Genomic DNA, 143,347 nt, shown 5'->3' on the forward strand with positions numbered 1-143,347 from the left:
TGGAAGGGAAACCAGGCAGACTAAACAGTCAAGAGAGTTAACTCAACAATTCCCTGAGGTCTGGGCAGAAGACAACCCCCCCCTCCCGCCCCCAGGCTTGCAAAACAAGTCTCAATGCTAATAGAACTCAAACCCAGTACAATTACGTCAGCACCTGCTTTGGCCCTGCCAGAACTTGCTAAGCTGTTTATTCTTTACATGACTGAAAAGGCCAAGGTGGCTATGGGAGTGCTGTCCCAGACTTTGGGGACATGGGGCGGACCCATGGCTTATCTCCCGAAACGGCTGGACAGTGTTGCCACTGGGTGTCCAGGATGGTTACGGGCAGTCGCTGCAGTTGCCTTCCTGGTCCGGGAGGCAACCAAGCTGACTGTGGGCCACGATTTGATCGTAGAAGTCCTGGATAAGGTCAACACTCTCCTAAGGGGACAGCCCCATAAATGGCTGTCAACATCCTGGATTACTCAATACCAGGGACTGTTATGTGAGAACCCCTATGTTACTACTGAGCCTTGTCAGGCCCTGAATCCGGCCACTCTCCTTCCTGTGGGAGAAGGTGGGCCCTCACATGATTGCAAGGAAATATGCCCACAGACCTGACTTGAGAGACCAGCCAATCCCAGACCCAGATTTGGTCCTGTACACCAATGGCACCAGCCTGGTGAAACAAGAACAAGGACTGTTGGGATATGCAGTAGTCATGGAAGAAACCATTGTTGAGGCTAGCTCTCTGCCATCACACTGGTCCCCTCAACTGGCCGATTCATGTGCTCTAATCCAGGCTCTCCAGCTGTCAAAATAGAAGACAAACACTTACACAGACTCCAGGTATGCTTTTGCCACACTACAGGGCTCTGTATAAGGAGAGAGGCCTTTTGACAGCTAATGAAAAAGATATTAAAAATAAGGAAGAAATTAAGACCCTGTTAGATGCTGCCTGGGAACCAAAAAGTGTTGTAGTCATACACTGCCAAGGACATCAAAAAGAGGATACCCTCCGACCCGGGATCGGGGAAACAGCCTGGCAGATAAGACCACTAAACAAGCAGCCGAGGGCTTGGGCTTGACAAGTGAAGCCCCTATGAAAGCTCTCGTACTGGCAGAGATGCCTGAGCTAACGCTGGACTCTCCAAAATACACTGAAGCCCAAAACCAACTAGCCAAAGCAGAAGGGGCCATCAAGACTAAAAAGGGATGGTGGGAATTGCCAAGTGTCAAATTATTGGTACTGGAGGGGCTGGCACCCACTCTGATAAGCCAAACACGCCAAGCGACCCACCTAGGCCATGATAAACTGGAAGAGCTAATTCAAAAATATTTCTTGGTTGCCCACCTCTCTTCCCTATGCAGGACAGAATCTCAGAACTGCACTGCCTGCTCATAGGTCAATGCTGCCTCTTGGCACAGACAGAAACCTCCAGGGATTCAGCTAAAAGGCACGCTGCCATTTGAACACCTGGAAGACTTCACTGAAATGAAACCTCACCGACACTACCGTTGCCTGCTGGTCATGGTATGTATGTTCTCGGGATGGTTAGAAGCTTTTCCTACCTGGACTGAAAGAGCATCAGAAGTAGCCTGGTGTCTGCTTAGGGAGATAGTTCCCAGATTTGGATCTCCACCAGCATTGGATCAGACAATGGCCTGGCTTTCATAGCTGATTTAGTACAACAAATAAGCAAAACTTTAAACATCAAGTGGAAATTACATGTAGCATATAGGCCCCAGAGTTCTGGGAACCAACTGGATACTTAAAAGAGCCATTCTCCAACTGGATCATAGAGACTGACTTTGGGGGGGGGGACTTGTTTCCGATGGCTCTGCTCAGACTCAGGATGACCCCACAGCCCCATGGCTATTCTCCATATGAAACTGTGTATGGGAGGCCCCCTCCCATAATAAAACAGGTGTCAACAAATTTGCCTCAGGTAAGGGGAGATGAGATTTTGCAGCAGATGGAACAACTGGGTAAGGTAATAAATCAGGTAACTAACTTTGTACAAGAAAGGGTGCTGCTCCCCCTTGGGGAACAGATTCACGAATTTGTGCCCGGGGATCAGGTGCGGGTCGAGGAGTGGAAACATGACTCCTTGGCCCCACGTTGGAAGGGTCCATGCTCTGTTGTTCTAACCACCCCTATGGCAGTTAAAGTTGCAGGTATCACTCCCTGGATCCACCACATGAGGATGAAGAGAACATACCACGCAGACCCAGAAAATGCTGGGTGGACTGAGCAGAGGGACCCCACTGACCCTCGAGAGACTAAGATCATCCTTAAGAAGAAGAAGGAAAAGAAGATCCTGGATGACCCCTTCAGGATGAAGCCACATAATCAACTCCTGCTGCTTGGCCTCATCAACGTGATTTTGAATTTAACTTCCATTTCCATTGAGGACAATGTTTTCATGTCATGGGCACATTCCTACTCAGACTTCCACAACACCTCCAGCTACTGGGTATGTGGGGCTATGCCTCTCTCTGTGACGGATGGACTTCCTTGGTGGGTGTCACCGCTCCACCAACAAGATTTTAAACCACTCTGCTCTTTTCTGGAATGACAAAAAGAGACTTTCCTTTCTCTTGTCAATCATAATCTCTCCTTGCTCTCTTGGTGTAAGCCAGACCTACAGTCAATAGACGTGGATCATTGGGTGACATTTGATGTAAACACCAGTTTCACAGAAGTAACAAAAGCCTATAACTCATATTTAAAGAACAAAAAGGAAAAAATCTCCCTGACCAGCAAGGGAGGACAGGCCTCTAGGTATGTTGAACAATTTTACCAAGTCTGGGATGAATAGTTCTGGATGACCCCAGAAAAGGATCAATTAATTACTCCCACCACCGTATTCTGGGAACAAAAAGAACAAACAGAGGGCTTGGTGACCATGCATTAGACCCAAAAGAACTAAAATATAGGGGGTACCTATCCCCTGAACAATGTAAACGAACATTTGAGGTCACATACCACCCCAACCAGTCCATCCATTGGCCATGCTCTGATTGGAAATATAACCCTGGAATCCGCTGGGTGGCGCCCAATGGAACCCAATGGCTTTGTGGGCCTAACCTTTGGCCTTGGTTAGCAATTGGCTGGGTAGGCCGATGCACACTGGGATTCACTTTTGCCCATGGCACCATAAAGCCTAACCCACAACAAGCCCTGGTAAATCTACCTTATTTACATGCTAGGTGGATAAGTCTATGTTTCAATGGTATGAGTATCAGTTCAGTTCAGTTGCTCAGTCGTGTCCGACTCTTTGTGACCCTATGAATCGCAGCACGCCAGGCCTCCCTGTCCATCACCAACTCCCGGAGTTCACCCAGACTCATGTCCATCGAGTCAGTGATGCCATCCAGCCATCTCATCCTCTGTCGTCCCCTTCTCCTCCTGTCCCCAATCCCTCCCAGCATCAGAGTCTTTTCCAATGAGTCAACTCTTCACATGAGGTGGCTAAAGTATTGGAGTTTCAGCTTTAGCATCATTCCTTCCAAAGAAATCCCAGGGCTGATCTCCTTCAGAATGGACTGGTTGGATCTCCTTGCAGTCCAAGGGACTCTCAAGAGTCTTCTCCAACACCACAGTTCAAAAGCATCACTTCTTCGGCGCTCAGCTTTCTTCACAGTCCAACTCTCACATCCATACATGACCACTGGAAAAACCATAGCCTTCACTAGATGGACTTTCGTTGGCAAAGTAATGTCTCTGCTTTTGAATATGCTATCTAGGTTGGTCATAACTTTCCTTCCAAGGAGTAAGCGTCTTTTAATTTCATGGCTGTAGTCATCATCTGCAGTGATTTTGGAGCCCCCCAAAATAAAGTCTGACACTGTTTCCACTGTTTCCCCATCTGTTTCCCATGAATGATGGGACCGGATGCCATGATCTTCGTATTCTGAATGTTGAGCTTTAAGCCAACTTTTTCACTCTCCACTTTCACTTTCATCAAGAGGCTTTTTAGTTCCTCTTCACTTTCTGCTATAAGGCTGGTGTCATCTGCACATCTGAGGTTATTGATATTTCTCCCGGCAATCTTGATTCCAGCTTGTGTTTCTTCCAGTCCAGCGTTTCTCATGATGTACTCTGCATAGAAGTTAAATAAGCAGGGTGACAATATACAGCCTTGATGTACTCCTTTTCCTATCTGGAACCAGTCTGTTGTTCCATGTCCAGTTCTAACTGTTGCTTCCTGACCTGCATACAAATTTCTCAAGAGGCAGATCAGGTGGTCTGGTATTCCCATCTCTTTCAGAATTTTCCACAGTTTATTGTGATCCACATAGTCAAAGGCTTTGGCATAGTCAATAAAGCAGAAATAGATGTTTTCTGGAACTCTCTTGCTTTTTCGATGATCCAGCAGATGTTGGCAATTTGATCTCTGGTTCTTCCGCCTTTTCTAAAACCAGCTTGAACATCAGGAAGTTCACGGTTCACATATTGCTGAAGCCTGGCTTGGAGAATTTATGAGTCTATTGCTGCCTTATTTGTACCTTCTATAGGGACAACAGATATTACAATTAAAGTAGAGGCCTTGACTAATTTCACAAAACAGGCCCTCCTAGATAGTGATAAAGCCATCCAAACCTTAAATGAAGAACAAATCCAAATGAGAAAAGCCTTCAGTGTGGGAGACCCTAGTTTGATCCCTGAGTGGGGAAGATCCCCTGGAGAAGGAACTGGCAACCCATTCCAATATTCTTACCTGGAGAATCCCATGGACAGAGGAGCCTGGTGGGCTACAGTCCATGGGGTCGCAAAGAGTTTGGACATGACTTAGTGACTAAACAACAAGCAACAACAGCTGGATCAGGAGAATAAGGCAAGGGCCCCGCATATCATTCAGGCAGGAAAATAATACATGGAATACGCAGTGAAAGATTGAAAGGGGCAATTAAAGAAGGAATAAAAACCTACAAATGTGGAGGAGAATGATGCCAAGATGTTCTAACAAGCGGTCTCCAGTAGACCAGAAAGCTCTCTGCTGAGCTGGATATTCGAAGGAAAGAGAGACAAGCCAAAGAGATGCATGAAAGGAAATGAAACAAGGAAGAAGAGACCGCAGCTCAAGAAAATGATTTAAAAATCATTTTTAATCTTTTTTTTTCCTTCACATTGGATAATTTCTATTTATAGCTCTGGAAATTTATGATCTTTTTTGTCTGAAGTTGCCAGTCTGCTATTAAGTCCACCTGGTAAATTTTTAATTTCAGATACTTATAAATTTCAATTCTAGAATTCTCATTTGGTTCCTTTTTAGAGTTTCTGCTTTTTTCATTGAGAGTTCACCATCTCTTCATTCATATGCCCATCTCTTTCTTTAAGTTCCTGGACATTTTTATAATAGCCATTTTTAAGTCCTAGTGTTTGAATGACCACATCTGAGTCTTCTTCTGTCGGTTTCTATTGAGTTGTGTTTTAATTTTTTCTTCTTCTCCATATGTCCAGTAATCTGCAATTGTATCCTTGACTTTGTGAATGAATCCTTGTAAAGCATCTTGTTTGTGTTGTTTTCCTTTAAAGAATGTTGAGCTTTGTTCTGGCTGTCAATATACTGGAAACTTACCTTGATACTGTTGAGACTTGTTTTGGTCTCTGTTATGACCAACCTAGATAGCATATTAAAAAGCAGAGACATTACTTTGCCAACAAAGGTTCGTCTAGTCAAGGCTATGGTTTTTCTAGTAGTCATGTATGGATGTGAGAGTTGGACTGTGAAGAAAGCTGAGCACTGAAGAATTGATGCTTTTGAACTGTGGTGTTGGAGAAGACTCTTGAGAGTCCCTTGGACTGCAAGGAGATCCAACCAGTCCATTCTGAAGGAGATCAGCCCTGGGATTTCTTTGGAAGGAATGATGCTAAAGCTGAAACTCCAGTACTTTGGCCACCTCATGCAAAGAGCTGACTCATTGGAAAAGACTCTGATGCTGGGAGGGATTGGGGGCAGGAGGAGAAGGGAACGACAGAGGATGAGATGGCTGGATGGCATCACTGACTCGATGGATGTGAGTCTGAGTGAACTCCGGGAGTTGGTGATGGACAGGGAGGCCTGGCGTGCTGCGATTCATGGGGTCGCAAAGAGTCAGACATGACTGAGTAACTGAACTGAACTGATAGTGGGTTTGACCACTTCCAATTTACCTTGATACATGGACCTGACATTCCAAGTTCCTATGCAATATTGCTCTTTACAGCATTGGACCTTGCTTGTATCACCAGTCACATTCACAGCTGGGTATTGTTTTTGCTTTGGCTCCATCCCTTCACTCTTTCTGGAGTTATTTCTCCACTGATCTCCAGTAGCATATTGGGCACCTACTGACCTGGGGAGTTCCTCTTTCAGTATCCTATCATTTTGCCTTTTCATACTGTTCATGGGGTTCTCAAGGCAAGAATATTGAAGTGGTTTGCTGTTCCCTTCTCCAGTGGACCACATTCTGTCAGACCTCTCCACCATGCCCCGCCTGTCTTGGGTGGCCCCACGGGCATGGCTTAGGTTCACTGAGTTAGACAAGGCTGTGGTCCATGTGATTAGATTGACTAGTTTTCTGTGATTATGGTTTCAGTGTATCTTCCCTCTGATGCCCTCTTGCAACACCTACCATCTTACTTGGGTTTCTCTTACCTTGGACGTGGGGTATCTATTCAAAAGCAGAGACATTACTTTGCTAACAAAGGTCCATCTAGTCAAGGCTATGGTTTTTCCAGTGGTCATGTATGGAGGTGAGAGTTGGACTATAACGAAAGCTGAGTGCCAAAGAATTGACACTTTTGAACTGTGGTGTTGAAGACTCTTGAGAGTCCCTTGGACTGCAAGGAGATCCAACCAGTCCATTCTACAGGAGATCGGTCCTGGGTATTCTTTGGAAGAAATGATGCTGAAGCTGAAACTCCAGTACTTTGGCCACCTCATGTGAAGAGTTGACTCATTGGAAAAGATTCTGATGCTGGGAGGGATTTGGGACAGGAGGAGAAGGGGATGACAGAGGATGAGATGGCTGGATGGCATCACTGACTTGATGGACGTGAGTCTGAGTGAACTCCGGGAGTTGGTGATGGACAGGGAGGCCTGGTGTGCTGCGATTCATGGGGTCGCAAAGAGTCGGACACGACTGAGTGACTGAACTGAACTGAACTGAACTGATAGTGGGTTTTCCGGAGAAGGCAATGGCCACCCACTCCAGTACTCTTGCCTGGAAAATCCCATGGACGGAGGAGCCTGGTAGGCTGCAGTCCATGGGATCTCTAGGAGTCGGACATGACTGAGTGACTTCACTTTCACTTTTCACTTTCACTTTCATGCATTGGAGAAGGAAATGGCAACCCACTCCAGTGTTCTTGCCTGGAGAATCCCAGGGACAGGGGAGCCTGGTGGGCTGCTGTCTCTGGGGTCACACAGAGTAGGACACGACTGAAGTGACTTAGCAGCAGCAGCAGCAGCAGCATAGTGGGTTTTCAGTTCAGTTCAGTTCAGTTCAGTCACTCAGTCGTGTCTGAAGCTTTGTGACCCCATGAATCACAGCATGCCAGGCCTCCCTGTCCATCACCAACTCCCGGAGTTTACCCAAACTCATGAGTCGGTGATGCCATCCAACCATCTCATCCTCTGTCATCCCCTTCTCCTCCTGCCCTCAATCTTTCCCTGCATCAGGGTCTTTTCAAATGAGTGAGCTCTTTGCATCAGGTGGCCAAAGTATTGAAGTTTTAGCTTCAACATCAGTCCTTCCAATGAACACCCAGGACTGATCTCCTTTAGGTTGGACTGGTTGAATCTCCTTGCAGTCCAAGGGACTCTCAAGAGTCTTCTCCAACACCACAGTTCAAAAGCGTCATTCTTTGGCACTCAGCTTTCTTTACAGTCCAACTCTCATATCCATACATGACTACTGGAAAAACCATAGCCTTGACTAGAGAGACCTTTGTTGACAAAGTTATGTCTCTGCTTTTGAATATGCTGTCTAGGTTGGTCATAACTTTCCTTCCAAGGAGTAAGCCTCTTTTAATTTCATGGCTGCAATCACCATCTGCAGTGATTTTGGAGCCCCCCAAAATAAAGTCAGCCACTGTTTCCACTGTTTTCCCATCTATTTGCCATGAAGTGATGGGATTAGAGCATCCTATATCTTTGGGCATGGTTGTTACATGTAAGCAGTGGTTTTCCTACTGTCTTAGCAGAATACTCAGGGTGTTTCTACCAAGATGTCTCCTTTGTGACTCAACCAGAATTCCTGTATCTACCAAGGCTGTGTGATCTCTAGTATTTTTGTTATGCCTCACGGCTGTATTAGTTTCCTAACTAGACCTTGTGGAGTTTCTCCCTGGGCTCATTCCCTTGTCTGGGAATCTGGAGGGACTCCTCAGAAATCTCCCTCTTTCTATGTAGCTTCTTGAACTGTTTGGTTCCTTACCTTGAAATTTAAAGATGCTTTAGTAACTCCCATACTCTGCTCTCTGATTCTGCTTGGGGCTTACCATCCTGCCCCCATGGTTGCAAAATTGTGTTCAGATTGGGAGATGGGGGTAAATGTAGGCCTCCTCTCATGTTTCCGTTCTCTGAGGGATCACAGTTCACTGTTGCCTACTGCCTGAAAACCAGTGTCTCAAATATTTTGTTCAGTTTTATAGTCTTGTCAAAAGGGACAATCTGATTCCAAATACTTCATCAAAGCTGGAAGCAGACATTGATTCCAGAATTTTTTTTTTTTAAAGCATCATGGTGTTTTCTTATATGTTTTCAACTGCATGTGTGTGCTCAGCTGGGTCTGACTCTTTGTGACCCTATGGACTGCAGCCCGCCAGACTTCTCTATCCATGGAATTTTCCAGGCAAGAATACTGGAGTGGGTCGCCATTTCCTATTCCAGGGAATCTTCCTGACTCAGGGATCAAACACTCATGTCTTTGTCTCCTGCATTGGCAGGTGGATGCTTTACCATTGAACCACCTGGGAAGCCCTTGTTTTCAGCTGAATCTTCAGTAAATTCAATGTAAGGTAGAGATACCACTTTCTCAAACCCAACAAACTACCCAGCACTTGTATGAAATTCCTAAATATCTTTTCCTAAGTGCTTCTTCCATTTTTTTTTCCAAATGGATAGTTTCACCTTGAATTATTTAAAGTCTCACTAGAATGCCTAAATGAAACAGAAGCCGAGCTGTTGCTGGCAGGTGGCAGCTGGTAACTAAGATAGTGCTTCAAATATCATCCATCAGATAACATTTGAAGAACTGAGTTTAAAGGTTTATGAAAGTGAATTACAAGGACAAGTCTGGGCTACATAAAACTTACATCTACTCTAGTTCTGATGATAATGGCCAAGACTTTCTTGCTAGGTCTCTGATGACTCTCACAACCAAGTGTGATAAAAAAAAAAAAACAAAGAAAAAAGCCAGACAGGTTTTGGTTGTGAGTACAGATCCTCCCTTCTTGTGTTGCTTTGTTCTGCAACCTATACTGGTCCATTTTTCAGGCTATTTTTTTTTTTCCCTTGGCCCAACTCTATTCTATGATAAGTACTCAGAACAGATGAATTAATTGCAAGGAATCCTGTTGCTCTGCTATTTCTCAAAGTTAAGTGTTTATCAATTGTATTGACTACGCCATTGGGTCTTCCTAATTATGTACAAATGCATTAGATTTTACAGTGCTAATTCTGCAGTGTGATTCTCTTTCCTCTGTTGTTCTGGTGGAAAAACTTGTCTAAGCCTCTTGATTATTGATGGGAAAGACCATCTTTAAAGTGAATTTCTTACTCTACAATTATGCTCACCTTATGATTTTGGTGAGCAGGGTGGCGGGAAGGGAGGGATCTTACGATCTTATAGTCCCACTTCTGGCTAAGCAGCTGAAGTCAAAAACTCTTGCCTTGGAACTCTTGTTTCTGCATCATACATACACATTACCATAATGACAAATATATAGGCAACCAGTCCATGAGGTCAGGAAGGACATTAGAACATGGATATCTGTGCAAAAGAAAAACTCTGCAGTTTATCTGTACTAATCCCCAAAACTACAGCATAAAAAAGTGAAAGTGATAGATGCTCAGTCATGTCTGACTCTTTGCAACCCCATAGACTGTAACAGTCCATGGAATTCTCCAGGCCAGAATACTGCAGTGGGTAGCCTTTCCCTTCTCCAGGGGATCTTCCCAACCCAGGGATGGAACCCAGGTCTCCTACATTGCAGGCGGATTCCTTACCAGCTGAGCCACAAGGGAAGCCCCATAGCATAAAAAAGTATGATTAAAAAACTGAAACAAATACAACCTGACCTTCTGATTTTGTTTCCTTATCTGGGATATGGAATAATAGTCCTCCCATCACAGGGTGATTATGGAGACCAGATGAGATCACATGCATCCAGCGCCTACCATTGGCTGGTCCATAGAAGGTGCTTACAAGATATTTATTTTCTCTTTCCTTCCAACACATGCTCACAAGCCACAAATCAGCTTTTTCTTAGCCACTGTCATCAACCCTATTCCCTGTCAAATGAATGAATCCTCTGAAATTACGCAGATATTTGTAACTGGTTAAGAAAGGGTACAGTTTAACCTATTGAGGACATACTCTCCTTTAATGATCATAGAATGAGCAGAAATTTTAGTAATGAAGTATGGAAGGGGGCTGGAATTTCCTTCTAAGAAGTCAGCATTTATGATCGACAAAAGCAACCCGTTCTGAAATGTTTGCTGTCTGGCTGGAGGTTGTTTGCGAGGGAAATAAAAGACAGACATTATTAATGATTGAATCACCATTTTTTTCCCCAGGAGGATTTAAGACACTGTAATTGAAGGGAATGACAATGCACTCCAGTATACTTGCCTGGAGAATTCCATGGACAGAGAAGCCTGGCGGGCTACAGTTCATGGGTTTACAAAGAGTTGAACACGACTGAGCTAACAGACAAATAGAAACCATTTAAAATTGTTATTTATTTTACTTTCCAGTTAAAAAATTTCCATCTGGTTCTCCTTTATGTCTTCTATTTCTTTCCTGAGATTTTCTACTTCTTTGCTGAGACTTACTATTTTTTTTTGTTTCTTTCAAGCACGTTTGTTAACTGCTTGTCAAAGTACTTTTCTAACGGCTGCTTTAAAACCTTATAAAACAGTTTCAACATCTGTGTCCTACTGCTGTTAATGTCTGTTGATTGCCTTTTCTCATTCAAGTTGAGATTTTCCTGGTTCTTGGTATGGCACATAATTTTTTTTTTTATTGCATCCTGGACATTTTGGTATTATATCATGAGATTCTGTATCTTGTTTAAATTTTCTGTTTTAGCAGGACTTTCTGACACTGCTCTGGTGGGCAAAGGGAGATGCCACTTCTTTATGACAGGTAGGGGTGAAAGTCTAGGCTTCCCACTTGGCCTCCATTGACACCTGGGGGAGGGAGGAAGCTCAGTTTCCCCTTGAGTTCTCTGCTGACACCACACTGGCTGAGAGAGGGAGGGACACTTCAATGCTGTTCTTACGGACACCACAGGGAACAAGGACAAAAGTTATGGCTCTCTGACACCATCGTGAAGGGGGATAGAAGGCGCCCCTTGTCACAGCTGGAGAAGAGGGGTAGAAGTGAAGGCTTCCCATGTGGTCTTTATTGATGACTGGTCCTGATGCAATGGGTTTTCAGGGATGTTTGGCTGGAGAAGGGCAGTTTTTTTTGTTGTTGTTGTTTCGGTTTTTTAAAAAAATTTGCTTACTTGGCTACACTGGGTCTTAGTTGCAGCACGTGGGATCTTGAGTTGCACATCCTATGGGGTCTAGTTCCCTGACCAAGGATTGAACCTGGGCCCCCTGCACTGGAAGTGCAGAGTCTTAGCCACTGGACCATCAGAGAAATCCCTGGAGTAGGGCAGTTATTATTTGAAGGTTTTCTGTCTTGCTAGACTGCTCCTTTGTGTATAGACAGCAGGCATTTCTCGGTGCTTTTATAGCCTTTGCCTGTTAACATGGACAGGTTGGCAACTTCTCAGTGTTCAGTCTAAGACCTCTCAGCTGAAAAGTGAACCCAGGGAACTCACTGCTGAGTTTTTCCTCAGGTCTCAAGATCTCTAACTGGTCTGCTCTATTCTCTTCACCTTTTAGAGTCTAATGTACAGTGGCCAGAGCTTTTGGTTGTTCTTAATGAAGAGGACTGGTTCCAAATAGGAAAAGGAGGACGTCAAGGCTGTATATTGTCACCCTGCTTATTTAACTTATATGCAGAGTACATCATGAGAAATGCTGGGCTGGAAGAAGCCCAAGCTGGAATCAAGATTGCTAGGAGAAATATCAATAACCTCAGATATGCAGATGACACCACCCTTATGGCAGAAAGTGAAGAGGAACTAAAAAGCCTCTTGATGAAAGTGAAAGAGGAGAGTGAAAAAGTTGGCTTAAAGCTCAACATTCAGAAAAAGAAGATCATGGCATCTGGGCCCATCACTTCATGGGAAATAGATGGGGAAACAGTGGCAGAGTTTATTTTTTTGGGGTCCAAAAAAGATGGTGATAGCAGCCATGAAATTAAAAGACGCTATGACCAACCTAGATAGCATATTCAAAAGCAGAGATATTACTTTGCCAACAAAGGTCCGTCTAGTCAAGGCTATGGTTTTTACAGTGGTCATGTATGGATGTGAGAGTTGGACTGTGAAGAAAGCTGAGCGCTGAAGAATTGATGCTTTTGAACTGTGGTGTTGGAGAAGACTCTTGAGAGTCCCTTGGACTGCAAGGAGATCCAACCAGTCCATTCTAAAGGAGATCAGTCCTGGGTGTTCTTTGGAAGGAATGATGCTAAAGCTGAAACTCCAGTACTTTGGCTACTTCATGTGAAGAGTTGACTCATTGGAAAAGACTCTGATGCTGGGAGGGATTGGGGGTAGGAGGAGAAGGGAATGACAGAGGATGAGATGGCTGGATGGCATCACTGACTTGATGGACGTGAGTCTGAGTGAGCTCCGGGAGTTGGTGATGGACAGGGAGGCCTGGTGTGCTGCAGTTCATGGGGTCGCAAAGAGTCGGATATGACTGAGAAACTGAACTGAACTGAATGGAGAGGAATAGAGACAAGTGGGTCCATTCTACTTTGCATCAGAAACGGAAGCAATCAGCCATTTTAAATTTCTTTTGACTCTAATTTGCATGTGAACACAAGGGAAAAACTGATGAAAACAAAAGAACTGATTACTTTTCATTTGGTTCTTTTTCTTTCCACCTGTGTTTCCTAAAACTGTATGTCTTTGCTTTAATCCACATGTCTGCCTCAGCTCTCATCAGCATGTGCTGTGTCTGGGGACCTGGGACAGAGTGGATGATATTATGAAGCGATTCAACCCTTAATTGAGAACTTTGAACTTTGGGGCTCTGGGTAACTATTTTACTATTATTATTTTTAAAATATTTATTTATTTTATTTTTTTCTCTGCTGGGTCTTCATTGCTGCATGCGGGCTTTCTCTAGTTATGGCCAGCGGGGGCTTCTCATTCCAGTGGCTTCTCTGGTTGGGGAGCACAGACTCTAGGGCACTCGGATTTCAGTAGTTGAGGCTCGTGGGTTCTAGAGAGCAGGCTCAAGAGTAGTTGTGGCACACGGGCTTAGTTGCTCTGAAGCTTGTGGGATTGCCCCTGACCGGGGATTGAACCTGTGTCCCCTGCATTCACAGGTGGATTCTTAACCACTGGACCACCAGGGAAGCCCTGGGGAACTATTTTAAATGTTAGCCTGTGATGACGATAATCAGGCGATTTGTCCAAAGCATATAGTGGGTGCAAGGTGTGGGGCAGAAGAGTTACCGGAAGCTGAGGGTGAGCGGAGGCTAGCACCTCAGTGTGCAGAGCTGGGCAGTGACTAGTGAAGCAAGTCTGAGCCCTGGGGCTTACCCCAGTGGGCCCCCTCCAGCTCACTCATCTGCTTCTAGGTAGAACTTGCAGGAAGTTTTACGGAAGTGACAAATGTTACAGACCTATAATTTTCAAGACTCTATGTGCAAGCGAGCTTAGTCACTCAGTCGTGTCCAGCTCTTTGTGACCCCATGGACTGTATCCCTCTAGGCTCCTTTGTCCATGTGATTCTCCAGGCAAGAATACTGGAGTGGGTTGCCATTTCCTCCTCCAGGGGATCTTCCTGACCCAGGGATCGAACCTGCATGTCCTGTGTCTCTGGCAATGGCAAGAGGGTTCTTTACCACTGAGCCACCGGTAAAAAAGACCTCTCAGACACCATACTTGCTCTCAAAAAGCACGTGGTCCAGAGACTTCTCACTCAGTGGCTTCTTCCCTCCTACTGTTTCTTCTCTGCTACACTCACAGGTCCAGACCTCACACACCCTTTCGGAGAGTCTTCCAAGGGCTCCTACCAGAGAGAAGAAACATTCAGAACCAAAATGAAATCAAACAGAACCAAGAGAGAAGAGCCTCTGCTGGCTCCAGGAGCAAGCAGTAACCTGACTTCTGCATAAGGTGTGCCCAGGTGACTTGCCCATCCTTGGGCGGCTGCCATGACACATTCCGCATGCCTGGCGCTGCCCGGGGAGAACCAGGCAGCCCGGTACGGCTTTCCTACTCAGAGAACATCTGGCTCAGCAGGCAGGGTATCCTCTATGCAGCCAGCACCGTCAGGGCTCAGCTCATTGTGTTCCTCAGCTTGCCTGGGCAGTGACACTACCCTCAGCCCCCAGGAAGCAGCAGAGCCAGGGACAGAATAACATGCCCAGGAGAAGCGTCCTCGGAGTCCTTAGCATTGGGCTGCTGCTGGTCTTTGCGCTCAATCTCCTCCTGATATTTTACACCAAGAGGATTATACAGGAGTTGATCCTGGGGGATCGCCAGAATAAGCTGCATTTTGCTCCATCTGAACTTAACTGGACAGTGATGGACAGACTCTCTCGACTAGAGGCGAATTTGCAGCATCTGAGTAAGTCGATGGCACTGACATGGAGGGGACAGTGTGTGTGCCTGTGAGTATGTGCTTAGGGGCACAGAATAAAGAGGTGTGGAGGGGAAAAGGAGGGAGAATTAGTGGGAATCAGAGCCAGCAGCTGATGGAGGGAACAGGCTGTGTGTGTGTGTGTGTGTGTGTGTGTACCTCAGGGCGGGCACACACACCCTGGTGAAGTCTGTGCAGAAAGAGCCCCCTGGCTGATGTGCCCTACATGTCAACCTCTTTTTTAAATCGACTTACAGTTGGTATACGCTGCTGCTGCTTAGTTGCTCAGTCGTGTCTGACTCTGTGCCACCCCCATGGACTGTATCCCTTCAGGCTCCTCTGTCCATGGAATTCTCCAGGCTAGAAGACTAGAGTGGGGTGCCATGCCCTCCTCCAGGGGATCTTCCCAACCCAGGGGAATACCTACAGGGATAGCACCTGTTTCTTCTGAGTCTCCTGCCTTGGCAGGCAGATTCTTTACCACTAGCACCACCTGGGAAGCCCAACTGACGTATAGTTCAGTTCAGTCCAGTCACTCAGTCGTGTCCGACTGTTTGAGACCCCATGGACTGCAGCACGCCAGGCCTCTCTGTCCATCACCAGCTCCCAGAGTTTACTGAAACTCATATTCATGGAGTCAGTGATGCCATCCAACCATCTCATCTTCGGTCATCCCCTTCTCCTCCAGCCTTCAATCTTTCCCAACATCAGGGTCCTTTCCAAATAAGTCATAAGATTATATTAATTTCATGTGTAGAACATAAGGGTTCAATATTTGTGTATTTCGCAAAATGATCACAAAATAAATCTGATTAACATTTGCTGTCTCACATAGTTCTACATTTTTTCCTTGGGAGGAGGACTTTTGAGATTTACTCTGTCACCAGCTTTTAAACATACAATACAGCATTATTGACTATAGTTGCCACACTATACATTATATATCCAGGATTTATTTATTTTATAACTGGGAGTGTGTAGCTTTTGCCCATCTTTACACACTTTGCTCACCCCCCCCCCCACCCTGCCTCTAGCAACCACTAATCTGTTCCCTGTATCTTTAAAATATATATATATATATATTTGACTGCACCTCATCTTGCTTATGGCATATGAGATCTTTGAGAATCTTTTTTTAGTTGCAGCACGCAAACCTCTTAGTTGCAGTATGTGAAATCTAGCTCCCTGACTAAGGATCAAACCAGGAACCCTTGCACTGGGAGTGTGGAGTCTTAGCCACCGGACTGCCAGGGAAGTCCCTGTTCTTTGCATCTATGAACTCATTTCCCCCCATTCTTATTCGATTCCACACATAAGTGAGACCCAATAATATTTGTCTTTGGCTTTTTTCACTTAAGATGATGCCCTCAGTGTCCAGCACATTTTAACCTCTTCCCAGGAATTCTGGGGTTTGTTTTTGAAACTCACCATGAAACTCTACCTCCTGTGAATTTCTTGTATCTTGGCGTCTGCTTCCAGTGAAGGCAGGACTCATGGGCTTCCCGCATGATAAGAATCTCGTGCTCATGCCCTGGGGGAGAGGGGTCTGGAATGTGAGAGCAGAGAATTGACTGTTCAGATGTGTGGCTGTGTGCCCGTGGAGCCTGGGTGGTGGGGAGTGTCTTTTTTTTCTGTTTAATTAAAAAAAAAAAAGATTATTTAATTCTATGGCTGCATTACGTCCCAGTTGCGGTGTGTAGCATCTCTGATCTACATCGCAGCATGCAGGGCCTTCAGTTGTGCCATGTGATACCTTTTAGTCATGGCATGTGGAATCTAGTTTCCAGATTAGGGATCAAACCCAGGCCTCCTGTATTGGGAGTGCAGAGTCTTAGCCTCTGGACCATCAGGAAATTTCCTCCTTTTAATTTTTAAAATTTTTATAGAATTTTAAAGGTTATTTTTCATTTACATTTATTATAAAATATCGGCTATATTCCCCATATTGTACAGTACATACATGAGCCTACGTTACATCCAGTAACAATCTGTGCCTCCCCTTGCCCTACTCCTGTGTTGCCGGCAAACACTGGCAACCACTAGTCAATGGCACCCAACTCCAGTACTCTTGCCTGGAAAATCCCATGGATGGAGAAGCCTGGTGGGCTGCAGTCCATGGGGTCGCTAAGAGTCGGACATGACCGACTTCACTTTTCACTTTTCACTTTCATGCATTGGAGAAGGAAATGGCAACCCACTCCAGTGTTCTTGCCTGGAGAATCCCAGGGACGGGGGAGCCAGGGGGCTGCCGTCTATGGGGTCGCACAGAGTCGGACACAACTAAAGCGACTTAGCAGCAGCAGCAGTGTGTTCTCTATATCTGTGAGTCTATTTCTCTTTTCTCTCTTGTTATATTCACTAGTCTATTGTATATATTTTTTTTAGATTCCTCGTGTATGTGATGTCATACAGTACTTGTCTTTTTCTGTCTGACTTATTTCACTTAACATAATAGCCTTGGGGAGTGTCTTTTTAAAAAAATAATTATGTTTATTTACTAATTGTAGTTATTTTGGCTGCACTGGGTCTTTGTTGTTGCAGTCAGTCTTCCTCTAGTTGCGGAGAGTGGGGGCTACTCTCCAGGTGCAGTGCACAGGCTTTTCATTGCAGTGGCTTCTCTTGTTGCAGAGCACGGGGTCTAGGACACCCAGGCTTCAGTAGTTTCAGCCCATGGGCTCCGTACTTGCAGTGCCTGGGCTCTAGAGCACAGCCTCAGTAGTTGTGGTGCACGCATGGGCTTAGTTGCTCCAGTCCATGTGGAATCATCCTGGACAAGGGATGAAACCCATGTCCCCCTGCATTGGCAGGAAGATTCTTAACCACTGGGCCACCAGGAAAGCCTAGGGAGTGTCTTTTAAAAAACAAGAACTAAGCCTTGTCAGGGTTCAGGGTGAGACAGAGGGATAGGTGGAAGGTCAGACAGGAAGAGGAAAAGGAAGGGTGGAAATCAGAGAAGCGGAGATATGGAGAGGGGACAGGAGAGGAGAAAAGAGATGAGCACAGAAAAGGAGCCCAGAGTGAAAATGTCCAGGGCGGAGGGTGGAAGAATTGATACGGAGGAAAAAAGGGAAAATAGATGAGGGGAGAGAGAAGGAGGCATGAAGCATGGTTTCCATCCCCCATCACCAGACTCTTATGTTATTGTGGTTCAGATTTCTGGAAGGCAGTTTTCATAAAGTGAAAGTGTTAGTCACTCAGTCGTGTCCGACTCTTTGCAACCCCATAGACTGTAGCCCACAAGGCTCCTCTCTGTCCATGGGATTCTCCAGGCAAGAATACTGGAGTGGGTTGCCATTTCCTTCTTCAAGGGATCTTCCCAACTTAGGGATTGAACCTGGGTCTCCTGCATTGCAGGCAGATTCTTTACTGTCTGAGCCACCAGGGAAGGTTTCTTAGGGGACGGTTCAGTTGATGAGTGTCTATGTGATGTGCTTTACCACTCTATACCCTGGGCCTGGCACCGAGAAATTAAATAGATGAGTGAGTGACTGAGTGTAGGAAGGAGAGAACAGAAGACTCTGAGCCTGGACTGAAGGGATGGGCAGCCAGGGATGAAGAGAAGGGTGATCCAGGGGAAAGAGTTAGAGACAACAGAGAAGATCGTCAGCTCCTGAGGCCCTGGCTTTGAGAGCCCTTGGCTGGTTTGCACACTGACTGTGCAAACATTCCCAGGGCAATTTCACCACAGGATGTCTGTGTACCTTGGCCATCACCGTCACTCCTTGGCTGAGCACGCAGACCACACCAGCTCTCTGGCTCACCCATCCTGTGTCAGCCTCCTCAGGCCTTAAAATAGCAGGAGTTCTGCCAAGAGCCTGGCTAATCTTTCCTCCGGCTGGGACACAATGTGCCCCGAGAAGCCATTCAGAGCCGTCAGGTTTATTTCCATCTCTTTCTTTGCACAACCGGTTCCTCCTTGGCTTGTTGTTCTCTGTGCTCTACACGTTCTATTCACTCCGAAATGACGGGGTGTCAGGGACTCCCTACCCGCTGAGATGAATTTCAAAATGTTTTCTGGACCCCATTTCCAGATCACAAATGCTTTTCTTTCCGGAAGGGCTTGCTGAAATGGAAAGCTGGTTCAATGACCCTCCTTCTGGTTGCTCTTTACCTCCGAAAAGACTGAAGAAAATCATGACAGTGAGGACACCTGAGCAAATTATGAAGTCTGTGAAGAGCCAAAGCAAACACATAATGATAATCATATCCTTATTGTGGGAGGGCTTAATAACTCTAAACCAATTTTCTGGAACTTCCCTGGGGGTTCTTAAAAGGCCCGATCAGAGTGACACACTTGGGTGTGTCCCCTTTGGGTCTTGGAGAGTTTTAGTGTAAGTCACGTGGGTGGTCTAGTAACATAGTCTCCAACCCACTGGGTTCTGTGCTTCCATCGTCAAAATTTCCCACTGACAGCAATGAATGAGAGCGGAAGATCAGATAACCCCCAGAGCAGAGTGTGAAAAGTGAAAATGTTGGTTGCTCAGTCATGTGCGACTCTTGGCCACCCTGTGGACTATAGCTTGCCAGGCTCCTCTGTCCACCAGATCCTCCAGGCAAGAATACTGGAGTGGGCTGCCACTTCCCTCTCTAGGAGATCTTCTAGACCCAGGGACCGAACCCAGGTCTCCTGCATTGCAGGCAGACTCTGTACCATCTGAGCCACCAGGGAATCTCCAAAGAGGAGTATAAGGGAGTTTAAAGGCCCAAGGAATCCAAGGCCATCCTGTGATCCCCGTGCTTAGCATAGAAGAGTTTGAATCAAAATATGATTTGATTTGGAATACTGTGAAAATCTCGCTCCCATTTTTATTTTCTGCCTGAGCAAATATGAGAGCTAGTCCCCAGGAGTCTTCTCTGAAATACCCTCCATTTATTTTTCTTTCCGGGTTTGCTTTGACCATCCTCTTTCCATCTCATAGGCACTTCTGTGATTGACTCTCCTCATTCACAGGCCAGGTTTAGGTCATCTTCCAAAAATACCCTCCCCCCACTTGTAAGGTTTCCCTGCATCCCTCTTAGGGGCTGGGCACCTAGCTGAAATTCTGCCCACGTTTTGCACACCAAACCATACTCTGTGGTGTGGGGCTGCCTCTGCCCAGAGGGGTTCACACGATGGGACCTTCCTCTTCTGAAGCTGGTATGCCAGGGTTGCAATCATCTGAAAAAGGAATTCTCTCTTCTAACTTGCAGAATGGTACTACATGAGCTAGAGGTGATCCCATCAATTTGGTTGGAGTTTAGTGTGTGTAAGGGAGGACTGGGGCTTCCCTGTGACTAGGAGATAAATAACTGCCAGCCAGTGCAGGAGACCCAGGTTTGATCCCTGGGTCGGGAATATCCCCTGGAGTAGGAAATGGCAACCCACTCCAGCATTCTTGCCTGGGAAATTTCATGGACAGAGGAGCCTGGTGGGCTATAGTCCATGGGGCCGAAAAGAGTCAGACACAACTAAAGTGACTGAAAAACAACAAAGGGAGGATTGGTGGGAACTTAAGCAAGTCCCTCTGGTGGAGTGCCTTTGAATTGAAGCCACTGGGTGGGTATTTTGGGGGGCTTTGAAGAGCTTTGGTGCTTTATGTCTTAAAGCAGAAAAAATTCTGCCTGAGGGAGGCAAAGTGATAGATAAGGAATTTATTAGAATACGAATTGAAAGTCCCTTTATTCGAATAGAATTGAGAGTCGCTGCAAGGAGATCAAGCCAGTCGATCCTAAAGGAAATCAACCCTGAATATTCATTGGAAGGACTGATGCTGAAGAAGCTCCAATACTTTGGCCACCTGATGTGAAGAATTGACTCATTGGAAAAGACCCTGATGCTGGGAAAGATTGAAGGCAGGAGGAGAAGAGGGTGACCGAGGATGAGATGGTTGGATGGCATCATTGACTTGATCGACGCGAGTTTGAGGAAGCTCTGGGAAGCCTGGCATGCTACAGTCCATGGGGTCCCAAAGAGTTGGACACGACTGAGCAAATGAAATGAACTGAGCTGAACTGATTAGAATAGGATGCTTGAGAGGCTTAAAGTGGGCAGGCCAGAGGGTGCTTCCGCAAGAACTTAGTGGGCTACAGTTTTACAATCAAAGGAAAAGTGGGGAGGGGGAGAAGACCTTCTTCCTCATTCTTGAGTAGATGTCATGCTTCCATCATCAGCCCCTTCTCCAGGTTGGGTAGGGGAGTCTTCTTGGCCCTCCATGGTCAAGCCAGGACTGCCATGGCACTATGGGAAAATTATTCCAGGCCTCAGCACAGTAAGCGTCTTTCACTTTGAAATGTCACCTTTCCATAAACTGTGGTTTCGATGTGTGGAGAGAGCATGTCCTAAGGATCATTAACTTGCTGAGCTCACTGGGCAGGATGTGGGGCTCATGCCACCCCTGTTTTATTATTTGGGGGCATGTCTCATGCTTCTTTTGCTTGGGTTTGTGGCTAAGAAAGCCTGCTTGCTTCTGTGGTTAAGCAAACCTGCTTTCTTAAGTGACCATTAACTTACAGAGGTCTCCCATATTTTTTTTCTACTTACACCCCGCTAGTGGGATTAACCATTTAATCACCTTCTTTGGTCCCTTTACTCTGTCCCTATCACCTTGATTAACATTTTGGGGCTGAATGCTGAGGAGTATCATAATCAATGTAGGACTTGGGAAATACTAATCAGTCAACTCTAGCTTTCATTCAATCGAAAGTTCCCAAGTATGGCTCCTGCCAGTGTCTCTGTCCCCAAAGTGACAGCACCCCCACCCCCAGGAAACTCTCTAAGACCAATGGGTAGGTCTGCCCAGGCTCCTGTTAAATGACTGCTTTTGCTCTGGGTCCTGGTGTGCATGAGATTTTGTGTGTGTGTCCTTTAAAAGTGAAATCTCTATTTCCCCCAGCCCTTTGGGACTTCAAAATTAAGCCTTTCTGGTCTTCAAAGCCAAATGCTGTGGGGGCTCATATTCCTGGTGCGGGACCCCTGGGCTGGGAAACCCTACATGCAGTTCAGAACTCTCACTCCTGGAGGAGAACCTCTGCAATATAATCATTCTCCAGTTCAGGGTCCTCCAATTTCTTTCTTTGGGTGCGCTGGGTCTTAGTTGCAGCACGTGGGATCTAGTTTCCTGACCACAGATCGAATCCAGGTTCCCTGGACCACCAGGGAGGTCTGTCCAGTTTTTTGATGCCTTTAGCTGTGGAAGATCTTTTCTGGTCTTTGTCACCCATGGTTGCTCTATGGATGGTAGTGATGTTGGTGTGCTCGAGAAGAGAGACAGGATGATCTCGGGCTCTTTGTATTCCACCATCTAGGGTGATCCCAAACATCCTTCTGGTTCCATTGAAGGAAGGAGTCAGAAGACTGTTGTAACGACTGTCCTCTTTCCTCAGCTGACACTCCCCTGCCGATCTCAACACACTCTCTCCCTCCTTACAGGGCTTGCCACAGCCATCCATTCACAGTCTCCATCTGACCTGAGTCCTGCTGTCACCTGGGCCCCTGCAGCGCCCTGTGGTTAACCGATCCAACCCCTTGGCCTCCCCCTCTGTAAAGTCCTTTACCTGCCTCCTGCCTCACACTTTCACAGTGTGCTCTGGGCTTTGTCATCGTCCCGAACTGCTCCCCTTGAAAATGACAAACGCACGCTATCTAGCCCTGACCACAACCTCAGGACCCTGGAGCAAGCTCATTCAACTTCTCCATAACGATACCATCTCTCCAGGTCTTCTCTTGCCAATATCTACAACTTCTTGCACACTTGTTCTGTTGCACCCTCCTAAAAATCTGGGAAGAAAAACATTTCAAGGAAATGTGGATGAGAAAGTAACGCCCGGGTAGCTAACAACTGGCTGAGGTGCTTTCTCCCCTGCCCTTCATTTGCAGAACAAACTATGAAGCTGGCTACAAAACAATCAGAAGATGGGATTGGCATGCTGGCAATGGTGAAAGACGAAAAGCATCCTTTTCCAGATAGAGCTCACGCCAAGGAGGGTGGCTTCTTCAAGGAAAATCCCCACAAGGTTCTCTTCCCAGACTCAGAACTTTTCAAGAAGTGGGGTAGGGACCTTTCTGAGGCTCAGCAGAAAGAGGCTGAGGACCTCTTCCAGAAGTTTGGCTATAATGTGTACCTCAGTGATCGGTTGCCCCTGGATCGTACCCTCCCGGACACTCGAGATTCCAGGTAAGATGGACCAAGGCAGGCTTCCTAGGGACCTCAATGTAGCTTGAAGACAAGCTTTGGGAAAAAGTGGCTTAGATGGTAAAGAATCTGCCTGTGATGAAGGAGACCCAGGTTCAATCCGTGGGTCGGGAAGATCCCCTGGTAAAGGGAATGGCTATCCACTCCACTATTCTTGCCTGGAGAATTCCACGGACAGAGGAGCCTGGTGGGTTACTGTCCATGGGGGTCACAAAGAGTAGGATGCAACTGAGTGACTAGCATTTTGAGAGCAGCAGAAGTCAAGGGTTGAAAAGAAGGGTGGGAGAGTGAGAAATTCATGAGGAAGTGGGTCGGGGTGTAGAAAGTTCTGGAAGACTGACAGAGCAGAATTCTTGACTTTAATCCATTTTATAATGGCAGCTCTGGAAAGATAACTGACTGATTTAAGTATTTACAGAGCTGAGCAGAGGTATCAGAGACACACAGATCCTTGAGAATTCTGATAGGATGGGTCTAACTCATAATTTTACAGATGAAGAAACCAAGGCTGAGAGACAGAAACAACTTGGGCAAGTTGAAGGAAGTTAACAGTGCTACTCGTCTCCCTGATGTTTCTCTCCAAGTCTCTGCTTGGACCCGTCTTTATTTATTTAAACAAATATTTATTTATTTGGCTCTGCCGAGTTTTCCTTGTGGCATGCAGGACCTTTAGTTGCAACACGTGGGAACTGGTTCCCTGACCAGGGATCAAACCCGGGGCCCCGCATTAGATGCACAGAGTCTTAGCCACGGGACCACCAGGGTCTTATTAACTTTAACTTAAAGAAACTTTCCTCTCTCCTTCTGTTTTCCCTTCCTATTTTTTTTCTCATTCTGCCTCTCCTTAGTAAGTTTTTTCTACCTCCTTAATAAGTTTTAAAAATAACAGTTTTTGAAGATAAATTCACATACCATACAATTTACTAAAGTGTATGATTTAATGATTTTTAGTTTATTCATCACCATTATCAATTTCAAAACATTTTCACCTCTTCCGAAAGAAAACCTACCCATCCTAACAGGCTCTCCCCATCTGCCTACAACTTCCTCATCCTTAGGAAACCACTAATCTGCTTTTTGTCCCCATGGACTTGCCTCTTCTGGACATTTTGTATAAATGAAATCGTATAACATGGAGTCTTCTGTATGTAGCATAATGTTTTCAAGTGTCATTCATGTTAGAGCATTCATCACTACTTTATTTGTCACTTTTGTTCCTTTTATGGTAAAATAAAATTTCATTCTCCAGTTGTATACCACCTCTTCTTTATCTGTTTACCAGCTGATGGACATTTGGATTATTTCCGCTTTTTGACTACTACGAATAATGCTGGTTTGAACATTTATGTACAAGTTTTCGTGTGGACATATGTCTTCATTTTTCTTGGTTATACCCTAGGAGTAGAATTGCTGGACCATATGATGACTCTATATTTAAACTTCCAAGGAACTGCCAGACTGTTTTCCAAAGTGGTTGCATCATTTTCTATTCCCTCTAGCAGCATATGAGAGTTTTGATTTTTTTTAACATACTTATCAAGGTTTGGTTTTGTTTTTTGATCATAGCCATCCTAGTGAGTGTGAAAGCGCAAAGCACAAGTCACTCAGTTGTGTCTGACTCTTTGCGGCCCCATGGACTTTATAGTCCATGGAATTCTCCAGGCCAGAATACTGGAGTGGGTTCAGTTCAGTTCAGTTCAGTCGCTCAGTCATGTCCGACTCTTTGCGACCCCATGAATCGCAGCACACCAGGCCTCCTTGTCCATCACCAATTCCCAGAGTTCACCCAGACTCATGTCCATCAAGTCAGTGATGCCATCCAGCCATCTCATCCTCTGTTGTCTCCTTCTCCTCCTGCCCCCAATCCCTCCCAGCATCAGAATCTTTTCCAATGAGTCAACTCTTCGCATGAGGTGGCCAAAGTACTGGAGTTTCAGCTTGAGCATCATTCCTTCCAAAGAACACCCAGGACCGATCTCCTTCAGAATGGACTGGTTGGATCTCCTTGCAGTCCAAGGGACTCTCAAGAGTCTTCTCCAAAACCACAGTTCAAAAGCATCAATTCTTCAGCACTCAGCTTTCTTCACAGTCCAGCTCTCACCTCCATACATGACCACTGGAAAAACCATAGCCTTGACTAGACGAACCTTTGTTGGCAAAGTAATGTCTCTGCTTTTGTATATGCTATCTAGGTTGGTCATAACTTTCCTTCCAAGGAGTAAGCGTCTTTTAATTTCATGGCTGCAGTCACCATCTGCAGTGATTTTGGAGCCCCCAAAAATAAAGTCTGACACTGTTTCCACTGTTTCCCCATCTATTTCCCATGAAGTGATGGGACTGGATGCCATGATATTTGTTTTCTGAATGTTGAGCTTTAAGCCAACTTTTTCACTCTCCACTTCCACTTTCATCAAGAGGCTTTTGAGTTCCTCTTCACTTTCTGCCATAAGGGTGGTGTCATCTGCATATCTGAGGTTATTCATATTTCTCCCAGCAATCTTGATTCCAGCTTGTGCTTCTTCCAGTCCAGCGTTTCTCATGATGTACTCTGCATATAAGTTAAATAAGCAGGGTGACAATATACAGCCTTGACGTACTCCTTTTCCTATTTGGAACCAGTCTGCTGTTCCGTGTCCAGTTCTAACTGTTGTTTCCTGCCTTGCCCTTTTCCAGGGGATTTTCCCAACCCAGGAATCAAACCCAGGTCTCCTGCATTGCAGGCAGATTCTTTACCAGCTGCGCCACAAGGGAAGCCAAGTGGTATACAATTGTAGTTTTGATTTAAATTTCCCTGTTGTCTAATTATGCTGAACATTTTTCATGTGTATACAGGCCATTTGTATGTTTTCTTTGGAGAAATGTCCATTTAGACACTTTCTACTTTTAGGAAGGCATTTGTCTTTTCATTATTGAGTTGCAAGTGTTTTTAATAGGAATTTGCCAATTTCACCTAAGTTTTTAAATTTGTGGGTGGATAGTTGTTTATAGTATTTCCTATTTCCTAATTTTCCTTGTAACTTTTTTCTTTGACCCAATGACTATTTAAGAATGTGTTCTTTAATTTCCACCTATTTGTGAATTTCTAATATCTTTCTGTTTTCATCTCTCGTGCCACTTTGCTTGATCAGAGAATCACACTTCATATGAATTTATTCTTTTAAAATTTATTGAGGGTTATTTTATGCTCTAGCACACAGCCTCTCCTGGAGAATGTTGCATGCACAGTTGAAAGCAACCTGCTGTTGTTGTGTGGACTGTTCTTATGGACGCCACTAGGTCTCTCTCGTTGGTTGCAATGTTGTTTAAGTCTTACATTTCCTCGTTTGTTCTTTTTTTTTAAAGACATTTTTTTATTTTATTTTTTTTTTGGCTGTGGTGGGTCTTTGTTTTTGCACACAGGCTTTCTCTAGTTGCAGTGAGCGGGGTCTGCTCTTCCTCGTGTTCAGGATTCTCGTTGCGGTGGCTTCCCTCGTTGTGGAGCACAGGCTCCAGGCACACGGGCTTCAGCAGCTGCAGCATGTCGGTTCAATAGTTTCAGCTTATGGGTTCTCGAGTGCTGGTTTCAGTAGTTGTGGCACATACTTCATTGCTCCAAGGCATGTGAGGTCTTCCTAGAATAGGGGTTGAACTGGTGTCCCTTGTATTATTGCAAGGTGGATTCCTAACCACTGGACTACCAGGAAAGCCCTCCTTGTTTATCTTGTGTTTAGTTGTTCTATGGGGCTTCCCTGGTGGCTCAGACAGTAAAGAATCTGCCTGCAATGCTGGAGACCTGGGTCTGATCCCTGGGTCTGGAAGATCCCCTGGAGAAGCAAATGGCAACCCAGTCCAGTATTCTTGCCTGGAGAATAGCATGGACAGAGGAGCCTGGCAGGCTGCAGTTCATGGGCTTGAAAAGCGTTGGCCACGACTGAGTGACTAACACTCTCCTTTCCACTCTCCTTGAAAGTAGGGTATTGAAATCGCCAGGGGTTGTTGCTGATTGGTCTGTTACTCCCTTCAGTCTGTCAGGTTTTGTTTTGTGCATTTCAGCACTCTGTTGCTGGGAATATATGTTTAAAATTGGCATATCTTCCTGATGGTTATATCCTTTTATGGTTACAAAGTCTCTCCCTTTATAACTAGCAATGTCTTTATTTTACCATCTATTTTGTCTGATATTAGTATAACCTCTTTAACTTTTTATGGTTGCTGCTTGCTGATATATCCTTTACTTTCAACCTACTTGTATCTTTTGATCTAAAATGTTTCCTAAAGACAACATACAGTTGGACCTTTTTTTAAAAAATGCAATCGGACAATATTTACCTTTTGATTGGATTGCTTAATTCACCCACAATCATTGTTTTATTGACATAGTCAGATTTACCTCTGGCATTCTATTTTTGCTTTCTAATGTCTCTCATGTTTTCCCTCTGTTCCTCCATTACTGCTTGTTTTTTACATTAAGTGGCTATTTTCTAATGTAACAGTATAATTCTTCAAATAATTTTTCAGTATATTTTTATAGTTGTTTTCTTAATGGTTGTTCTAGGGCTTGTCACATGCATCTTAACTTATCAGAGTCTATTTAGACTTATTTGAGTGAGATATAGGAAGATTATATTTATAGCTCTATTCCCTCTTCCTCCTTTTTTTCTATTATTTGCATACATATTTCAAATTGTATGGTACAAACTCCAAAATATACTATTATAATTACATTACATAATTTTATGTCTATTAAAGAAAATGAGAAAAAAGGAGAGGAAGTATAAATTTACAGTGTGTTATATTTATCTTATTTACCATGTCTGATTCTCTGCACTTATTCTTGTAGATTCAATTTACCATCTGGTGTTATTTCCTCACTTCAATACAGTTTTGCTCCCACCCATTTCTTTTGTGCTGTTTTGTCAAGTATATTAAATTGCTATATGATATAGTCCCAATAATACAATTACATACACTTTTAAAAATACAATTGCTTTTAAAATTAGTTAAGAGAAGAAATATACTGTCTTTTATGATTACACAGTTACCTTTACTGGTGCTCTTTGTTTTTGCCTGTGTGTGTATGTGTGTGTATTTGCATTATGGCCCCAAATCATTTGCTTTTAGCCTAAAAAGACCCCCAGACTTAGAGAATGAACTTAGGGTTACCAGAGGGGAAGGAAAGAGGAAGAGATAGTTAGGAAGTTTGGTCTTAACATGTATGCGCTACTATATTTAACATAGGTAACCAGCAAGGACCTACTGTAGAGCACAGGGAATTCTGCTCAATATCATGTAACAATCTAAATGGGAAAATAATTTGAAAAATAAGAGATAACTGAATCACTTTACTGTATACGTGAAGTTATCACAACATTGTTAATCAACTATACTCCAATGTAAAATAAAAAGTTAAAAAATGTTAAAATAATAAAAAAACAAGTATAAAAAAAACTTGTATTTCTTTTAAAGTAGTCTGCTGCTGCTGCTAAGTCGCTTCAGTCGTGTCCGACTCTGTGCGACCCCGTAGACGGCAGCCCACCAGGCTCTACCGTCCTTGGGATTCTCCAGGCAAGAACACTAGAATGGGTTGCTATTTCCTTCTCCAATGCATCAAAGGGAAAAGTGAAAGTGAAGTCCCTCAGTCATGTCCGACTCTTAGCGACCCCATGGACTGCAGCCTACCAGGCTCCTCTGTCCATGGGATTTTCCAGGTGAGAGTACTGGAGTGGGGTGCCATTGCCTTAAAGAGGAAATAAAAGCAAGTAAACATTGAGAGAATTTGTTGGTAGACTACTTCCAACAAATTCTCTCAAGGTTTACTTGCTTTTATTTCCTCTTCACATTTGAAAGATGTAAGGTGCTTTGTTGACAGTCTTTTTTCTTTGGACAATTTCAGTATGTTGTCCCACTACCTTCTATTTTTATTGTATTTGATGAGATGTCAACTCTTAATATTGTTGAGGGTCTCCTTGTATGTGGTGAGTCATTTTTCTCTGACTACTGTCAATATTTTACCTTTGGCTTTCGGTATTTGGACTAAGGTGTGTCTGGGTGTGCATCTGCATTTCTCCTACTTTCCTTGGAACCTGCCTCAATTTCATCATTTAAGTCTTTAGGTGTGTGGATAATATGCTGAGATCAGTGGGTAACTGAAGCATTTTGGAGCATTAAGGTTGAATTCTAGAGAGATTAAGTCATGAAACTGCTTGTTAGAAAGTATTAGTGTGGATGCAGACTATGTCTGATTCAAGTACCCTTCTATACTTGAATAACATGAGTCATGTCTGCTGCTTACAAATCAAATGAGTGCTCTTCCTTCCTGCTGACCATAAAAAAAAAATCCATGTGGCTCTGATGGATAGATTCCAGAACTAAGGCATCCTGGAAACCACCACACTTGGCGAACTACAGGAAGACCACTCCCTGGACTTTTAAAATTTTGTTTTATTTACTATTTATTTTTGACTGTGCTGGGTCCTCACTGCTACATGAGGGCTTTCTCTAGTTGTGACAAGCTGGAACTATTCTTTGTTGAGGTGCGTGGGTTTCTCATTGCGATGGCTTCTCTTGTTGCAGAGCACAGGCTGTAGAGCACGGGCTCAGTAGGTGTGGCACATGGGCTTAATTGCTCTGGGGCATATAGAATCTTCCCCCATCAGGGATCAGACCTGTGTCCCCTGCATTGGCAGATGGATTTCTATCCACTGGACCACCAAGAAAGTCCTCCTTGGATTGTCTCTGAGGAAGAAGTAATTTAGTGATTCAGAGCCATCACATAAATTATAAGATAATATGAGGACGGACCTTCTGTGTCTGCTACTGCTGCTGCTGCTAAGTCACTTCAGTCATGTCTGACTCTGTGTGAACCCATAGACGGCAGCCCACCAGCAAGATGCAAAGTGGTGGTCACTACTGGTTTCCCCAGTTTTTCGGATGGTTGTCTGATACCAGAAACATGCCAGCCCTGGCGTTCTCCAAGTGGTCACATCCTCCCTTTAACTTTCAGAGACCAGAGAAAGGCCATTCAGGGGAATCAATAAACTTTATTGAGTTTTAAGTAGATCCTGCATGCTCAGTTGCTTCTTTCGTGTCCAACTCTTTTCAAGTCCATGGACTGTAGCCGGCCAAGCTCCTCTGTCCATAGGATTCTCCAGGCAAGAATACTGGAGTGGGTTGCCATTTCCTCTTCCAGGGGATCTTCCTGATCTAGGATCAAACCCATATCTCCTGTGTCTCATGCATTGGCAGGCAGATTCTGTACCACTGAGTCACCTGGGAAGCCCTAAGTACATATTAAGTTCCAACAAACAAACTCATGGAAAGGCAGGTCTTCAATAGTTAATCTTTAATAGGGAGTTCAGAAAAATGCCATGACCAGTTTAGTTACAAAACTTGCAGGGCCCGGTACAAAATGAGAACGTGGGGCTTGTTATTTAAAAATTACTAAAAAATATTTCAAGATGGTGACAGCAAATTATCGAGTTAATTCACAAGTGTCAGGACCTGTGTGCTTGCACAAGTCACACACCCAGGAATCTGGCCTTGCTGCCCACCTAACTTGCCTCAGGAAACCCCAATGTATCAATAAAAAGATGTTTGGCAATTGTTGCACGGGTACATATCAGTTTATTTGCTTTCCACAACAGCAGTTTCTGGCAAAGTTGTGATTTGCATACACCTTATCTTTCTAGTTCTAACATGTGGGATCTGGCTGTGTTGCTAGTGGTAAAGAACCTGCCTGCCAGTGCAGGAGACATAAGAGACACGGGCTTGATCCCTAGGTCAGGAAGGTCCCCTGGAGAAGGGCATGGCAACCCACTCCAGTATTCTTTCCTGGAGAATTTTATAGACAGAGGAGCCTGGTGGGCTATAGTCCATAGCGTCGCAAAGAGTCAGACATGACTTAAGTGACTTTGCACACACTTATAGCTCTAACATCTAGAAATTGCTCACCTTATATATTTCTCCCTTTGTACCCTCCTGTTGCTAAGGGTGAGTGAGCGCATGTGGGTGTGCAGAGCTGTATCTGCCTCTCTGTGACCCCATGGACTGCAGCCTGCCAGGCCCCTCTGTCCATGGGATTCTCCAGGCAAGAATACTGGAGTAGGTTGTCATTTCCTCCTCCAGGGGATCTTTCTGACCCAGGGATTAAACCCACATCCCCTGCCTCTCCTGTTTGACTGGTGGATTCTTTACCACCTGGGAAGCCCACTAAGTGAGGGGCAATTGTAATTCTAAACTGGAAGTATTTGCTAAAGATTAATTCCTCCAGCTGTTAACCAACCAATGAATATTTTTTAGTATATTTTACTGCACTATCCAATATGGTAGCACCAGTCACATGTGGCTATTTAAATTAATTAAAATTGGATTAAATTAAAAAGCAGGTTTTTTTTAGTTTACATAGCCTTGTTATAATGCTTACTAGCCACACGTGGCTAGAGTAGCTCACAGTGAACAGCATATTCAGAACATCTATATGACAGTAGGAAATTCTACTGGACAGAACTGGTCCACACATGACAGTCAGGTGCTAGGAAACAAGGAGAAAGGAGAGATCCTTCTTGCAGACTTCTGTATGCTTTTCAGTGTTATTTGAAATTCCCTGCATGGCCTTTTGGAGTCCCTTGATGTGTCTCCAGAGTCAATCTCGATTACTCTGCATTTCATCAATGTTGGAGTGGCAAGAAAAAGGAGGAACTGATTTGGGGAGAAAAGCTTAGACTATGAAATTCCTCTTTTTAATTTTTTTTCCAACTTGTGTTTATTTATGTTTTACTTTTATGTTCTGTTTCCTGATTTCTCAAAGCCTTATAATGTTCCTTTTTGCCTTCCGAGAATTTGTTTTTTTGACAGTTCTGTAATCAGAGGAAATGTGTTCTAATTCTTTAAAAAAATTTTTTTATTGGAGTACAGTTGCTTTAAAATGTTGTGCTAGTTTCTGCTCTAGGCAAAGTGAATCAGCCATGAAGTGAAAATTGAAAGTGCTAGTCACTGAGTCATGTCTGAGTTCACCCCATTAGTTATGTTCACACCGTTGGTTATTAGGGAAATGGAAATCAAAGCAATGGTAAGACAATACTTCATACTCTTGGAAGGCTATCATCCCAATGACAGATAATGCAAATATTGTCCAGAACGTGGAGAAAAATTGAAGGCATCATTTATTATTGGTGGGAATGTAAAATGGTGCAGCCACTTTAGAAAACAGTATAGTAGTTCATCAAATTGTTAAATATAGAGTTACCACTTGACTTAACACTTTCACTCTTCAGTTCTGTTCACTTCAGTCACTCAGTCTCGTCCAACTCTTTGCGACCCCATAGACTGCAGCTTGCCAGGCTTCCCTGTCCTTCACCAACTCCTGGAGCTTGCTCAAACTCATCCATTGAGTCAGTGATGCCATCCAACCATCTCATCCTCTGTCGTCCCCTTCTCCTCCTGCCTTCAGTCTTTCCCAGCATCATCATGTTCTTCTCTAATGAGTCAGCTCTTCACATCAGATGGCCAAAGTATTGGGAGCTTCAGCTTCAGCATCAGTCCTTCCAATGAATATTTAGGGTTGATTTCCTTCAGAATTGACTGATTTGATCTCCTTGCAGTCCAAGGGACTCTCAAAAGGATCCTTCTCCAAGGATTTTCACCTAGGGTTAGGTGTGTGTACAAGTAAAATAAAAACATGCCAACATAAACACTCATTCAAGAATTTTCATAGTGGCATTTATAACAGCCAAAAAGTAGAAGCATGCTAAATGTCCGATATGGGACGAACAGATAAATATGTGACATATCCATGCAATGTAATATTATTTGACAATGGAAAGAAATGAAGTGCTGACATGTGGTACAACATTGATGAACTTTGAAAACATTATTCTAGGTGAACACAAAAGACCACATATTGTATGTTTACATTTATACAGAAAGTCCAGAATGGGCAATTCTATAGAGATAAAAAGTAGATTAATAATTGCCTATGGCTGAGGGGGAATGGGATTGTGGAGAAATGAAGAAATACTGCTAATGGATATGGGGTTTCTTTCTAGCATGATGAAAGTGTCCCAAAATTAGATGGTGGTGATGGTTGCCCAACTCTGTGAATATTATTAAAAAACAATGAATTGTGCAGTTTTAAATGGGTGACTTTTATTGTGTGTGAAATATATCTTGATGAGGATGTTAAAAAAGAGTAAGCCGGTGCCTCACATGTGGTAAGCATTTACTAAATGTAAGCTGTGACATTTAAAACGTGTGTCAAGCACACTTCTTGAGACAGTTTGCCACTTCTCTATAGTGGTGAGGTTGAGGCATGTGTCCAAATGATGGGAGGTCTGAGAACATGGGGAAAGGGAGGCAGAAAGAGGACTGCTGGCAAAGAAGCTACTTTGGGGCAGGGGAAGGAATGGGAATTCTTTGTGGGGTAGGTTGACTGTTCAAGGGGAAATGTCTACTGATGATTAATCAAAAAGAAATGAAGTTTATCCCCACAACAGGAGAACTTTGGACAAACAAATGCAAAATCTTTCTACTGTGATAAGCAACCAGCAGTTTCCCTTCCTAACGAGTTTGAGAGCTGGTGAACTGATTGAATTATTATAACATCCTATGTAGTGAAGGGGGACTTCGGAGAACAATGTTTAAGTAATTAAAAGAGTGATATGGTTATTATAAAAGGTCTCTTACAGGTGCCATTGGAAGCAGTATCCTTCACAGCTCCCATCTCTCAGCGTCATCCTCATATTCATGGATGAAGCTCTGTCTGTCATCCAGCGAGCCATCACCAGCATCATCCAGTGGACCCCGCCTCGACTGTTGAAGGAGATCATCTTAGTGGATGATTTTAGCTCAAATGGTGAGCAACTTGATCAAGGAATAGTATAAAAAATGACCGTATATGGATTGTGCTAGGATAAAGGGGTTTTAGCTTAGCTTCCCAGGTGGCACTGTGGTAAAGAATCTGCCTGCCCACGCAGGAGATGCAGGAGATGCCCATGCAGGAGATGTAGGAGGTGCAGGTTCTATCCCTGAGTCAGGAAGTTCCCCTGGAGGAGGGCATGGCAACCCACTCCAGTATTCTTGCCTGGAAAATTCCATGGGCAGAGGAGCCTGGGGGATAACAGTCCATAGGGTTGCAAAGAGTCAGACACGACTGAGCATGCACACCCTCCACCCCCCCCACACACACATGAGGACAGAAAGTTGGGTTTCTCATGGAGGGAAAAGAGAGGGACTGTTTATTGACTGTGCTGGGCACATTAATCTTCCCATAGTCGAGACAGGGGATGATCCTCTTGGTCACACAGAAGAAGAAACTAAGAGAGAGAGGTCACACAATGTGCTCCAATCACGTGGTCAATCTGCAGTCAGTTGGGCCCATGCACCATGAAGGAGACCGCAGGAAGAGAGGTGGGTCCAAAGGAAAACCCCAGATACCAGGAAGAGATTCAGAATCATCCCCTAGGAGGAAACCCCAATCTTCCTGGGTATTTAAGCCTGGAGAGAAGGGAGCTCTGGGTGCTGAGACTCTCCACAGTGGCTGGGTCTCTTGCTCAGGCCCTGCCCTCTCCCCCAACCTGGTCCAGTCCCCCCTGAGATGACACAGGAAGTGGAAGGCAGTGCACTTGAGTCTTCACTTTATGGAATCTCAGTTCCTCCCTTACAAGCTCTATCCCTTGAGTGACTTACTTCTCCACTAGTTTCCTTATCTGCAAAGCACGGATGTTGAGAATAATCATGATCTCATGGACTAGAGTGAGAATTAAAGAGGTAGTAATAGCAGTTAACATCATTTATTCTAAATACCTTATGTTCATTAAGTATTTGAAGCCAAAGAAAGTTCTAGGCTGTTCCAGACCCTATGTATAACACAACCTGCTCACTTGGGTCAGGAACCCATTTGTGTCTTCCAAGGGGATAATTTGTTTGGGAGGGCATGGCAGAGGGAACTTTTGGTCATTCTTTGACTGGTGTCATTAGGGCAAGCAATCACCTTCTCTCTCAGTAACCATGGAAACAGCAGCCAGTTTGAGCCTGCACTGAATTATGTATTGTGTTAAAATCTTTTTCGTTTGTGTTAAATTGAGGAAAATGATCGGAAGTCTCTACCACATCAGCCACAGGAGAAGCTTACTACTCATGTGACTTTAGGTGGTGGCGAGTCTCTCAGTTACTTCATGTCTCCAGTGTTGCCATCTGTAAAATAATAGTGCTTCCTCACAGGGCTGTTGGGGAATTAACACATGTAGAGTCCTCAGCCCAGGGCTTGTCCCTAGTAAATGTTAGCTAGCGTAATTCTCCTTGTCCTCACCATCAATAGTAGTAAGATTGAAATGCTACACATTGACATGAGAGGTGTACCCACTTCCTTTGTCCCCTCTAGATATGAAGCTTAATTTGCATCAAGTTAAATATTTCAAAGGTCAAGGGATTTAATCCAAGCTTTTCAAAAATGATAGGAATACATAGACATATTTTTTAAAACAGAGGAGAGAGAGAAGAAGAAACTGTGAACACTGTGGAATAGAGAATCTTGTTTGTATATTTTGGAGATTGTTGTTCAATCATTCAGTTGTGTCTGACTCTTTGTGACCCCATGGACTGCAGCACACCAGGCTTCCCTGTCCATCACCATCTCCTGGAGCTTGCTCAAACTTTTGTCCATTGAGTCAGTGATGCCATCCAACCATCTCTTCCTCTGTCATCCCCTTCTCTTCCTGTGTTCAATCTTTCCTAGCATCAGAGTCTTTTCCAATGAGTTGGATCGTCACATCAGGTGCCCAAAATATTGTAGCTTCAGCCTCAGCATCAGTCCCTCCAGTAAATATTCAGGACTGATTTCCTTTAGGGTTGACTGGTTTGATCTCCTTGCAGTCCAAGGGACTCTCAAGAGTCTTCTCCATCACCACTGTTCAAAAGCATCAATTCTTTGACACTCAGCCTTCTTTATTTGGGGGATAAACTCATTAGATAGAAGCTGAAAAGTAGATTCATCTGGCATTCCATCCCAGTTGAGCCTCAGCAGGTCAAATAGGAATATATAAAAGAAGATGAAACAATTTCAGTTGTTTATGTGCTCTCTGTAAAATCTTGAGAGTTTAGCGGTGAAGATGATGTTCCAGGCTGTATCTGCAATGTCTGTCCATCAGCAACCCTATGTTAGTTAGGTCAGGTGTGTCCCATTCATTAAAAAAAAAACAAACTTTTATTGGAGTATAATTGCTCTACAATGTTGTGTTGGTTTCTACTGTACAGCAACATAAATCAGCTATATCCCCTCTTTTTTGAATTTCATTCCAATGTAAGTCACCTCAGAGCACTGAGTTCCCCGACCCAGGGATCAAACTCATGTCTCCTGCATTGCAGCCAGATTCTTTACTGTCTGAGCCACCAAGGAAATCCCAGGTTCTCATTAGTTATCCATTTTATATATAGTGTCATAGTGCATATATGTCAATCCCAGTCTCCCAGTCCATCTCACCCACATTTTCTCTCCTTGGTGTCCATGTTTGTTCTCTATCTGTGTCTCTATTTCTATTTTGCAAATAAGATCATCTATATCATTTTTCTAGATTCCACATTATGTGTTAATATGATATTTATTTTTCTCTTTCTGACTTACTTCATTCTGTGTAACAGTCTCTAGGTCCATCCATGTCTCTGCAAATGACACAACTTCATTCTTTTTTATGACTGAGTAATATTCCATTGTATATATGTACCACATCTTCTTTATCCATTCCTGTTGATGGACGTTTAGGTCACTTCCACATTCTGGCTATTGTAAATAGTGCTTCAGTGAACATTGGAGTGCATGTGTCTTTTCAAATTATGGTGTTCTCTGATCCCATTCATTCTTATAATAATTTCTCAATACACTTAAAGTACCTGTAACAGTGCCCAACACAGCAGTTTTACTGTGCTAACATAGTTTAACCTCAAGAGAAAGATTAGGAATGGGAACATTAATTCTGAGGATGGAAGGCAGAGGAGAAGCTGGTGTAGAGGAAAGACTCTTTTCTCAGTCAAGGCTGTAGAACTGCCCACCCTATGCTGGAGGTAGTCCAACCATTACGGTATCCTAGTATAAAATTTCTGCACCGTGTTGATTATTGAACTCAGAATTTCTATAGGTGTACCTTTGGTTGGCAGGAGAATTAAAGGCAGACTTGGATGAGAAGATTAAGCTTTACAACCAGAAGTATCCAGGACTCCTGAAGATAGTACGGCACACGGAGAGAAGAGGTCTGGCTGCAGCTCGCAACACCGGCAGGGAGGCGGCCACGGCTGATGTGGTTGCCATCTTGGATGCTCACATTGAAGTGAATGTTGGGTGGTAAGTCTCCAGGGGCTCCACATGGGGAAGCGGAGAGAGGAGAAATTGTAAATACAATGAGTAGAGACGGGATATTGTGGAAGTAGGGAAAGTCAGAACTTAAGAAAAGGGAAGCTCCAAAAACAGGATGTTTCTATTCAAGGACTTTGGTTGCCTACAGGAAGTAGTCTAGAGAAAAAACAATAGGCTTGGAGTATTGACAACTGAATACAAACCCTGACTATGTCAGATATTTTGTGACTTTGAATGAGTCACAACTTAGGGCTTCCCTGGTGGCTCAGCAGTAAAGAATCTGCCTGCCAATGCTGGAGATGCAGGTTCGGTCCCTGGCTTGGGAAGATATCCTGGAGTAGGAGATGGCAATACACTCCAGTATTCTTGCCTGGATCCCCAAGGACAGAAGAGCCTTGTAGGTTACAGTCCATGGGGTTGCAAAAGAGTCAGACACAACTTAGCAACTAACAAACAAATTACTTTATCTGTAAAATGAAGAGACTCAGTTCAGTTCAGTCGCTCAGTCATGTCCAACTCTTTGTGACCCCATGGACTGCAGCATGCCAGGCTTTCCTGTCCATCACCAACTTCCAGAGCTTGCTGAAACTCATGTCCATTGGAGTCAGTGATGCCATCCAACCATCTCATCCTCTGTTGTACCCTTCTACTCCTGCCTTCAATCTTTCCCAGCATCAGGGTCTTTTCCAATTAGTCAGTTCTTCACATCAGGTGGCCAAAGTATTGGAGCTTCAGCTTCAGCATCAGTCCTTCTAATGAGTATTCAGAATTGATTTCCTTTAGGATTGCCTGGTTTGATCTCCTTGCAGTCCAAGGGACTCTCAAAAGTCTTCTCCAGCATCACAGTTCAAAAGCATCAATTCTTCAGCACTCGGCTTTCTTTATGGTCCAACTCTCACATCCATACATGAAGAGACTACCTTTTGGTAATTCTTAAGATTTTCCCAGGAAGTTACATGATATGAAGAGCTGTGTTATTCAAAGTATGTGGGGAATCAGATAGTAAAGAGATGTTATTTTGGAAGCAGGGAGACTCAAGAAGTAAGACAAATTCAGGCAGATGCTGATAGCCCTTCTCACAGTGGCTTGGGCGTGGTACTTGGGTACCCCAGTTTCAAATGTGCTCTTGACTGGGGTCAGCTGCCAGCAGCCCCAGCTATTTCTCAAACCTGCAGATTCTCGGGACTCTGGAGAGTTCTGCCTACTAGCCAGTGTGGCCTGAGTGAAGAAGGTGGTCAGGGTCAGGACAAGGGGATGGGATGGAGAAGCTTTGTCTGCTCACTTTGACTATTATCCTCAAATCCCACCTGGGTCTGTTACACACCCTTCTTGCAGGGCTGAGCCCATCTTGGCTCGGATTCAGGAAGACCGCACTGTGATCGTATCTCCTGTGTTTGACAACATTCTTTTTGACACCTTTGAACTGATTAAATATGCACTGGCGGTTGACGGGTTTAACTGGGAACTCTGGTGCCGCTATGATGCACTGCCGAAAGCCTGGGTTGATCTCCACGATGTCACTGCTCCTGTGAGGTCAGTCTGCATGAGCTCGGGAAACTTGATTAGTCTGGGGGAAGTCAGGGATGAATGGTCTGGGCTTTGTTTGTTCTTGGTGGTAGTCTTAGGAGTGGGGTGAGAAGAGCAGAGGAGTTGGGGTGAAGGACAGGGTATAGAGAAAAAAAAGAAGCAGATCTCATAACCGACAAGGACCTACTGTAGAGCACAAGGAACTCTGCTCTATGTTATGTGGAAGCCTGGATGGGAGTGGAGTTTGGGGGAGAATGGGTACATGTCTATGTATGGCTGAGTCCCTTCACTGTTCACGGGAAGCTATCACAACGTTGTTAATTGGCTATACCCCAATACAAAATGAAAAGTTAAAAAAAGAGCTGATCCCAGAAAAGAAATCACAGATACTTTGGCTATTTAAGGAATTTTAAGCAAAATAAAGCAAAGTGTATAATGTTACAGAAAACATTTCAGCCCCTTTAAGCATTTATCAGGCTATGAAGTAGGGATACCAAGATTGATTTCAATATAATCTGAGACGGGAAGGCTCTATGCACTTAGTTCAGCCTGAGGGTTTGGGGAAAGCTTTCAGGATAAGAAGAAGCTTTGGTAGAGAGAGTTTCAAAGGCTACATCATCGCTGAGCTTCCTACCTGTCACCTTCATCCTGATATTCTGCGTCCAGGTTTAGTGACTCTCTTGCCGTGTGCTCCACAGAAGTCCTTCCATCATGGGCATCCTGGCTGCCAACAGGCTCTTCTTGGAAGAAATTGGCTCTCTGGATGGTGGGATGCTGACCTATGGAGGAGAGAATGTGGAACTTAGCCTGAGGGTATGTACGTTTCCATTCTCATTATGGGACAAAACAGAAGGGTAAGGTAGAGGAACTCTGGAACCTTGGAACAAGGATGGATGCCATTGGCTCAAGAGGTGAACAAATTCTCATGTTTCCAGGTCACTAAGGAGAGGTTGTGGAACTTCTAGAGTGGAGCGTCTTGGTATAGGTCTGTATATTCTGGGAGATATTGCTGGAAAGATGGTGTCCCTATTTTCTTGAGGACTTCAGGCATTTTCCAAACATCTCCTGACATACACCAACTTTGGGGTGGGTGGTTCTCTGCAAGACCAGTCAGAAACTGGAATGGGCAGAGAGACCAGAGGATAAAGATGTGTGGGCAGCCAATCTGTCCCCCTATGGACAGTCAAGCAGCTGACAGGATGACATGAGTTCATGTCCATTTTCTTTCATGATCTGTTCCCCAGTTTTGTTGTTTAGTCCCTAAGTCAGGTCCAACTCTTTTGCATCTCCATGGACTGTAGCAACTGAACACTTGAGTGGACTGTAGCCCTTCTGGAACTTTTGTCCATGGAATTTTCCCAGGCAAGAATCCTGGAATGTGTTGCCATTTTCTTCTCCAGGAAATCTTCCTGACCCAGGGATCGAACCCTCATCTCCTGCATTGCAGGCGATTCTTTTCCTATGAGCCACCAGGGAAGCTTCAGTTTATTTCTCTCCTTAGGATGACAGTGCAGGTCAAACATGATAAATAACTTGAAATGATTTATAAACGTGTGAGAATTAGAATCCTTGTTTGATTTCTGTGACAGAGGCCAAAATAACAGAGATTTAAATGAGATATAAATTAATTCCTGTAACAATTTGAACATGAGCAGTTCAGGATTCAGATGACAGTTCCAGTCTTCCCTGGTGGCCCAGCGGTAAAGAATCTACCTACAACCCAGGAGACCGCCTACAACGCAGGAGACGTGGGTTTGATCCCTGGGTTGGGAAGATCCCTGGAGTAGGAAGTGGCAACCCGCTCCAGTATTCTTGCCTGGGAAATCCTATGGACAGAGGAGCCTGGCTAGCTACAGTCCATGGGGTCACATGAGTTGGACATGACTTAGTGACTAAATTACCACCAGTAGGGTGTTGGGAACCAAGTCTCTTCCATCTCATTGTTCTGATACACTCAACGCCACATCTGTATTCTCATCGGTATGAAGAGAACAGCTTCTCAGGTGGCTCAGTGATAAAGAACTTGCCTACCAAAGCAGGAGATGTAAGAGATGCAGATTAGATCCCTGGGTCAGGAAGATCCCCTGGAGGAGAGCATGGCAACCCTCTCCACTCATTCCAGGCTCCTTTGTCCATGGCATTCTCCAGGCAAGAATACTAGAGTGAGTTGCCGTACCCTCTGAAGAGTCATTTTTCCCCTTTCTTGATAAAACAGTTTGCCCGCATTCAGCTTCCGTGGTTTGTGTGTGTGGCCATTTGTCCTTTCAAACCTCTAAGTGTTTGCTAGGATGTACATTTCTCTAGGAACAGACCTTGGAGAACATCAGAGCTGCATGTGATGTTTTATTCTGACACCTAGAGGCCACGGCAGTGATGGAGCTCCTGGATGTGTATAAATACAGATGGAGTTTTGGTCTGATGGGGGAGAAAGTACACCCACTCTGGTTCAGCACCTTGTGTATCCCTGGCTCTGTGCCAGAGCATCACAGAATCCTTCTGGCTTTGTCATTTCTTAGCTGGTAAGGGTGGGCCCATTACCTTAATAGGAATAATCATAATACCTATGTGGTGAGGACTAACTTCCTGAAAAATGTCGGGATGGTTTGTGATGCAAAGTAAGCTACTATAATCAGAAACTTCCTGTTTCTTTTCCTGTGTTTCAGAGAAGGAGGGAGGGAGTGGAGGGTGGGTGTGTGTGGGGACGTCTGGCAAGTGGGAATAAATTGAGACAGAAAAATCTGAAAGCTGTTGGTCTAGGATAACCCCTCCCAAGGTTTTTTAACTGAGCCACTGGACCTGAGATGTTCAGGGATTTGCAGGCATGAGTGCGGTAGGTTGCTAACCGCTTCTGGAAGGGCTTCCCTGGAAGCTCAGACAGTAAAGAATCCTGCAATGCTGGAGACCTGTGCACAATCGCTGGATCGGGAAGATCCCCTAGAGGAGGGCATGGCAACCCACTCCAGTATTCTTGCCTGAATCCCCATGGACAGAGGTGCCTGGCGGTCTGCAGTCCATGGAGTCACCAAGAGCTGGACACGACTGAGCGACTAAGCATAGTAACTGGACCAGCTAGTATTTCCCAGAAAATGCAGCTCACTTGGACATCCATGAAGAGAACACACTCATCATTAGATGTATCTTCTACAGGGATGAAGTAGTAAATCTACATCTACTAGTTCTATTGTCTACTGGGACAAAGACAGTATTTTTAAATATTTTAAGCCACATATTAGAATGTATGGACTGACAAGTATGTGTGTTTCCATCAGGATAAGAAGAAAGAATGTTAACGACTAGATCATAAGTCAGCGTATCTCTTGGACAAGAATTACGTGTACTAGTTATCAATTGCAGTGTAACAAAATTATCACAAACTTAGTGGCTCAAAGCAAGATCCATTGATTATCTCACGGTTCCTGTGGGTCAGAGCCTACACCTGGTGGGATTTCTGGAGCTTCTGAGTGACAGGAGAGGAGCACTATTTTTTCAATGAATAGGTTGGGAGGCTCATAGAGACAGGTAGAAGGACTGAATTTACATTCTGTTAAAATTTTTTTTTTTAATGTGGACCATTTTTTGTCTTTATTGAACTTTTTACAATATTGCTTCTGGTTTATGTTCTGGATTTTTGGTTACCAGGCATGTGGGATCTTGGTTCCCCGACCAGGGATCAAACCCTCACCCCCTGCAGTGGAAGCGTGGAGTCTTAACCGCTGGACTGCCGGGGAAGTCCCTACACTCTTTAAAAAGTGGTTCTGAAGAGTGGTGTCCCCGTCAACAGGCTGTGCTCTTACGTCTGTGTGTCCAGCTTGCCCGGGCGATTTTGTTTTTCCTTCCCTTGCAGGTGTGGCAATGTGGAGGTAAGATTGAGGTCTTGCCCTGCTCCCGAGTCGCCCACCTGGAGAGACACCACAAGCCCTACTCTTTAGACCTGAGAATTCCCTTGAAGCGGAACGCCCTGAGAGTGGCTGAAATCTGGATGGACGAGTACAAAGACATGGTCTACATGGCCTGGAACATACCTCTCCAGGTTTGTCCTGGATGGGACAGAAGCTGAGAAGGATGGAGGAGGAGGAAAGGGAGGTGGTCCTGGTGGGAATGGGAAGGGACAAGAGCCCAAGCTTAGTCTGCTCACTGCACGATGGGCCAATGAATCCAAGAGATGAGGTGTTGAGGCAGGGAATATGACTTTATTCACCAGAAAATGGCAAAGGAATGTCTCAAAATAGCCATCTTATGCCATCTGGATGTCCTGTTCTTTTATAGATCAGAGATGGAGGGGAGGAAGGTGAGGAAACAAAGTAAAAAGGCCATTAATCTTGCAAACATCTCCTAGGACTGCAAGCCTTAGGCAAGGAGTGTGTTAATTTCTTCCTTCCTGCCATCCACAGGTGGACAGGTTTCTCAACAAAGGCACTTTAAGAGTCAGGCAGAGTGGCAGGATTCTCCGAGGCAGCCCATTAGGTGTGATTATAACAAGAGCAAGGGAAAGCAAGTCAAAGAAGCAGTTTCAGCCTGGAGTCAGAATTGGCTTCTCTCTGCAACAGGGCCACTCCAGCCCTAAAGACCTGAAGTCACGTCCTCCCTGTGAGGGCAATGGCATTCGCGTTTGTGTCCCAGGACTAAGTTTCTGGCATGCACGGCTATCATCACGTAGCTCTGGCATAAGGTTTATTTTTTATTATTCTAAGTTTACCAATGAAGAAGCGGACACACCACACAGAGAATGGAAGGGGAAAAGTTGGTTAAGGTAAGAAGGTCCTAAGAGCAGAGATAGGATTCAAACCAAGGAAACTTCTAGATTCTGTGCTCTTCATCCATCATCTATACCAGGGGATTCCTTGTGGGGCAGGAGTGGACAAGGATTCACTGTCTTAAGAGGAAATGAACACAGCGGTGGGGTGAGGAATGGTGGTAGAAGGCCATGTAATTCTACTGGACACACGTGAACAAGGAAAACCTCCTTGGCTAAGGTCACATGGTTGGCCTTAGTCCCTGAGGCTGATATGACATGCTGTCTCTGTCCCTGAGCTGCGGCTCTGGGTTCAAGCATCCTTCCACTTTGATTCCCCACAGACACCACTTCTAGGACGTCTCCTTTAACCTCCCAGTCTTGCGGCCAGCATGCTCCTTTTGGGAGCCTTTCCTGGCCATCATGAGAACCATTTTGTGCCTGATTGATGTGCATATCATCTCAAACAGGAGCAGTCTGCATCAGCTTGCTACTGATGAGACATAAACCTGGATACGCAAACCTTGAAAGTGCCTCTGAGACCAGCAGAAATTCCTAGGGGTCAAGCTTCTTCCAATTTCCCTGGAAAACTATACATGATAAAGGTTATCTTACAGGGAATCAGGAAAATACTTGCTTCCCTCCTGCACTATCTGTTTCCCTGATGCCTTAGTGGTAAAGAACATGCCAGCCAATGCAGGAGACACAGGTTCGATTCCTGGGTCAGGAAGATTCCCTGGAGGAGGAAATGGCAACCCACTCCAGTATTCTTGCCTGGGAAATCCCATAGACAGAGGAGACAGTCCATGGGGTTGCACAGAGTCAGACACATCTGAGCACACCCACATGGTGGAGTCCAGGGTGTTACAGAGTGCAACCATGTTCCATGTTTTCTTTGCAGAACTCCGGAATCGATTTTGGAGACATTTCTTCCAGAATGGCACTCCGGAAGAAACTGAAATGCAAAACTTTTGACTGGTATCTGAAAAATGTTTATCCTCTCCTGAAACCAGTCCGCAGCATTGTGGCCTATGGAAGAGTACGTTTTAGGAAACTGCATTGCAGGTTTTAAACATTTGCCTGTAAAAGATGAAGAGATCTGAGACTCATGACTTTCCGGACAAGGGTTTTCAAAACCCATTCCCCCCCATTCTCTTCCTACCCCCAACTCTCTCTTCCAACCCTCTTGGTTTTCTTTCCTCTCTCACTCTCCAGTCTCCTTCTCCTTCCCTCTGTCTCTGGTTCCTTAGCTTGTAAACATCAGCCCTTGCCCTGACCCTCACAGTTCCTCAGTCCACCAGGGTGTGTGGCCTCACCCCCCTCAATGCGGGTGTAAGAGCCCTTCCTTTACCTGTGCTATAACGGTCTGAGGAGTGGATGTTCCTGTTGTAGCCACGTGTTCTGGGAAACAAACTCACTCAGAAGGACATTGCAGATAGTGGAGTGCAGTTTATTACACCGCGGGCCCAAGGCAGAGTCTCCTCTTAGCCAAGGACCCTGACCAGTTTTTGTGAAAACCTTATATACCCTAAGTGTACGTGCCCAAACCCCCCTCCCCAAATTCCCTGAAACTAGTCTGAACAAAGGAAAAGAAAGATACAATCAAAGTTAATCCGTGATCCGTATGCCTTAAGCCTAGGTAGCTAACAGTGGACAATTATCAATAAGCCTGTGGTCATACTCCAATAAGCATAATAGAATTTATGATTCTATTTGGTTACACAGATAATTAGGGTATTTTTTTAGGCAATGGGGAGTCTAGGTACAAGCCCTGGGTCTCTTCCATCCGGGGGGGTCTGGTTTTCCAGTTGGTATGTCGTTTCCCTAGGTACTGGAAGTACTGGACATATAGCTCAAAGTCCACAGCCCGGCCCAAGATGGAGTCCTGCTTTCAAGATGGAGCCTGTTCTGTCTCTTTCCTGCTTCATTCCCAGGAAGCGCATCACAGCAGAGTTTCACTTCGGCATTTGTCTAGTGCTTAGAAAGTGGCTGCCAGGATCTCAAACCCTTGCCCCTTTTGGGTACTCTTGGAGTACTGGCAAAGGTGCAGGGCCCTGGGAGGGTCAGGGAATGTCCTTCTCTGCCTCTTTCCAACCGTGTTGCTCTGTGGTTTGCTCCCTCAGATGAAAAACACGTTGGATGAACGCGTCTGCCTGGACCAGGGAGCTGTCCCAGGCGACACCCCCATCATGCATTACTGCCATCAATACAGTCCCCAGGTATCGTCCTGCCCCGGCCCCCTGGTCAGTCTGTTGTGGCTCAGCCCCTGGCAGGTTTGGACTTGGTGTTAGGTGATGTGGAGACAGGAGCTGAGCGGCCTGGGTAATCGGTCAAGGAGAAGCCCAAACTTGTGCTTTGTAACTCAGCCCTTCCAAGCTCACCTGAGAGGTCATTCCATCTCAGGTACAGGAAGGGTGCTTGGAAAGACTGCACTCTCTATGGTAATACCTTCATTGAAAACAACCTCCAATCCCTTCCTTTCCTCCTCCTCCCCTGCCCCCTTCCATCCTCTTGCTGCCCCTTGTGTGCCTTGGAAGGTGGAGAGGTGATGCTCCCTGTGGCTTCTTCCATAGAGAAGGAAACAGAGGGTTAGGGAAGAGAGAAGCTGAATGGAAGCCCCTCCATGGGGTAGGAGAGATTGGGGACCACGTGGAGGGCGCACCCAGAGGACTTTTTCCAGCTCTCATGTTACTTTGCATGTTGCCCTCATGGGAACCTTTTGAGGTCTGCAGGGTAGATAGCATTGATAAAAAAAAAAACCCCAAAAAACCAGAGACACGAAAACAACCAATTTGTCCAAGTTCACAGAGCAAGGTAGGGAGTGATTGAGCATTTGAAAGGTTTTCTGACAACAAGTCCTTAGCTGGGGTTTATAATGACAGCTTCTGAAGTTGAGTTGTGTTGTTTCTGTTTTCCCAGTTAAGCTCCCTCATCCAGTAGGAAATGATTCTATTGGAGCCCTCATGTGGAAGGAAGCAGGCTAGTGTCTTTTTGTCATGCCTGATCTTCTTTCTTGAATCAGCTGGGGATGGGGAAGAGAACAGAGGAGACTCCTGATTACCCAGGAATGCTCAAGGATTCCTCCATGGTGACTGGGTGTCTAAGGGACCCAAGGCAGTCTTTATGTCCTCTGTGAGGTCAAGGGCATCCCTGATTGAGGGTCCATGGCAGATCCCTTTGTTCTCTTGCAGAATGTCTACTATCACCTAACTGGGGAATTCTATGTGGGACCACTGATTGCACAGAGAGACGCTGATGATCGCTGTCTGACAGACCCTGGCAAAGGGGAGAAGCCCACTTTAGAGCCATGTTCCAAGGCAGTCAAAGATAGACTGAACATACATTGGGATTTTAAACCAGTGAGTCACATGTTTTTGTTTCTTTTTAAGATAAATATATTAATGTATAGTCTGAGAGTTGGACCATAAAGAAGGCTGAGTGCTGAAGAATAGGTACTTTGGAATTGTGATGCTGGAGAAGACTCCTGAGAGTCTCTTGGACTGCAAGGAGACCAAATCAGTCAATCCTAAAGGAAATCAACCCTGAATATTCATTGGAAAGACTGATGCTGAAGCTGAAGCTTCAATACTTTGGCCACCTGATGTAAACAAAGAGCTGACTCATCAGGAAAGACCTTGAAGCTAAGAAAGATTGAGGTTAAGAGAGGAGGGCAGCAGAGGATGAGATGGTTAAATAGCATCACTGACTCAGTGAATGTGAATTTGAGCAAACTCTGGGAGATAGTGGAGGACAGAGGAGCCTGATGTATTTCATTCTGTAGTCGCAACAATGAGAAGGACAAACAACAATATAGTCTGAGAAGTTCAGATTTGATCTGGTAGTGTTTTTGAAAGATTAATTTTGTGGCAGTGTGTAGGGAAAAGCCTAGAAATTTTTCTAGTCTGAGCATGAAACACTGGGCATAAAATACTGACTGTGTTTACCCAAGTGGGGTGGCCAAGGTAAAAAATATTGGACTCTGTTGTAACTCAATTCAGAGTTTGCCTTCTAATCCTAATTCGGTCTTCTTTAGCTATTCTCCTATCCTTTTTTGAGACTCAGTTTCTTCATCTTGATGATAATTTATAATTTCTACTTTACAAACCTGTGGAGATGACTTAATGAGATGATGTGTGTAAAGCAATTATCATGGTGTGTGGCCCATATAAAGGGTTCAACAATATTAGCTTTTGTGATCATCAGAGAGTCTGGAGCATTGGGCTGAAAATCAACAGGAACTGATGTAAAAGCTCTGATTTAACATCATCGTCAGTTGACTAAGAACAGGGTAGAGGGAATCCGGCAGGAGTCATGTGGCAGTGGCTTGAGGGATGAGGCTGACTACAACCTATGTGTGAATCTACCATGTGCTGAGGCTACGTTCTTAAGCCACATTGGCAGGAATGGGATGTCCTGAGGGAGGAGGGTAGGCAATGTTTTGTCTGTGAGAGTATCTTTGAGCATCTTGGTGCTGTGTTAGGTTCACGTTTCAAGAGACATGGACTTATCTAATAATAAGTCTTAAAGCTAATAACCCCTTGAGGAATGCTATGAACTGTCTCTAGGAAAACATACATATATACCTAAAGCAGAGACATTACTTCGCCGACAAAGGTCCATATAGTCAAAGCTACGGTTTTTCCAGTAGTCACGTATGGATGTGAGAGTTGACCATAAAGAAAGCTGAGCAACGAAGAATTGATGCTTTTGAACTGTGGTGTTGGAGAAGACTCTTGAGAGTCCCTTGGACTGCGAGGAGATCCAACCAGGCCATCCTAAAGGAAATTCTGAATGATGATGAAGCTGAAGCTCCAATACTTTGGCCACCTGATGTGAAGAGCTGACTCATTGGAAAAGACCCTGATGCTTTGAAAGATTGAAGGCAGGAGGAGAAGGGGAGCATGGAGGATGAGATGGATGATGGCATCACCGATGTGATGGACACGAGTTTGAGCAAGCTCTGGAAGTTGGTGATGGACAGGGAAGCCTGGTGGGCTGCAATCCATGGAGTCACAAAGAGTCGGACACAACTGAGCAACTGAACTGAACTGAAGGTGCACAGTTTTTCAAGTATTTTGTTGAAGAATTTTTTTTGGTCTGAGTTCATTAGAGATAATGGTCTGTATCAGGGTGATTTTTGTTGTTGTTTGGTCACAAAGTCATGTCCCACTCTTTTGAGACCCCCATGGAATGTAGCCCGTCAGGCTCCTCTGCCCTTGGGATTTCCCAGGCAAGAATACCGGAGTGGGTTGCCATTTCCTTCTCTAAGGGATCTTCCCAATCCAGGGTTCAAATCCACACCTCTTGCATTGGCAGATGGTTTCTTACACACTGAGCCTCCAGGGAAGCCTATACATTGTAATAACCAAGATTTATTGAGTATATATTTAAGTACCAAACATTGGAATAAACACTACCTAATTTAATCCTTATCCAAATCTTATAAGAGATGTATTACCATAGCTCAACTTTATCTGTGAAGTAACTAAAGCACAAAGAAGTCAAACAACATCCCCTAGGTCACATAGCATATCCAGGATTCAAACACAGAATCATATCCATTGTTTTTGCCTCATTGCTTGGGAAGTTTGATTCTTAAAGGGAGAAAAATACTGAATGTTGGTTGAAAAAGATGGTAGAGTTAGGAGCTTTTTTTCCCTTCTCGAATATTAGAACATTTGGATATATTTAAAGTCAGCAGGAAAGGAATCTGCCAAGAGGGAGAAATAAGAGAAGGATGTTAGACAGGAAGGGTGTTTCTTCAGCATCAGGGATGGCTGGGCTCCGAGCACAGGGAGGCTGACAGCAGAGACAGACAGGGCAGTCCTCTGAGACCACCCCTGAGATTGCTCATGGCCCTTGGGGCAGGGATAGATTGGCTGGAAGCAAGGTCTTTTGACAAAGGAACAAATAAAGGCATTTAGTGAAGGTGGTTGAGGGGTAAAAGTGTACTGAGGAGGCCTGGGCAAGGAGCCTGCAGGAGTCAGCCAAGCTCTGAGGCCAGGCTGCTCCAGGCACTTCTGGGGACAGGCTACTCGGTTAATGGACCCTCTCCAGGAGCACTCTGTGGTCCAGGAATGGGCCCAGAGAATGGAGCCATGGGAGTGATGGAGGCAGTTGAAGAACAGGAGGGCAGCCCTGAATGACCGATGCTGGATGGATACATCCAGGGAGGTGTGGAGGTGGCCGGCAGAGGGAGACCCAGGTGGCAAGGGAGGAGTCAGGTGAAACTGGGGGAGCAGGGTCATTGGGGGCAGTCTGTGGTTGGAAGAGATGAGAGGCAGGGATGCGGGGGTCAGAGAGGGAGCAGAGATTTGGACTTTCAGTTCAGTTCAGTTCAGTTCAGTAGCTCAGTCATGTCCGACTCTTTGCGACCCCATGAACTGCAGCACACCAGACCTCCCTGTCCATCACCAACTGCCAGAGTCCACCCAAACCCATATACATTGAGTTGGTGATGCCATCCAACCATCTTATCCTCTGCCGTCCCCTTCTCCTCCTGCCCTCAATCTTTCCCAGCATAAGAGTCTTTCCCAATGAGTCAGCTCTTGGCATTGTAGAGAGCAGCAACCCACTCCAGTATTCTTGCCTGGAGAATCCTATGGACAGAGGAGCCTAGCGGGCTATAGTCCATAGGGTTGCGAAGAGTCAGACATGACTGAGCGACTAAACAGCAGCTCTGCTTGGTGTCAAGGAAATGGGGAGGGGTAGGTCATGGATGGGGAGCAGTGAACTTCTCACCAGACATCTGCCTGGATGCTGTGAACTCTGAGGATATAGGGAACTGTTTCACCAGGGCACTGAGGCAGATTCCTGCAAAGTGGTGGAGAGTGGGGTGGGGAGTAGAAAAGCTAGGAAAGGGGGACAGGGCCAGGACAGATGGCATGACCCTCAGTGTCAAGGTGAGCAGGTAAGGAGCAAAGAGGTCAGGGGTGATGAAGGTGGCACAAGGGGGCACAGAGTAGGACGCCGTCCCTCCCTTGGCCCCGTGAGGATGGGGAAAGGCAGAGACGAGCTAAGATCTGTTGCACGTCTTCCATGTCAGGCAGAGCTCAGTCAGTATTAACCCTGGAATGGTCATCTGCCCACATCCCTCTCTCTGTTAACGGAGCAAGCGTTCAACCCAGACTCTTTGACTTTAAAGCCCTCAGTGTTTCCAGCAGTAAACCTTGGTGAAGCCCCCACAACAAGGGGGCAGAAACTGCCCCTCAGAGAAAGCAGGTGGAGAAAACAGGCTGAGATTCTTGAATGGGGCTTTTGCTCCTGTCTCACCAGAGCGCCTTGCTGGTGGGAGGGAGGGTTCGGATGACTTTCATCAGCTCGGTGGTGAAGATGTAGAAAGGAGACCAAGTAGAGGACCGCGGTTCTCCAGGCTGCAGGCTGCCTTGCCAGCCATGCTGACCTGATGCTTCCAGATCAGGAGGGGTGGAGGAGAACAGAGGAACCAGCCCAGCACTGTTCACTCCCGGGTCTGGGATTAGCTCGCTGTAGGGGGAGGAGAGAAGGTTCTGGGTGATCTAACTCTGCGCTTGGCTTCCTGTCTCCTCTGGATGACTTGCTGAGGACTGAGGGAGCCCTCAGACTTGTATCGGAGCACGGCAGGCAGACTGGGAGCAGGCGAAGGGATGTTCTTCCAGGGTGTGTTCGTAATTTCACTCTTTCTCCTTCCATCCAGGGAAGAGCCGTTATCAACAGAGTCACCAAGCGATGTCTGGAGATGAAGAAAGACATCTGGGGTGGCTATACGCTTGTTCTCCAGGCCTGCACCACGCAAGTGTGGACAATCCAGTATGCTGTCCGAAACTGGGGGTCAGACTGAGGTCCAGTGATGCTCAGAGAGCGTGGGTTCTTGCCACAGCTCCCAATGCTGCTCAAAACAGAGAAGGGGGAGAGAAAGTGTGTGTGTGTGTGTGTGTGTGTGTGTGTGTGTGTGTTTACTGTAATTTCAGCTAGGACTGTCCTGAAAGGTGCAGATCGACCAGTAATTTTTTTTAAAAAAGCCCTCCATCCAGCCAGCCCCGCACCCCACAGCAGGTTTCTTTGGATTACCCTGTCTCTGCCACAGGGGCTGAGGGTATGAGGGGACACATATAACTAGTCAGTCCCGCTCTGCTCAGTGCGTGAAAATAGTGGAAAAAAATCCAAGCCCTTAAGGGTCTTTCTCTAAGGAGCTTATCACATTTAATAGGCTTGATTACCTGCTTCCTGCTACTATCCCTGAAAATTATGGAGAAATGAGGCTTGAAACAGAGGGGCATCACTTATTGGGACACAAAGAAGGGATTGTAGGTAAATAACTAAGACCAGTGGGTCCTTCCTGCTGCCCTTTGGATAAATCCTTTCCTATAGGTGGTGAGTTAGGCGGATCCGTCTAGGGGTGTCAGCTTCCATGAGGTCTTAGAAGCTGATAGGAGTGGGCGTCGGGGTGGGAGAGGAAGCAGAACGTGTGTGTGCTGTGTTGCTGGGTTTGCCTTTTGAGGACATCCTTTCATCTTTTCACATCAGGGTTACTTGGGTGTGATTCTGGGAATCATCAGGCTTCCTTTAAGCATCAGGCAGACGAGACACTGATAATTTAGCGCAGAATTAAGTCAGCTCAGGGTTTTTCAAGTAACTTTTTAGAAATGTACAAGGCATACATGTACAGCTTGATAAAGTGTTTTCAGTGACCGTACCCATATCGAGGACTAAAATGTTACTGCAATTAGAGATTTTATGATGAGAAATACGAAGAGGATAAATGTTAAGCAAATGTATAACTTTTAGCTTCTGCCCAGCACTTTGAAAGGAAAATGCAATTCATAGCTAATCTTTTTCTTTTTTTTTAAAGCATGTGCCCAATAGAAAAATGGGCAAAATTCACAATATTCTTAAAAGAAAAACTGTTTAACCTCACACATAGGGCAATGCAACTTAAAACTGTACTGAAATCATTTTTCACTTAATGGTGAAAATTTTAAAGTATAATGGCACATTCTGGTTAGTGGGACTGGAGAAGCAGGCAATCTCATGTTTTGATGGTAGGGCTGAAAACTGGTACAATGCTTTTGGGGGGGCTTCCCTGGGGGCTCAGACGGTAAAGTGTCTGCCTGCAATGCAGGAGACCCGGGTTCGATTCCTGGGTCGGGAAGATCCCCTGGAGAAGGAAATGGAAATCCACTCCAGCACTCTTGCCTGGAAAATCCCATGGACAGAGGAGCCTGGTAGGCTACAGTCCATGGGGTCGCAAAGAGTCGGACACGACTGAGTGAAGAAGCTTTGGCATTATCTAAAAATATTATACGTGTATTTTCTATTTGTGCCACTAATTCCACCTCTAGAAATTCATAGCTCCAAAAGCAAGAAAATATTTACATACAAAATAATTCCTTGCAGTGTTAATTGAAATCACAAAATGTTGGGGGAAAAAACCCATATACTCAAACATTGGAGAGTGGTCCACCCACTGGGGTGCAGCTATAAAAAAGAGTGAGGACCAGTTTTTGAATGGATAGTGATTTCCATTGCAAAAGGGGAAAAAGTGAAAGTGAAAGTCACTCAGTCGTGTCCAACTCTTTGCAATCCCATGGACTATACAGTCCATGGAATTCAGCCTCTAAAGTTATGTGCCTTTTAGGTCAAGCTTCCCTGTCCTTCACTAACTCCCAGAGTTTGCTCAAACTCATGCCCATTGAGTTAATGGTGCCATCCAAACATTTCATTCTCTGTTGCCCCCTTCTTCTCCTGCCCTCAGTCTTTTGCAGTATCAGGGCCTTGGTCTTCTTCCCAAAACACAGAGCCTGATTCTATAATCTTGAAGGAATATCACTTAAACCCAAGCCGAGGGACATTCTTCAAAATAAATGGTCTTTATACTTCGTGCGTCAGTCATAAAAAACAAAGACCGACTGAGGAACGGCCCTAGAGTAAAGGAGATTAAAGAGACAGGACAGGCCTCTCTTGTTTGCACCTCCTGCTGCTCTTGGATTCTGACACTTTCCAAAGAGAGACGGGCCTGAGACTGTGGTCAGGTGTCCGGGCCTGGTGGTCCCTTTTCTCCAGGCCCCAGGTGTCATCCACAGCAGCCTTGAGCATCCCAGTGGTCTTTAGGACAAGCACCTTCCTCATCTGTGCAAAATCTGAGATAAAGGGCCGAGGGCTGGGTCATAACAAACTGAGATTCTAGCAGTTCCAAAGTTAATCTCCTCCACAGTCCCTTTATTTTCCTTGCAATCCATTTTTACAATAGGAAATGTGCTTTTAGCTAATTTCCTAATTTTAAGGAAATTTGTAAAGTCCTTTACTTTAAAAAAGTGTATTTATCTTTGGTGTGCTGGGTCCTCCTGCTGCCTGTGGGCTTTGCTCTCTACTTGCTGTGCATATGCCTCTCATTGCAGAGGCTTCTCTTTTTGCAGTTCGTGGTCTCCAGAGGGCAGGCTCAGTAGCTGTGGTGTACAGGCTTCGTTGCCCTGTGACATATGGGATCTTCCCGACCCAGGGATTGAACCGGTGTTCCCTGCATTGCAAGGCAGATTCTTAACCATTAGACCACCAGGGAAGCCCCATAAAGTCCTTTTATAAAGATTAAGTGGAATAGAGTTAGGCCAGTAACGTCCTGGCAAAGACTGAAGGCAGGAGGAGAAGGGGATGACAGAGGATGAGATGGTTAGATGGCATTACCGACTCAATGGACATGAGTTTGAGTAAGCTCCGGGAGTCGGTGATGGACAGGGAGGCCTGGTGGGCTGCAGTCCATGGGGTCACAAAGAGTCAGATACAACTGAGCAACTGAACTGAACTGAGTAACGTTCTGGTGAAAAATTATCACTAGAACTTGTGAATAAATCAACTTCTCTTGACTTTAAGTTGCTATAATTTAACAAACACGGTCCCCCCCCTCCCCCCGCCACAAACATTTTGACAAGTGTAGTTTCAAAGAGCAAACCTGTGTCAGGATTTCAAGTCTACTGTCCTCGAAACTATAAAAATCAAATCTCTCAATATTACCAGAAAGTTGTTTGGCCTTCCAAACAAAGAGCCTTAGGCAGAAACTCAGCTTTATGACAAGGAAGAAATAGGTGTAGTTTTCATTTTAATTGATATAAACTGTTATGTCAGTATTTCCCTAATATTTTCCTTCTTTCTTTGACAAGTCATCACAGTTAAGTCAGGACTTGTCTTTTCCAAGCACCTTGTCAGTCTTCTTCATTAAAGTTTCTTCACTGGCTACTAAATGAGGCTGGGGGCTGCTGTTTCCAATGTGTTTTCTATTGTTTAGTCGCTAAGTTGTGTCTGACTCTATGTGGCCCCATGAACTATAGCCCACCAGGCTCCTCTGTCCATGGGATTCTCCAGGCAAGAATACTGGAGTCGGTTGCCATTTCCTTCTCAGAGGATCTTCCTGACCCAGGGATTGAACCTGGGTCTCCTGCATTGGCAGGCAGATTCTTTACCACTGAGCCACCAGGAAAGCCAATATGTTTTCTAGCCAAGGCTAAATTGAAGAAGACAGGCTTATGGGCTCCTGTTTTCACAGGTGATTTGTCCTGAGGTTGGACTGCAGCCCCAAGTCCCAGTTCCTCCCCCACCCCATCAAGCTACCTACTTCCCTTCCAGGGCCCTGCTGATGGCCCATCCCCACCAGACCTGCAGCTTATTTTGAGCTGCATGTGAGAATTCTTTACTTGAAAGAATTGCTTGGGAAATTTCTGTGTTTTTCCAAATTTCAAATTTCGAGGAAAACCAGTGGAGAAGTCAGGAAAACAAGAAAAAACTCTATTATTCTCCTTCAAGAATGAAAGCTTTGCAAGTAACACAGAGATGTTACTGATCTGAAGGAATCCACTGAAGTGCAGTGGAACATGAGTTCAGGATTCGCTGACACACAGAGTCCAGGGTCAAGGGTGATAGTTTTGGAAACCAGACAGGAACACCCAGAAGAAGAGCAGTGATGATTAACCAGTCGATCTTCTAAGATATAGCTATAGCCATGTTGTAAGTGTGTGTCTGTGACCTGCCTGTCTCTAATGGTGAGTGATTGTTGCAAATAAAATAATAACTAATACATTTTATTAATTTATTAATACATTTTGTGCATTGTATGCTTTCCACAAATCTTATGAATGGTGTTCCAAGAAATAATAAATTTTGGAAGCAAAACATGTTTTTAAAAGAGCAATTTCAATGTATGATTCTGACTGGTGCTGTTAACTATTAATGTCTCACTGGGAGATCTGAATGTTACATTATAATACACCGTGATGTTTGCTGGTGTTTATTTTAAAGAATTTTTTTTATATTGGACCATTTTTAAAGTCTTCATTGAATTTGTTACAATACTGCTTCTGTTTTATGTGTTTTGGCCAGAGGCATGTGGGCTCTTAGCTCCCCAATCAGGGATCAAACCTGCACCCCCTGCATTGGAAGGAGAAGTTCCAACCCCTGGACCACCAGGGCATCCTGCTGGTGTTTTCTAGTGTTTGAATATTTGCTATAGACTATAGTTTTCATAAATGCAACTGAAATTAATATTTCTTTGTATACAATTTTTTAGATATCCATGAGTAAATAATATAATTAATTTTAGAAATAATTAAAGAATAACTTGGGCTTCCCTGGTGGCACAGATGGTAAAGAATCTGCCTGCAGTACGGGAGACCCAGGTTCCATCCCCGGGTCAGGAAGATCCCTCAGAGAAAGGCATGGCAACCCACTCCAGTATTCTTGTCTGGAGAATTCCGCAGACAGAGGAACCTGGTGGGCTGCAGCCCATGGGGTCGCAAAGAGCAACTAACATGACTGAGGCACTAACAAAGAATAACTTAAGATTTGGGGTGTTACTGAAAATTCCCCCAAATTCTAATTTTTTTCCTGAACCCTAAAGGTAACACCTGTTGATAAACTATTGGGAATAATACCTTAACAGCGCTGGAGCCTGCCAGGTGGTTGCCCCTAATTTATTGTCCAGGGTTTCCATTAAATAGTCAATCAAATCACGTTTCTCAGGATTTCCTCTTAATAAATTGTCCTTTTTCTTTTTCACCAAATTTTTTGGCCACATTTTTTAAAAAGCCACTTCACTGAGGAGTGACTGATATGTACACATTTAATGCACACAGTTTAACAAGTCTGGGGACAAGTGTCAGCCAGGAACCCCTCCTTACTATCAAGAGCACAGATATCCATCACCTCCTAAAGTTTCCTTTGGCCATTATTATCATTAGTAGCACACACACCATAAGTGTTATCCTCTCAGGAACATTTTAAGTGTAAAATATAGAAGTATTGGTACTTCACTGGTGGTCCAGCAGTTAGGACTGGGTTTAATCCCTCGTGGAGGAACTAAGATCCCACATGCCCCCCAGAGTTTTTTAAAAATGCAGAATGATTGGCCATAGACACTAGACTGTACAGGAGATCCCCAGAGCTCACTCATCTTGCATCTTTATACCCATTGACCATCCTCTCCCTGTGTCCCCCTTCCCTGACCCATGGCACCCACCATTCTACTCTCTACCTCTATAAATTTAGTTAGTTTTAGAAAACTAACCTATGACATCTGAAACTAACTAACCTTCTATGACAGAGGATGAAGTGGTTGGATGGCATCACCGACTTGATGGACTTGAGTCTGAACAAGCTCTGGAAGCTGGTGATGGACAGGGAAGCCTGGTGTGCTGCCGTCCATGGGGTCGCAGAGAGTCGGACACGGCTGATGACCTAACAGCAGCAGCAGATTCTACATATAAATGAGACGATACAGTATTTGTCTTTTTGTGTCTGTCTTATCTCAGCTGGCATCATGTCCTCTAGGTCTAGCCATGTTGTGACACGTTTGCCAAACTTTTCAAAATGCCTTTGACAAAGCTACTTTCCCAGAAGCCTTTTCTCCTCATGTCCTTGTGTCCCTGTGCTGTGGGTGGCCAGCGGAGCCGTGGCCCCACGGGGAGCAGCCTGGATATGGTGTCTGGTGGCTTCCCACGGGCGCACAGCGGTTCTCACGATTGTAGCCATCTTCAGCAATTGGTTCCCTGTGACTTTTTAATCTTCCAGGGCTTCTCTCCAGGGCAGGAGAGTTTTGCTGAAGGCTGAATAAAGTCAAATGTATTTATACTTCCCCAGTGTCCTCTGATTCATGCGGGAAAGTGGAAAATTTAGAAATATGGGTTACAACGAGAGTGGCAAAAAAGGGGACTCTACATAAAGCTCTAGAATCATAATTTGGGGAACCCCTTTCTTCCAAAAGTCCCAGCCCCAGCCTTATGGAGGGATGCCTTCAATGGTTGCTGGAGTTTTTTTGTCACTGACTGGTAGAAGGTGCAGGGGAGATGTTATGGATTCTGTGACGATGCCTCAGGATGGATGCTCCGCACTCTAAGCCATAAGTGTTAGTCACTTAGTCATGTCCAACTCTTTGAGATCCCATGGACTGTAGTCTGCCAGGCTCCTCTGTCCGTGGCATTCTCCAGTCAAGAATACTGGAGTGGGTAGCCATCCCCTTCTCCAGGGGATCTTCCTGACCCAGAGATCGAACCCAAGTTTCCCGAATTGCAGGCAGATTCTTTACCATCTTAGCCACCAAGGAAGCCCACTCTAAGCATGGGTCCTGCCATCCTGATGATGGCTTATCTTCCACAACTGTAACCAGTTGCTGGTCCTGGGAGGGCTGCTGCTCTGGCGACTGGCTACCTGCCAAGCCTGCCTTACTCTGCTGGACTGGAACACTGCATCACTGGGAATTGTCCAGCATAGCTTAGGGAACAGGGGGGATGGACTGAGGGGGAAGAAAAGAATTGACTTGGGGGCAAAAGGCATGGCCACTGCAAAGCCAGTTTGGGTGATGGAGGACCTGCGGGATGGATGTGGCTGTGTGGGCATCAATGGTACCTGCACGCCCTAGGGCAGTGGATCCTGTGGGGTGATGGAAGGTGCAGGGTGGCCAGGGACTAGTCTTGCCTCTAGTAGCTGCTGCAGGAGCCCCCACGGTGCTGAACAGCCCCCAGGGAGCTCTGGCAGTGGCAGGTAGTAAAACCCTGATAGCTAAGCCTGGGGATTGGCCAAGCAGGCACGTGTGAAAGCGCTGGAAGAAGGGGGCCTCTGTGTGGCTACAGCTGCTCCTGGTCCATTCCCTGCAGGGGATTCTCACTGTGCCTGAGGTTTCCCAATCTCCATCCTCAAATCTTAGGACCTTTGCTTCTGGGATGAACTCAGTTCTAGAGGAGCAGGCACTGGCTCAATTCACCAGTGGTGAATTTGCCCTTGTGCATCTTTCTGTTCAGTCTGGAGGGAGCAAGAGGGGGTCTTTACTCATGGACACTTTGCCCAACAGACCTTTAATCAGACAGGTTGTTTTCTGTAGAGGAGTTTTTTTTTTTTTTCCCTTCGGATCCTACCCCAGCCCTTAGGAGACTGAGAAGAGCTCTGCAAAGGGGTAAGACCCCCGGCTATGAGACTCAAGACTTTATGGCAAATAGATGGGGGAAAAATGGAAGCAGTGACAGATTTTATTTTCTTGGGCTCCAGAATCACTGCAGACGGTGACTGCAGCCATGAAATTAAAAGATGCCTGTTCCTTGGAAGGAAAGCTATGACATACCTAGACAGCATGGTAAAAAGCAGAGATATCATTTTGCTGACAAAAGTCCCTATAGTCAAAACTATGGTTTTTCCAGTAGTCACGTATGGATGTGAGAGTTGGTCCATAAAGAAGGCTGAGCACCGAAAAACTGATGCTTTCAAATTATGGTGCTAGAGAAGACTTTTCAAAGTCCCCTGAACTGCAAAGAGAGCAAAGTCCTAAAGGAAATCCTAAAGGAAATCAAGCCAGAATATTCATTGGAAGGACTGATGCTGAAGTTGAAGCTCCAATACTTTGGCCACCTGATGTGAGGAACTGACTCATTAGAAAAGACCCTGATGCTGGGAACGATTGAGAAAGTGGCAACAGAGGATGGGATGGTTGGATGGCATCATCAGCTCAATGGACACGAATCTGCGAAAACTCTGGGAGATAATCAAGGACAGAGGACCTGGTGTGCTGCAATCCATGAAGCTGCAATGAGCTGGACAGGACTTAGTGAACAAACAACAGCAAAATGAGACTTAATTTCTCCCTTGAACTTTTTGGGATTGGGGAAGATTTCTTAAAAGTCTAATAAGAAAACTCCTTAAAAAGGGGAGGCATGTCTTCTTCTACCTCACCCTGTAGAACTCCCTGTAGCCAAGTTCTTTCAGGGAGAGAGAGAAAGAGAGAGACATAGAGAGACAGAGAGAGAGAGAAAGAGAGAGAGAGGTTCAGGAGTCCTGGGCTATATCCAAAGCCTTAGCAGAAGTAGTTCCACTGATATTGATCAGAACTACTTTCCAAGTGGGGACCAATGGCCAACACAGCAGACCCCTGGCCATCTTGAGCTTTTCTGAACCGCTTATGTCTGGAGGGAGGGCAGGGGTGTTGAAAAAATAAAAACAGTCCAGGATCTGTTCTATCCAGAAGGCAAGGAAGGGAGGTTCTTAAAGAATCAGCCAAGTTCTCCGTGGGGTGGTGGCTGTGGTTGGGTTGGGCCTCTTTGGGCAAATAGACCAGCTGGCTGGTCACCAACTGAGTGCGATGTGGTAGAAACAGCAACCGTTCTGAAGTCCAGCTTGCCCGGGCCTGAGGTGGGAGTGGCCTGGCCGGTCCAGCAATGGAGAGACTTTGTCTCAGACATGCTTGGAATAAGTGCACCCAGTCGAGTTCTTTGCCAGGACTCTCGTCTCTCTCCACTCCATCCTTGGATCCTTTTGGCTCCAGAGGTTCCTGCTTTTCTTGGCCAGAGGCCTCAGAGAGAGAGAGAGAGAGAGAGGTAGGGGTTTGTAGGAGTTTTTTTATTATGGGCTCCTGGTTACAGGAATTCAAAAATCTGGCTGTGAATGCTTATTCCTGGCCAACTGTTGGCACCCACGTTATAACAAGGATCAACTTCAACCCTCCACCCGCTTTGAGTCAAATATGGAAAAACTCCATTTGGCAGTGCTTTCCCCTGACATAGCAGCATGAAGAGAGACAAACATCCCAAGTTTAAAAGGGGGAAGCTTTGGAGTCAATCAGGGGTTCTCTGGGACTCTTATTCTGATAAGTAAGACTTTCAACTTTGTCATCACTCCTGATATTTGTGATCAAAAATGACTTCTAGACTAGGAATGCAAATCAGCTCTGAAGCCACAGCTGGAATAAAAGAAAACAGTGTATTAAAAGTCCTTTTACAAGGCTTCCCCAGTGGCTCAGTGGCAAAGAACCCGCCTGCCAATGCAGGAGATGCAGGTTCGATCCCTGGGTAAGGAAGATCCCCAGGAGGAGGAAATGGCAACCCACTGCAGTAAGTCAGAAAGGGAGAGACAAATACCATATGATAACACTTATACGTGGAATCTAAAATATGACACAAATAAACCTATCTATGAAACAGAAACAGATTCGCAGACAGAGAGAACAGACTCCTGGCTGTCAAGGGGGAGGGGAGCAGGAAGAGGGCTGGACTGGGGGTTTGTAATTAGCAGATGCAAAGTATCGCATTCAGGATGGACGGACAGGGTCCTACCGTATAGCACAGGGAACTATATTCCAACCTCCTGGGGTAAGCCATAGTGGAAAAGAATATTGATGAAAAAGAATGTATATAAAAAAGAAAAAGAAAAGAAACATCCTCCATCCTGCCTTCTCCTTCAGGAATGCATAGAGAAGCAAAAGGATAAATAATGCTGCTGCTGCTTCTAAGTTGCTTCAGTCGTGTCTGACTCTGTGCGACCCCATAGACGGCAGCCCACCAGACTCACCCGTCCCTGGGATTCTCCAGGCAAGAACACTGGAGTGGGTTGCCATTGCCTTCTCCGAGGGATAAATAATACTCAGGTCTTATTTTTCATTGTAAATATTTCCAAAACACATAAAAGAAAAACAAACAAACAAAAAAGCCTACATCATTCAACCACTTTCAGGTAATGATTATACATTTCTCCTTATTTCCTTCTTGTCTTTTTTCTTTGAATCTGTGTGTCTGAAGATATACATTTTCTAAAATTAGGATCATACTTTATACACAGGTGTAGCTTGAATTTTAAAATTTAATACTTTAAAGAAATCCAGCCTTTTTCACTAGTTCATTATTTCTGAATATAGAGGAGACATCTGCTGAAAGACAGACGTTTCTAGTACAGGCTTTAGAAGGTGACTCTGTGGGATGATGGTGTGGGCGAATCTTTCAGGCACAAGTTGTAGGTGGGACAGAGCACTTCCTCCGTCAACCAGGCCAGCACCGGGGCTGCTGCTCCAAGAGAAAGAAGGCAGAGGCAGGTGCGTTAGAAAGAAAGAGTTCTGTTCTCCTAGGTGTGTGTTCTCCTAGGACTGTTCTCGAGTGACTATAGACCCACAGGACTAAGTCTGATCTGTAATGATGGAGTCAGCACCTCCCAGTTCAGTTCAGTTCAGTCGCTCAGCTGTGTCCGACTCTTTTCGACCCCATGAATCCCAGCACGCCAGGCCTCCCTGTCCATCACCAACTCCCGCAGTTTACTCAAACTCACGTCCATTGAGTTGGTGATGCCATCCAGCCATCTCATCCTCTGTCATCGCCTTTTCCTCCTGCCCCCAATCCCTCCCAGCATCAGGGTCCTTTCCAATGAGTCAACTCTTTGCATGAGGTGGCCAAAGTACTGGAGTTTCAGCTTTAGCATCATTCCTTCCAAAGAACACCCAGGACTGATCTCCTCTAGAATGGACTGGTTGGATCTCCTTGCAGTCCAAGGGACTCTCAAGAGTCTTTTCCAACACCACAGTTCAAAAGTATCAATTCTTCGGCGCTCAGCTTTCTTCACAGTCCAACTCTCACATCCATACGTGACTACTGGAAAAATCATAGCCTTGACTAGACGGACCTTTGTTGACAAATGTCTCTGCTTTTGAATATGCTGTCTAGGTTGGTCATAACTTTCCTTCCAAGGAGTAAGCGTCTTTTAATTTCATGGCTGCAATCACCATCTGCAGTGATTTTGGAGCCCCAAAAAATAAAGTCTGACACTGTTTCCACTGTTTCCCCATCTATTTCCCATGAAGTGATGGGACCAGATGCCATGATCTTCATTTTCTGAATGTTGAGCTTTAAGCCAACTTTTTCACTCTCCTCTTTTGCTTTCATCAAGAGGCTTTTTCATTCCTCTTTACTTTCTGCCATAAGGGTGGTGTCATCTGCATATCAGAGGTTATTGATATTTCTCCTGGCAATCTTGATTCCAGCTTGTGCTTCTTCCAGCCCAGTGTTTCTCATGATGTACTCTGCATAGAAGTTAAATAAGCAGGGTGACAATATACAGCCTTGACGTACTCCTTTTCCTATTTGGAACCAGTCTGTTGTTCCATGTCCAGTTCTAACTGTTGCTTTCTGACCTGCATATAGGTTTCTCAAGAGGCAGGTCAGGTGGTCTGGCATTCCCATCTCTTTCAGAATTTTCCACAGTTTATTGTGATCCACACAGTCAAAGGCTTTGGCATAGTCAATAAAGCAGAAATAGATGTTTTTCTGGAACTCTCTTGCTTTTTCGATGATCCAGCAGATGTTGGCAATTTGATCTCTGGTTCCTCTGCCTTTTCTAAAACCAGCTTGAACATCTGGAAGTTCACAGTTCACGTATTGCTGAAGCCTGGCTTGGAGAATTTTGAGCATTATAGCATGTGAGATGAGTGCAATTGTGAGGTAGTTTGAGCATTCTTTGGCATTGCCTTTCTTTTCACCTCCCAGCTGAGAGCAAAAGGAGCCCCCCACCTTGGAATATGCTCCTCAACCGAGATGACATTTATTGATCACTTACTAGGTGCTGGGCTCTGGGGGCTGTGCAAATGCTGTTCATCATCCTCCAAACAACCTGACCACGTAAGCATTATGCCCACACTCTACAAAGGCAGAAAGTAAGTCTCTCAGAGATTAATATACCAGTTCACAATCACACAACTGGTGAATGGTCAGATGAGGACCATAACTGAGTTTCCAGGGTGTACCAGGATTGAAAACTATAGCCTTTGAAATAAACAAAAAACATAACTTCAAATCACTTTTGTTAAAACACACCTTTCCTCCAGACTCTATAAATGATATGTATTTATTGAAGAAACATTGCTACCAATCTCTTTCTTTTCTTTGGTCCCTCGGTTTGGAAAGTCTCTGCTTATCTGATTTTCCTTTCTGGGATTTTTTTTTTTGGAAGATTTTTTATTTTGATGTGTACCATTTTTAAAGTCTCTATTGAATTTGTTACAATGCTGCTTCTGATTAAGGTTTTGTTTTTCTGGCTATGAAGTATGTGGGATCTTAGTGCCCTGGCCAGGAATCAAACTTGTGTCCCCTGCATTGGAAGGTGGGTTTTTAACCACTGGAACACCAGGGAAGTCGCCAGGATTATTTGTCTTAAGGTCAATTGATCACCTTAATTGTACTGTGCTGAGTAACATATCTTAGTGACTGGTTACAGGCATCAGGATGTGGAGACCACTGGAGGGGCCGTTATTCTACCTACTACTGTGCCAAGTGGATTTATGTCAGGATTCTGCTTATTCAGCCATCTACTACAATCTGACATGTGGGTGTGCAAAGGCTGCTGTGAAGCACAAAACAGGAGCATCCCCCCAGACTGGAGAAAGAGAAGGCAGCTGGCCTGAGATTTAAGGGGGTGGGACGGGGCTGGGGGTCCATGCAAAGCAAACAGAGTTTGCAAAGACCTGGGTGGGATGGTAGTTAAGACCGTCTACATTGCTGGAGCATAAGGTACTTCTCCATGCTCTGCCTGTGTTGTCCTTGAGGAGGGGGCCTGAGATGGACAGGTGAGAACGGGCAGATCTCAGGGGACCTTGGGTGCAGTTAAGGTGCGGACTTCATGCTGTAGCCACGAGTAAGCCACTGAAGGGTTTCTGAACAGAGGAGCAGTGGTGCTGATGTCCTGGCTGGGTATCACTACATTCCAGGGATTCTTCTGTGTGTGCTTGGGGCTTCCTTGGGTTCCTCCTGGGGACCACACACACTGTACCTGTTTCTAAAATGAGCCCAGTGCAGCCCTTTAGGACCCTCTTAACCCACCTTCTGGGGCATCCCAGGTGGTGCTAGTGGTAAAGAACTTGCCTGCCAATGCAGGAAACAGACGAGATGTGGGTTCGATCCCTAAATTGGGAAGATTGCCTGGAGAAGGAAATGGCAACCCACTCCAGTACCCTTGCATGGAAAATCACATGGACAGAGGAGCCTGGAAAGCTACGGTCCATGGGGCTGCAAAGAGTTGGACATGAATGAGGGATTGAGCACAACTCACCCTCTGGGTTAACCCTGGTGCCTGCTGTTGCTAAGGCTGCCACAAGGTCCTCAAAGGTGACTCTGCAGAATCTCTTCCCATATTATGTCCAGGACGAGGCTCTGATTACCTCCCTGCTTCCAGTGTCTTCCCCACCTCCCCCCACCCCAAGGGGCCATCTTCATTAAGGTCCTAATTAGGACAGCATCAATGAGCTGTAAATGCAGCTGTGGGAGATGATCGCTTGTCTCAGCAGATTTGTTGTTTCTCTGAGAGCAGGAGCAGAAGCGATGATGGAGCAGCTGTGGGATGGGGTGAAAGCACCAGTGTTAGTCAGAAAATCTGCCTGTGAATCCCAGCTCTGCCACTGAACAGCATCTGACAGTGAGCAAGTCACAGAAATTCAGCTGTAATTCAATTGCATAATCTTTAGAATGGGGGATGTATTAGCCCCTCAGGCCCCTCTGTTAATGGAATTCTCCAGGCAAGAATACTGGAGTGGGTAGCCATTTCCTTCTCCAGGGGATCTTCCGGACCCAGGGATCGAACCCACACCTCCTGCATTGCAGGCAGACTCTTTACTGTCTGAGCCACCAGCGAAGCCCTGTGTTAGCCAGAGTAGGCTAACTGTGGTAACCAACATTTACCTAGTAGTTTAACTCGATAAAAGTTTATGAATTACTCATACAACAGCCACACAGGTGTTCTGCTTAGCTCTCCTCCACCTTGTGACTCAGGGACTCAGCCAGCCTCTACATTATGGCTCCCTCAACCCCTCCACCCTGCAGTCCTTGGCATCCTCCTTATCTGGTCGACAGATACTGGAAGGCGAGAGAGTGTTCAGGTTTGTGTGGTTCCATGGGCCAGCCTGGGAAGTGACCCACATCCTTTTTATCCACATTCCACTGGGCCGAACCCAGTCACATGGCTGTATCCACATAATTGCGAGGGAAGCTGGGAAATGTAGTCCAGTCGTGAACCTAGGATGAGAAGAAAATGGTTCACCGCACGCTGGGTCAGTCTTTCCCCCATCTGACTATATGGGCAAATGTTTTAGAGTTAAATTGTTGATAGATCAGTGCCTCTAGCAGTGCCTTGGGCAGGTAAGGGTTGAATGTGGGGTTTTCCCCCATGAATTTTTATTGGAGTCTCATTGTTTTACAATGTTGTGTTAGTTTGTGCTATAGTATACACTACTGTATAGCGAATTAGCTCTGTGTATACATAGATGTGGGCTTCCCTGGTGGCTCAGAGGTTAGAGAGTCTGCCTGCAACATGGGAGACCTGGGTTTGATCCCTGGGTTGGGAAGATCCCCTGGAGAATGCAATGGCAACCCACTCCAGTATTCTTGCCTGGAGAATCCCATGGACGGAGGAGTCTGGTGGTCTACAGTCCACGGGGTCGCAAAAGAGACGGACACGACTGAGCGACTTCACTTTCACATACATACATTGGGGCTTCCCTGGTGGCTCAGTGGTCAAGAATCCACCTGCCAATGCAGAAGACACAGGTTCAATTCTTGGGTCAGGAAGCTCCCCTGGAGAAGGAAATGGCAACCCACTTCGGTATTCTTGCCTGGGAAACCCATGGACAGAGGAGCCTGGTGGGCTACAATCCACAGGGTTGCACAGAGTCAGACACAACTGAAGCGACTTAGCATGCACGCATGCATGAATAGTGTATATATGTCAATCCCAATCTCCCAAGTCATCCTACTCCTTCACACTGTTACCTCCTGGCTGTCCATACGTTTGTTCTCTACGTCTGTGTCTCTATTTTTGCTTTGCAAATAAGATCACCTGTACCATTTTTATAGATTCCACATATATTTGTTAATGTATGCTATTTGTTTTTCTGAATGTGGTTTTTGTGCCCAGAAGAGTGTGTCTCTGAAGAAAACAAACACCCCAGGAAGGAAATGTAAACTGTGGGTTGTGAGAGCTCTCCTCCTTCATGGTTGCTTTAAATGTACCAGGAAACAAGATTCAGTAAGAAACAGTCCATTAGCAGCAGTAAAACATCCTTCAAAGGAAAACTGCATTAGCCTTGGCACCCTTAGGACAGAGATGCTGTCTGCCAGGAGATGCTTCTTCCTGTCTGCTCTGATGGCATCAGAGTCCCTAGGCTTCTTCGGCTTCCTTTGCTGCTACTTCTTCAATGACTTGCCCCCTTTCCCATCCTCAGACCGCTCCCCGACACCCACACTACTTCCCCTCATGGAGGATTAATAGGGGCTGACTCAGGAGTGATACACAGGAGATGGGTGGGTTACACTGGACTAAATAATTTAGAGGAATAAATAAGGCAACCTCAGTCATTAGTGGCTCAGCAGGTAAGGAATCTGCCTGCAATGCAGGAAACACAGGAGACACATGTTCAATCCCTGGGTCAGGAAGATATCCTGGAGAAGGAAATGGCAACGTATTCCAGTACTCTTGCCTGAAAAACCTCATGGACAGAGGAGCCTGGTGGGCTACAGTCCATGGGGTCACAAAGAGCTGGACACGACTGAGAGACTAAGCACTCAGTCATCAAAAGGAGAATGAAATGGCATTTGGCCTAAGAGAAAGGTCCAAACTAATTCAGATGCTTGTGCAAGGGAATATGCACATCACTTAAACAGAAAGCAGAGGGACCGCTCATGCTAACGTCTTATAACGAAGTAAGACTGTTTCTTCCAAGTGCTAGGGCCCTAATGCCTTTCCAATCCCCCATCCTACTCAGCTCCCATGTCAGGATGGAAACTTAATTAGGAATGGAGGACCTTCCATCTCCCTTCCTGCCTATTTCAGGACTGCTGATTTTATTAGGGCAAGGATTTATTTTCTTAAGACATAAGGTGGAGATTATTTCCTCTCCCTTTCGTCAGTTCAAGCCCTGCCTTGGAAAAAGCATCAGGAAGCAACCACCAAGTTAGCATGCTGCTTTTACAGCCATCCCGGGGGACAGATGCGTCTCCACCAGGTGTCTGGTTGTTGAGAGCTGCAGCGAGCTCGGTAATGAACCCTATGATCCGAAGGCTAGGGGCTGGCTGGGAGGGGCCTTCTAAGGATGGCTTGGGAAGCAAGTCTGTCTCTGAAGATGCCCAAGAAGAAGCCATCCAAAGAGAACTGCTGAGGGCTGCGGGGCAGGCTGTAGAGAGTGATGAATGCGGGTCGTTGGAAAGAAAGAACACGATGAGTTAAAGTGAAATGAGGCTTGTGGCTCAGAACTCAGAGCTCTTATCCAGCCTCGAGCTATTCTTGCTCTGCTGGGGGTGGGGAGAGGGCTGGAGGCTGCTTTTGCTTTAGAGGGAGGATGTGAAAGAGAAGAGAGGGTGCTGGGCTGGGGCTCAGGGAGCAGACTGGAGGTTAAGGCTCGCTCCGCCCAGGAGCCAGAGGAGAGTGGAGGAGGAGGAGCTGAAGAAGGCACCTGGTGGTGAGTAGAGGACCCAGGACTCAGGATCTCTGTCCTAGAGGCCCCAGGGTCCCTGTTCTAGGGGTGAGGACCAAAGAGAGATGATGGGTGAAGACACTGGGTGAAAGATCTCTGTCTGCTCTTCCCTTTGACTCTTCTCCTGGTGGTGGATCTTCTCTGGAAGGGGGATCCCCATGTGTGTTGTTAAAAGCCTGGATTTGGGGACTTCTTTGGTGGTCCAGCGGGGTTTCGATGGGAGCTCAATGATAAAGAATCCACCTGCAAGGCAGGAGATACAGGAGACACGGGTTCAATCCCTGGGTTGGGAAGATCCCCTGGAGGAGGAAATGGCAACCCACTTCAGAATTCTTGCTCAGAGAATCCCATGGACCTGATGGGCCTGATGGGCTATAGTTCATGAGGTCACAAAGAATCAGGCATGACTGAGCATGCACACAGGTATTACACACTGGTAGTCCAGTGGCTAAGACTCCACACTCCCAATGCAGGGGGCCTGAGTTTGAGGCCTGGTCAGGGAAAAGGCAATGGCACCACTCCAGTACTCTTGCCTGGCAAATCCCGTGGACAGGGGAGCCTGGTGGGCTGCAGTCCATCAGGTCACTGGGAGTCGGACACGACTGAGAGACTTCACTTTCACTTTTCACTTTCATGCATTGGAGAAGGAAATGGCAACCCACTCCAGTGTTTTTGCCTGGAGAATCCCAGGGACGGGGGAGCCCAGTGGGCTGCCAACTCTGGGGTCGCACAAAGTCAGACATGACTGAGGCTACTTAGCAGCAGCAGCAGCAGTAGCAGCAGGGAACTAGATCCTACATGCTACAGCTAAAAGATCCCTCATGCTGTGACTTAAAAAAAAATCCTGCAACAAAGACCCGGTGCAGCCAAATAAATAAATATTAAAAATTTTTTTCTTAAAAAAGCCTAGGTTTGAATTCCAACTCAACCATTTGTCAACTTGGTGAACTTGGAGAAGTTTGTTAAACTCTCAGAGCTTCTGAGGATTAAAAGAATAATGTATGTAAAACCCCGACAGTGTCTGGTTCTTAGCAATCACTTGTCAAAGTTAACTGATGGTGTGAAAAATTCTTAGTTTGATCAAGGAGATGAATATGGGAAAGACATCCCAGACAGTGTGATACAGCTGTCCTCATGCAAATGGAAATCTGAAGGCATTTTTCATGAGGTTTGCCCCCATTTTGGAGTTCAGAGACTTGGGTTCTAGTTATGGTGCCGCCACTGAAAAGCTGTGCCACCTGGAGCCTTTCAAGGGCAGGCCCTCTTGTTAGAAATCAGGAAGACACTGAGGGTTTTCTTGGCTGCATGGGGTTCCATGGGAGTCATCAGAAAAACTGGAGACAACTCATGAAAGGCAAGCGTCTAGGCAAATATGAGGGGTCACAGGTGGGTGAGCTGGGAGCAGAGACAAGATGACTCAGGAGTGAGAGATAGAGGAGGAGAGAGAGAATGTTCTAGAAGCTCTGGTAACCATAAGATTGTTCTGAGTCAGTCCTAGTGAGGTGGAGGAACCTAGAGCCTGTTAAACAGAGTGAAGTAAGTCAGAAAGAGAAAATCAAATATCATATATTAACACACATATATATATAGAATCTAGAAAAATGGTATTGACAAACTTATTTACAGGGAAGGAATGGAAGCACAGATGCGGAGAAGAGACTTGTGGACACAGTAGGGGAGGGAGAGAGTGGGATGAATGGAGAAAGTAGCATCAACAAAGATACGCTATCAGGTTTAAGATGGATAGCTGGTGAGAAGTTGCTGTGTAGCACAGGGAGCCCAGCCTGGCATTCTATGATGACCTGGAAGGATAGGATGCAGGGAAGGGAGGGGGATTCCTGAGGGAAGGGATATATGTATAATTATGGCTGATTCCCTTTTTTGTATTGGAGAAGGAAATGGCACCCCACTCCAGGATTCTTGCCCGGAGAATCCCATGGACAGAGGAATCTGGTGGGCTACAGTCCATAGGGTTGCAAACAGTCAGACACGACTGAGTGACTAACACCCTTTTTTTGTATGGCAGAAACAACACAACATTTTTTTAGTTTACTTTAAAAAAGTAAACACTTTTTTAAAAAAGCAAAGAAAAAAAGGATTGTTTTTTTTTATGTCTGTGAGTCTGTTTCTGTTTTCTAAGTAAGTTCATTTTTTCCTATTTTTGAGATTCCACATATAAGTGATATCATATATTTGTCTTTCTCTGTTTGACTTATTTCACTTAGTGTGATAATCTCTAGGTCTATCCATGTTGCTTCAAATGGCATTATTTCATATTTTTTATGGCTGAGTCATATTCCATTGTATATATGTACCTCATCTTTCTCCAGTCATCTGTGGATGGACACCTGAGTTGCTAGCAGTTGACATTTGTGAATCAGTATGAGTGCCAGCACATTGCTGGCAGGAGACCAGTGGAGAAACTCCTAGAGCTCTAAAGGGGTAAGAAAAAGTCATCAGATTTGGGGCATGTTTTTAAGGCTTCCTCCTGTGATGAACTAGGGTGAGTGGCCTTCTTGCTCTATCTCATTTCATCCTCACACCAGCTCAAAGCCAGCTTTAGCCCATAGAGAACATCATGCGCATTAGAGAAAGATGCCCCTTTCTCTGGAAGTGAGCAGCCAGGTCAGGGTGCCCCATAGGGTGCCAGTTCATGACGATGGCCTTTTAACGCCACTGACAGAGGTACTGTCAGGACTCCTAGTTCATAGATGAGAAGTAGGCAGTCCCTATTATTTGAGTAACTTCCCTGGAGTGGGGGAGATGAGATTTAAACCCAATATACAACCTCACACCCCAAACAGAATCTTCATACCTGGGCTGTAATGTACCCAGACTGCAAGGGAGGTAGAAGGAAGATGAAGAAACGAGGGCTACAGACTTCCATGGCTGAAGTTTATTCCTTGTGCCAACAGAAGGTAAGGTGAAAGGAACTACAGTTATGAAGTTTCTGCTTGATGAAAAGTATCCCATATGTCTTCACATTCATTAATTTGGGGGGGAAAAGACATTTTAGCTTCATTTTTTTCCCCTTTGGTCAATGTTTCTTAAAATTTTTTATCTTTAGTTGGAGGACAGTTGCTTTACAATGTTGTGCTAGTTTCTGGTGTACAACAGAGTGGATCAGCTGGAGGTGCACACCTATTCCCTCCCTCCCACCACACCCATCTCACTGCTCCAGCTGAGTACCGAGCTGTGCTCCCTGGGCTATACAGCACTTTGCACTGGTTCTCTACTTTCTACATGGTACAGTATACACGTCAGTGCTAATCTCCCAACATGTCTGCATGTCCATTCTCTATGTCTGCCTTGGTATTCCTGCCCTGCCCTGGCTTATCAGTACCAATTTTCCAGATTCCAGATATATGCATCAGCATGATATTTTTCTCTTTCTGACTGACTTCACTCTGTAAAACAGGCTCTGGGTTCATCCATCTCAGCTCAACTGATTCAAATTTGTTCCTTTTTATGGCCGAGTAATATTCCACTGTATATAAGTACCACGTATAGATGAGAACACGGAGGCTCAGAGAGGCTGGGAAACACATCCAGGGTCACACAGTTGGAGGATGGCGTCTGGCCTGTGCTCCTTCCTCGTTATCTCCCTTGAGTTTGGGCCCTACCAGTGGGCAAAGGAGCTTCTCCTCTTTCTCAGAAGATCAGAGGGCATCTGAATGGGGAGCAGGCCGCCCACTTCCTAATATTCTAGGGACTTGACATCAGGGCAGTTGTATGGAGATCATTTCTTTTTTCCACTCATTCAATAAAATATGAATGTCTATTATTTAGACAGTGATGTATGGGGGCTGCAGTCAGATCACGAAGGCTTCTCTCTGACCTTGTAAATTAGTCCACACCCTGCCTGTTTCCCCTTTACAATTCAGGGTGCAGGCCCCATATGCTCAGTCCCCACCCACCCAGGGTTCCAAGGGAACCTGGGGATGCCCGTGTGGTTTGATATTTCCCCAACTGGGAATAGACTCTGGACATATGGAAGGTGGGCTTCCCTGGCAGTTCTGTGGTAAAGAATCCACCTGCCAAGCAGGAGATGCAAGTTTGGTCCCTGGGTTGGGAAGATCCCCTGGAAAAGGAAATGGCAACACACCCCAGGATTATTACCTGGGGAACCCCAAGGGCAGTGGAGCCTGGTGGGCTTCAGTCCATGGGGTCGTAGAGTCAGAAAGGACTTAGTAACTAAGCAACAAAATATATGATAATTATCAAAAGTTGCAACTTCCCTTTCCTGTTTCCATAATGTGGCTTTGCCCTTTCCTTGGCCAATTCCTGAGCAAATGACACTGAGAATACCTGAGAAATACACTGAGAAATTCTGAAAGCAGAATTTCCAGACAGTGGGGGCCCACCCTCCACCTCCCCTGCCCGCCCTGCGTCCCCCATTCTCAACCTCCTTGTTTTTGACAAGAGAGCAGGAACCTGTTTTGTAAGGATGTGAGGCTCTTTCCTAGCACAGGGCCCCTTCCTGGCTTCGGGAAGGACCAGAGGATTCTGCTGGACGTGTTTTTCATGGAAATGGAATTCAAATTGGAACCTTATGTGTTGTAGAGCAGGGCTAGAGTGTGGCCTGCACCAGCCAGACTCGGATTCCACAGGTCTGCTGACTCGGCTTAGCTGAGCTGCAGCTTTCTCTCTAAAGGAGGGGCTTTCTGCCGGTGCTTTTCCTGCATGGACTCCCTTCTGGTGATGAGATGGTGAAATGTGATGCCTAGGGGTGAGTGAGTATGTGTGTGTGCGTGTGCGTGTGTGTGCATGTGTGTGCAAGTGTGTGCGTACGTATGTTTGTGTGTGCGCGTGCGTGTGAGTGTGTGTGTGAAGAGAAAGTGCAGAGGGCTAGTCCCACTTTGAGGAAAGTTCTGGGCTCCCCTGGACTCTACCACCCTCCCTTACTCCCCAGGAGGCAATCTATTGTCACAACTCAGCTGGGTTGGAACCTCCGCTGCAAAACCTAATAGCTGGCAACTCTCTGCAGGTTACATGGCTTCTCTGAGGGGTTCAGTTATCTCTGTCTGCATGACAAGGCAGCTGACACCTAGTGTCTTCAAATATTGATTTGTTGTCATTATGGCTCATGATGCTGGGGCTCAGGAATCCAGTATCTCTTCTGTGGTGTCTGGGGTCTCAGCTGGGATGATGTAAATTACCGAGTCCCGAAACAGCTAGGGCTGCTTGAGGAGTCTCTCAGTCTCTGTAAACATGTGTGTGTGTGTGTGTGTGAGGGTGTGTGTAGACCTGTGTCTATACACCTATGTCTCTACATGCATGCGTGTTCAGTTGCTAAGTCGTGTCCAACTCTTTGCGACCCCATGGACTGCAGCATACCAGGCTTCCTCTGTCCATGGGATTCTCCAGGCAAGAATACTGGAGTGGGTTGCCATGCCCTCCTCCAGGAGATCTTCCTGATCCAAGAATCGAACTGGTGACTCCTGCGTCTGCTGCATAGCTTCTCATTTACCCACTGAGCCACCTGGGAAGCCTGTACACCTGTGTGTATATACTTCCCCCTCCCCAGTTAGGTAGATTGTCCTGGGGGTTAGAGTCATGCTTATGACTATTTCATTCAACACTCTCAACCCAGCATGTAACACAGTACTGGTATACAGGAGATGCTCAATGATTATTTGTTGAATAGATGAATGACTGCCTCTTGGGTTACCAGTGTATGTGACCAAGACAGCGGGTGATGACAAGATGAGTGAGCATGGTGACAGCCCTCTCAAGGGGCCACTTGTCCCCTCCCCACACAGAAACACTGCTCAGGTCACTCTGGACTAGGAGAATTCTATTTGACAGCTAATACAGCTTGAGCAGTCCAGGACTCACACATTCTTATCCATACTCTGTCTCATATAATTGAAAATGTGCACATTAACTAGTCTTTTTACATGAACAGGTTCTTGGAATAACTGAGACACAGAGTACTTTGAGATCTCAAGATGACAAATCAGTTGGGAAAATCCTCTACTGTAATTTGCTGTTAGTGTCAGATCCTTCTTCTTGTCCTCATGAGCATGTCCCCATGCGGAGTGGTCCAGGCTTGCTCGGGAAGATGCGGGGAAGTGGCCGCTGGGTGTTGGGGGTGTCTGCCTTTTCTCTCGCTGGCTCTGTGCACTGCAGCTGGTGATACACATTCTCCTGGGCACCACCTCCAAGAATCAGGTCCCGGGCCAGCTGGGAGGGGTGCCTAGAGTCCACCTATCCCCCCACTAAGGGAAGGACCTAGCAGGTGATGCCAGGGATCACGATGTGAGACTGGCATTGGGAAACCTCTCTCTACTGATGCTGTTGCTTTGGAAGAAAATGGAATTCTTTCTACCTTCAGAGACCCTCTGAAATGCCCAGAGACCCTCTGAAATGGTAACAGCCTAGGATTAGGAGCTCACAAGGCAGAGAGTGAGGGTTGTAGAACCAGGGTTAGAATTTACCTTAGACCCCAAAGACCTCTCATATAAAGCTGTCACTGTGCAAGCGAGGAAACTGAGGCCCAGGAAAGTGCAATGTGGGCTGAACACGGACACCCCAGATCTGAAAGTCAAGCTCCCCAACTTCGACTTCAGGGCTCAAGGCTCTGAACGTGACAGGCTCAAACGTTCTTTGTCAACTGTGAAGCACTGTGAGCAAGTGACGGCCTTATTTATGATATTATGAACACGCGTCCCCTGGTCATTGGATGGAAACATACATGGAGAGAAAGCAGCCATCACCCCTCCCTTTTCTCCCCTAATTCCTTCTGCCACCTCCCCCACCCTCCTCGCCCCTTCTCTGGGCTCTGACCCCCCTTGCTGGTGACCTGGCCTCGGGCCTGGGTGGGAACAACACGTACATTTTAGAAAAGAGGGTGTGGAGGACGAAGGACATGTGTGAAGGCTGCTTGGCTGGGCTTCCAGGTCTTCAGAAGAAATTCACGAATCGTGGGGAAACCAGGCGAGCAGCATGACTCCCCTTCATTCTCCTCCTGTACAGCCCTCGAGGCCCCCAAAGCCCTCAACCTCCAGGTGTCCCAGAAGACCAGCACTATGGAGCGGGATTCTGGAATCCCTGCTCCCAGCCTGGCAGCCAGCATCCTGCCCCACTGTGGTCAGACCGGGCTGCCTCTGGGAACTGTATATGGGTGGAAATGAGGTCCTCCCTACCCAAGACCATCTCCAGGCTTCCTGAACCACTGAGAGCAGTGGGAGGAGGGATGAATAATTTAGTAAAGGGCCATCAAATATAATTTGTTCCTGGGAGTGAATTAGAGGCTGTAGTTAAAAAAAGAGAGAGGTTACCATCGGTGGACCGGGAGTGTTGCATTATTCAGCCCCAGCTATTTCATTCCCTCAGGGAAGCGGACGAGCCAGAACATGAAAATCACACTCTTAGCTCCTCAGGAAAGGAAGCAGCACCTTGGAGGCCCAACTACATCTAACTTAGACTCACTGGGCAAGGGACAGTGGCTCTCTGCCTGCAGGGCGCTTGGGGGCTTTGTTATTCAGTTGCTAAGTCGCATCCGACTCGTTTCTACCCCATGGACTGCAGCACACCAGGCTTCCCTGTCCTTTACCATCTCCCAGAGTGTGCTCAAATTCATGTCCATCAAGTCAGAGGTGCCATCCAACCATCTCATCCTTTGTCACTCTCTTCTCCTCCTGCCTTCAATCTTTCCTAACATCAGGGTCTTTTCCAATGAGTTAGTTCTTCGCATCAGGTGGCCAAAGTATTGAAGCTTCAGCTTCAGCATCAGTCCTTCCAATGAATATTCAGAGTTGATTTCCTTTAGGATTGACTGGTTTGATCTCCTTGCAGTCCATGGGACTCTCAAGAGTCTTTTCCAGGACAATTCAAAAGCATCAATGCTTTGGCAATCTTTGGCACTCAGCCTTCTTTATGGTCCAGATCTCACATCCATACATCCTTACACTTGGGGGGCGGGAGGCATATGTGCTTTGGAGGGAACCAGGCACCGGCCACCTGGCCTCCCCTACTGCTCCCCTCTATCTATTTGTATCTGAAAGAGAGAGAGAGGAGAGTGGTGGATGCTAGTGGGGTCTCCTCTTTCTGTAGAGTCCTCCCTAACTTCCTCCATCTCTTTCTCCAAAGCAGCTCTGTCATTATCCAAGGGGAAGCCAAGCCCAGAAGAGAAAACAGGCTAAAAGTGCACACCGGACATTTCTGTTTCAATCTCTGTGTCTGACAGGCTGCCTCTCAAAGTCTTTGTGACCTTGCCTCCCCACCCTGTTTTGGGACCTGTGCTCCTTGATAGACAGCCTTCTCTAATTTCTTCCTTTTTATTTTTTTATTCTCTTTCTTTCTTTAAAATTTTTTTTTTGGTGGTGCTGCATTGTTTGTGGAATCTTAGTTCTCCGACCAAGGATCAAACCCATGCCCTGAGCAATGAAAGTGCCAAATCCTAACCACTAGACTGAGAGGGAAGTCCCAATTTGTTCCTTTTTAGTTTCCTGCAAGTTCCTGACCCTGAGAAGACAATCAAAAATCATTTTACTTCTGTTTTGATGCAAAGCAATAGAATTTCCTTTGCCTTAAGCTCCCATCACAAACCTGCTCAGTTTCACCACTCAATTATAAAAATCCTTTCATTTGTCATCAGAACTAAAAGAACTTTTTACTCCATGGAGTCCCCAGTTAGCAAAATCAACTAGACAAACAACTCCTTTAACTGTGTCAAAGCTTCCAGATCTATCTCTTCAGGAACTTGAACCTCACTCCAGTGGAGGAAGAAGCAGGGAAATGTTTTCTCCATCTTTTCTGAGCATCCCCTCTGCAGGATGATACGGTGGAGGAAGAAATAACCAACAACAAGAGCACCAAGAACAAAAGGGTTGGCCAAAATTAAGCTTTTGAAATCAATTTCATGATTTATGTTCAATTTTTTTCTTTGGCCATAGAAAATAGAACATTAATGATCTCTTTTGGGCTTCCCTGGTGGCTCAGTGGTGAAGAATCCACCTGCCAATGCCGGGGACATAGGTTTGGTCCCTGGTCCAAGAAGATTTCACATGCCATGGGACAACTGAGCCCAGGTGTTCCGACTATTAAGCCTGTGCTCTGGAGCTCAGGAACCAGAACTACTGAGCCCACGAGCCACAGCTACTGAAGTCTGCTTGCCCTAGATCCCCTGCTTTGCAACAAAAGATACCACCACGATGAGAAGCTGGTGACCCATGGCTAGAGAAAAGCCTGTGTAGCAATGAAGACCCAGCACAGCCAAAAAATAAAAATGATGTCTGTTGTATGTATCTCCAAGAAGGAAAACAGGTAGGTGAATGAGTCAGGAGGGGCTAGGTTAAGCTGTAGTGATCAACATCCCACACCTCTCAGTGGGTTCCACTGAAGGATTACTTATTTCTCAGACTATGCATACTTCATTGGCATTCTCGGGGCCCAGGCTGATGGAGCGGCCACCTTCTCAAGCACTCAGGATTGTTATGGCAGAGGAGAAGACTCTCAGTATTTCAGTGCTGCAGGCCAGATAGGACACAGTCGGTCAGTTCAGTCGCTCAGTCATGTCGGACTCTGCGACCCCATGGACTGCAGCGTGCCAGGCCTCCCTGTCCATCACCAACTCCTGGAGTTTACTCAGACTCATGTTCATTGAGTCAGTGATGCCATAGATGGAACACAAGTCACAGTGAATTGGCTGGAACTAGTCATGTGACTCCACCCTGCCGAACATGGACCAGGAAGGACACAATCCTACCATGCACTCAGAAGGTAAGAAGATGGAAATATTTGGTAAATAGCAGCAATGACTACCATTGTCTGCACTCCTGATAAAAAATGTTTGACCATCACAGGCAAAACACACGTACTTTCTAAGGGAGACAACCCAAAAGTCCTATCCAGTCCAGATATCAAGCTCAAAGTACAGGACCTCCAGTGATGGGCAGTAGTATTTGTGTTCAAAGGGACATGTTTGATATTAGCACATATATATGGAATCTAGAAAGATGAAACTGCTGAACCTATTTTCAGGGCAGCAATGGAGATGCAGACATAGAGAACAGACTTGTGAACACAGTGGGGGAAGGAGAAAGAGGGACAAATTGAGAGAGAAGCATAAAACATATATATTACCATATGTAAAATAGATAGCCAGTGGGAATTTGCTTCATGATGCAGGGCGCTCAAAGTAGGTGCCCTGTGACAACCTAGAGGGGTGGGAGATGGGGTGGGAGGTGGGACGGAGGTTCAGTAGGGAGGGGACATATGTATACCTATGTCTGATTCATATTGATGTATGGCAGAGACCAACAGAATATTGTAAAGCAATTATCCTCCAATTAAAAATAAATGCATTTAGAAAAGGGACATGTTCTGGTCTCTGAATCAGTTATGGACGTGGCTCCTCCTAGTTCAAAACCTCAGGGAAACAAAAAGATAGATTATCCTTCCCTCGTCTACAGCACAACAGACAAAGATTGATTTGGGGCTTCCCTGGTGGCTCAGACGATAAAGAATCTGCCTGTAGTGCAGGAGATCTGGGTTCGATTCCCTGGGTAGGGAAGATCCCCTGGGGAAGGAAATGGCAACCCACTCCAGTATTTTATCAGGGAAATCCTATGGACAGAGGAGCCTGACGAGCTATAGTCAAGGGGGTCGCAAGGAGTCAGACACGACTGAGTCACTAACACACACACACACACACACGCACACACACAACCTTAATAAATATTCCCATTCAGAAAGGGGAGAGATGGAAGCAGAGCAGCCATCCCTGGACAGTGGTCGTGATGGTTCTGAATAGCTCTTCACAGAATGAGGCCCTCATGTGGCTGCTTGGGAGGGATTCCCAGGTCACTGTTCTTTGTCCCCCGACTTCTCCCCCTCCTTTTCTCTGTCATCTTCCTTGGTCCTACCTGAGATGGGTGTTGCAAGTGATATGCTCTTTGGAGAAAGAGCAGCTTTCTCTGCCTGCTTCTTGAACATAAAGATTTAGGACACTAAAGATTGTTGCACATCAATCCATTAAAAATAAATAAATATAATTTTAAAAAAAGGTTGTTGCAAGTCTTGAACAGTCCTGCATAGGTTAGTCCGGATGGTGCTTCCCTTGGTGGCGTGACTGGTGTAAATCATCTTCAATTTTCTCCTATCTGTCCAGGCAGCTCTCTGGAAATATAGCCATACATCCTGGGGCCAATAACCACATCCACAGTTCTTCTTGAGATCAACCTAACAGTGGATAATTTGAGCCTATTAGTTTCCTTTTTTTTAACAATGAAAAAAATTAAGTCTTTATTGAATTTGTTACAATATTGCTTATGTTGTGTGTGTCCTGGTTTCTTGGCCATAGGGCATATGGGATCTTAGCTCCCAGACCAGGGATCAAACCTGCACCCTCTGCATTGGAAGGTGAAGTGTTAACCACTGGGCCAGCAGGGAAGTCCCAGGTTTATTGGTTTTCAGTTGGAGTTTATACACCTCTAGCTTCTCCCCTCTACCCCACAAGTCACTTTGTCTAATTCAAATACTTATTTTTTGAAAGCCACAACTTTAATTAGGCTTCTGTAAAACACCTTATTTTCTTCAGAGGTATTAGCAAGGGGCATGATTGTCCTATGCTTGATTTGTTCCATGAAGCAAGCCGGAATCCTAGTCAGCCCTTCTGGCACAGAAGTCTTTTAATTTTTATTTATTTCTGATTGACAAGCAGTTGCCTCCACCAACCCTGAAAATCCCCATGTTTCAGGACTCTTGTCTGTCTCATCTCTGCTGGCCAATAGTAGCCACCATGTGATACTAACAATCTGGTTTCCAACTTCTTCACAGACGTGCGAGTTTTTAGGTACATTATCTGCCTTCCAAGTTATCACCAGCAACGATTTTTCAAATATTTTGCCACTCATAACATAAATGGCCCATAACAGCCTCCAGTAAAGTGTCTTTATTGCCCATAACTTGGCCCCTGATTGTTATTGCGGTAGTTGTTCAGTTGTGTCCAATTCTTTGTGATACCATGGATTATAGCCCGCCGCACTCCTCTGTCCATGGGATTCTCCAGGCAAGAATACTGGAGTGGATAGTCATTCTGTTCTCCAGGGGATCTTCCTGCCCCAGGGATCAAACCTGGGTGTCCTGGATTGCAGACAATTTCTTTACTGTCTAAACCACCTGCTGCTGCTGCTAAGTTGCTTCAGTCGTGTCCGACTCTGTGCGACCCCATAGGCGGCAGCCCACCAGGCTCTGCCGTCCCTGGGATTCTCCAGACAAGAACACTGGAGTGGGGTGCCATTTCCTTCTCCAGTGCATGAAAGTGAAAAGTGAAAGTGAAGTTGCTCAGTCATGTTCGACCCTTTGCGACCCCATGGACTGCAGCCCACCAGGCTCCTCTGTCCATGGGATTTTCCAGGCAATGTACCAGGTCATGAATTTTAGGTTTTGGTTATAGTAGTTTCTCAGTTCTGGGTATTACAGTGAATCAGTGTGGGTAGACCACATTAGGCCATGGTAACAAGTCCATTCCCAGACATCAGAGAATTAGAACAACATAAGATTTTTTCTGTCTTACGCTTCATCCCTGTTGCTTTGTCTCGGGGCCATGTCTTGGGTCACCTCACTCTGGGACTCATCTCACTCTGCCAGAGCGGTCACCATCACGGATGATGCTGACCACTGTGGCTGTGATAGAGCAAGCTCTGGAGCCTTTAATTAAATATTTTGGTTCAGAAATGGCACACATCGCTTCTGCTTACAGCTCATTGGTTAGAACTACTGGCCTGGTCCAACCATAAGTGAGGTAGAGGGTACAATTCCCCACCTTCCTGAAATGGAGAGAGTTGGAGACATTTGGAAAATATCACTGATGATGCCACAGTAGGGAAATGGGATGAAAAAGCAGGCTGCAAACTTGCAGAACTAACAAGTGCTCTTGGGATCCTCCCTGCATGATAAAATGCTCTTTATAGATTTATTTCTTGGCAGGGTTAGTCATCTCCTAGGGCTGTTGATTTGCACGACTCAGATGTCTAATGCATTCCTTTTCCAATATATAGCTTCACTCAGCTGAAAACTGTTAGATTTTTCTCTGGTGGATTCTGGAGCATCATTATCTCCATCACCAGTCTGTAGCTGATATCATCACCATCATCGTCAAAAACTTCAGCTAAGCAGCTAATTATAAATGATCCTTATCTATAAGATGTATTTGCGTTTGTCCTTCCTCTTGTCACTTTGATCCCAGGGAAAGCCCAAAGGGAGGGAAATGGTCATGGGACATGGTGTTAGACGTATTATTCCTGTCCTCAACAATCTACGGTGAAAAGCTCGAGAGAGAGGTGATTCTTCTTAGGGAGAGTGTATGTATACACACCTCTAGACAGGTAGGAACTGAGGGAGCTGACCCCTTACCACTCTTTCCTTTCACGGAGGTCTGTGGCTGAAAGGGCAGTGGGGAGGCCCATTCATAGAGATTACTCAGAGAAGCAAGGCTAAGTCTCCCCAGAGGAAAACCATGAAGATCCCACTGCTGGGGTAACGACAAGCGCACATGTTCGTACACACACGCACACACACACACACCCATGACCTGTCTAGCTCACAGCTTTGGAACTTGTCTGCCCAGAATGAGCTTCCCTGCTTGTAGCAAGCCTGGCTCTTTCTCGTCTTTGAATTCTCAGTTAAATCAGTACCTCTTCAGAAGGAACTTTCCCAACCACCTGATGCTTCAAAGCAGAATTCCCAGGTTCATGCCTAACTCAGCATCCAGTTTATTTTCTTCAGAGCCTTCAGTACAATATATAAATATCTTCTTTATTGTTTACTGTGAAAATTTTCTATCTAGAATGTCATATATTTATTGCAAGAAATAAAAGCAGATGGTCTGTCCAGGCTACTCCTAAAACCCCAGCACCTGGCACATGATGAACACCCGATAACTTCTCAATGCAAGATTAAATAAATGAATGATAGCGACCATCAGTGAAAACGTCTGGCTTTAGACAGAGTTAGGAAAGCCTATGCTGTCGTGAAATTGGGGATCCGTGAATTCTGGAGAAATGTTCACTTGTGCAGTCTGAGAATGGGGTTATTCCTCTTGTCTTCCTTCACGTGGGAACTGGCACTTCTAAAGGTGTGATTTTACTCACCCTTTAATATCGGCTTGAGAGGAATGATCTAGAGAAAAGGGCTTTTCTGTGGCTAAGAAATGAGTCTCTTTCACACAAGAACTAAAAACAGAACTCTGATTCATGAACTTGCTAATGGGTTTTCCCTTGGGGGGAAACTTTCTGTGCACAGTGAAACCTCTCTTGGGGCAGAGCCTTCTGCCGCATGTCAAGGGAACTATGGAGCTTCTCTTTGCCTGTAGCTTGGAAGCCTTAACCCAGGCGATACTCAAAGGTCTGTTCCCATCACCATTTTAGACAGAATTCAGGTTCCTCCCCACATTTCTCCAAGGTTTGCTTGGAAGAGTGACTGACCTAGTGGACAACCTCATGCATAAAAATGGCAGTGATGAAAACAAACACACCAATGACTACTTCATGGTAAAAACTGATCACCAAAATCAAAGGGAATCATGAGTAAGTCAGTTTACCACTCAGGAAAGAACTACAGATAATTGGACAGGGGTAAAAACCCCAGTACTTTCTGTGTTATACTTGTAGGTTTCCTTTTCTTTCTTGAAAGAAAAAAAAAATTTAATGGAGCAACCTACTAGTGCAAAGTTTAAATTGATTAATGACAATAGCTTGTGAAAAAGAAAGATACTGACTGGATGATATACTTGTGCTCTCGCCATTCACTGAAACATGCACGTTGGGAGAAGGGAGCAGAAATGACCAGGAATGAAATGGAAACACCTACCTAGAAGACGTGGTGAGTGACCAGACTAGAGAATGAAGACGCAGTGGTGCGGCCATCTGTCTCCTACTCTCTCATCACTTGACCTCTGCCCTACACATCTAGCACACTTGGTTCCCTACTCACCTTCCTCCCCAGCACCCTGCTGGGAATGAACCACTGTGGTTTTACAACACCTCGCTTTATGCAAAGAACTCTCACGCGAATCTTGTGGTTTGAGAGTAGCTCCATGTACCCTTCCCATCATGATCATCCATGAACTCGTACCAGTGCTCTAAGAGCACCAGGAGGTACTAAAAAACACCTTCTTGTTCTGGTTGTCAGCCAACTTACTTTTGTCCATAGCCACCCGAAAAGGGGAAAACTGAGGCAGCGAGAAGCCAGCATCAACCCTGCTGGGTAGGTAGGCAGTGTGAAATGATCAGACCCTAACCTGTCTGATCTAGTGATGGTCTCTGACCGAAATGGGTGGAAAACCATTCTTACCTCCTCCCTCCTGGAAACTCCCTACAACCAAATGGGGTCCCTCCCCAAATACTGCCAGGTGGGTCTTCCTTGTAACATTGCCCAGGAGCAGAGGCCATCTTTCTCACAAGATTGTGGGGGAGTGAAAGAGATGGTGCAGGTGAGGTACCTGGAAGGTGGTTGGCACATATTAGGTGCCCAGGAAGCACAGCTATTAGTTTAATTAACATGCCCTTCTCAGACACTTCAGATTCGTTCCCAGGGAGGCTGGGAGCTTATGAATTCCAGGATGTATAATACTTCCTTAGGTTATGCTACCTGTGAGATGCCACCTTCTTCTGGTTCTTTTTTCCCTGGGACTGCTGCCCAAGCTCCCTTGGAAAACCTCTGTTGGTAAAGGCAACAGGCAACCTCCTATCCTTTTCACTTTGCAATCCTAGAAGAAGGGCAGCCTCACCTGCCCTCCTCGGTTTGCAAAAAGACCCATGGGATTCTCTGAGGAGTAACACTCAAGTACAGTTTACATCGGGAGCTCTCAGGACATCAAAACGTGCTTCATTTTTTAAGTAGAAATTGGAGAAACTGGCAAATGGGTCTTTGTAAATTCAGAAGGAGAAAAGATAATTTGATTTTTTTTTCTTTCTTTTTTTTTTTTTGGTCATTCAGTTTTGGGGTGAGTGGAGGCACGGAGCTCTTTGCCGGGTGGCGGGGCGGGGTGTTTTCTTATTGATGAAATGCACTGCGCAGGTCAACTCCGCAAACCGAAAAGGGAGAATCGGATTGCGGGGACGGGGGGGGGGGGTGTGGCAGGGGGATAAGCGCCTGTTCAGAGGGCCGTGGATGCGGACGCGCTTAAGGGAGAGGCGTGCCAGGAGAGCGCGGGAAAGACTGCCGGAGAGGCTAGGGTGCTTCTGCTCGCCGCGCCCGGGCTCGCGCAGCCCCGGGCCGGGTGAGGGGTGTCATGCGGGAGTGGGGTGGGAGGGGGCAGCAGGCGGGGCCTGCCACGTCACTTGGAGAGAGTGTGTTGGGAAGGAAGGGCAGAGCGGAGAGCCGAGCCGCTGCAGTTGCGGCGGCTGCAGCGAAGGCTTGAGCGCTGGGGAGGTGGGTCCGCGCGCCCCGGCCCCCGGGGCGGCCCCAGGGCCCCTCTCGCAGGCCGGCGGCGCGGCTCGGAGGGAGGCGGTGGCGGCCGTGGCGGCGGGAACGGCGACCTTGGCCAGCGGAACGCGCAGTGGCCGTTGGGCGGAGGCCGAGCCCCGCCGGTCGTCTTGGCCGAGTCGGAGGGAGGCGCATCTGGGGCACGGGTCCCGGCGGCGGCAGGGGGTCTGGAGCCGTGGGAGCCGGGACGTGCTGACACCCAGGGCGGACCCCCGCGTCGCGGAGCCCAGTCTGGGGCGGGGCGAGAGGGGCCAAGCCACGCGTCTTTTTCGGGCGTCCAGCTGCACACGCGCCAGGCTGCGGTTCCAGGTACTCCAAGCTCCATCTGGCATCCGGCGCGGATACCTGGAGGCGCGGGGCCGAACCCTCCGCGCCCTGGTCGCCTCCCCAGACCTAGCCCGGCAGAGACCAGGGCTTTGGAACTCAGGGACCCGCCGCCGGCTCGGACTGCGAGCCCCACCCTACAAAGAGGGCGCCGCCGAGAGCTGGGAGGCGCCCGGGTGGTGGTCGTGTCGTGGGCGCCGTCCTAGCAGCGGGGAGCGCAGCGCGGAGGGGACATGCGATCGGAGAAATCCCTGACGCTGGCGGCGCCGGGGGAGGTCCGCGGGCCGGAGGGCGAGCAACAGGATGCGGGAGACTTCCCGGAGGCCGGCGGCGGTGGCGGCGGCTGCTGTAGTAGCGAGCGGCTGGTCATCAACATCTCGGGGCTGCGCTTCGAGACTCAGCTGCGCACCCTGTCGCTGTTTCCGGACACGCTCCTGGGGGACCCCGGCCGCCGTGTCCGCTTCTTCGACCCGCTGAGGAACGAGTACTTCTTCGACCGCAACCGGCCCAGCTTCGACGCCATCCTCTACTACTACCAGTCCGGGGGCCGGCTGCGCCGGCCGGTCAACGTACCGCTGGACATCTTCCTGGAGGAGATCCGCTTCTACCAGCTGGGGGACGAGGCCCTGGCGGCCTTCCGCGAGGATGAGGGCTGCCTGCCCGAGGGTGGCGTGGACGAGAAGCCGCTGCCCTCCCAGCCCTTCCAGCGCCAGGTGTGGCTGCTCTTCGAGTACCCGGAGAGCTCGGGGCCTGCCCGGGGCATCGCCATCGTCTCCGTCCTGGTCATCCTCATCTCCATCGTCATCTTCTGCCTGGAGACGCTGCCCCAGTTCCGTGCAGACGGTCGAGGTGGAAGCAACGGTGGCGGCATCTCCCCAGGGTCCAGGGGCAGTCAGGAGGAAGAGGAGGATGAAGGTGACTCCTATACCTTCCATCCTGGCATCGCCCCCGGGGGAATGGTGGCAGGGGGCTCATCCTCACTAAGTACTCTTGGGGGCTCTTTCTTTACCGACCCCTTCTTTCTGGTGGAGACGCTGTGCATCGTCTGGTTCACCTTTGAGCTGCTGGTGCGCTTCTCCGCCTGCCCTAGCAAGCCAGCCTTCTTCCGGAACATCATGAACATCATCGACCTGGTGGCCATCTTCCCCTACTTCATCACACTGGGCACCGAGCTGGTGCAGCAGCAGGAGCAGCAGTCGGCCACTGGTGGGGGCGGCCAGAACGGGCAGCAGGCCATGTCCCTGGCCATCCTCAGAGTGATCCGCCTGGTCCGTGTGTTCCGCATCTTCAAGCTGTCCCGCCACTCCAAGGGGCTACAGATCCTGGGCAAGACGCTGCAGGCCTCCATGCGGGAGCTGGGCCTGCTCATCTTCTTCCTCTTCATCGGGGTCATCCTCTTCTCCAGCGCCGTCTACTTCGCGGAGGCTGACGACGACGATTCTCTCTTCCCCAGTATCCCGGATGCCTTCTGGTGGGCGGTGGTCACCATGACCACCGTAGGTTATGGGGACATGTACCCCATGACGGTGGGGGGCAAGATCGTGGGCTCGCTGTGTGCCATCGCTGGGGTCCTCACCATCGCCCTGCCCGTGCCCGTCATCGTCTCTAACTTCAACTACTTCTACCACCGAGAGACAGAGCAGGAGGAGCAAGGCCAGTATACCCACGTCACTTGTGGGCAGCCTGCCCCGGACCTGAAGGCAGCTGACAGTGGACTTGGCAAGCCTGAATTCTCGGAGGCCACCCGGGAGCGGAGACCCAGCTACCTTCCCACACCACATCGAGGGTATGCAGAGAAAAGGATGCTCACTGAGGTTTGATGGATGCGGGCAGTGCCTGCATGGAAGGAAAACACCAAACACACCCTTCCGTAGGGACCCTTCTCATCCTCCACTACTCGCACCCCAGCTCCAGGTGACCTGACTCCCTCACCCCACAGTGGTTGGTGCCAGGATCATACACCTGGACTGTCAGCCTTGTTACTTGACCCCTGCAGCATCCCAGGTTTCTCCATCTAAGTGACATTTTTGAAATTCTAATGGTGCCACCCATTCGTGCCCATCTTATGTCACGTGGATGAGATTTCCATCTGACCTTCCCTCGAGACTCTGATTTTTCACGTTTGGGACTTGTGATGTCTCTAGGAAGAGTGACGTCGACAGGCTGGAAACCAGGCATACCTGGGTCTTGTTTCTCCTTAGCATCCTTGGCTTTGGGGCATGCACCCTCCCATCGTAGCTTCTGGCCACATGCTAACTAGCCGAAGCCGGTGGATAGAAACAGTACTCATCCTGTTGTTTTCCTCCAGTGCCCTGTAAGGTCGGCTGGTCATTCTGCAGAGAAGCCTTAGGAGAGCCTTCAGTTGCACAGCCTGAACATATGTTATCTGTCTCTAATCTTGGATGCAATTAGAGAAACTACAATGACACTTGGCCATTTGGAGGACGTGAGAGGTCAGTCCTGGACCAAAAGGGCCAGTGGATTCTTCTAGCGTGATCTGGCACGATAGACGTTAGTCTCTGGTCTCCACTTAGCTCTCTCGACTCTGATTCCCCTGACTCTGTGGCTTCCAGGAAGGCTCCTCCTTCTCAGAGCCAAATACTCTGTCTGTTCAGGTGCCTTCCTGTGCGGAGGAACTGACAAAGGGGAACCACGGAGCTGCAAGAAATGGCCGAACGGAACCAAGTCCCTGGCCTGACCACTTCTTAGAGAAGCAGTGTCCCTTAGACAGTGCCATCTCAGAGCGGTGGAGGAGTCTTTTTGCCGACAGCAAATTCCTTTCCCTCACTTCCCCCAGCCCTCTCTAGCCCTCCATCTTTCTTCCTGGGAATCTGACTTAGATTTGCAGCTGAAGGCTTGCTAAAGCAGACTCCAGCTTAAATCTGCCGCCAGGTAAAAGCACACATTGGATGCTAGCGTGGGTTTCTGTTTGCATTTTGCGGGCAATGAGGCAGGCAGTTTAGAGTAAGGAAGAAGCATTGTTCTTTTGCCGACAGCCTCACTGGTAGAGGTTTTTTTTTTTTTTTTTTTTTTTTTTTTTTTTTTTTTGCTGAGTCAGGTAAACATTCTCCTGCTCCAGCCCTGGAGTCACAGCCGCTGGCTGTCACTGGGGAGATGCCCGGTGGTGCTCCAACCTGGTTTGAGCCATCTTCTTCCATGGTGAACTGAACTGCTCTTCCTGTACCACCTGCCCACGTCCCCTTTTTCTCCTCTTTGCACTGCCATTCATTTGCTGCCTTGATCAACTGTGATGTACTGTTCTGAGCTCTCTTGGGTGCAGTTCAGAAACCGAAAGGACTGTTAACATGTTTTTAGTTTTATAATCTAGGCTTTAAGACTCCTTGATGAGAATTTTTTTTTTTTTTAAAGCTTTTCTCGAAGAGCCAACTTACGAGGTACAGCCTCTTGAGGGTTCTCTTGAGAGACACTGTGTCTGGATGTTGCCGCACTTTACAGGGTAACTTGGGGGCCACAGTTCCTCTTTGTGCCTCGGTGTCCCCACCCGTTTGATGGGAACATTGACGTCTGTCCCCCCACCCCCACTTCTTGGGGAATGGCCCAGGAACTCAGCTTGGATCCTGGGGGTGATGCTATGCAAATGCGTGAACTTCTGTAATGATTTCTAGCTCGTTACCCTGCTTCCCCCTGTCCCATAGGCCAAGCCTCCTCCCAGGGTTCCCGCTTTGGGTCCAAAGCCCACATCCAGGCCATTCTGGGTCCTTAGCTTTTTAAATCCCTCCCTCGCCTCTTGAACTGGGCTTTATTCTTTGCTTCTTCCCCTTCAGCAAGGAAGATGCTCTTTGGAGTGACTCAGTGGCATCCTTTTAGGGCCAGCACCATCTTGATTGGGAGCTTGGCTTCTCCAAATCTGAAATGCAGTAGAAAATGCTCATGATTCACACACCTGCTCTGAGGCTATGAAGTGCCAGTTTTCCACATCTGTTCTGGAATATTACTCTTGACAGTTCAGGGGGAGAGGGGAAGAGAAGGCCCACCCAGAGGCAAAAGGGATGCTCACGTCGAGAGTGAATGTTGAAACACGAATGTGTCCTTCTCAGAATGGGGGTGTGTGTGTTTTCATCGTACTCACCATTTCAAGTCAGAGCATGCCCGAGTGGAAAGGGTTTATGAAGAGCTGGGCTCTCCGGGGATTCTGGTTGCCGTAGCAACCTTCCAGACTGTTCTATCTTCTGATTTGGGCAGCCAGGGAGAACGAGAGACGATGTATTCCCAGCTTCTGAAATGGGGACGCCTCTCACATAACGTTGTTTAGGGGCTGGCAGGGCTGGGACAGGGATGTGTGGCCTTTGGAAAATGACGGGAAGCAGGTCCCCAAAGCTTCCTATCTGGACCTTTCTTCCTGGTTTCCCCAGCCCATCACTGGAGCTATCTCATTTCACTCCTGAGTCTTCAGAAACTTGAATGCTAGGCAACTGCCAGTTAGACCATATTCTCTCTTTCGAAATGGCCTTGGAGGGGACTAGCTTCTCAAGAGGCAGCTGCTACTAGTTTTAGTCCATAATAGCACCATGGAGCACTCACGTCGGCCCCTCCCAGCTCTAAGACAGAGAGATGATGCTTCTTCCAAAGGAAATGTCTAGCTCCTGGGAGGGACCTCATAGATGGTTCTTCTTAAAGACATCCAAGACAAACTGGGAGGCTGTGACCTGACCTACTTCCTCTGATGGATTTCGCCAAGTGACCCCCTTTGACTCTGAGCCTCTTGATGTGGATTTTGTTCCCTGAGCACCGAGGGAATCTGTGCCCCGTGTCGCCATGACAGCTGGGGTGGCGTTTTCACAGCTGTCTGCAGAGGGGTTCAGGTCTTTGTTACACCTGACTTGGGCCGGCAGGAGCTCCCAGAGGTCTTCCTGGATCTGTCAGGCTCAGCTGAGACGTGGGGGGATTCCTCCTGCCTGAGAAGCCCCAGGAGAGAAGGGGACAGCTGGCCGTCTTTGCACCCGAGGTAGGTTCTGCTGCTGGGGAATTTCGTTCTGGCTCAGTCTTTCAGGTCAAATGAGAACAGGAGTGTGGAGGGGCAGAAAGGGGGCGGGAGAGCGTGCATCTGGGAAGAGTGAAGCCTTTGACTGTCTTTCCTAAGCAGCCTCCTCGCTCTCTCTCTTTCCGTGTGTTTCTGTCTCCATCTATATTACTCTCCTCTGTTTCTGCTTGCACACTGCTATCTCCCTTCACTCCCCCTTCTAAATCACCCCCCCCCTTTTCTTCTGCATTTCCCCCCCTTCCTTCTTCTCTGCAGTCTCACTTGCTCTGCCTTTCTTTCTTCTCACCTTTCTGGCTTTCCCTCATCTGCCATTTGAACCTCTTCTTCCTTCTTTGTGCATCTTTCTCTCACTTTCTCGGGAACTGGGAGCACCTTGGGGCATTTCAGTGGGGCTCACTCTTTGCATTCAAGGATGGCTGTGACCTTGGGTGTTTGCTCAGAAGGTTGTTCTCCAGCTGGTGGACTCTGTTTTCCTGCCAGTACAGCATCCTGTCCCAGCGTGCTCACCTCTGGGGGCGGAGTCCTGAGTTTCTGGAGCAAGATGAGATTTCTGTGGGTTTAGAAAACATCTCTGATGAAATTTCCTGAATCTGCAAGTAGAAAATAGAGAAGGCGGGTTGGAGAGAAGAAAGAGAACCTCATATATTTCGGATAAATATTTCGCTTGTGTAGCACTGGACTCTGCTCACTCCGGGTCCCCAACCTTGAGAAGCTTGCAGAAGAGTTTCGGACAATGCACTATAGATACAGTGAAATAAACACAGAAAAGAGGATGTAGGAGGAAGGCGTAGAGTGGAATTAACCTAGAAAAAGCCTTAATTCAAGGCTGGCCTTCTGAATGCCCTGAATTCACTTGGAGGTTCTCAGAGCTGTCTCTTTCATATCCTGAAAGCAGAACAAAAGCAGAGTTCGTAAATCCTAGTGGTGTGAAGTTCAGGGGACGACTCTCCTTAGAAAGATGGCTTAAGATTCACCAACCGGTCTATAAGGAGGCTTTTTCTTTGTGCATCTCTTTGCTGGAGGTCATGTAGACTGAGTCCCACGTGTATCAGGATATTAGGTTTTTGGAGGGTTGTTCAGTTGCTCAGTTGTGTCCGACCCTTTGCAACCCCATGAACTGCAGCACGCCAGGCTCCCTGTCCTTCTCCGTCTCCTGGAATTTGCTCAAACTCATGCCCATGGAGTTGGTGATGCCATCCAACCATCTCATCTTCTGCTGCCCCCTTCTCCTTCTGCCTTGAGTCTTTCCCAGCATCAGGGTCTTTTCCAATGAGGGTAATGGACATTTTCTAAAAGAGGATTGCAGTAACAGTTGTGCTTCATAAGTTAACTCACGAAAGTCACTGAATTGTTTTTGTTTTTTTTAGGTGACATGAAGCTAATAACCCCAGAGTTTCATGTCTTGTCTGGGAGATGGTTTGGTTTTATGAATCTAGACGTTAAGCCTCTCTAAAGATGGACCAGATTGCGTATTCCAGAAGGATGACAGTTTTTTTCTCTGCCGCATGGGGACGCTTTAGAGCTTTCATGCTGCTCCCATCCAGTGCTAGGAACCATTTGTTTTGTTTTGAAATTTGACAATGAGACCATTGTGGGATTGACGTGCTCCTTTCTTTTGGCTCTGAAGACAGACTAAGCCATTTCTAGTCCATGCAGAGCCTGGTCAGCTTGTCTTGAACTAGGATAAGCACGTTGGATGTGACTCGTGACAGCACAAAGACAATGAACTTGCCCCCCCTCCCCCCCCGCCCCCACCCCGCCCCCCCAAAGCTAAGGGGTTTATACTTTGCTGGCAAAACCTCACAAACAAATGCAGAAAATTCCACCTCATCTCTGTTTCCCTGGAAACTCAGAGTTCCTTGAGAAATTACACAGGAGCCAAGGTGTTATTCTCTTGGTCTGCTCCCCACCCTCCAGTGGCTGATCGGGTGTTGCAAGCTTATGGCTCATTCAGAAAACAGGAGAAGCGGGGCTGAGGGTCTTCCCTTAGCCAGTCCTCCTCTTGGAGTGCTCATCAGATGCCATTGCTCTCTGCTCTCACTTGCCTTCCCCTCACTGATCCCTTCCTTCCCCTCCCCGCCCTTGGTGCTTTTCCTTACGTGACACCTTCCAGTCCTGCTATTTATCATGCCTTCTCTCGGCTGGCTGAGCCCTTGCTTTTGGCAATGTTTTGTCCCCCGGCATCTGTCCATAAATGCCAAGATAGATTTCCAAGGAACGCGGTCCTCCTGGGACAATCTGGCTGGAACCTGCCGGGCCGGCTCTGATTGGTTCTGACTGTGAGTTATTGCCTGGGGAAGCAAAGTTTGGTCTAATTCTAGCTTGTCAGGGTCACTTAGGGAAGGAAAAGAAACCCATTCTTTAAACTGAAGGATTTCCTCTCTCACTCCCACTTGACGCCGGGCTGCCCCGGGGTACCAGGCTCTCTTGGGGCAGAATTGGGCTGGAGCTTGGGGCTTCTCCCGAGAGAGAGCCTCTAGATGCAAGCCACTGGGAATGAAGACAGATGGGCTCCTAGTTCCTGTGTTATCATGTCTCGTGATGAACCACTTTCCTGATCTGGGCCTGAGGTCCCTGCGGGGCTGGAGACGGTCATTTCTTTCCCCTCCCTTTGCTCTCAACTCCTAGAGAAGGGTGTTCTTGCCACCTCTTTGTTCCATATATTAAAAAAACCTTCTTGTTGGAGACTACTTGATTTACAATGTTGTGTTAATTTTAGGTGTACAGCAAAGTGCTTCAGCTATGTCTGTATGTATATCTACTCATTTTTTAAGATTCTTTTCCCATATAGGTCATTATGGAGTATTGAGCAGAGTTCCCTGTGCTATAAGTAGGTCCTTGTGAGTTATCTTGGTGCTCATCCCTAGGAAGGAGATGAAAACCTATCAGTAAGTACCTTGGAAAGGTTTTCCAGAATGAGTGACTGCTTCTTTTAGAACAAGAAAGAAAAAGAGGCAGACACCTCAATACTGGTATCTCACCTTGGCCATCCATACTGGTCTAACCTTGGCTATCAGCATTAGCTATTGGAGGCCTAGCTCTGGTGGAATTTATGACAATTAAAAAAAATTATTTTATTGAAGTATAGTTGATTTACAGTGTGTTAATTTCTGCTGTACAGCAAAGTGATTCAGTTATACATATATAGACATCCTTTTTCATATTCTTTTTCATCATGGTTTATCTATGACTTTTTTTTTTGAGCACAGCTCTGACCTCATTCTTGTTGCTATGGAGAGGGTTTTCCTTTTGTCTGTCACGTGCCCGGCAGACACTCTTTGCCTGGCCCTAGAAAATGTCTTGGAGCCTTAAGTGGCCTTCATCACAGGTGCAGGGAATGCAGACAGACCCTGTCTCTTTGGCGAGAGCGAAACCACCATCTCCAAGGAGCCTGCAGCCGAGCTGTCTACGGCGCTGCTATTTTTGACATGCCTGCTTGCTCCCAGGACCTGACAACCGCTGTCTCCAGGAGACAGACAAACCCTGCTTTTGGCAGCAGACATTTTGCTTTGGAAAAAAATATGGGAAGACAGTCCTGCAGCTGGGAGTGGTCGGTGCTGTGCCTTCCCACTCCTCCAGGAGGCTGGCACCCGGCCAGTGGGGTGGTGGGTCTGAGGCTGGGGCGGCACCCCCATCTGGGAATCCATCCTGCCCCGTGGGAGTAGTCCTAACAGGGATAAGAATGGCATCTTTCATTTAAGAAAGCATCCAGTTCAGTGCTTTCAGACTTCATGTCTTATAACAGAGGTTAGGAGCCTGGATTCTGGAGCCAGTTGTCTGGGTTCAGATCCCACCTCTGCCGCTCACCAGTTAGGTGATGTAAACCAAGTTCTGGAACCTTCTCTGCCTCAGTTCCCTTCTCTATAAAATAGAGGCCTAATGGGGCCAATCTCATAGGGCTGTTTCGAGGATTAGATGAGTTAATATGAGTACCCTGTTTATGTAACACCAAGTAACACTACGTACACGGTGTGATGTACGCAAGCACCACACAGAGGTTGATATTATCATCAGTGCTGTCCTTCACCAACAAAGTGCAATGGGAAGGCTAGGCATTGTTTTCCTCTTTGGCAGAGAAGGCAGTTGAGGCTCAGTGGGCAAGTTCAAGGGCACCTGGCTACTGAGTGGTCCACCGCCCTCAGGTGAGACGTGATGAGCAGAACCCAGGAAAAGTCCAATGGATATTCAGCAAGAAGAGAGAATGAATCATGGTTCCTGAATGTGCACATAGCTTTTTGTTTGGCCGTGTCTCGAAGCATCCCTAGTTCCCCATCCAGGGATCAAACTTGTTCTTCCTGCATTGCAAGCATGGAATCTTAACCACTGGACCACCAGGGAAGTCCCATGTTTTGTTTTTTTAAACAGATTTTTTGGCCTTGCTGTGCAGTATGCAGGATCCCAGTTCTCTGACCAGGGATCAAAACCAAGCCCCGTGCATCACAAGGCAGATTTTTAACCACTGGACCATCAGGGAAGTCCCCGATAGGCTTTTATTTACTTGCCAGTTTGTCTTTTTGACTGAAAATCCACAGGCTTCCCATGCTGTTTTCCTTCTGGGGCTCTGAAGGCACAGAATTGCTCATGCATCTTTCTAGAGGGTCTTTCCTCACCCATCACTGTTCTCCTCCCCTCATGCGTTAGCAGCCTGGGAGGGTGGGAGTGGCTCTCTTCTAGAGCCTTCCTCTAACACTTCCTTTGAATCCTCTTCTTTGGGACAAATGCAGGGTCTCACAGGTGACCCTCAGGACAGAACCCATAAGCTGGACCCTGGCTCAGAGTTTTTGTCTACAGTTCTAGCGGCTTTCAAAATCCCGCTTCCCTGGTCCTCACCCTCAGCGTCCTTTTTTGTCCCAACGTGTCCTTCCCCCTTGGCAGTGGGGTACTTGCTGACATTCCTTGGTTGTTTTCCACTGTTTTTTTCCTCCTTTCAGGGGCTTCCCCAGTGGTGTTAGTGGTAAAGAATCTACCTACCAATGCCGGAGACGCAGGAGATGTGGTTTCAATCCCTGGGTCAGGGAGATCCCCTGGAGAAGGGCGTGGCATCCCACTCCAGTATTCTTGCCTGGAGAATCCTGTGAACAGAGGAGCCAGGCGGGTTACAGCCAATGGGGTCACAAAGAGTTGGACATTACTGAGTGTCTGAGCAATTTCCTCCTTTCAGAGGGTACAGGAGACCCTAGGGTCGAAAGAAGCTGCTCCCCCACCTCCTTTGGTTTTCTGGTCTTCTTCCACTGCGACTGAAGGGCAGCTGCTGGCTTGGGGGTCTCAGTTCCGGGCCAACAGCTGTACACATCCTTAGCTCATTCCTGAGGCCACTGCAGTGTCCCGTGGGGGGCTTGGCTCCAGGCAGGAAATGGGACTGCCCTCCCCATCCTGAATTCAGAACTTCCTGGCTTCCTTGCTTTCAGAGTCAGAGAACGTAGGTCTGAATCATCTGTTAGCTGCACCTTGTTTAAATCTCTCCATGCTTCTGTTTACCATCTACAAAATAAGGAAGCGAATTCCACTCAGCCCACCTGGTGGTTGCGAGGTTGCAAGCGAAAACATTTCCCAGGCCACACACTCTCAGGAGAGCCTGGCTCCCCACTCTGCCAGGCAGCCGAGGGGGCTTCAGTGATACTGATCAGCCACCCAGAGTGACCAGCCACCTGCACCTCAAAGAAAGGGCGTCCCAGGTGACTGCAGTTTCGTTCTCTGAAACCAACATTGAAATGAAATACAGCATAAAAAATAGACTCAGGATATCAACTTTTAAGCTCCAAGGCTCTTTTCCTAAAGGATTCATTGCAGAATCTCTAAATAAATTGTGTGTAAGACATGATTTAATATAGAGAAATTAAAAGATGCTTGCTCCTTGGAAGAAAAGCTGTGACAAACCTAGACAGTGTATTAAAGAGCAGAGACATCACCTCGCCAACAAAGGTCCTCATAGTTAAAGCCATGGTTTTTCCAGTAGTCATGTACGGATGTGGGAATCGGACCATAAAGAAGGCTGAGCACCAAAGAATGGTTGCTTTTGAACTGTAGTGCTGGAGAAGACTCTTTTTTTTTTTTTTTTTTTTTTATACCTGTGGCGGATTCATTTTGAAGGAGAAGACTCTTGAGAGTCCTTTGGACAGGAAGGCGATCAAAGCAGCCAATCCTAAAGGAGATCAACTCTGAATATTCAATGGAAGGACTGATGCTGAAGCTGAAGCTCCAATACTTTGGCCACCTGATGCAAAGAGCAGACTCACTGGAAAAGACCCTGATGCTGGGAAAGACTGAGGGCTGGAGGACAAGGGAGTGACAGAGGACGAGATGGTTGAATGGCGTCACCGATTCAATGGACATGAGTTTGAGCAAACTCAGGGAGATGGTGAAGGACAGAGAAGCCTGGCGTGCTGCAATCCATGCGGTCACAAAGGGTCAGACGTGGCTTAGTGACTGAACAAACAACAAAAATCACAGGACCAGAGTCAGACAGAGTGAAGTTTCCAGAGGCCAGGGTAGCTGAGTCATAAATCAGACAGACACTCATCGGCTGCTTTAAGGCAATTTGGCATCTCTGGGAAGAGAGAAAAGTCTGGTGTGCTTGGGAAAAATCGTGTGGGCTGTGAGGTTTGCTCTCTGCTGTAGGGAATATGTCAGGCTTTTCAGGAGCTACATATATTTGTGTATGGTGAGCCCAGCTTCTCATTCACCCCTAGACCTCAGGCAATTGCACTCTGCTCATCTGAAAGGGTGTTCCTTTTCTGTTTTATTTTGCTTTTTAAAAGTTTTTTTTTTTTTTTTTGGATGTAGACCATTTTTAAAGTCTTTGCTGAATTTGTTACAATGTCACTTCTGTTTTATGTTTTGGTATTTTTGCCTTCATGGCATATGAGATCTTAGTTCCCCGACCAGGGATTGAACCCGCGTCCCGCTGCACGAGAAAGTGAAATCTTAACCACTGGACTGCCAGGAAGTCCCTGTCTGAAGTCTGGGAGCGAATGAGAAGCTGGGCTCCTCATGTACACATCTCACTTTTTATTTTACTTTCAGTTCAGTTCAGTCGCTCAGCTATGTCTGACTCTTTGCAACCCCATGGACTGCAGCACGCCAGGCTTACCTGTCCATCACCAATTCCTGGAGCTTGCTCTAATTCATGTCCATCAAGTTGGTGGTGCCATCCAACCATCTAATCCTCTGTCACTCCCTTCTCCTCCTGCCCTCAGTCTTTCCCAGCATAAAGGTCTTTTCCAACGAGTCAGTTCTTCCCATCAGGTGGCCAAAGTATTGGAGTTTCAGCTTCAGCATCAGTCCTTCCAATGAATATTCAGGACTTATTTCTTTTAGGATGGACTGGTTTGATCTCCTTGCTGTCTGAGGGACTCTCAAGAGTCTTCTCCAACACCACAGTTCAAAAACATCAATTCTTTGGCACTCAGCTGCTCTTTATAGTCCAACGCTCACATCCATATGTGACTACTGGAAAAAGCATAGCTTTAACTAGATGGACCTTTACATTACTAGACATAGCAAAGTAATGTCTCTGCTATGCTGTCTAGGTTGGTCATAGCTTTTCTTCCAAAGAGCAAGTATCTTTTAACTTCATGGCTGCAATCACCATCTGCAGTGATTTTGGAGCCCCCCAAAATAAAGTCTCTCACTGTTTCCATTGTTTCCCCATCTGTTTGCCATGAAGTGATGGGACCGGATGCCACGATCTTTGTTTTTTGAATGTTGAGTTTTAAGCCAACTTTTTCACTCTCCTCTTTCACTTTCATCATGAGGCTCTTCAGTTCTTTGCTTTCTGCCATAAGGATGGTGTCATCTGCATACCTGAGGTTATTGATATTTCTCCCAGCAATCTTGATTCCAGCTTGTGCTTCTTCCAGCCCAGGATTTCACATGATGTACTCTATATAGAAGTTAAATAAGCAGGGTGATGTACACAGCCTTGTACACAGCCTTGATGTACTCCTTTCCCAATTTGGAACCAGTCTGTTGTTCCATGTCCAGTTCTGTTGCTTCTTAACCTGCATACAGATTTCTCAGGATGCAGGTAAGATGGTCTGATATTCCCATCTCTTTAAGAATTTTCCACAGTTTGTTGTGATCCACACAGTCAAAGGCTTTGGCATAGTCAATAAAGCAGAAATGGATGTTTTTCTGGAACCCTCTTGCTTTTTTGATGATCCATTAGATGTTGGCAATTTGATCTCTGGTTCCTCTGCCTTTTCTAAATCCAGCTTGAACATCTGAAAGTTCATGGTTCATGTATTGCTGAAACCTGGCTTGGAGAATTTTGAGCATTACTTTACTAGCATGTGAGATGAGTGCAATTGTGCAGTAGTTTGAGCATTCTTTGGCATTGCCTTTCTTTGGGATTGGAATGAAAACTGACCTTTTCCAGTCCTGTGGCCACTGCTGAATTTTCCAACTTTGCTGGCGTATTGAGTGCAGCACTTTCACAGCATCATCTTTCAGGGTTTGAAATAGCTCAACTGTAATTCCATCACTTCCACTAGCTTTGTTCATAGTGATGCTTCCTAAGGCCCACTTGACTTTGCATTCCGGGATGTCTGTCTCTAGGTGAGTGATCACATCATCATGGTTATCTGGGTCATGAAGATCTTTTTTGTATTTTACTTTACTCTTTATTTTTTTCTTTCCGCATCTGCACTGCCCTGGTACATGGTTTTACATATGTGCAGAATTCCAAACAGCTATCACAAAGCGCCTAACCTGAGATTTCACAGCTACTTCTGACCACATGTCCTAAATCAGAGATGATGGGACATTAAGAAATACTGGACATGACAGTTATGTCTCAGTAAAGGTGGAAAGAATAGAAAAAAATAAACAAAACAAAAGAAATGTTGGAAGAGTTCACATGCAGTGTTGGATTTTTGTTTTCTTCTGAAGAATAATAGGTCTGGTCTCCTTGGGCTTGTGTTTCAGTTTTCTAACATTGGTCAGAAGCACTGAACATAGTCGCTGCTTCAGAAGGGCAGAGTGATCTTTTTTTTTTTTTTTTTTTTTTTTAAGTAATTATTATCTATTTGGCTGCACTGGGTCTTAGTTATGGCACACAGGATCTTCGGTCTTTGTTGCATGCTGAGTTGAGGCATGTGGGATCTAGTTCCCTGACCAGGGATTGAAACCAGGCCCCCTGCATTGAGAGTGTAGAGTCTTAGTCACTGGACCACCAGGGAGGCCCCGGGCTGGGTGCTCTTGCCCGGTACCCGTGGAGGCACTGTGCCTGTAGCGTTGGGCTTCTCTTGGGAGGAAGACCTCTTCCTTACGTGTGCATTTGAGCCCCAGGCTGGAACATCAGAGACTGAGCCATGGTGCCCTGGCCTCCACCATCTGGTGGCCTGTGGACGCTAGCTTGTGTGGCCGCTCTTGGAAGCCTTCCTGCAGGATTGTGTTGGACTGAGTCACAGCAGACTGTAAGATCGGGGTGGGAGGAGGGTAGTTATCAGACACAGACAGTGGGGGGAGTAGAAGGGAGGGCTGGCAGCTGGGGAGGAGACAGTCACAATTCCAGACAAGAGGTGTGGCTGCAGGGGAGCAGGGACCTCCCAGCAGTCAAGAACACGCTCAGTTAATGTGCAAATATAATGTACAAATATAACACCCTGGGGCTCTCTGCCATCACCCTTGTGTAGGTTCTCAGCACCCAATGTTAGAATTATTGCAATGTTAGTCGCTCAGTCATGTCTGAGTCCTTGTGACTCCTCTGTCCATGGAATTCTCTAGGCCAAAATACTGGAGTGGGTAGCCATTTCCTTCCCTAGGAAATCTTCCTGACTTAGGGATCGAACCCAGGTCTCCTGCATTGCAGGCAGATTTTTTACCATTTAAGCCACAAGGGAAGCCTAGAATTATTGCAATAAGACCATTCAATTTGGGGAAAAAAGAACACCCTAATTTACATGTTCTGTTCAATTATGCGGGCAAGGAGACAGCAATAAAGGGTTTCCATCTAAAATGACTAGAATGAGAAAAAGGAAAACTGTGGTGTTGGGATATTTCCCATTTGAGGATGACCTCCTGCATCTCTGATGTCAGATTACTAGGTGTCCCCCATGCCTGCCAGCTGGGAGCGGGAGAGAATTGAGAGCGGGCATTCCTAAAGTGGGACCATATGGCTTTCTTGGGTCATCACTTGCTCGCAGCCTGAACTCTGCATTTGTTGGCTGTCTGGGCCATCATGACCCGCTGTCAGCCCCAGACCCCTTCTTGTCCTTCTGAGATTATTCCCAGTGAGTTTTGGTTCCCAGGGGAACTCTTGTGTTTGTGAGATTTACTGGCCGAAAGTTAAATCATTGTAGAATTGGATCCATGTCCAACATATCGCCTTGGGAGGCAGATAAGAAAGTCTCCCTTTTTTCAGTGCTTTACGGGTAATTTCATTGCAATATTTCAGGCCTAGAATTCAAATGGAAAGTCTCAAAAGCAATTTGAGCTGCAATCAGCTCAAAATCCTCTGGATTCCAAGAGAGGTGAGGTCATCCCTTACCAGGGACAGCTTTCACTGCAGAAAACCCAAGTTGAAAAGAATTCTATAACCCTTCCTTCCATTCCCCCTAAAATATCTGCTGTTTCCAGGAGTGTGGAAAAAATGAAATCAGGTTGGACTTAAAGGATATCCATCATGGGCCTTCCATCTTAATGCTTCTCTGCCTCACTTTTTCCAATAGGTGCACTTCTAAAAAGTTGCTGTTTTTGTTGTGTGAGTGTGTGTGTGTGTGTGTGTATAAAAATAATAGATTCACTTTCTGTCAGAGGTGTTTTCAATGGTAAGGAGCCTTTTCGCATTAAAAAGATCACAGTATAGCTAAACTTACATGAGGCTATTTGGTCTATAGAAAAAGGAACCTTGATTAGTTCGTGGCCCACTTTCTATGAATACCATCCTGATTTCCTTTCTCCAATGGTGGGTAAAGGAATACTCTCAGAAAGATTTGAGAAAGAAAGAGCATCTCTATTTGTTGACAGAAGCAGGGGATAGTTTTCAAAATGCATCTTCAAAAGTGGGAACTTGAGGAGACTCTGACCATTTTCATGTCTTTCTGACTGCATTTTGACTCTAGGCGCTGAATCTGCCAGGATTCCGACGTGTCCGAGTTCCGTCCCTCAGTCCTGTCCGACTCTTTGTGACCTCATGAGCCTGCCAGGCTCAGGAAATGGCATTGCCATTTCCTCCTCCAGGGAAGCTTCCTGATTCAGGGATTGAACCCACATCTCTTGGGTCTCCTGCATTGGCAGGCGGATTCTTTACCACCGCACCACCTGCAGCATTGCATTTTCCATCCCTGTGGCCGTGTCGGGTGAGGCAGGATGGGAGATTTGAGGACACAGTTCTGAGCCCCTAGTTCCTCTGTAAGCCCAGTCGGAAGAGGTGATCTCAGCCAACCTGGGAGTCGGCGCCCAATGCTGCCACCCTCTGGCTCTGCCGCTGTGTGGCCTTGGGGGTGTTGGGAACCTCTCTGAGCCTTTTCTTCCCTGTAAAAACATCCCTCATGGTGGCCAGTGGAATGTACTGAGGCAGAGCTGACCCAGGTGTGTCACACGGCCTGGCAAGCATCCAATCAGAGAGCAGTATTATTTCCATGGTTTCTCTTTTCTTTCCCTGGTTCAGTGGGGTGTTGAGGCTTCAATTGGCAAGCGTCTGAAAACTGTCCAACCTTTCAGAATGGTGGAAACCACTTGGAGCTCTCATAAATTAGTCTTTTGGGAGATATGAGTATATATAATAGTTTCTCTCGCTTTGTAGATTTAGATTGGCTGACCACGATCCAGCTATTCAATCATCAGATACTTCACTGTCACAGAGGAGACTCATGGAAAAGGGTTTAATGCCCTTTTTGATTTGAAAACTACTTCCAGGCTAAAAATGCCAGCAGAAGAGAGCATCCAAGGATTCTAGTAAATCCCTTTAAAAAGGACGTAAGCAATGAGGCAACATATCCCTGGGAGAAGTGAGAGCCTCCAGCTCACTTAGGAATTAACTGAGCGTGTGAGTAAGCGAGTGTAGACAGATCTGGGGCTCAGCTGGTTACCTGCCTGGCTAGTGGGTCCAGGTGGGGTGCTACCTGGGGTGCCCAGCAGCTCATTGACGTGCCTTTTGTTATGTGTTTGGAGTCGATGTCCTTTGAAATTACAACACAAACTGGTGGAAAATATGATTCAATTTACAGAGAACGTATTTCTTTATATGCAGCATTTCAGGAATGTGTTTCATTTGCATGGAAGTCAGTTGAGCTCCATGGTAAATACGTAGAAAATAAGACAAAATGACGTGGAATAATTGAATAAGAAGAGACTTCCAGAAGTCAGGGAACCCAGTACTCTGCCTTGCACTTGAGTAAGTTCCTAATTATCCCAGGCCTCCTCTTCTTCCTTTTAATATTTATTTATTCGGTTGCACCTGGTCTTAGTTGCGGCACGTGGGATCTAGTTCCCTGACCAGGGATCGAACCTGGGCCCCCTGTATTGGGAGCCCAGAGTCTTAGCCACTGGACCACCAGGAAAGTCCCCCAGGCCTCTTCTGAGACTTCCCCAATGAGAATCCGTATCCTACACCCCTTCAAGGACATGTGTTTGGGCTTCACAGCCTTTGTTGTCGGGACTTTTCCCTCCTTTGTCAGTTACACATCGCCTGTGGTACTTTAACTTCCTTGTGTTTTTTCTTCTGCTGCAATGTATACTCAGCTGACCGCATTACCTAGAATAGCTCCTTCTGTCAGTTCCTCAAGGTGATCTGCAGAGCACCAGTCCAACATTCCCACGGGAACAGAATCTCTGGGCATGATGCCCGTTTCAGAAATGATGGTCCCAGTGGTTAAGAATCTGCCATGTGATGCAGGGAATGCAAGTTTGATCCCTGGTCAGAGAACTAAGATTCCATATGCCGAGAGACAGCTAAGCCTGCACACCACGACTACTGAGCCCACATGCTCCGGCACCCACGAGCAGCAACTGGAGAGTTTGTGGGCCTCAACAAAAGATCCTGCACAAAACAAGGAAGATCCCAAGTGCTGCAACTAAGACCCGGCCCAGCCAAATAAATTAAAAAAAAAAAGAAAAGAAAACAAGCACTGCCTCTGAGAGATACAGAGGCATATGTGCAGAAGATTAAAGCCTCTGAGAAGTCCAGCAACAAGTAAAGCTATTTCACTTCTCAAGTCAGTGCTGTTCAAAGTATTTTTTATTTTTAACCGCAGAAGCTCCAACCTCTTTTTGGAGGGAACTTCTATTCATGTCCCACAAAAACCCCTTTAATCCAAGGAATATTAATACATTTCGAGAAACTTAAAGAGATCTGAAACTCACGGCAATGGATTTGAGTCCGTGAAACCTCAGCCCTTTAAATAAAGTCTTCTCAAATGGATCATTGTGGACCTCCTTAGCAACCCTCTTCAAGTTTTCCACACTCCTCTTAAGTTTGTGCAAACGCTTACAGAATCAGTGAGTTGATAAGGCTCTGAATAATGTGAAAGGAGACATTCCCTCCCCTGGTGACCTTTCTCTTAAGTAGAAGTCCTTGAGAAAAAGAACTGTAAGCGCTGTTCTTCATTAGAGGTGAAGTTTATGTTCTGCTTTGCTTACAAGTGGCCGTACTTCAGATACACTTCACCAATGGATGACTGACTTCAGGGTTGCCTTATGGTGCTAGCAGTTTGATTTCCGTGCAGTTTGATTTCCATGCACATTGCTAACCAAATCAGAGATTGCATGCATGTGTGCTAAGTTGCTTCAGTTGTGCTTGACTCTGTGCAACCTCACAGACTATAGCCGGCCAGGTTCCTCTGTCCATGGGATTCTCCAGGCAAGAATATTGGAGTGGGTTGTCATTTCTTTCTCCAGGGAATCTTCCCGACCCAGGGATTGAACCCAGGCCTCCTGGGTCTCCTGAATTGCAGGCAGATTCTTTACCGCTGAGCCACTGGGAAGTCCCTTTTGTGCTTGGAGACAAAAGGAGAGGATGTGGTTGCTCTTGACCTGCTGTTGCCTTTGTCTCGGCTCCTCTTCTGAACATCCTGGACCGTGAGGAGGAGCTTCTGATAACTGATGGTTTCATCTTTAAATTCACCAAGAGTCAGAACAAGTAGACTGTGGAAAAAGTGGGAATCGCATTTAATTCTGGGTCTGTCACTGGCTTGCTGTGACCCTGAGCAGGTCGCCTGCCTGGCACTGGGCAGGTATTAACTGTCAGTATGATTCTGTCCCAGAGTCTTCATCTGTACAGTGAGGTGGTTGCATTAGACAATTTTTGAGCTTTTGCTGGAAAATTCTGTGGGCGCTCAAGCCTATTCATTGAATGTACAGCTGGTTCCCTTGATCACTTGGCCAACTTTATTACTTGACTTTTGCCACTAGAGTGATCTTTTAAAGAGAGAGTGGGTGTTAACTTACAATTTCAACTTTACATAGAATCATTCAGTTTCAGAGGTTATCTACTCCAGTCTCTTATTTTACAAAGATCAGAACTTAACACTTAAAAAATACACTGAGTTGGTTATAGCAAAGTCTTGGAAGCGGTCATAGCTTTTTATGTGATACCAAGTATGATAAATCCCCTCCCTCTGCTTCTCAGTTACTTTCCCTCTCTCTCCATCTTCCCTCCTCCCCCCTCCTCTCCATCTTTCCTCCTTCCCTCCCTCCCTTCCTTCCTGTTTCCTTAGATGAAGTCTTTCTTAGTCATTAAGTGATTTCTTAATCTTTTAAATCTCAGATTAGCAAAATAAGCGTTCCTTGGTGTTGTCTGTGTCAGAACCTTGGCTTTACGACTGGAAAGACATGGGGTGTGGACGGACGCTGCTATGTTAAGGAGAAGCAGGGAATGCAGGCCAGCAGAGATGCTGATCTAGTATCCTCTTGGGTCTCTGGCTCCCCACTTGCAGAGGGAACCTGTAGAAAAGACAAAGCCAAGTAGGTACAGCTCTTTGGTGTCTTCAAAGTAGGAGCTGACTCTTTCTGTTTCTGGGTAACCCCGAGGGCGGGTGTTGGACTGTTTGCTGGGATGTTCCCACTGGCCATGCAGTTTCTCTGATAGGATGGTCTGTCCAGCTCTGCCCTTTCAGCTCAGTGCCGGGAGCTGGGGCTGCACTTCGGGACCAGGGTCCCTGTTGAGCTGGCTCCCGGTCCTGCCCAGCTCCCAGTCCTGGTGCTTCTTGGTGTTTGTGCATCATCTTTATCCCATTTTGCCTCGCTTCCTACCACCTACTTCCTGGTGCAGCCCGACAAGACGCAGAGGTCTGGCCAGAGATAGAGAAAGCCCATGTGGACTCCGAGCACACTGAGCAAACGGCTTGAAACAAACAGTTTTATTTACTGACTTTAAAAGTTGTATCTGCTCTTTATGGAAAACTAGTGCAATTTAGAAACACATAAGGAAGAAAATAAAAGTTCCCACAGTCCCATAACCAGAGACTTTCAGTGTTGGTATTTTGCTGGTTTTTCTTCCAGACCAGCTTTGTCTCTGCATCTCTCTCCGTTGAGACCCATTTTGTATTTCATTAAAAAAAAAAGCTCCATATTTTGTCTCTAATTTTCTCATGCAATTATCACAAGATGCACCATCATTTTGGTAACCTACTGCTTACTGTGGGTCATTCTGGTTGTTTTCTAGCTTTTTGTTCTAAATGATGCTACAGTGGACATTTTTCCTCTATATAAGTGTTCATATTTATGATTCTCTCCTTAGATTGTGTTCCTCCAAGAGTCAAGTACCATAGATAAATTGAGCAAATTATTTTCTATACCTCAGCTTCCTCACCTATCATAAAGCAACAACAGAAACAACAATGAGTAAGAGCAGGAGACACTTCACCAGCGTGGCGGGTGCAGTCACATTTCTAAGAGCTTCGCCTGCACTGACTTGTTTGCTTTCCCAGCAGCACTGTGAGAAGCTCCACCCCAGAGGAGCCGCTGGTCCAAGTCTCACGGTCCAGGCATCCTAGCTGTAGCATCCTTGCTCTTAACTTCCCCGTGAGACGGGGAACAGTCCCCAGGTCTCTATCCAGTCCTAAGGTCATCTACATCATTTATTTCTACATTAGCCATGTTCCCAAGTAACACGGTTGCCTGGTGTGAGTTCCTGACTCCTTAAATCCTTGACTCCTCTTCACCCTGGCATTTGTGTGTTTAGTGGGATTGGTGTGTGTGTGTGTGTGTGTGTGTGTGCACGTACACACACTTATGTAATCTTAGGAATGGAGCAGAGCCAACAGAGAGGGTATGGGGCAGAAAAGCCTGGATATCTGTTGACAAAACAATGAAACGCGGTTATTTGGTGTTATTCGTCAAGGCTAACTCATCTCAGCCTCTATGGCTGGGAAACTGGTCACGTTAGAATTGGGCTGTCAGTCCAGTGGAGCAGGAATGGGGTGGGGAGCACTGTCTAGCGCCACCCGGTCCCCAGAGCACATGTCTATGTGTATTCCCTGAGGAGGGCACGTCCCCTCCCCGAGCGGCTCTGCCCAGAGCAAGGTGATGCCCGCAGGTGTGACTTTTCATCCTGCAAGAAAGAGGGGATCACAGACTCGTCACAGAATGACGGTCTGGGCTGCCTCATCATGGTGTTCAACACAGAGGCCACTCGGCCTCCCAGAAACCCCGACGCAGGAGGTCTGGGGGAAGCTGAGGGTCTGCTCCTCTAAGACGTGTGTGCCGCATGACTATCTTCAGAAAACCTGAGGAGATCTGAGATGGTGGGTCTCCACCTTTCCAGTGCTTCAGAATCACCCTGAAGTGTTAGTCACTTCAGTCATGACCGACTCTTTGTGACCCCATTGACTGTAGTCTGCCAGGCTCCTCTGTCCATGGGGATTCTCCAGGCAAGAATACTGGAGTGGGTTGCCGTGCCCTCCTCCAGGGGATCTTCCCAGCCCAGGGATGGAACCCAGGTCTCCCGCATTGCAGGAAGATTCTTTACCTTCTGATCCACCAGGGAATCCTGAATCACCCTAGGAGCTTTATTTTAAAAAGTACCACTTTCTGCCCCCTTTGCTGTCTTAACACCTTCTCGCTTCTCCAGTTTGAACCACTGATCTAGGATGGAGTCAAGAAGCAACACTTAAAAAAACAGCTTCTCGAGAGACTGTAGGGTACAGCCGTATTTGGGGACCACTGGTCTAGGAGGTTCTAGCGCTCATGCTTTTATGCCTTCATCTTTAAGTGCCCTTCACATTTTACAAAGCTCTTTCGCAATAGGACATCACAACAGTTCACCGAGACCAGCAGAGCAGGCATTTTTATGACTTTCCTCGGCCCAGAGAGGTTGACTGAGTTGCCCGAGGTGGCACAGCTTCCCCGCCAGTCAGAGCAGAGATTCCCTGCCCAGCCCCGGCCAGTTCCGCCCGACCCTTTGGGAAGGGGCAGCCTCTCTTCCCCTGAAGATCTTGCAGGATGGAATTATCTCAGCCCTCTTCTTGTGGAGCTTCCTTCTTTGCCTTCTCACCCACATCCCTTCTACTGCAGCCCTGCCTCCTCCTTAGAGAGCTCCTCGTGAAACCGTGCCAGTCACCTTTTTTCCCCAAGCTCCAGCCCCACGTAACAGATGATGGCCCCAAGCACAGAGGGGTCTGACCCCCAGCCCCAGCCCTAGCCGTTCATGGCTGATCCTCTGCATTAGTGCCTGGCAGGAGCCAACAGAGCCGCATCCAGCAGCAGCTGCCCGGGACTCCCTCTGCTTTCCCCTGCTGTCACCTCCCATCTGAATTCTCCCTCCACCACCAAAGCTTCTCTCCTGCACCTACTCCCTTCCCACCCTGCCCCCAGGATAGCCTTCAGGCCCACCTGAGTCCTTCCTGTGAGCCCCTGCAGTGGCAGGTCTCCTCTCTGGACATCTGGGACGGACTGGTGCTTGACAACGTGGACCAGGTTGAGGAGGACAGAAGCAGGTACCTGTATACGCTCTTCTCTATCCATCCTCTGCCCAGGAACCAGCTATTGGCTCACACTCCCCCGACTCAAAGCGACGACTTCTGCTTCTCTTTCCTCTTCCTTCCCTTGTTCAAACCTTTCCCCTCGTGCAGGCAGGATCCTGGACCAGCTCCCGGGGACTGCAGGCTCCGTGTCAGAACCCTGCAGCCTTGGTCCCTGGGATGCTGAGAGGGCGGAGGGGGTAGGGAGGAGGCGGGGTTTTGTGCTGCAGGCTGCGGAGCTGTCCCGGGAGGAGGTGCAGCTGCAGAGGTCCTGCTTCCCTTTACTTGCTCAGCATCCTTGTGACAGGTGACGGCACCCCCTGGCAGATACCAGCAGCGGCTACAGCATCAGAGCAGGTTCCAACCCTGCCTCTCTGACTCGCTAGCCTTGAGACCTTCTTTCTTCCTTAATGCTTTGTGTTCCTCAGCTATAACATGGAGAGCATCGTGCTTAAAAACTTGAACAAAACTGACTTTCTGGGCACAGAGAAGCAGGGCAGGGCATGGCAGCAGTTCTGGGAATCGGTAGGATGGAGGAAACGCCTTATTCAGTGTCTGGTACCCACTCATTCTTTTTTAACAGACATTTATAATGGGCCCACATGAGCCAAACCCTGGAGAATCAAAGGTGAGCAGGGCTTTAATATCTTAAGGAAGGAGGTACGTGGCAGACATGAGTAGACAGCTGGCCACAGCACAGTGTGCTCAGTGGTGGAAGCTAGGGGGACAGGCTTTCCATGAAGCCCAGGTCCTGCCCTGTCGTTCCCTCTCATCACCCCTGAGCTCTGATTGTGGGTTGCTGTTGTTGTTCACTCAGTTGTGTCTGACTGTCTGCAACCCCATGGACTGCAGCATGCCAGGCTTCCCTGACCTTCACCATCTTCTGGACCCTGCTCAAACTCATGTTCACTGGTCTGTGATGCACAGGCAAACACTGATGCAGGAATCAAGGGACAACGTTATTAGCATCAAAGCAGCACTCAGATCCTGCAGCTCGGGGTGCTGGGGTAAAAGGCTGAGTTTAAACTTGCACCTGGGACTGCAGGCAAAGTGGGGAGGGACTCTTACTCCTTTCTACCTTGGAAGGAGCTTCCAGATCACATTGCAAAGGACAGAGCAGGAAGTCTGAACCACTTTTGCCCATGACCGTGATGGAGGGCTTCCCTTGTAGCTCAGCTGGTAAAGAATCTACCTGCAATGCAGGAGATCCTGGTTTGATTCCTGGGTTGGGAAGATCTGCTGGAGAAGGGATAAGCTACCCACTCCAGTATTCTTGTCCTTCCCTGGTGGCTCAGCTGGTAAAGAATCTTCCTGCAATGTGGGAGACCTGGGTTTGATCCCTGGGTTGGGAAGATCCCCTGGAGAAAGGGAAGGCTACCCACTCCAGGATTGTGGCCTGGAGGATTCCATAGACTGTGTAGTCCATGGGGTCGCAAAGAGTTGGACACACCTGAATAATTTTCACTTTCACTTCATGATGCAAGGCTCAGGGGGTCCTGCTCTCTGGGGCTCACTTGGCCCCCCGCCTTACCTCATGTCCACAGAAGGCTGCAGTGGTTCCAGAAATTATGACCTCATACCACCACATCCAAAGGCAGAAAGAGGAGAATGAGGAAACCAGAATCTGACCAGCTCTCTTAGAGGTGTCTTGCAGAAGGAGGAGAGAGAGCAAGACTCTGAAAATTGCAGTAAGTCTACATTCCCAGCTGGTTTAATCCTTCCTTGGAAATCATATGCAAGATGCTTCTGGTAAGAAAGGTAGAAAATTCTCCTGGAGGCTGGAAGGAGTCAGGGAAGGTTTCCCAAAGAAGTCAGTATATCAGCTGGGCCTTGAAAAATGAATAGGAGTTTTCAGGATTGAAAATTCTCAATAGAAGGAATAACTTGAGCAAAGGCACAGGGACTTGGGACTTCCCTGGAGGTGCAGTTGTTAAGACTCTGCACGGGTTTGATCCCTGAGCTGGAAACAAAGATCCCATATGTTGCAAAAAAAAAAAAAAGGTTCGGGGACCCAAGAAAAGGAGGATGTGTTCAAGGAACTGGGAGCTGGGAGCACATAGGGTGGGACAGAGTGTGCAGCAGAGGCTGGAGAGATAGATTGGACTCAGGTGGTGACGAGCCGTGACGCTGTTAGGGGCTGGATTCATTCTGACGCCCGTGGGAGCAGCAGGAGCTGTCAGTCAGAGACAGGACCTGCTGAGATGCCTTTTGGGAATGATCCCTCTGGCTGAAGTGAGGACCGGAGTGGAAATGAGGCTCGAGACCCAGTGCTATGCAGTGGCCGGCATGGCACGTTGTGGGGAAGGGTGGTGGGAGCGGTCCGCCGAGGTTTCATCACTGACATTATTCATCATTGCTGGCACAAGTGACCTCTGGCCAGGTTCATTACTGTGGACAGGGCAGCCCTTTATTGCCCGTGCAAGGGCAGACTTGTCTTAATGCGCTGCTCCTGGTGTGCCCCCGAAGGAAGGCTCCTACAGGAATCCAGGTAAATAGAGGAGGTTCTGGTCATGTGTGCTGGGAGCTCTTGGATGGACAGGCTGGGCACTGGCTCTGCGGTTCGGAGGTGGATTTGAAAAGAGTCTTTGTACTTGGGGTGCTGCGGCGCCAGGCTGTAGAAGCTGTCTGCCTCCAAGAGTTTCTTGAAAGTGGAAGCTGCCCACGTGTGTGTGCTTGGAGGGTGTGGAGTGGGAGTGGGGTGAGGGGGGTTGTCACCATCCTGCTGACCTCAGGGGCACAGGTCTCACAAACCCCATCTCCTCTGGACACCCTGGCTCCCCTGGGCCCTCTCTGGGAGCCCGAGAAGCCCTCCCTCCACTGCTGAGAGCCAGTGGGAAGGAACAGCCACTCTTTTGTCCCTGGAACTTTCTCCCTAAAAAAGTCAGGGCTGCCAGGAAATCATCAAGGGGAGGTGTTTGACAAGCAGGGTTATTCAGAAGGAAAAGCTTTGCCTGCCAGCCTGCATTCCCCCAGGCTTCCATAGGCGCCGACTCCCACCTTTGCTGCCTGGGGAGCTGTAGCATCATGCCATCCAGGCCTGGGGTAGGGGGTGGGCGGCAGGGATTAGTGTGAGTGCTCTCAGGGGGGAACTGAACCTGAGGAAAGCAAGACTGCTTCCCTTGACCTCCAATGGCTCTATAGCCTAAATAAAATGTGATTCAATGGACCAGGTGACTTAGTTGCCTCTTAAAAGTGAAGAAATCTCCCTGCAATGCAGGAGACCTAGGTTCGATCCCTGGGTTGGGAAGATCTCCTGTAGAGAGGCATGACAACCAACCCACTCCAGTATTGTTGCCTGGAGAATTCCATGGACAGAGGAGCCTGGTGGTCTACAGTCCACGGGGTCACAAAGAGTTGGACACGACTTAGCAGCTAACACCATGAAAAGCAGGACACTTTATGTGTTTGCTCCTGGCCTGCCTTACTGTGAACACTTAGATCACTTAGATCTTTATGGATCTGTTGTACCTCAGTTTCTTGGAGTGAAGTTGGGTTACTGTGAGAAAAAAAAACTAGATGCATTGTACATGGGATGCCAAGTCCCCGGTAAATGCACACTAACCATTTTGCTACATTTTCATACAATTATATGAAACAGAAGTGACTTATTGGAAATTCGGTGATAGCTCATGTCCAGCTTAGACGGTGTCCTTATAAAGTGGAAAATATTCAGCTTTCCAACTAATTTCACCAATGGAGTCAGCTTTGACTAATGCTTCAGAGGTTCAGTTCAGTCAGTTCAGTTCAGTCGCTCAGTCGTGTCCGACTCTTTGCGATCCCATGAATCGCAGCATGCCAGGCCTCCCTGTCCGTCACCAACTCCCGGAGTTCACCCAGACTCATGTCCATCGAGTCAGTGATGCCATCCAGCCATCTCATCCTCTGTCATCCCCTTCTCCTCCTGCCCCCAATCCCTCCCAGCATCAGACTCTTTTCCAATGAGTCAACTCTTCACATGAGGTGGCCAGAGTACTGGAGTTTCAGCTTTAGCATCATTCCCTCCAAAGAACTCCCAGGGCTGATCTCCTTCAGAATGGACGGGTTGGATCTCCTTGCAGTCCAAGGGACTCTCAAGAGTCTTCTCCAACACCACAGTTCAAAAGCATCAATTCTTCGGTGCTCAGCCTTCTTCACAGTCCAACTCTCACATCCATACATGACCACTGGAAAAACCATAGCCTTGACTAGACAGACCTTTGTTGGCAAAGTAATGTCTCTGCTTTTGAATATGCTATCTAGGTTGGTCATAACTTTCCTTCCAAGGAGTAAGTGTCTTTTAATTTCATGGCTGCAATCACCATCTGCAGTGATCTTGGAGCCCCCCAAAATAAAGTCTGACACTTCGGAGGTTACACGATGCTAATGGGCATTTGGCATGACTCAAGTGAGCCCCGAACCTGCTTTCAGATCTTGATTGCTGCTTGGAAATCAGAGGAACATGGTGGCACTGAGGGGACTTCCCTCCATCCACTGTAGTTTTTAATTTTTTAAGCATTTTTTTTATTTTTGGCTGTGCTGGGTCATTGCTGCTGTGCGCTGCTTCCTCTGGTTGCAGAGAGCGGGGTCTGCTCTCTGTTGAGTTCACAGGCTTCTCATTGCTGTGGCTTCTCTTGTTGAAGAGCACGGGCCCTACATACGCAGGCTTCCGTAGCTGCAGAGCCTGCTGAGTGCAGGCTCAGTGGTTGTGGCGAACGAGCTTCGTTGCTTTGAGGTCTGCAGAATCTTCTCAGACCAGGGATGCAACCCACATACATTGCAAGGCAGATTCTTAACCGCTGGACCACTAGTGAAGCCTCTCCTCCCACTTTAAACAAGGCTCTGTTTGTGTGCTGTTCCTATGCTTGGCTTCTATCAGGGCTATTTGTGGGAAGTAAGTTTCTCTTTTTTTTTTTTTTTTTTTCTTTTTTTTTTTTTAACTCAACTGGTAGTACACCCAAGCCCAATAAAAGAATTCTGTCTCTAGTGCGAGACTGGAATTTAGAATTCTAAGTCTAGACGGGATGGTAGCGTGGCATAGTGGTGGAATGTGGGGCCGGTGTTTCCTATTCTGTCCATCTAGTGGGGTGATTTGAGGGTAATTATCTAGCCTCGTCGTGCCTCAGATTCTTCATCTGTGAAACAGAGAAAATAATGTCTATCTCAAAGGACGAGTGGGCTTATTCATGAGATAATGTATTTAAAATATCTTGAACACACGAAGTGATGAGCAAGGAATAGCTATTATTTTAATTGGGCTGCAGAACGTAGGTGTTAGTGATTCTATAATTAAATGGGTCCAGTTAGCTTTCTTTGGGTTACAAGAGACTAAAATGTCTGGCTCAAACTAATTTATTCCAAAAGGGAAATCTACTACTCATAAATTCATTTAAAGTTGGGCTTTGGTTAGCAGAGATACCGTAGAATAGGCCGAAGCATGGACAGCTGTAGGGGCTGAATGACTCTGTTGGTGCTTTAGTCGCTAAGTCCTGTCCGACTCTTGCGACCCCATGGACTGTAGTCTCCCATGCTCTGCAGTTTATGGGATTTGCCAAGCAATAATGCTTATGTTCATGGGATTTCCACTTGTGTTCGTGGGACTTCCTAGGCAAGGAGTGGGTTCCCATTTCCTTCTGTAGGAGATCTTCCCAACTCAGGGATCGAACCTGCGACTCTTGCATCTCCTGCATTGCAGGCGGATTATTTCCACTGAGCCTCCAGGGAAGCCTGAATGTAAGGCTTAGAGAGGACTTCTTTAGTATGGCTCAAATTTTAACAAAATGAAAGTGCCAGAATGCCTAGATAATGTAATGCATAGCTCTAACTGCTGAAGTTTTGTAATGTATTGAAAAGAGCTGACTATGAGATATTTAGGCTGTCCTGAGGAGGCCAATGCAAGAAGCAGGACAAAGTCATTAAATACAAGACACATCCTGTGTGTGCTGATGCATGTCAGCATCCTCTTTAGGCTCAGGGTATATCTACCCATGAGATTCTATCTGTACCTATAAATGATGTTTTTCAGTTAGTGCTATTAGACTCAATTAATTTCATTCTCATATCCATTAAGTGAACCAGAGCCTGTGCTAGAACATTCAAAATAAGTCTAAGGTCCATCGTATGTTAGTTGAAAATAATACAATTCTTTTGGAAAATTGGGCTTCAGGTACAGTGTGATCCAGGAGACAGAGTTTTTTTTTTTTCCATTTCTCTTAATGCAATTCTGCTGTTCATATGGACTGCAGATGGTGATATGATGGCCAGTAGCTCTAGGCATATATCCTCCCAGGTTCTAGTCCCATAAACAGAGTCTTTTATGGATCAGAAAAAAAATCCATGATCTGATTTTCATTGGTCAGAATTTCAACTCATTTTCTTATCTAATTGGACATATCTGGGTCATATGCACACTCTTGGGGCCAAGGTTGGGGTCAGTTTTGTCCAAAGCACATGGACTGAGTATACAGTGTGGAGACTGTTTTTCTAGAGGAGAGTTGGTGCTCCGTGAGGAAGAGAAGGGATAACATAGATGTTGGGTAACTAAAAATATAACCACCACCCTCCCCAAACAAACAAAAATAGTGACTATCTACTACATCCAGGTTCTTCTGTGCCTCTTTTAGGAAGAGAAAAATATCATAGCTTAGGTAAATCAACACCAAAATGGGACAAGGAACATGGCTCTGACTTTAAGTAAGGTGTTTCTAAAACCACACATATGGGCTTGCTGCTTTAGCTTTTTAGATGATCAAAGAATGCTTTTGCATAATTCTTTTTTAAAAGCTACTGGTACATTTCCTCCCAACTTGTAATAGCTTTACTATTTTATTCTGATTGTTAAGATAACATAGTTGACTCTTGAATGGACTTGAATGAAATGGGTCCACTTTTATGCAGATATTTTTTCAATAAATATGTGTACTACAGTACACAGTTTGAGGCTGGTTGAATCTGAGAATACAGAGGGCTGACTGTAATGTTATAGTCAGATTTTTGATTTTGTGGAGAGTGGACACCCCATATTCCTTCGTTGTTCAAAGTTTGACTGTATATGCAAAGAGGTGTATATCGCAAAATAAAGGTCACCAATAATCCCACAGTCCAGAGGTAATTCCTGTCATCTAGTGTAATTATTCCAGATGATTTGTGTGTGTGTGTTTATATGTGTCTTGTACATGTAAAACACTTAGCTAAAAATAAAGTCAAACATAAACGTATTAATACTTTATTACCTTTTAAATTTAATTATATATTCTGGGCTTCCCTGGTGGCTCAGATGGTAAAGACTCTGCCTGCCAATGCAGGAGACCTGGGTTCAATCCCTGGGTTTTGAAGACCCCCGGAGAAGGAAATGGCTACCCACTCCAGTATTCTTGCCTGGGAAATCCCATGGACAGAGGAGCCTGGTGGGCTACAGTCCGTGGTGTTGCAAATACTTGGACGTGACAGCGACTAAACAACAACAATACATTCATGCATCTTTTTAAAACATTAAAAAAATTTGTTTTTGGTCATGCTGTGCAGCATGTGGGATCTTAGTTCCCCAACCAGGGATGGAACCAGCACCCCCTGACATGGAAGGGTGAAGTCTTAACCGCTGGACCACCAGGGAAGTCCTCTATAACATGTATCTTTAAAGATGCTTTCCTCTTACTGCTTTCAAAGTCTACAGGAGTTCAGGCTTTTGAAAAACAACACAGGCAGCCTCTGCTTATGAATAGAATAGTACAGTTTGTCTGCTGAGCTCAAAAGCTTCAGAAAGAACTCAATTTAAAGATATATACCCTTCATAAATTGAATACTTATCTCTCAAAGCAACAGATCTCCTAAATCATCTTTTTGGCACACAAAAGCAGCTTGTGGGGACATAAAGTGTGCACGTGGACATTTATACACATGTACATGTGCATAGAAAGCAGACTGGAGGTGTATTAGCAGCAATAATAGTCATAGCTACCAGTTACTGAACACTGTGCTGTACAAAAATATTATCGTAAATCTTCACACTGTAAGGCAGCCTCCATTATTATTATTTCCACCTATCAGACGAGGCCACCACATGAGTAACTGGGCTCAACCTGGATCTGTGTGACTCCAAAGGCAGAATGCTTGTCTTGGTGGAAGGGATGTATGTGAAGTTCAGTTTCCTTTTATAATTTTCCTTTATAGTTCCTCCATTGTTTAACATGAGTATGTATGTTTTAGGATCAGAAAGGTTATTTCCACCTTGAAAAATTATAGTGCATGGTCAGTGGATAGAGACTGGGACAAACAGAAGGAATTGCCAGCACTATGTGAGACTGTTTATGTCACCAACCAGCTTTGAGTTGGGGAGGGTGGCTGTTTACTAGATGGGCATTAAATGGGATCTTGTGTAGTTTGTAGCTAAGTATAATGTTCGCATGCTCTTTTTTTAAAAAAACTTTTAACTTTATATTGGAGTATACTTGATTTAGGGCTTCCCCAGTGGTTCAGCCATAAAGAATCTGTCTGCAATGCAGAAGCCTCAGATATGTGTTCGATTCCTGGGTCAGGAAGATCCCCTGGAGGAGGGCATGGCAACCCACTCCAGTATTCTTGCCTGGAGAATCCTGTGGTCAGAGGACCTGGTGAGCTACAGTCCATGGGGTCGCAGAGAGTCAGACATGACTGAAGCGACTTAGCATGCATGCACTGTTGATTTAAAAGGCGGTGATAGTTTCAGATGTACAGCAGAGTGATTCGGTTTTAGATTTTCCTGCTTAGGTTGTTACATAATATTGAACAGAGTTCCTTGTGCTATATATACAGTAGGTCCTTGTTGGCTTTCCATTTCAAATATACCAGTGTGTACATGTCAGTCCCAAACTCCCTAACTCTCCCTTCCCCCTACCCTTCCCTTCTGTAACCACAAGTTCTCTAAGTCTGTGAGACTGTTTCTGTTTTGTCAATGAATTAATTTGTATCATTTCCTTTTAGCTTCCACATATAAGCATTACCATAGGGTATTTCTCTTTCTCTGTCTGACTGGCTTCACTCAGTATAGCAATCTCTAGGTCCATCCGTGTTGCTGCAAATGGCATTATTTCATTCTTTTTCATGGCTGACATATATATATCACATCTTCTTTATCCATTCCTCTGTCGATGGCCATTTAGGTTGCTTCCATGTCCTGGCCACACACTCTTAAAAATAATGGTGAACCCTAAGGCTTGGGGGAGTCCAGCAATCTCCCTGTCGGTGTCTGGAGCATGACGGAGCCCTCACTTTGCTGCAAGCCACATCTCTATCTCTCTGGGGATGCACAGGGTTTGGTGACATATCCCAGAGGAGCAGAAACTTTGATCAAGCTCAAAGTTTCAAGGGATGCCAAATTCCACATCACTCACAGATAGGCTGAGTGGTTGGAAAACAGTTGGTGAGCCTACCTCTGAAAACAGTGATAAGACCAGCGAGTGTAGACACGAGATTGAAGTGGTCAGTGGTTCACACTGGGTCCAGCAAGAAGCTGAATCGTCCAGATTCTGGTCCTTGCCTTCCCCTGCCCATGTGGCATGGTCCATGTTCTTGAGAGTGCAGCCCATTTGAAGATGTGACCCCCTCCCTGCCAACAGAAATTGCCAAGAGTTGATTTTAGGGGCAAAGGAAGGGGTGTTTGAAAAATACATGCATGAGAATTCTCAAATTTAGTTGTTCAACTGTGCTACATTGGAAACATAAGAATGTAAGACTCCTCCTGATTATTTTAGCTTGTGTCTGAAGGGGAGTTAAAGGAGACAACCTGAGAGCCTTTCTCTTTAAAAGGAACTTTAAAGAATGTTTGATTTTTCATACGATTCTGAATAAGTAGGAAGAAATGGATGAATTAAAACTTGCTTTACTCGGCAGAGGGTTAAATTAATACTGAATTACCAGGTAGTCCCTAATTGCACAGGAAGTGTACACAAATGGTACTCAGCATTAGGTGTTCAAGTTTAGAACCCTCGATGCCCGATCTTATGTTGGATTTGGAATTTTGTGCGTTAGCTGCAACAGACGGTCATTCTCACGGTGGCCTGTGTGTTGGCCGGTGTCACCGTCTTTTCTGTGTAGTCGTGTGCACGCAATAGTTCAGCTACGCCATTGCTTGTTCTACCTTTGTTTTAGAAAAATGAGGGGAACGCGGAAAAATTAAGAGCACCAAGCAATGATGTTAGTAGAGCTGAGACAAGATAAGAATCATTAGATTTGCCGGAAGTGCTGTATCTTTAGCTTCGATCAGTGGTTCACTGGGATGCAGCCCGTTGAATCTGTTGGATTATGAAGGGAGGAAGCGTATTGAAAAATCATGTGTGAAGTGCTGGAAATAGACCTGGATGATTGTATCAGCCTGGCAAAGCGTGAGGAAGGATTTCATCAGACCTTAGCACTCTGGGATAGAAACCCCACACACCATATAATCTTTTGCACATTTTACATAAATACACATTTCCAGAAATTATGCGTGAAGATGGGAACTGCAAGTTTAGAGACATGTGAGCGGAAGGGCTTTAAAAAAAGCATGCAGTCTCCATATCCTAGAGTTTTAAGGCAGAGAGGAATGCTATGCGCCCCCAAGCAATACATATTGATTGCTGCTATAGCAAAAGGTAGTGGTTCAACAGATTCAGCATTTATTCATTGGGCTCCTGTGTGTGCTTGGCAGTGGGGATAGAATGATACATGAGAATGATAAATAAAATGATACATGAAATCATGAAAAATTATTTCTTCCTTTAACGGAATTGATGGCAATCATGAGGTGTGTGTGCGGTGATGGGGCATATGGAAGCAGATGTTAATCTAGTAAACCCCAACATAAAACTACAACCGTGACAAGTGTTACAAATCACAGACATCCACATACCTGAGCTACAAGGGCCTGAAATGGGGGGATTTGAGTTAATGATATTTGAATGATGAAAAGAGAATTAAATAGGCAAAGGTTCCAGAAACAGATTCCAGGCAGAGTGAACTGTATCCAAAGTCCCTGTGATGGGATTAACACAGTGAGTGCAGAGATGGGGTTGCCAAGGGAACAAGGGAAGGGTACCCACGGAGCAAGGTGGTCTCACTGCAGTGCAGTGGGTTGGATGCACTGTGTGGATAAGGTGGACTGGTCACAGAATTTTTGCCAGCATCCAGGTGGATGAGGGCACTAGAGCCCTAATGATAGAGACAGAAGGCGGTGAACAGATTTGACAGCAATGGAGGAGGTGAGCGCTTCCAGCCTTGGGGTGAATCAGAGACGTGGTGGGTTAGAGAGAAAGAGGTGGAAGAGAGGAAGGAGGTGATTTTTTAGGATTAATAATACAAAAGAATAGGAAATCCAGTACTCACTTCTTTAGTATTGTGATGAAGTATGATTAGAGCTGGGGGAGGTGCAAACAGCATATTTAAAACATTTTCATTTTTATTCAAGACACACACACGTAATTTGAAAAGCCACATAATGCTGTAAGGCTTTTAAGGAAACCCGGCAGGCTCCACCTCTCTTCTCACCGTGAATCCAAGTCCACAGAGGCCAGCGCTTTCAATTATTTTAAGTTACTTTCTGGCATTTTCCCTTCGTTTTTCTCTGTAAATACTTATGTTATTTCCTAATTTGTCTTTTCAGCTAATAAATATTTATAAAGCACCTGAGCACAGTACACACAGTAAAGAAAAATATACATGGTAAACAAAAACACACATCGTACAAATACACGTGGGGAACAAAACGCCCCCGCCCTCATGAAGCCATCACTCCAGTGTGGAGCATGCGTAAGGTTTAAATAAAACGTCGCTGTCAGCCTCTCACTATATAGAGGCAGTGCTCTGTAGGGACGCAAGTGCTAGTCGCTCAGTAGTGTCCAACTCTTTGCAGCCCCATGGACTGTAGCCTGCCAGGCTCTTACGGTTATAGGTAATATGGTGAAGAGTAGGCATCTATGGGTGTCTTGTGGGCACTGTTGGGGAGGAATGTAGAGCTCAGTAAGGGAAGGGGGGAAAGGGATGACCCACCTGAGAAACAGCATCTGAGCAAAGACTGGAAGGATTGAGGGCAGAGCCCTGTGGGTGTGTGGGGAGAAGGCATTCCAGGCCAGGACAACAGCGACTGCAGAGGCCCTGAGGTTGGAGGAGGTTGGGGGTCACTGAGGGTCCAAACAGCAGAGAGGCCCTTGCTGATGGAGCAAGGTGAGTAGGGAGGGCCCTGGGGCTGAGGTCGGCTTGGTGGGGTGGGGAAGCCCAATGGGTAGGGTTTTGTGGGCTGCTGGAATGACCTCAGCTTCTACCCTGAGTGATGGGATGGCACCTCATGTCTTGACTGGAAACCATATTCCCACTTTCCCTGCTTCCAGCATACTTTTTGGTTAAATCAGTCTTCACGGTTCATATCATGATCACTATCAAATATTATTTCCTGCATTCCAGCATCATTTTTTTTTAGATTCCACATATAGGTGATATCATATGATATTTGTCTTTCTCTGTCTGACTTTCTTCACTTAGTATGATCATCTCTAGGTCCATCCATCTTGATGCAAGAGGCATTATTGGATTCTTTTGTATGGTTGAGTAGTATTCCATTGTGTACGTGTACCACAGCCTTATCCATTCATCTGTCGATGGACTCAGATTGCTTCCATGTCTTGGCTATTGGGAATAGTGCTGCTATAAACATAGGGGTGCAAGTACGTCTTCAAATCAGATAAACTTCCCCTCTTCTGACCGAGTGGCCGAGGGGTAGGGGCTTGGTTTTGTGGGAGTGGGCAGGATACCTGGAGGAATTGGTCTAAGGCAACCCTGGCCTATTCTTGAAGGGCTTTGTGGGAGTCACAGGGGCATGCCGGCACATCCAGGTGGCTTTTTCAGCCCAGGGCACAGTAGACACAAACCTTGAACATGGAACACTGGGCTCCCAATCTTGCATGCTTTCCAGTCGAAAACAATGATGTCTGATATCACATGGGACAGACTGCAAAGGCTTCAGGAATCAGAGAAGAGAGAGATCCATTGTGTTGGTGTGGCCAGGGAGGCTCCAGGAGGCTCTGGGGCTCGGCTGGGCCAGGAGAGATGGGGAGGGGATGGAGGGAGGTTGGGGCGAGAGGCAGGAGGTTCTGGTGGGCTGAGGGTGGGTAGCCAGGCTGTGGCAAGAATGCTTTCATGGAAGGATGGTGTGCCTGATGGATGCCGAGGGTCAAGATGAGCCCTGGAATCCAGGAGAATGGTGTCAGCATCCAAAAGAAGGGAGCTCAGCTGATAAGTTGTGTGAAGCTTCGTCTTCCTGGGCCTGGGCGTTGAATGAATTGCTTGGACTTGATTTTGGAGACTGAGGGGCCGCTACAGGTGGAATATTTGTGGCCATGTATAAAGGCAGCTTCTGCAGGAGTCATTCAGGGCTCAGCAGTTACTGATGGGCTGTGGGGACTCTTGTGGAGCCTGTGGGGTGGGAGGTGTGGTTTGAGTGAACCAGAGAGTCCAGGGACGGGGCAGATGGGGGACCAGCATGCAGAGAAACCAAGAAAGAGGCTGGAGCTCCGTCCCAGATCTCCTGGGGCTGCTCCTCATGCAGCCAAGCCTCCTGTCACTAACTCACCTCCTTTTCTTCTGGTTTGTCCCTGGCAGGGAACTAAGGAAGAGGCTGGCCCAGAGTTCCAAACCAGGAGAACTACACCTGTATTTCTGATAGCGGCTGGACAAAGAGGACCGGGACCCTCAACTTCTCCAGAAGACGAGACACCCCCTGCTCCTTGGGTGGACAGGCCTGACGCTCCTCCAGTGGCCTCCCATGAGCCATGACCAGGCTGGAAAAAACTGGGACGGGACCCATGGGCATTTAAAGATGGGACTTGGGATACTGGGCTGAGGCTGGGGCAGGGAGGTGAGACAGAAGAACTGAGGGTGCAGACAGAAGAAACCAGGTGTGGAGGGGTCAGGGGTCAAGTGACGCCAGCAAGCGCATGGCTGTGCTGCAGGACCGTCCAAGAAAAGGGTGGCCGTGGAGGACTCACAATAAATACACCCTGAGTCTCGGAGGCTGCGTGTTTCACTGCGTGAAAACACCAACAGCTAAGTTGAGCAAATGTGTCAAGTAATCGTGAAAAAGGCAGGCAGGTACCCAAGGCGCCAGGACACTTGGCCAGCATCCCAGGGGCCACCCACAGATGGCATCAGAAAAAGTGGGTGAGTCCCCTCTGCGGTGACCCCACCCTGGACAGGGGATGTTCTCCAAGGAGGCCAGGTGTGCCACCCGTGGTCAAGGAGTGGTCTGCCTGCGGGCAGATGCCTAGGCCAGGTGATGAAGCCATGCACGGGGTCTCCCAGGACAGCAGGAGCTTCTTTCTAGTGTGTGACCCACTCCACTCCTGGCCTGGCCCCTGGGGAAGGAGAGCGATTCCACTTCTGGGACGTCCCTCCTCCTCACCTCCCTCCCTCCTTGCAGCATCCGTCCAGGGTGCTCTAGGGGGGACATTCCCATGGGTGCCCACTCATCCAAGTGTCCTGTCCTCTTGGTGACAAAACCCATGAGGCTGATTTTCTTGCCTTGGGCTTACTTTTCTAATTCGGTGTTGCCAGGGTTACTGTCTGCTTTAATGCTGGGCCCTCCCAGATCTGAGTGCTGGGTCACCAAACTGCAGGTGCCTTGGCAGCAGGGACCATCTTCTCAGCCACATGGCCACCTGATGTCTAGTAAAGCCCCAGACGTGGACTTGTCACTCACAAAGGATCCGGTGAACGAGTAAGGTCGTGAATGAATGAATGTAGGCTCTGGTTAATATACTCAGTTAGCACTTGTTTAGTCACTAAGTCGTATCCGACTCTTTGTGACTCCATGGACTGTAGCCCACGAGGCTCCTCTGTCCATGGGATATCCCAGGCAAGAATACTGGAGTAGGTTGCCATTCCCTTCTCCAAGGATCTTCCAGACCCAGGGATCGAATCCGTGTCTCCTGCATTGGCAGGCAGATTCTTTACCACTGAGCCACCTGGGAAGCCAGAGTAGGGGAGTGGAGACCAGGTTAATGTAGAGGGACAGGAGAAGGCTGACCTGGAAGGGGATGTTCGAGTGGAGAGCAGAAGTGGTCAAGGAATGAGGGAGGTGTTCTGGGTGAAAAGGCCTGGGGGTGGGAGACTTGCCGGCGTGTTCTAGGAGTGCAAGGGGGCCAGCGTGGCTGGAGGGCAGTGAGCTGCAGGGTACAAGGTCAAGGTGAGCTGAGCGCCGAGGGTGGTCCAGCCAGGCAGGGCCTTGGAGGCACTGAAAGGACTTTGCCTGGACTTGGACTTGGAGGGGAAGCCATTCCTCCAGGGTTATGAGTGGAGAAGGGATGTGATCAGACTTAAAATTGAACAGACTTTCCAGTTGGGAAGCTGGTGGGATAACCTAGGTGAGAGCGGCTGGTGGTTGAACTCTGCTGTCCGCAGTTGGAGGGGAGTGATGAGAAGCACAGATTCTGCATAACTTTGAAAAGAGAACCAACAGGAGGGACTGGGTGTGGGGTTAAGAGAAAGAGTGAAGGCAAGGATGACTTCCGGCCTGTGGGGGAGAGACGGAACGCTGGAGGATTCTGTGGCTGTGCTGGAGACTCCACAACCCTCTCCCAGAAGCCGGGATGAGGGGTGACCTTACCCTCCAGACTCCACCCCCATCACAGCCTGACTCTGCCCCCAGCCCCACTGCCCCCGCTGGTGGATGGGTGAGGGTCAGCTGCTTCTGCCCCCGCCGTCTGTCTCCCTGACCCCATGTCCAGGACAGACTGCGTCTGCATTTCTGTGATTCATTCTAGTCTCTCCCTGCTGGGAAGGCTGGGGACCTGGCTGGCCTTGGCCTTGGCAGTCAAGGTATTGTCGCCTCCCAGGGCAGCCAAGCCAGAGTGGATACATGGGAGACCAGAACTGCCTGAGGCTGAGACCTTGGGGAAGGAAATGGTGGGATGGTTGGGGTGCTCCAGTAGGAGAACCAGAAATCGATCTGAGAAAAGAAGAAACAGCAGCGAGAGGCTGAGAACACCTCTCTCCTGGCTCCTGGAAGGGCCATGGAGGCCTCGTCCAGAGTGGAGAAATGGACAGCAGGTCGCCCTCAGTCTGCCCTGCTCTCTGCCATCGGTCTGCATTTGGGATGCACCATTTCCGGGGGTGGCTCTTGTCTTCATTTTTTAAAAATGTATTTATCTTAATTGGAGGATAATTACCACGTTATGATGGCTTTTTGCCATATATCAACGTGAACTGGCCAGAGGCATACATGTGTCCCCTCCATCCTGAATCCTTCCCACTCCCCTCCCCAACCATCCCCTCAGGTTGTCACAGAACACCAGCTTTGGGTGCCCAGCATCATACATCAAACTCTTGTCTTTGTTCTGAGGTGAGATAGCAGGAATCTGATTTACGAAGCCACTTGCAGGCGCTGGGGCTGGTGTCAGGAGGAACGCTGCTTCCTGAGCTCAGCTCTGCTGGCTGGTGTCCAGGGAGCCCACTGTGCCATCCAAGGTGAAGGGTCTTGGGGCTGCCCTCCAGCTCAGCTTAGCTTCCTCAACACAGCAGAGTGGCAGGTGCTGAAGGCCGAGAGTCGGGAGACCTGGGACCCAGTTCCCGCTCTGCCACTAAACTCACTGCATGACGCATGTTGAGACTTTGCATGTCCTTATCACCTGAGAAATGTGGAACCGGACCCAGCCATCTTCCACATCTCTTCCCACTTAGAATTCTGAGATGTTTAACTCCATCACTTGAGTGAGAGAGAATTGATTTCCGGATACCTGACAGCAGACGAAAGCCCTCTCATCTTGCTTAGGGAGATCATATGTATTCAATTCTTATTAAGCATCTATACCTGCAAGGTCCATATATTCAAAGCTACGATTTTCCAGTAGTCATGTACAGACGTGAGAGCTGGACCATAAAGAAGGCTGAGCACCAAAGAACTAATGTTTTCAAATTGTGGTGCTGGAGAAGACTCTTGAGAGTCCTTTGGACTGCAAGGAAATCATCCCTGAATATTCATTGAAAGGACTGATGCTGAAGCTCTAATACTATGGCCATCTGATGTGAAGAGCCAACTCATTGGAAAAGACCCTGATGCTGGGAAAGATTGAGGGCAGGAGGAGAAGGGAACGACAGAGGATAAGATGGTTGGATGGCATCACCAACTTGATGGACATGAGTTTGAGCAAACTCCGGAGTTAGTGATGGACAGGGGAGCCTGGCGTGCTGCAGTCCATGGGGTCACAGACACTTGAACACTACTTAATGACAGAACCACAACAAATACCCACAGGCATTGTGATAACGAGGCAATGGGCTGTGTCTGTTCTGGGATCCAGGCAGGAATGGCTTGTTGATGGATCGCCTGCCACACAGGGTTGTCCTGATCACATAAGTTAACACAGAAGCAGAGCCTGGCTGCCATCAGCGCGCGTGGATGTTAGTGAAATTTAGTCACTGTCATGACTGTTATGGGCTGGCCGCATAGACTTCTTCTCCTGCTCAGTTCAGTTCAGTCATTCAGTCGTGTCCAACTCTTTGTGACCCCATGGACTGCAGCACACCAGGCTTCCCTGTCCATCATCAATTCCCAGAAATTGCTCAAACTCATGTCCATCGAGTTGGTGATGCCATCCAACCATCTTGTCCTCTGTCATCCCCTTCTCCTCCTGCCTTCAATCGTTCCCAGCAGCAGGGTCTTTTCCAATGAGTCAGTTCCTTGTATCAGGTGGCCAAAGTATTGGAGCTTCAGTGTCAGCATCAGTCCTTCCAATGAATATCCAGGTCTAATTTCCTTTTGGATTGACTAGTTTGATCTTCTAAGGAGGAGAATTCCTGGGTCTCGTTTTCTTAGGCTTCCAAGTGCAAACCCTGATTGACCCCTTGGCCTGGAATGCTTGGCCCTGCGGGTGGCAGAAGGGCCTCCTCCATCTCTCAGCTCAACCTCAGACTATGATGCTGGGCTGGTGGAGGGAGAGGTGAGGCCGAGGTGCATCAGACTGTCATCATGCTCTTCCTGGAAGTGCTGGGTGACTGTCAGGCTCCCTCCAAGCGTAGGAGATTATGAGCAATGCTGTGCTTCCTCGTAGGTGAGTGGTAGACCGTGGGCTCATCAGAGTCGGGGCATCTCAGAGCATCTCAGGGATGGGCGATCAGCTGATTGACAAGCATGCACTGTCCCCCACAAACACGTGGAGGAAGACAACACCAGAAAAGTGACAGGAGTTTGTCCGTGGTGGGCCGTGAGTGGCTGGAAGAGACGTCCTGAGTGGGAGGTTAGGGCTCAGGGCCCTTGTGCTTGTTGCTGATTCTGAGGCCTGAAGTCACAGCCTCCTGTTCTGGAGGTGAAAACAACTTCCTCCAAAATCTACTACTTGAGATGACTGGTGAGAATCTGGACTGCGCTAATCAGCTCTATTCCTTTCCTGCAAGTCCTTGCTGCTCCCTTTCTGGTCCCCAGTCACCTGCCATTGCAGACAGCGCCACTAGAGGGAGCCACCACTGCTTCTGTTTCTCCCATCAGTGGGATGGGACACCCCGGGGCTGCCCTGGGAGCTGGAGCTTGGTCACTCCGAGGGGTTCCTGCGTGTCTAGCCACACCTGCTGATTGAGTCCATTCAGGGCTGAGAGTCTGAACTGCTTTCCTGGGGCCGCCAGGGTTTCTACCCAGCAGTCCTGATGTTGCTGGATGTCCAGGGAGTGGGGATGACCCCCTCCCTGCCTCCCCTTTGTCTATCCATGCAAAAGCGCAAGGTGGTGCTTCTCAGAGAGCTAGGGCAGATGCAGGGAGAGCACAGGCTCCAAAGGCTCCCAGATCCCTGGCCTGGGAAGTCCAGTGGGCAACTTGAGGGGTCCCCTGCCTGGGAGTGTCCCCTACCTCCTGGAAGAGGCAACAGAGCAGCCAGAAACTGCCCTGAAAACTGCACTCAGAGGCCTGACATCCCAGGGACTTCTGCCTGAGTTGCTGTCAGTGATGGGAAATTATCCACAGGGGCCAGGAGATGATGTGACAAAGAGATCAGCTGTCTTTAGGAAAAGTGATTTTCCAGTTCAGATACCACTTGGTCATAGAGATTCTCTGGAATCTCACCAGGCTAAATTATCCAGAATGCCCACCTGCCATCAGGGTTAGGAGGGGAAGTATGGATAAGTGACCTTGCGCATAACCTTGTATCCTCCAGGGCAAGTCTTCACCTCTGGGCCTCAGTTTCCATCTTGATCAAACAGGGGTTTATATTTCTTTCTGAAGTTGTTTCAGGTGTAAGTTTAGGTTGTTAGGTTTGTTTTTCGATGCCCTGTACGGTCTCTCCCGCAAGGGACAGCAGTCTGTTCAGTTTGCCTTCTTGCACTGTAGTTCATTTGCCACCAACTCTCTGCTTTCTGCGGTTTAAAGGCTGTTAAAAGTCATTGTCCTTCCCCATGTGAGCTTCTTTTAAAAATCCCACTAAAAATAAAATTAGACTGACGTCCTAGAACCAGTGAACTCATCAAAAAGGATTCTGAGCCCTCTGTGCTTAGATGTCGACAGTAATTGATCATTTCATGTTAATAGGCTGGAAAAGCTCAATAGCAGGGGCCGGGGTTTCCATTTTCTGCGTCAACAATCACTTGCCTGCTGTCTAGTTTCTTCCCTGGTCCTGCTGATTTCTGAGGGGCTGGGACCAGCTCGTCTGGGCTCTGTGATGCTGCCTCACGTCTTGGTGACAGGGTCCTCATTTCTCTGGATTTCTAGGCACTGCTTTGTCTCTTAAAGATGCCTCAGTGACCAAGACTCCATCCCAGACTTGGTTGTGGTGCAAAAGAAAGTGGACAACAATGGAAGGGGGTTGAAGAGGTTTCCTTAGAGGCAAGGAGAAGAAATTCCTTCCAATTAATACGTTGTTCTGCGCAACGCATGATTGATTGGAATAAGGAAGACGTGCTTTTTCAGTTTTCTTTTTGTCTAGTACTTTTAAAACGTTTTTGTTTTTTAATTATTTCTTTATTTGGCTGCATTGGGTCTTTGTTTCAGGGCCCGGGCTCAGTAGTTGCAATGCAAGGGCTTATTTGCCCTGAGGTATAGGGGATCTTAGTTCCCCATCTAGGGATTGAACCTGCACCTCCGGCATTGGAAGGTGGATTCTTAACCACCAGACCGACGTCCCTGTCTACTGCCTTAATAGTCAAGAAAAGCTCCAGACATTAACAGGAGTGGGATACCTGGGGCATGCGTGATCCAGGGTAGGCCTCCTCACCCTTCACTGTAGATCCAGATCATCCGGATACCTTGTTAATGTGCAGATTCCTGGGCTCCAACTCCTGGAGTTACTGAAACAGTAGGTCTGAGAAGGGGCCCAGGAACTTGCATTTCTATCAGGCTCTGGGTAACACCAAGGCTGCAGGTCAGGACATCAGGCTGGGGGACGGCACTGGCCTAGGACACAATGACGCGTCATGCACCCCCAGGGTGGGGAGCCCTGTGAAGATCCTAACCCGGGATTGTCGCACTCATAGGGAACAGTCACTGCCGTGGATGCTAGCACAGCTAAATCTCCAAGGAAACGGAAGGTCCCCTCTCCTCTCCCATTGTTATTCACAAGGCTCTGGTGCTAACTAAGCAGAAGTGAAAGTGCCAGTCGCACAGTCGTGTTCGACTCTGCGACCTCATGGACTGTAGCCCTCCAGGCTCTTCTGTCTGTGGGATTCTCCAGGCAAGAATACTGGAGTGGGTTGCCGTGCCCTCTTCCAGGGCATCTTCTTGACCCAGGGATCCAACCTGGGTCTCCTGCATTGCAGGCAGATTCTTTACTGTCTGAGCCAGCAGGGAAGGCCAAAACTCCTGGCTAATTACCATGTTGCCAGGAAGCATCCCAGGTCCATGCTCTGAGCTTCTGGCCCCTGCTGGCCACCAGGTGGGGCAGGGTGATTTCTTTCCAGGCCCGAGGGGCTGACAAGAGGAAAAGTACTGCGGAGACGGGAGCGGAGACGTCCAGGCAGCCCTGTGTGTGCCGGGTTCCGCCTTACTGCTACCATCTCCGTGTGAACCTACTCCATCCACATCCAGGGTGTGGTGGGGAGCGGGGGCTGTCGGCTTTTCAGGTTGCTTGTTTCTCTTCCCAAGTGCATCCTCATTCACCCCCTGTGCGGTCAGTGACTGCGGCTTGAGACGAAAGGGAGATGGCTCCTCCTGTACCAAAGCTGGAATGACAGGAGGAGGAGATGGACCAGAATGTTATGAATGGAGGGACCAGAAGCCTCTCTTCTCTGGCTGGGGCCTGAAATTTTCCTCCAGCTCCCTGTGATAGCATTTTGATCTGCGCAGATGAGCAGACTCCCTTTTTGTGGCTAGAAACAAAAAGGTGTGTGTCTGTGTGTATGTATGTTTGTGTGTCTGAGTGTTTAGACTACAAGCTCCCACACCACATACACCCCTTAAAGTGTCTTTGGGTAAGAGAGGTGGCTCACCTGGTAAAGAACCCGCCTGCCGAGGCTCAAGATGCAAGAGACATGGGTTCCATCCCTGGGTTGGGAAAGAGTCCCTAGAGGAGGAGGGCATGGCAACCCACTCCAGTATTCTTGCCTGGAAAATTTCATGGACAGAGGAGCCTGGCGGGCTACAGTCCACGGGACCGCAAAGAGTCGGACGTGACCGAGCACGCACGCACACACACACACACACACGCAGCATCCTTAGTGAGCAGAGCCGCGTCCCTGCGCTGTCTGCTCACTCCCTAGATAGCTCTACTGCCAGCTGCCCAGATCGTCTTAAACCAAAGACCACGGGGTCCCCCTTCCCCTGCACTGATGTCTGGGATATAAATTCTGACTTTCCTAGTGACAGTGTCCCAAAGGCCTTCTTTGTCCCTTGTTGACTGCGGAGGCAGTCACTCTCCAAGACGGAGCATCGGCCTCACCTCCCCTGCAGCTCTTTGGATGGCAGGGACTCTCAGCATGGGATTTGAGGCTGCCCTACAGCTGCCCCTGAACTTGCATCTTTGGGGACACTGCAGGGCCTGTCCCCTCTGGCACCTGCCCACTTCCACGGCGGACTCCAGCCGCTGCTGCTTCCAGTGCAGCCTGCCGGCTGGGACCAGGCAGGGGTCCGGCGGCCCGCAGTCAGGAAGCACGCGTGGTCCAGGGCCCTTCTCCGCGGAGTGAGATGCTGATGTGGGTCCTTAAAGGACCCCGCCCCGCCCCCTCCCGCTCCGCAGTCCCCGGCGCTGTAACTGACCCGGAACGTCAGAGGCAGGAAAGTCGCTGCTCCAGTTGAATTTTGCTGCAGTTTCTTTTTTTTCCTTCCTTAGATGCTGAGAGCTATTTTTAGCCACAGATTTTTTTTTTTTTTTTGCAGGGGATCCACAGTCTATTTTTAAAGCCCTTACTGAGGCTAAAGCATCCAGTGTCCCCCAAGAGAACTTTTGGAGTTAGGTGGGAGAGGCCTTCCTGAAGATGAGAGAGTGGTCCAGGAAGGCCTAGGGAGCGCTGGCAGAGTCTGGGGCCCAGGCGGTGGTGGGGGTCTATGGAGACCCCACCCTGCTTCTCCCTCCATCGAACAGCCTGGGTGTCAGGACAGTCTGCTCTGGCAGTTGCAACAACACGGCCTTCATATGTGTCACTGGCTTAATGTACTGTGTTTCCTTCTCTGTTTCTTGAATTTCTACACTCACGTGTCTCCCCATCCCCTCCTTCCATGGCCCCCCTGGCAGAGGAGAGCTTGATTGTGGAAGGTTTTGGGCAGTGAGTCCAGTAGGAGGCCAGCCCTGGGTAAGGAGAGAGGCTGAGGGGGCCCCAGGAGGTGGCTGGAGGTGGAGAAGTGGCCAGGCAGGGATCCGTTGACTGCAGGTTCCACAGGAGGGGCAGAAAGAGGAGGAACCGGGGACCTAGGGCAAGGCTGCTTCTAGGAAAACTCAGGTTCCATTCCGAGCCGCCTGGACAGAGGCGTTGATGGGTGGAGGTGCTGAGGGGGCCAACAGACCTGCCCTCCAGCTCCCGTAGGCTTTCCCACCACGGCCTGTGGGACTGGATGGGGCAGGTGGGGACAGGAGCTGGGCTGGAAAATTCCAGACAGAGTTGGTGAAAATGTTCTGCAGCTGAACGGAAGTCTCCTCTCTCTCTCTCTGCTCTGCACCTAGGGAAGGACAGAGGACAACTCACAGGAGGTCCAGGTCCTTCCACACCTCTCCTTTCTCCCTCCTCCTGGAACCGAATCCACTGGGCTGCTTTGAAAATGACCAGGGCCTTGGTGCCCCTGGTCCCGCCCCCTGCCCTTCCCCACCACCTCTGACTGTACCTGGAGGAGAGGAGGAGGGAGGGAGGGATGGAGGGAGTCCTGGATTCCAGCTCATTAGCCGACCATTGCCTGGCCACCTGGCCAGGTGCTCTGAGGATGCTGCTGTGGGTCCATCGGGGTTGGCAGCACTACCCTCCCTGGACTCTGCCAGCACTGCAGACCATCCAGGTTGGCCTGGCCTCTCTGCTGTGGGAGGGCAAGGGGTCCAGTCCTGGGTGCCCCAAAGAAATGCCCACGCTCTGCAGCTTCCCCACCGTGACCCACCTGGAATCAGGCCAATCTCAGCATGCCCTCCTCGCCTGGTATGTCGGGATCAGGCTTCACAGAGCCCAGGGCCCCCTCTTTCTGGAGTGTCTGCTCCATCACTCTGACTTTATCAGTGGGTCTCCCCTGCCCGTTTCCATGTGAGATCGTCATCCCCTCCTCTTACCCGTGTGCCCCTCCTGCTCACCATCAGACACACACACATCCTTCCATCTCCTATTTATGATCTGCCTCCAGGAACATAAGTCCCATCAGGACAGGAATTTCCTTTCCTCTGTTCATGACAAGTCCCTCAATGCTCAGGGCAGCACTGGCATATTTTAAGCACTGAATGTGTATTTGCTGAATGAATTAATAAAAAAAAATCAAAATGTGCCGTGGTGGAGGCACCCCTAGGGAGGCTTTCTTTCTGACTCCCTCTCCCGCGAGCAGAGCATTCAGGGAGGTGACCAAATGGGGACACCTCCCTTCCCAGCACACACAGACGAGATCAGTTTTGGCCCCAGAATAAAAAGCGGTTCAGAAGCTCAGCAGGAAGGGACTGAAGAGGTCCTCAGAACTAAACCCCACATTTGTGCAGAAGAAGGGATCAAAGCCCAGAGAGGTGAGGCCACCTGCCCAGAGTCACACAGCCTGTGAGAGATGGGCAGCAGAACCTGGGTCCCCTGCTCCAGGGTTATGATTCTGGGAGTCCCAGGGACCGTCCACCTGCTCTGCCTCAAAATGAGAGGAAAGCATTATATTCCCTCCCAGGCCAGGGAGCAAGTGCTTTCCTGACCCTGAGAGGTAAGTGTTAGTCTCTCAGTCATGCCCGACTCTTTGCAACCCCATGGACTGTAGCCCACCAGACTCCTCTGTCCATAGCATTTTCCAGGCAAGTATATTGGAGTGGGTTGCCATTTCCTCCTCCAGGGGATCTTCCCAACCCAGAGATCAAACCTGGGTCTCCTGCACTGCAGGCAGATTCTTTACAATCTGAGCTACCAGGGAAGATTTCCCCCAAATGCGGGGTGGACAGATCAGCAAACAACGTCCCAGACTCCCGGCCAGCTGGAAGGCTCATTGCCTGTGAAGATGTTGGCTCTCAGCAGGACCCAGACCAGGAGCAGTAAAGAACCCACTTGACAAAAAGAGACTTTGCATCTCCAGGAAGCGACTGATGACTGCGTCCCCTTGTTCCCAGTGGAGCCAAAGCCCTTACCAGGGCTCATCAGCAGGAGGACAGATCTGATGCCAGAGCATCAGTCACCCTAACTCCCACCTGCACTGAACACCCAGTTACCCTGGAGAAACAGGGCAAGGGGAGTGTTCCATGCAGAGGGGCACTGCAGTGAGCTGAGCACTGAACTGGGTGAGCTCACTGAACTGGGGTACGGGGCATGGGGGACAGCTGCTGGGACACAGTTGCAGGACTGCCAGACGCTGAACCAACGCTGTGAATGCAGACACCGCAATCATGTGCCTGGGGCTCCCTGTGAACTAGATCCCAGTTGGTGACACAGGCCCCTGAAACCCTGGGACAACCTTATGGTGGGTATTCGTGATGGCTCAGATGATAAAACAATCTGCCTGCAATGCAGGAGACCTGGGTTCAATCCCTGGGTCGGGAAGATCCCCTGAAGAAGGGAATGGCAACCCACTCCAATATACTTGCCTGGAAAATGCTATAGACAGAGGAGTTTGGCACACTACAGTCCATGGGGTCTCAAAGAGTTGGACATGACTGAGTGACTTACACTTTCACCTTCACTTCACTTAAAGAGGCACAGAGGAGTTAAAGTCCCCAACATCTCACTGTTGATTAGGTGGGTGGGGCTGGGAGTCCAACCCTGACTCAAGAAGACCCTCATGCCGGTCTTCTTCTCTTTGATGTTGATAAAAGTGGTGGATGCTACTCTTAGGGAGCACTTACTTGTGTGCTGTGCTGTGCCAAGTTGCTTCAATCATGTCCAACTCTGTGCGACCCCATGGACTGTACCCGCCAGGCTCCTCTGTCCATGGGATTCTCCAGGCAAGAATACTGGGGTGGATTGCCATTCCCTTCTCCAGGGGATATTCCTGATCCAGGGATCAAACCAGCGTGTCTTACGTCTTACCTGCATTGGCAGGGGGTTCTTAACCACTAGTGCCACCTGGGAAGCCAATCCCACTCAAAGCACTTTACCTGTATTAATCCATTTACTGCCCATTTAACTGCCCTGGAGACAGGTTCTATTGTGGATGAAGAAGTGGGGACATTCACTTGGGTAAATTGCAAACTGCCTGCAGGTAGTAAAGAGTGAAGCAGGATTTGCAGAACGGGACAATGTGGAATTGTTGCTGTTCAGTCACTAAGTCGTGTCTGACTCTTTGCAATCCCATGGACTATAGTCTGCAAGCCTCTTCTGTCCATGGGATTTCCCAGGAAAGAATACTGGAGTGGGTTGCCTTCTCCTCCTCCAGGAGATCTTTCTGACCCAGGGATCGATCAAACCTGTGTCTTCTGAATTGGCAGGTGATTTCTTTACCACTGAGCCACCCATGCGGAAGCCCAACGTGGTCCTATTTCTCTAGGACTGGGGACCAACCTGGTTACATGTCAGATCACAGTTAGAGACAAACGTGTGTATTTCCTTTGTCCATTCTAAGAAGAAACTCTGTTCCTTGAAGATTCTTCCCATGTGGTTTTGAGTGTCCCCAAAGCGCCTCAGATCCTCTAAGACTGTTCCGGCAGCAAGTATGAGGTCCCATCATTGTTTTGCTCTCATGCCATGATTATCCCTCATTCTCCTCCATCATCTGCTGCAGCTCCTGCCTTGAAATGTTTCCCACGTGAGCCTGAACAGAAGAGCAGCTTCACCACCCCAGGCTGCTCTGTGTAGCCCATACGTCACAGATTTTAGGGAAAAAATCTCTCAGTATTTACTGCTTATCTAATCCATCCCCATCACTTCTCCCCAGCCCCCAGCCAGGATTCAGGTACAGGTCCTGGGAGCGGGGTGACCTGAGTGACACTCAGAACCATACGCCTCCTCTCTACCCCACTGATGCTGCCATTGGTACTATTCTAGAATTTTTTCCTCCCCAGCAGACAAGCTTCCTAATGTCTATCGCCTGCTCTGTCAGATTCTCCTTGATGGTCCTTCAGATGTGCAGATGGCCTGAATACAAGGTAAAGGAACTCCTCTTCTCCAGCCTTTGTTTTAAAATGAGTCAGGTGGGGAGAGGCCGGTAAGCTAGGGACCTTCAACACTCATAAGGGCCCCTGAAATCTGTGGCACTGCAGCAGAGAACATGGGGAGTAACTTCTAATTTTCACAGCACTTTTGCTTTCCCTGGGTCATCCTCTCCCCTTTCAAGTCATCTGTGATGAACCACCAGATCTCCAGGGCACTTCTGCTTCCCTAGCAATTTCCAGAGCAGCACAATTTCAGCACTGAGCTTCTGGTCAAAGATGCAGCTTCTGGGAGGATATGGTCTGTTAAGGGCTCTGGCTGAGCTAACACTGAAATGTGCAGGGTGGGAGAGCCCTGGGCCAAATTTCATTTGTAGGAACCATCGTGTGCCTCTGTGTGTTTTAAAATAACGGTTCCTGTTTGTCTACTAGGTTATCTATCTGACCATAGTGTGGGTTTTTATAAGGAACATGGGAGGTTCACACTGTTAACTTGGTCCCAGGAGTCTCCAAAGTCTGTCCTTGCCCATATAGCAGGAAGGGAGTGAAGGCCACTGAATCCTGTGTGTCCTTCCCTGAGATTTTTCTGGTCCAAAGACATTCCACCTAAGGACAGAAATCAGAAGACTGCATGGGCAGAGACTGACTTACAGTCTTAAGGTGCTGCTTCTGGGAATAACAGTGATGATGATGATCTGAGGCTAATAATAACCGTGATGTTGATGGTGATGACGGCCATGATGGTGGTGATGATGGTGATGTTAATGATGATGGTGGTGATGGTGATGATGGTGGTGATGATGGTCATGATGTTGATGATGATGGTGATGTTAATGATGATGGTGGTGATGATGGTCATGATTGTAATGATGATGGTGATGTTGATGGTGGTGATGGTGGTGATGATAGTCATGATGTTGATGATGATGCAGTGATAGTGATGATGCTGGTGATGGTGATGATGGTGGTGGTGATGGTGATGATGCTGATATCAGCTAATGCTTCAGTTCAGTTCAGTTCATTCGCTGAGTCGTGTCCGACTCTTTGAGACCCCATGAACTGCAGCACGCCAGGCCTCCCTGTCCATCACCAACTCTCGGAGTTCACCCAGACTCACGTCCATTGTCAGTGATGCCATCCAGCCATCTCATCCTCTGTCGTCCCCTTCTCCTCCTGCCCCCAATCCTTCCCAGCATCAGGGTCTTTTCAAATGGTGGCCAAAGCATTGGAGTTTCAGCTTTAACATCAGTCCTTCCAATGAACACCCAGGACTGATCTCCTTTAGGATGGACTGGTTGGATCTCCTTGCAGTCCAAGGGACTCTCAAGAGTCTTCTCCAACACCACAGTTCAAATGCATCAATTCTTTGGTGCTCAGCTTTCTTCACAGTCCAACTCTCACATCCATACATGACCACTGGAAAAACCATAGCCTTGACTAGACAGACCTTTGTTGACAAAGTAATGGCGCTGTTTTTTAATATGCTGTCTAGGTTGGTCATAACTTTCCTTCCAAGGAGTAAGTGTCTTTTAATTTCATGGCTGCAATCACCATCTGCAGTGATTTTGGAGCCCAAAAAGACAAAGTCAGCCACTGTTTCCACTGTATCCCCATTTATTTGCCATGAAGTGATGGGTCTAGATGCCATGATCTTAGTTTTCTGAATGTTGAACTTTAAGCCAACATTTTCACTCTCCTCTTTCACTTTCATCAAGAGGCTCTTTAATTCTTCTTAACTTTCTGCCATAAGGGTGGTGTCATCTGCATATCTGAGGTTCTTGATTCCAGCTTGTGCCTCATCCAGCCTAGCGTTTCTCATGATGTACTCTGCATAGAAGTTAAATAAGCAGGGTGACAATATACAGCCTTGACATACTCCTTTTCCTATTTGGAACCAGTCTGTTCCAGTCTGTCCAGTTCTAACTGTTGCTTCCTGACCTGCATACAGGTTTCTCAAGAGGCAGGTCAGGTGGTCTGGTATTCCCATCTCTTGAAGAATTTTCCACAGTTTATTGTGATCCACACAGTCAAAGGCTTTGGCATAGTCAATAAAGCAGAAAAGGATGTTTTTCTGGAACCCTCTTGCTTTCACAGCATCATCTTTTAGGATTTGAAATAACTCAACTGGAATTCCATCACCGCCACTAGCTTTGTTTGTAGTGATGCTTCCTAAGGCCCACTTGCTTCTCCCTCCATGATGTATGACTCTAGGTGAGTGATCACACCATCGTGTTTATCTGGGTCATGAAGATCTTTTTTGTATTTTTTTTCTGTGTATTCTTGCCATCTCTTCTTAATATCTTCTGTCTCTGTTAGATCCATACCATTTCTGTCCTTTATTGAGCCCATCTTTGCATGAAATATTCCCTTGGTATCTTGAATTTTCTTGAAGAGATCTCTAGTCTTTTCCATTCTATTGTTTCCCTCTATTTCTTTGCACTGATCACTGAGGAAGTCTTTCTTATCTCTCCTTGCTATTCTTTGGAACTCTGCATTCAAATGGGTATATCTTTCCTTTTCTCCTTTGCTTTTTGCTTCTCTTTTTTTCATAGCTATTTGTAAGGCCTCCTCAGACAGCCATTTTGCTTTTTTGTATTTTCTTTTTCTTGGGGATGGTCTTAATCCCTGTCTCCTATACAATGTCACGAACCTCCATCCATAGTTCATCAGGCACTCTGTCTATCAGATCTAGCCCCTTAAATCTATGTCTCACTTCCACTGTATAGTCATAAGGGATTTGATTTAGGTCATACCTGAATGGTCTAGTGGTTTTCCCCACTTTCTTCAATTTAAGTCTGAATTTGGCAATAAGGAGTTCATGATCTGAGCCACAGTCAGTTCCTGGTCTTGTTTTTGCTGGCTGTATAGAGCTTCTCCATCTTTGGCTGCAAAGAATATAATCAATCTGATTTCGGTGTTGACCATCTGGTGATGTCCATGTGTAGAGTCTTCTCTTGTGTTGTTGGAACAGGGTGTATGCTATGACCAGTGCGTTCTCTTGGTGAAACTCTATTATCCTTTGCCCTGATTCATTCTGAACTCCAAGGCCAAATTTGACTGTTATTCCAGGTGTTTCTTGACTTCCTATTTTTGCATTCCAGTCCCCTATAATGAAAAGGACATCTTTTTGGGGTATTAGTTCTAAAAGGTCTGAATGCTAATTCTGTACCTGGCACTGAGCTAAACTCTTAATGTACAAGAGCTTATTTCATCTTCACATCTATCCCATGAAGCAGATACTAGTATTATTCCCAGTTTGCAGATAAGAAAACTGAGGCTCACAGTGGTTAAGTAACTTGCTGCATGTCACATAGCAGGGAGGCAGTAGGACTGAGTCTCTCATTCAGGAAGCCTGCCTCCACAGCCAGCCCTAAATCAATGCCTCCACCATGTTTTTAGTCCCTGGCTGCCCCTCATGCACTCTAGCTTCTGAATCCAGATAATGGGCCTAGCTAGCTCCCACAAAGTGAAGATGCTCCTACCCAGGAAAAGGGGCATAGGGAGCAGTCCACCTGGCACATCTGGTAAGTGCCCAGAACTGGTGACTGGGGAGCAGAGAGGAGGGGCTGGGGGAAGGAGATGAAACTTGAGAGGCAGATTGGATGAGAGAATGAAGGAGGTTTTATTTGAGTACAACCTGGAGGCAACAGAATCATCAAAGTTTTTTGAGCAGAGCACTGGCAAGGTCAGATTTGTATTCAGGAAAGCACCTGCAGTAGTTCAGGTCTGGATGGAGACATACTCTCTGTATTCCTTCAAACCGTGCCAGCAGGAAGAAGGCCCTCTCTTGAACCCACGGATAAGGCTGTGCTTGCCTACAATGTGGGAGACAAGGCAAATTGCTCCATTTTGCAGAAGCAGCAGCTGAGGCTCACAGGTTCCATGCTATTCTGGCTTCCCTTGGGGCTCAGAATGGAGGGGACAAGCCCATTCAAGGATGTGGACAAATGGTAAAGAACCATCCCTCTAGGGAGAAAAAGCCCAGCTTTGGAGCATTTGCAAATTTCCTTGGCATTAATACCCCTGTTGTGGCTGATCTCAGGCTACCAAGGGGTTATCAACAGGGCTGCAGAATTCCTGAAAAGTTAACAGTTGGTTCTAACAAGCCAGCAGGAGTGGGGTCCACACCTCTGTGTGACCCTTGTGCTCTCCCCTGGCCTGTATCAGCATAGGCACTGGGGGTGGTCCTTCCCCCAGAGAGGCAGAGTGAGTTACCCAGACCACAGCTGACCCACTTGGATACTCAGGGATTGATGAGGGATGGAAACTGGCATCCTGGCGGCAGAGCCACGTGTTTGGATGGGCTCTGTTTACGAGGACAGACTCTGATCTCTGCCTGGATCACCTTCAAGAGAGATTTAACATTCAGTGGTAGCAACAATTTCCTCTGGCTTCTGAGCCTTATGGGTTACATCTTCCTACCAGAACTGGGAAAATAATGTCGGCACATTTTTAATAGTGAGTACAAATCTCCTTGGACATGAATTTGAGCAGACTCTGGGAGACAGTGGAGAAGAGAAGCCTGGCATTCTACAGTCCATAGAATTGCAAAGAGTTAGACACGACTTAGTGACTGAACAACAAGAAGTCCCCTATGGTGATGGATGAATTCGGACGTCTCAAATCCAATGCATCTGCTACAAGGTTATATGCCATTGTTCAATTTCCAAAGTTCTTCTATGGTCCTGGTATTCATTTAATCAATTGTTCATTCATTCCTCTGACATAACTGGGAGGCCAGGCATGGAAATTATGGGCAACAGAAGAGAAGGACCACCAGTAAGGCATTGAGAATAAATCAGGGGTGGGAGTGGGCGACAGACCATGAGTCCTGCTTGCAAGGTGAAAGTGAAACAGTAAGGAGTGGGGCTTCTCTGGTGGCCCAGTTGTTAGGACTCCACCTGCCAATGCAGGACACAGGTTCAATCCCTGGTCTGGGAAGAGCCCACATGCCACAGGTCTACTAAGCCTGCGCACCGCCACTACTGAAGCCTGCGTGCCCTAGAGCCCATGCTCTGCAGTAAGAGAAGCCACCGCAATGAGAAACCCGTGCACCCCAACTAGAGAGTAGCCCCTGCTCACCGCAACTAGAGAAAACCCAACCCAGCCCAGCCAAAAATACAGAAATAAAAAAATAATTAAAAAAAAAGTAAGCAGTGGACAGCATTCAGGCCACCGCAAAAGATGCAATGTCGGTATTTTATCATTTTAAATGAAAGTTGCATAAGCAACAGCAGGTAAAAGAAAAATATTTGGGCTCTCTTTTGTTCCCCTGAAACCAGGAAATAAATTTCCTGTGTGAAATAACCCTCCTTAATCAGGGAAGGGATCTCTATCACCAGAAACAGGAAATTCGGGGTCAGAAGGCTGTTTTTATGTATATATTTCTTTCTTTCTTCCTTTCTTTCTTTTTATTGAAGTATAGTTGATTTACAATGTTGTGTTAGCTTCAGGTGTATGACAAAGTGATTTAGTTACACACACACATATATATATTCCTTTTTCAGATTCTTTTCCATTATAGGTTATTACAAGATATTGAATATAGTTCCTTGTGCTATACAGTAGGTCCTATTGTTTATCTCTTTTGTATACAATAGTGTGTATCTGTTAATCCCAAACTCCTAATTTATCCCCACCCCCCTCCTGTTTCCCCTTTGGTAACCATACATTTGTTTTCCAAGTCTCTGTGAGTCTGTTTGGTAAATAAGTTCATTTGTATCATTTTGTTTTTTTAGATTCCACGTATAAGTGATATCGTATGACATTTGTCTTTCTCTGACTTCTCTTAGTATGATAATCTCTAGGTCCAGCCTATGTTGCCACAAATGGCCTTACCTTGTTCTTTTTATGGCTGAGAAGTATTCCATTGTATATACAGACGACGTCTTCTTTATCCATTCATCTGTAGATACATGTTTACTGGAGAAAACCCCACCCAGCCCAGTCGGGCTCCATGTCTTGGCTACTGTAAACAGTGCTATAATGAACATGAGATACATGTATCTTTTAGAATTGGAGTTTTCTCCAGGTGTGCGCCCAGGAGTGGGACTGCTAGATCAGATGCTAGCTCTATTTTACCATCCCCATACGCATGTGCAGACCTCCTCAGTGGCTCAAATGGTAAAGAATCTGCCTGCAATGCAGGAGACCCAGGTTCTATCCCTCGGTCAGGAAGATCCCCTGGAGAAGGAAATGGCTACTGATTCCAGTATTCTTGCCTGGTAAGTTCCACGGACAGAGGAAGGGAGCCTGGTGGGCTACAGTTCATGGGGTTGGAAAGAGTTGGACACAACTAAGTGACTATCACATAGCCGTGGTCTTCTGTCACACGTATTTTCTGAAGTTCTACTAGCAAGGTTAGAACCTTGTGAAATCAGCAATATTATTTTGTTATTTGTTTGAGAAAAGGGGAGACTCAGAGAGGTTAATGACTGGCCTGTGGTCACACAGCTGGTAAAAGGCAGAGCCAATGAGGATAAAAGGGTAGCAGCTGAATACACATTCAGAAAAATTGGCAGGCCATTTGAATTCATAGAAATGGAATCAGTTGGGTGTCTTCCTGCATTTGGGGGCCTGGAGGCTGCTGGAGGCTTGTGAGGCTGGGGAAAGGGCTGGTGGAGGGAGAGGAGGGTAAGCTTCTGTTCTCCCAGGCCCCTGGGGCAAGGTGTCCACTGCCCCATCCACGTGTCCTCCTGGAGGAGGCTCTGGTGTTTACACAAGGGCACATTTCTGGTGCACTGAGGAGGGCCAAGCTATAAACGGAGCTCCCATCGCCAGCTCGGCAGATGCCCCGAGCGAGGCGTGCGCTGACGCTGATGGAGAACAGGGACTTCTTGTTTACCCGGCTCACCATCTGGACGGCGGGCATCATCCAAGGAAATTGCTGTAGCAAGGACTCAGAGGCGTCTTGTGAACCAAGCCTCTGGACGGAGGCTCCACAGGGCTTTATTTATATTTCTCTCATCCAACTGTCTTGGGCTGCTGAACAGGAGACTTTCAGGACCTGAGCTCCTCTAACTTACGAGGCTTTGAGGCTTTGTCAGTTCTGGGTTGATGGGCATTTTGTAGGATGGGAGGGCTGAGATTGGGGTGTGGAAGGCAGTAGCCTACTACAAACCTCTCCTTTCTCCAGGGACTTCTGGCCTATATCACAGAGTTTTTTGAAAACTCTACCAACCTCTCCATAGAGAAGTTCACAGATGTGAAGGAAAAGTTGCTGCTGTTCACCAAGTTGCGTCCTACTCTTTTGTGACCCTGTGGATTGTAGCTCTCCAGGCTCCTCTGTCTATGGGGTTTCCTGGGCAAAAATACTGGAGTGGGTTGTCATTTTCTTCCCCAGGGGCTCTTCCCAACTCAGGGATCCAACTCAGTTTTCCTGAATTGGCTGGCAGATTCTTTACCACTGAGGCACCAGGGAAGAATCAAAGGGAAAGTACCTCCTACTCTTTCTTCATCTCCTAAGGGGGATGGCCAGCCATCTTGGTTTGCCCAGGACAGCCGTGTTTACACCCAGCGTCCAGGCATAGTTACTAATAGTGTCTACATTTACTCAAAACGGTTCCACTTTGGACAATAAGGCACATCCTCCCTCCTTCACCTTAAAGGAGCCTCAGCACCTGGGCTCCTTCCTGTTGCTGATCAGATGTGTCCCTGTCTACCAGCCCGACAGCTTTCACATGACGTGGGAATTGGGCTCATGTCACGAATCCTCTTGTCTTTGTCTTCTTTCAATTGAATAGCCCTGTGTCTTCCAGGCTCTGTTGGATCCCATCTCTTTTCTTTACAGGCCTCAGAGTCATGGGCCTATGGTTAAGCAGCATTCAATAAACAGACAAGCAAAAAAGTCAACACACTAATGAGGTTAATAGAGCATGGATCATAGTTCCCAGTCTGTAGATGTGCTGTTTTGGACCATGAAGATAAAGGACATTTCCAAAGCCACTTGGAACCCAAACCGTAGTTTTAACCCGAATATCCTGATTCTAGGTCACTTCTCTTCCCTCTGTGCCAGTTGTGGGTCTAAGGGGCCCCTTTCCTCGAGACGTCCAACAAGTCTACACCAAAAAAATTCTACAGAAGGACTCCAAATCAAACTGATGACCAAAAAAGGACTGTGTATATATGTGTGTATGCTAAGTCACTTCAGTCATGTCCGACTCTTTGCAGCCCATGGACTGTAGCCTGCCATGATCCTCTGTCCATGGGATTCTCCAGGCAGGAATACTGGAGTGGGTTGCCATGCCCTCCTCCAGGGGATCTTCCTGACCCAGGGATCCGTGTCTCTTCTGCCTCCTGCCTTGGCAGAAGGGTTCTTTACCACTAGCGCCACCTGGGAAGCCCAGTTTATATATATCAGCTTCCCAAATGCCTCCTCTGAGTGATTCCTTGTCATCAGCAAAATGCCTTGTTTGCAGGAAATAATATCCCCAGACCCTCTTAGCCAAGTGTGTTCCTGGCTCTGAAAGTAACCACTCAGCGGAAGGCTCACAGAACACGTCTCCAAAGGAGAGCAATGACACTCGTCCTGGGTGAAGGAAGCATAAGGTATGAACTCTTTATTACTTACATTTCAACAGCAAATGGGCTTTCCTGATGGCACAGCAGGTAAAGATTCTGCCTACAATGCGGGAGACTCAGGAGATGCGGGTTTGATCCCTGGGTCAGAAAGATCCTTTCAAGGAGG

At 47.1% G+C, this 143,347-nt stretch overlaps 2 protein-coding genes, 1 non-coding gene and 1 pseudogene across 4 annotated transcripts; 3 read left to right on the plus strand and 1 right to left on the minus strand.

Annotated features, from left to right (window-relative positions):
• Window positions 1-2,093: 2,093 nt before the first annotated feature.
• LOC112584377 lies at window positions 2,094-14,642 on the plus strand (annotated as a pseudogene).
• On the minus strand, window positions 11,769-11,841 carry TRNAG-UCC. Its single transcript has one exon. It is a non-coding gene; the product is annotated as a tRNA-Gly (tRNA).
• GALNT8 (polypeptide N-acetylgalactosaminyltransferase 8) lies at window positions 14,313-51,565 on the plus strand. The gene is made up of 11 exons (XM_006053548.3): window positions 14,313-14,897; window positions 22,765-23,062; window positions 33,742-33,908; window positions 37,205-37,388; window positions 38,736-38,933; window positions 39,626-39,740; window positions 42,772-42,957; window positions 44,561-44,698; window positions 45,783-45,878; window positions 46,851-47,018; window positions 51,335-51,565. Exons 1-11 carry the CDS (start codon window positions 14,690-14,692, stop codon window positions 51,476-51,478), a joined length of 1,902 nt encoding a protein of 633 aa, XP_006053610.3. The 5' UTR covers window positions 14,313-14,689; the 3' UTR covers window positions 51,479-51,565.
• Window positions 51,566-84,705: 33,140 nt separating this feature from the next.
• On the plus strand, window positions 84,706-122,712 carry KCNA6 (potassium voltage-gated channel subfamily A member 6). 2 transcript variants are annotated; one of them, XM_006053546.4, is made up of 2 exons: window positions 84,706-88,027; window positions 121,619-122,707. In XM_006053546.4, exon 1 carries the CDS (start codon window positions 85,369-85,371, stop codon window positions 86,953-86,955), a length of 1,587 nt encoding a protein of 528 aa, XP_006053608.1. In that variant the 5' UTR covers window positions 84,706-85,368; the 3' UTR covers window positions 86,956-88,027; window positions 121,619-122,707. The 2 variants fall into 2 exon arrangements, 1 of the variants encoding a protein (XP_006053608.1); XR_006550362.2 differs by lacking the exon at window positions 84,706-88,027 and adding an exon at window positions 88,034-90,101 and having other exon boundaries at window positions 121,619-122,712.
• The last annotated feature ends 20,635 nt before the right edge of the window (window positions 122,713-143,347 follow it).

This window comes from Bubalus bubalis, chromosome 4 (genome assembly GCF_019923935.1).
Source record: "Bubalus bubalis isolate 160015118507 breed Murrah chromosome 4, NDDB_SH_1, whole genome shotgun sequence".
Lineage (NCBI taxonomy): Eukaryota > Metazoa > Chordata > Mammalia > Artiodactyla > Bovidae > Bubalus > Bubalus bubalis.

Bases quoted from the DNA above. Each gene is read 5' to 3' on its own strand.
- GALNT8 (XM_006053548.3), top strand. From the start codon at position 14,690: ATGCCCAGGAGAAGCGTCCTCGGAGTCCTTAGCATTGGGCTGCTGCTG. The intron at 42,958-44,560 runs GTTTGTCCTGGA...TTTTCTTTGCAG, and splicing joins CCTGGAACATACCTCTCCAG to AACTCCGGAATCGATTTTGG. The intron at 45,879-46,850 runs GTATCGTCCTGC...GTTCTCTTGCAG, and splicing joins GCCATCAATACAGTCCCCAG to AATGTCTACTATCACCTAAC.
- KCNA6 (XM_006053546.4), top strand. From the start codon at position 85,369: ATGCGATCGGAGAAATCCCTGACGCTGGCGGCGCCGGGGGAGGTCCGC.